Genomic DNA, 144,179 nt, shown 5'->3' with positions numbered 1-144,179 from the left:
AGCAAATTCTGATGTTTAATAACATTACAGTATTCAGATGTATGGTCACACTTAGGTTGGATGTTCCTCTCAGTGTGTTATTAGATGAGATGAACATTTAAATCTGTGGGGTTTGGGTAAAGCAGATTGCTCTCCATAATGTGGGTGGGCTTCATCCAATTAGTTGAAGGCTTTAATAGAACAAAGACTGGCCTTTCAAGCAAGAGGAATTCTGCCAGTAGACAGCCTTCAGACTTGAACTGAGACATTGACTCATGTTTGAGTCTTCAGCCAGATGACCTTTGGATTTGAGCTGTAGCATTAGGTTTTTTTTGTAGTCTCCAGGCCGCTGGGCTGCCCTGCAGATTTTGGAGATGCAAGCCTCCATAATAACATGAGCAAATTCTTTATAATAAATCTTGTTCTAGGGTGCCTGGGTGGCTCAGTTGGTTAATTGTCTGACTTTAGCTCAGGTCATAATCTCACGGTTCATGAATTCCAGCCCTGTGTTGCGCTCTGTGCTGACAGCTCAGAGCCTGGAGACTGCTTCAGATTCTGTCTCTCTCTCTCTCTCTCTCTCTCTCTCTCTCTCTCTGTCTCTCACTTGTGCTCTGTCTCTGTCTTTCAAAAATAAATAAACTCAAAAAAATAAAAAAAAATCTTGCTCTATAAATATACACACATATCCTATTGGTTCTATTTCTCTGGAGGACACTGACTAATAGACCACTCATGATTTTTGATTGAAACTCAGTCATTGTGTGAAGAACATAGAGGCTGAGAGAAATAATATTGATGCTTTGGAATGTGCATGCATTTTTTTCCTGTCAGTTTATTATTGTGTGAGTTTAGTCTATATAATTAGTAGTTGTGGTGGGTTTAAGTTTTGTTGTTATCATTATCCTTATTACATCTTAGGCTTCAAATTCCTTCAGTGGTGGCCTGTCATTACCTTGTGCTTATTATGGAAGCTGAGGTAGCACATAGTTTACCTCAGTGTTCTTCCTCAGCCCTGAGTTTTGAGCAGTCCTTGTACTTAGTCTTCTTGTTCAGGTTCAGTCTTAGGCAGAGTGTACATGCCTGTATCTTAGGAATGAGACTCCTGAGCATTCCTGGCCCTCCTTCTAGTGGCAGCCAAACTATGTATCATATTTTTGCAGCAAGGGGTTTTAGGAAGGATAGAATTTTCCTTCCCTTTCCCAGTAAAGCAGACCTTTGTATGAGCATAGGATGCTGGGCTCAGGAGATTTTTCTGCCCCTTCCCCAGGAACAACTTTTGCTTCTCTCCCTCTTCTAGAAGCATTCTATTTTTGCTTGATTCTTTGAGGTGGGAGATAAAGAATTCCTAAACTTCTCACAAACAGTGATCTGTGCCTGGGTTGTGGTAGCAAGAATGCTTGCTACCTCTTACCCAGTATCTTAAGGTTTTTTGCCTCATGCAGCAGAATGGAAGAAGCAGTGTTTTGTGCCTATGCCTCTATGGTGACTAACCACTACCCACAGAATGTCCCCTTTGATGGGTGTGATACTCCCTGGTCTTCTGCCCTGCCTAGAATCTTTCTTATGAGTTCCTAGTAGAGGCCTATGAAGAAGAGTTTGTGAGTATGAACAACCCTCTGTCTAAGGCTCTAAATTATTCTAAATTGTTACATGCCCACAGTTGGCCTGCAGAAATTTGTTAAAATGTTGGCTGATTTATTCTTGCCTACTTTTTTGGCAGTCACCTCTTCCTTCTGTGCTCTGCCAAAGATGAAAGAGTTCATGTCTCCAGTTTCCTTTCAGAGAGACTTGTCACACTTTGAAATTCAGTTCAGTTGGTTGCTTTGTTACTTGAGGTCTCTGATTGGTTCAAGAAAAGTTTTTTATAGATTAGCTGGTTTTCTCCTTATTATTAGCATAGGAGTAATGTTCTCTCACTGTTTTCTATACTCTTAGCAGGATATTTATTATTAAAATAGTATATTTTCTTTCAAAGAAATTAAGAAGACAAAAAGTTGTCTTTTATATTTACCCACATATTTACCTTTTCACTCACTGCTTGTCATTTCTTCCTGTGTGAATTTCCAGTGGGCATCATCATCTGTTTAGCCTGAGTAGACTCTTTTAGCATTTCTTAGATTCACTGGCAAAAAAACTTGTCAAATTTTATGACTATAAAAACTACTTTATTTTGAGTTTATTTTTTGAAATACATTTCACCAGATACAGAATCCTGTGTTGACATCTTTTTTTCTTCTCCATTTCAGACCTTTAAAGATGTTGTTTCATTGTCTATTGGCTTCCATTATTTTATTTTTACTAGAAGTTACCTGCTATTCTTATTAATATTTCTCTTTATATAATGTATTTTTCCTTTGGCTTTTAAGATTACTCTTTTTACCTTTATTTTCAGTAGTTTGATGATCATGTAAGTACTAATTCCTTCTGTTATCACATAAGAGGTAGATTTCTAGAAAAAATTATCCAGCTTGTGATTTAGTGAGCTTATTCCTTTCTTTCAAACTTGGAAAAATTGGTTATTATTTCTTCAAATATTATTCTGCCCTTTTCTCCCTCTGAGATTCCAATGGCATTTGTGTTATACAGCCTAATAGTCTTATAGCTCATCGATTCAGTGTTTATTTTTACTGTTTTTCTCTGTGTTATTGATTTGTCTTTACATTCACAGTTTCTTGCTTTTGCAGAGTCCAGTATATTATTAAACCAATAAATTTTTGATTACATAGATTGTATTTTTCAGTTCTAGAATTCCCATTTTTTTGGTTAGAGTTGAAAAATGTTTCTTGAAATTCCTCATCACTTTGGTCATTACATCCATCTTGTCCTACATTTTCCTTAACATATTTATATTGTATAGTTCTTGTTTACTAATTCTGACTTTGGGTTGTTTGTGGCTCTACTTCTACTGACATTTTGTTTTGATTATGGGTCAATGGTGTCTGCTTCTTCACATACCTAATGCTAAGCATTATTGGTAATATGTTGTGGACAGTTGATTCTGTGTTCTTTTGCTTTGAACACTGTTGAATTTTAACAGGCATTTAAACCACTGGCAAGTCACCTTCATCCTGGGGAGGATTTGTTTAGTCCTTGTTAGGATGGTTTTTATTTTATTATTAAAAAAATTTTTTTAATGTTTATATTTTTGACAGAGAGAGAGAGAGAGAGAGAGAGAGAGAGAGACCAAGAGACAGAGACAGAGTGTGAGTGGGGTAGGGGCAGAGTGAGAGGGAGACACAGAACTGAAGCAGGCTCCAGGCTCTGAGCTGTCAGCACAGAGCCCGACACGGGGCTCGAACCCACGGACCACCAGATCATGACCTGAGCTGAAGTCGGCTGCTCAACCGATTGAGCCACCCGGGTGCCCCATTTATTTTATTATTTTTAAAAAGTAATTTATTTTGAGAGAGTGTGCACTTGCATGCACAAGAGTTGGGGAAGGGCAGAGAGAGGGAGACTGAGGATCCAAAGTGGGCTCTGCACTGATAGCAGAGAGCCTGATTCAGGGTTTTAACTCACGAACTGTGAGATCATGACCTGAGCCAAAGTCAGATGCTTAACTGACTGAGCCACCAAGCCACCCCTATTTTATTTTATTTTTAATCCAAGAATAGAGCCCATAGTTTTGGGATATAGTCATTATTTGTAAGGCTACACACTTCTTGAATTTTGATGGAAAACTAATCTCTTTTGAGGTGGTTGAACTTGAACTCCAAACCTTGTCTTTCCAGAAGTAGACATCTACTGAAATACATGCTAAACAATTTTAGTCTTCCATTTGGATCCTTACATTCTCAACTTACACTCTAAAATTTAGAACTCATTCCAGATATTTAACAGGTATTTGTATGCAGAGTTTAGGGCTGATACCTCTGTGTTCCCTCAAGTCTGGGATTTACCGTTCAATTTCATCTGTTCAATCAACCCGGAACTTGGACCTATCACTCCTCAACAAAGTAAGACTGTTACTTTCTGCTTGAACTCAACCCGTCCATGCACAGAACAAATGAGGAGTGTCCTTAAGAGAAAATCCAGTCAGGGCACCTGAGTGGCTCAGTTGGTTAAGCAGCTGACTCATGATTTTGGCTGAGGTTGTGATCTCACAGTTCTGTGACCTATTGTAGGGCTCTGTACTGGCAGTGCTGAACCTGCTTGGGATTCTTTCTCTGCTTCTTCTTCCATGTATGGGCACACACTCTTTGTCTCTCTCTCAAAACAAACAAATAAACTTAAAAAAAGGAGAAATTTCAGTCACATGTGGATTTCTCTTTTTTCCTTCTCTTCTACAATGGGCCATTGTCTGTCTAGTTTCTGCTTGCTTTTGGAAGGTTGACATTTTAAATTTTTTTTTTTCCAACGTTTATTTATTTTTTGGGACAGAGAGAGACAGAGCATGAACGGGGGAGGAGCAGAGAGAGAGGGAGACACAGAATCGGAAGCAGGCTCCAGGCTCTGAGCCATCAGCCCAGAGCCTGACGCAGGGCTCGAACTCCCGGACCGCGAGATCGTGACCTGGCTGAAGTCGGACGCTTAACCGACTGCGCCACCCAGGCGTCCCATAAGGTTGACATTTTAAACGCAGTTTTGAACAAAAAGAGCAGTTTTTTTATATATAATTGTGAAGTACAATGGTTTCTTCCCAAGTATGTAAAATAAGAACACAATGCTGAACAAAGAATTTTTCTCCTGTACGTAACATGCTATCAAATCGTTTCTTGTGCCTTTTCCCCTCAAAGCTTCTTAGGATAAGGGGTTTTGCTAAGCCTGAACTTTCAAAGCTTACAATGATCTTCCTTTACTTGATTTTTGATACCACGAATAGTATAAATTATGATATTCGTAGCTAATCACTTTTCTGTGCTTAGTCTGTTCGAGGTACTATGATGAGTGTTTAAGACTATTTTTTCCTTACACTTCATAGTTACCTTGTGAATTAGGTACTGTTCTTCCCATTTTACATATGAGGAACTGAGGCCTAATGAAATCCCATGCTTTGTCCGGGGTCATAAAAAATGTGATAGGACCAGGATGCAAATCTGAGCCCGTATGACTGAAAAGCTCATGCTTATAACCAATCAGTATGTTTGATAAATTGAATTATTTGCTTATGATTCTATTATAATTTCATATAATGGGAAGACATTTTTCTGCCTTAAAAGATTACATTTACCTTGGAATTTACTGAAGTGCAGGCAAATATTAACCATAATGAAAAACTATATTTTGTTTGGTTAGGCAGCATACCTTACCTTATTTGTTATTTCTTTGCATAATTTTTATTTAAAAGCTTTTTTAATTTGTTTGTTTTGGTTTCAGTGTCAAAATTTGAGACGTAAAGTTAAATGCAGAGTATTTCAGGAAGAGGAGTAGCATTTGCATAGCACATGTCCAGAAGATGACTGCTCAGCTGGAAGCAATTCAAATTACAAGGTGTCTTCATCTTTTAATAACTTACCATTACCTCACTAAATGATAGTAAGGAGCCACATTTTACTTACCTTACTAAATGATATGTTGCAACAAAATTATTTATGACAGGCAACAAAATCCTTCACTGTTAGTGGAGAAAAGTACTTTGAGGTTTCAGCATAGCTTCCAGAAGCAACCTTTAATGAGAAGTCCAAAGGACCCTTGAAGAAGATACTCATGAAATAATCATGCTTGTCATTGGTTTCTCAACGTTCTTCCATCATGAACCTAAACTACTGTTCCAACTAGCAATGCATTTGCTTTACTTTTTCTCCACTGTTACCAAAACAAAGGATAAAGTAGTTTTTCCTACTGATTAAAAAAATTACTATTGCTATTGGCCAAAGACCCATTCTCAGTTCAGTGCAGATTTTCTCTGTGCCCCAATATTCATGATGTTGTTTATTCTCTAGACTGCCTATTGCTTATTTCACAGTAGGTAATATTTATTTGATAGTCAAATGCTTTAGAGTTGATCAAAATATAAGCATGCCTTAAAAATAAAATTAATAGGGGCACCTGGGTGGCTCAGTCAATTAAGCTTCCAACTTCAGCTCAGGTCATGGTCTCGTAGTCCATGGGTTCAAGCCCCACGTTGGGCTCTGTGCTGACAGCTTGGAGCCTGGAGCCTGGAGCCTGTTTCGGATCCTGCTTGGGATTCTCTCTTTCCCCCTCTCTCTGCCCTTCCCCTACTCATGCTGTCTCTCAAAAATAAACATTAAAAAAAGAATAAAATCAACAATTTTAGATAGTTAACAAAATTAGAAAAATTTTATTTTCCTAATTCAGCCATGAATCAATTATGGCATAAGGCAGATATTAAAGATAAGGGAAAAATCAACATGAATTTAAATAGTGTTCGAAAGTTAGCTTTTTTTTTTAAAGTTTTTTTATTTTTTGAGAGAGGGAGAGTGCAAGTGAGGGAGGGCCAGAGAGAGAGGGAGACTGAGTATCTGAAGTGGGTTCCATGCTGACAGAAGAGAGCTGGACTCAGGGCTTGAACTCATGAATTCCTGAGATAACTGAGATCATGACCTGAGCCGAAGTGGGAGCTTAACCAACTGAACCACTCAGGAGCCTGTGGAAAGTTAGCTTTTGAAATTTAATAATGGTGTCAACTTTGAGAAGGTTATGTTACTGGTGAGAGAGCCTGCATTGTGTAAATGGAGGTCTCTGTCCTTGGTTTCCCCATGAGAAGATTTAAGTGGGGATCAAGGCTTGAATACAGGCTTGAAGACAACCAGAAGGAAAGTAGAAAGCACAAAGCAATGTGTTAAAGCAAAAGTACACACTAAGATGGGAGAGTGGGCAGATTCCCCAAGGTGGAACTGGCCCTAGGTTGTTTAGGGAGTGGATATTTGTTGTGGCCTTCTGGGCTGGGAGGAGCTCTGGTGTACTGTGGGGTGGAAGCCGCTTCGATCAATTGGGGAACTCCTCCCACAGGTCGGGAGGGGGAGTTTTTGACCCTGAAAGGTTTGTACCAGAACCATCAAGGCAGGCTTTCTGCATCTGGGGGACTATAACTGCAATGCAAATGTATTAAAATGAGTTTAGGGGTTACTCTGGGACAGAGGTGGAAGAGGAAAGCACATCTGTAACTGTGGCTCTTGATTTGTCAGCCCCAAGGTCTTGGAAGCCACAAGGTCAGGATATTTTACCCTTGGGCTTTTAATGCATAGCTTATTGATCAGCATCCTTGCCTCCAGCTCATATCTCTATCATTCCTCTTCAAGGACTTGGGGACTCCTTCCACTGCTCAGGTCTTGCTTTAACCGAACAGTTAAACTGTTTGTTATAACCATTTTATAACTGTTAGAACCATTTTATAACTGTTATAATGGTTTGTTATAACCATTTTCACATGGTTATATTGTTTCGTTGGAAATTTTACTAAAGAGAATAGATGTAATCAGATCTATATAAGAAATTTTTATTTGCTCTTAAGTATTTAATTTATCTGTGATTTAATTTTTGCTAGTAAGTATTGGCCAATACACTTTCAATTTAATAAAGTAAATTGTCCTACTACTTTGAGAGCTTTACAGCTGTATTGTCATCTGTAATTTGAGTAAATGTGCACATTAGCATATTAAAACCATGTTAAAAGACATTTTAACAATAAAATTCATTCATAATCCCTAGAAGTTAGCATATTTTATCTTTGCTTTTCCTTTCTTGTTAGAGTTTACATGTATACAAATATTTTAAAAGGATTATATGTAACTATAGTAGATATGAACCAGTTTGTAAACACAGATTTTAACTGTTCATTTTCTACGAAACCACTCACTTGGCATTTTGCATTGTCATTCATCTCTGCTGTTGCAGGGAGTTAGGTCTGGAATTAGGTAATCTCTATCCCTCCTGGTGTTTGTTACTACTCTCTCTGGTTTATGCTAGAGTTCCAGGGTCTTAGCTAGTTTTGTGTGTGTGTGTGTGTGTGTGTGTGTGTGTGTGTGTGTGTACTTGGCAGCAGTGACTTTTTCTCTGTTCCAGAAATTACATCCTATGTTCCCAAACAGGGAGCTTTCTGTTTGTTTGTCAGCTCTCTGTATTTCATTGCCACATTTGGAACATGGGGATTGTTTGAAAGACTACATTTCTTCTTACGTGTACCATAAAGCCATTTATTTCTTGAGTCTTGTTCTCTTTTTCCCTGGTACTGTTATAAAGCAGAAAACACTCTCACTTCTCTCAGGACCCTAAAACTTCTATTTCTTGCTTGTCTTTCCCTTTGTTGTGACCAGAGAGATCGGGAGGGAGGCTGAGTATTTTGTCCCCAAAATCAGCATTGGATTATAATACTTAATGGTAGCACTGGGCAACTGAGTGTTGAGTGGTGATTAATGATTTCCATATTTCTCTTCTCTGTCACCTGCATTTTAACTTCTGCATTTAACTTCTACTGTGGTAGATCACACCTCGGATTAGCTTTGTGGTTAAATGAGAATAGACAAGGGAAACTGCTTCTGTTGATAGAAGGGATAGAAAAAGAGATGGAGGACGAGAGAAAGTTTCCAATTAATTTAAGTGTGAGGGAAGATGAGAACTTGTAGAAGGAGAATTTTTCTGTTCAATCAGGCAAGGTATGGTTTAGTAATTTTCTGTCTATTCAAACATGCATACATACAAACTTAATGGAAACCTATTAGAGCATGAATTCCACTGTGCTGCTTATTCTTTTTGAAGTGCATCTGCAAATAATAACTTGTGAAAAATGGTAGCTGAGACAGTAATACCTCACCAAATATCAGTGTGCTTCCTTTGCACTTAGATGGAGACCATGTGTCTAATTCTGATGATGGACAGAAATGATGCATGCAAATTACAGGTCTGACCAGGAAGGGTTCTTTAGAACTTCTAGCTATGTATTCTACTGCCACAGCAATCCTGGAAGCCGTGAGCCGAGATGGAGAGAGCCTGAATCCCTGAGTTACCACATGAAAGAGAGATGCTTTTAAGTGTTCCCCTAACTAATACCAAGAAGTGATTAAAAAACCCAAAAACTTGGCTATCTTAGGCCACTGTTACTTGGAGGTTAATTTGCTCATGGTAGCAGAGGCTACCCCGGTGTAACTAATACAGTTTGGAAGGTAAGATGAGTATTCTTTGCAACTGCCATTCTGGTACATGAATCTTTGTGTCATAAAAATATTTGCTGCAAAGGTTCTTTCTTTTTTTTTTAAAGGTGATATCTATTCTTTTGTTCTAAAATTATAAATCATTTACTATAGGACAGCTTCTTGACAGAGAAACTGAAAGCCAAATTGTCAGGCATTTCTGCCAATTGAAGAATGACTTGGGATAAAGACAAAGTGTGTTTGAAATTATAAGTTAGTGGAGAAATATGATTCTATTAGAAAAAATAAAAGATTGATGAATAACATTTTGATGACATGTCTATTCCATAAAATAAGATTTTCTCAAGATCTGGAGGTCATTCATTTGGAGGTAGTTTCTCGTCATTAAAAATTGATTTAAATGTTCTCTACTATCTCAGTAAAGTTCAATATCTAATATAGAGAAGTCTTACATGAAAGCCCATATTTTATTAATTTTTGGTGTGGCTACTGCCCCAAACCTGAAAGATATAAGTTTAGGGTATCTCAATCTTTTGGAATATAAAAATCCTTAGTGGTTCCTTTAATCAGTTTATAAGTGACAACAATTCAATTTAAGAAGTTAATATTTTTTTCTCTGAATAAGAATTTAGATTTTTTCTGGTTCCCTCTGTCCCTTCTTTCCTTTCTTTTTCCTTCCTCCCTTCCTTCCTTCCTTCCTTCCTTCCTTCCTTCCTTCCTTCCTTCCCTTCTTCCCTCCCTCCTTATATTCTTTTTCATGCAGAGGAGTTTATTCTGTCTTTTCATAAACACTTAAAATTAAGGTCCTACAACATACTTTTAAAGTACTTGAGGGGCGCCTGGGTGGCGCAGTGGGTTAAGCGTCCAACTTCAGCCAGGTCACGATCTCGTGGTCCGGGAGTTCGAGCCCTGCGTCAGGCTCTGGGCTGATGGCTCAGAGCCTGGAGCCTGTTTCCGATTCTGTGTCTCCCTCTCTCTCTGCCCCTCCCCCGTTCATGCTCTTTCTCTCTCTGTCCCAAAAATAAATAAACGTTGAAAAAAAAAATAAAGTACTTGAAATAATCTTTGTAAATACATTTAGTTTTTTGCATTGAAATCATTTTATAACATCAAAACAATATTAGAAGCATATTCCTGGGCTCTTCCAGTCTGTCACACTGTTATTATTTCTGTGACTTTTGGGTTATTCACAAAGAAATTTATTTACTTCTTTAGAACTTTCTCAGGCAATTGACTTGTGTTCTCTTATCTTAATGAAGTCATATTATCTTCCCACACTTTAAATAAAATCTCATTACAGCTTGCAAGATATTTAGAACAAAGTGGAAAGCATACCTTTAAGGTTATTCTTTAATAGGAATTGTAGTTATATTTTCACAAATACTATAATTAGAATTTGGTTGATCCATGATTAATAGTGAGTGAGTATTTAAGCAAGAAGGAATAACTATTCTATGACAACTGTGGAAAAAGGAATGAGACAATTCCTGGTGACAAAATACAATTTAATGCCAGAATTTAATACCTCTAACCTTCCCTTATAACTTAATCAGATGTACAGTATACATCTAGTGGCAGACATATTGATAGGAAAGAGTTGTGGTGGTGGTAGAATGTTAGCCCTCAAAATGAAATTATGTATAGTCACAGTCACCTTTTTAAAGATCCTTAAATAGCCAATAAGTCATTCTTTTTGTTTAGCAATTGTTTTTGTTTGTTTTTCTTTGCATTTGGCATGACTTCCCTTTCCCTGGGATGACAGAGAACAAGGCTTTGTTTAGGTTGGGAAAACAAGTTTAATATGGGGCTCTCTTCCTCCCTCTTTTCTTTTTCTCCGCCCCACCCCCCCATCCCACACCCTTTCTTTGGCCAGATACACATAGCCAGTTTTGCCTAATGCATTATTCTGAGAAACAGCATTTTAAGGTCAGGCTCCAGATGTCAGTGTGTAGGCAGCATGAAGAGAAATTGGCCATAAGCACTCACTTAGCAGTCACAGCTTTCATTTATTTATTCCTTTCCATAAGCTAAGCTGAAACTGTGAGCAAGTAAGAGAAATGGGGTGGACAGCTTCTAGTCCAAGGATTGGTCCGTCTCTCTTTCTGTCTTGGCCACTGTTCACTGCTAACCAGAGTGTTGTGTGACCTCTGCTCATGATGCTTCACAGTGTATTGGTGTCATTTTATGGTCAGCATATGGTTGTCTGCAGCCAGCTCATCTGGAGAGATGTAGGGAGTTGATTCTTAGTTTTGGTTTGGTGAGCCAGGTTAGCATGCTAACTAAAATCTTGGGTACTATGACTACACTATGGACACTATGACTACTGGTCAGCAGTTAATCAGCCATATTAAAATTAGTTACAATTAGTGTTATACAGTAACTCACTAGATGATTGGTTATACAACCTCTTATGAATTATATAATTCTAAGTCAGTGCATTTCAGAATCTGTTGATATGTTCTAAAACATGTCATGTTTTAGAGGTAAGCACTTTTGGAAAGAAAAACATGCTTACCAGCAAGGAATATTTATGGCCAGAAACTCCGTTTTAAACACAACAAACACATTTATAATTGTACATAAAAATGAAGGATGAGACTTTTTTATAAGCTTTATTTCACATGTAACATAACTAAGTAAAAAGCATGTATGACATGACGGCTTTACCAGTCATCATGCTATACTGCTATTAACCCAACAGAATTTATTCAAAGGGGCATGTCTTGAAATCAAGTTTAACATATTTTCCTCTTCAAAATATAATTTGCCTCAAGTTCTGGGAATCTCAAGGGATGTTTCCTTGGTTTCAGGAGATGCACTGAATCCTAATTTGCTACTAAATTTTCTAGGTCACATTTATTCATTTCTTTGGCTTTAGGACTATCTGGGTGTCTCAAAGCCTCCACCCAGATTTTCTCATATTGAATCATTGGAAGAATTAAAAAAAAGAAGAAGAAAGAAAAGTCATATCTACATTTCCCTGGCGAAAGTCTTTACTTGTCAGCAGCTAGTTAGCATTTACCACTGGAAACTTGAGTTCCTATTCTTCCTACAAACTGAGGAAGGCTTTCTGCCCCTTCACTTTCCAGAAAAGGCATGGACAGCTTTCTGTTTTTTGTTTTTTTGGGGGGGGCGGGTTTGGGCAGTTTTGCTCTTGGGGTTGATTCTCCTTTGATTTTGACAATTTTGTGAAGACAATGAGAGGCAAAACTTCTGTTTACTTTCACTTAGTTGAAGTGCCATTTCTTTGACATTTCCCTCTCTTTACATTCCCAATGGCATATGCTTTTAAATGCTTTATTTTAAGCAAAACTCATAATAGTAATTCACATTTATCTGATGTTATTTGCTTTTTCCCCTGTGTTTCTTCTCCTCTGTCCATCAATTTACAAACTTTTTCAAGGCTTCGTTTTAGTTCTTTTCCTGTTTTTACTCTTGTACTTTTATCCACATCAATCACATATCTGCCTATGACTTAATATACCAACCATCTTTGCTTGAATGCTTCAAAGGCATGTGATTCCAACATGTTCAAAATCAAATTCATAATCTGGGGCACTTGGGTGGCTCAATTGGTTAGTCATCCAACTCCCTTTTGGCTCAGGTCATGATCTCAGGGTTTTGAGCTCAAGCCCAGCATTGGTCTCTGTGTTGACAGCATGGAGCCTGCTTGGGATTCTCTCTCTCTCTCTCTCTCTCTCTCTCTCTCTCTCTCTCTCTCTAAATAAACATAAAAAAAATCAAATTTATGATCTTCCCTTAGCATCCCCACCATAACCACACACACACACACACACACACACACACACACACACACACACACACATACCTAGACCATTTTTCAGGATTCTGTGTCTCAGAGAATAAAGTACCACTGGCCAAGTTGTGCAAACCAGAAACCCAAAAGCTTTCTTAATGCTGCCCTTTCTTTCACACTCATTTGCATTCCTCTTAGATATTTCTTCAACCTATCATTTTGCTTCATCTCTATCTTTACCACCACCTACCTTATCTCTTGCCTGGATTTTTAAGTCAACTCTTTACCATGACAGACGCACTCTCAGATTTCACTTTAGGAGAGAACCAACCATAAAGAGTATAGTTAACTGCTATTGCCTCTAAGAATGGCCTCAGATTATGAGCCGAGGTCACATACTTCTCTAGCAGTCCCAGACAACAACTAATCACAGAAGGGGTGGTTGGACTTAGTCTGTTATGGCCAGTGTGGAACTCCTCTGTGAACAATCTTTTCACTGAAGCTCTTTGTTGGACTGAGTGAGACTGTCAAAGCTGCTTAGCAGTGTGAGGTTCCTCCTACCTAATCCTTCTTGCTGAAATTTCTCTAAATTGTGTTGTAGTCTAAAATCTTTCCCTGGGTAATCCATCTCCTTCTATTTTTTATTGCTCATGTACATTACCCTCAATAAATTCCTTGCACTTCTATCTTGGCATCTGCTTCTTGGAGGACTTGAACAGACAGACCTTCAGACTGCTGTCCCATTATCCATTCTCATTATCCTTCAAATTTAATGGTGCAGCAAGAATATTGTTATGTCACCCTGTCATTTCTTGGTTAAAAACTTTCATTGGCGTCCTTTTCTTCCTAAGGCAGTGATTAAAATCATTTGCATGGTGTATAAACCTCTGCCAATTCTGGCTCGGCCTCCCTCTTCAACCTCATCTTGCCCCAAGCTCCACATGGCTTTCTTTTAGTTTCTTGAGTGTTTTCTTGCATACAGTCCCACCACCTGCAGACTCTTCATCCCTTTGGTAACTTCCCTTAATTTTCCAAGATATAGCATATACATTTCTTGCTTAGAGAAGTTCTATCTGATATCGTGGGTACTATCATGTCTTCATGTTTTAAACTATCATAATGGTGTATTTCCATCATAAAACCTTTCATAGCTCTGATTTAACATTTATTCATAGTGCTTTGATTAGAAATTAACCCTCCCTGCCAATAGATTGAGAGCTTCACCATGACAGTGTCTGTGCTTTTGCTTCCTGGCTCATAAGATGGCTGTCTTCTCATTGTGTCCTCACATGGCAGAGGGGCAAGGGAGTTCCTGGGTTCTTTTTTATGAGGGCATTAGTCCCATTCATGAAGGCTCTGCCCTCATGATCTGATCTAATCACTTCCTGAATATCCTCATGTTGAAGATTAGGTGTCATCATATGAATTTTGGGGCACACGGATATTCACTGTATGGCAGTAACAAAGCTTTGATTGTAAATCTGAAATTATCTGTATATAAATACCTCTCTCCCTGGGCCTAGACTTGAGTCCTATTGAATCTTGTACTAAGCACTAAATATGCAGCCCATCTGGAATATGTTGTATGGTTTTAATGAGATGGCAGAACTTAATGGCAGAATTTTTATATTCCTAAAAAGTGGCCCAAGTATCAATAGCATATTCACAGTCAGGTTTTGCTGTCCTTTCCTAAACTGACTGCTGGTCTAGAAATCAAATCTCGTGAGTGGTATTTACTCATGCCCAACTATATATATTATACTGAAAGGAAATAATAAGCTTTAGAAAAAGGACTGAAATTTCTGGGTAGTCTTTAAACAAAACTACAATCTTATTTTTTTGAGAAGTCTCATTCAAGATCAAAAAACATGTAATTAGGAGATAGGCTTCAATTTCCAGAAATAATCTTTAGTAACTCATTGAAGAATGTCTATTTGAAGAATATATAATAATTTGAAATTATAATTTGCTTAATATTGACTCCTTTGAACAAGCAGCAGATTACAAGCTTAGATTCTAAATCCTGTACAGATGTTCCCTCACTTTCTGTTTGCAATTCAATCTGGCCAGCCCCACTATTAACTCCTTGACAGTTTTGATGTATTTATGTATCTGTGTGTGCATAAGATGTGTAGCTCAGATTTACATTTCCAATTAAAAATACATCCAGACACCCATAAAGTTTAGGTAAAAGAAGAAGTCATGTAAAATGTTTTCCAGTAGAAATAAAATAAATCATGACTGCTTGGATATAATATAAAAGTGTATGCGATGGAGAATCTTAGTACCATAACTGAAACCCAAATGCTCAGTTGTTGTGTACTATTCTTGCATAAGTGGCAAGATATATAGTGATTAAGTTCTGGGGTTGTAGAATTAGGCCAACCTTGGTTAAAATCCAAACTCCATCACTTTCTACACGTGACCTTGGGCAATTTAGTTAATATCATTGACTGATCTTTCTTATCTGAAAATGGGGATATATTAGGACTATCCTTATAGAAATATAGTAGAGCTGACATGGGACAATATATGAAAAAAACTTAGCCTAGTTACTGGAACATAATATACTTGCAATTAAAGTTATTATTAATATTTTTATTAAATATTCAAAAAGATTTCTAATCTTTTCCTAGAGTAATGATAAGATTTATCATTTTGAAGCCTTAGGATCTTCCATTTTTACTCTAAATTCCCTTTTCTATTTCATTAATTTATTTATAGGAACAGTATAAGTATGTAGAGAATAAATTAGGTAGCTCAGACAAAATAGAGGTTGATTCTCTCTTATATAACAGTCCAGAAGTAGGTGGATGGTCCAAGGCAGTAGTTAGCCCTGTTCAATGAGGTAATCTAGGAATCGAATTTCCTTTCATTTTATTGTCCACTATCTGTTAGGATGATGTCTTCTCTAACATGACAGGAGCTGATTTGCCAGCACTTTGTCTGTGTCCTAGCCTTTGGGACGAGGGAAGGAGAAAGTAGAGATCAAGCATCTTCCTTTTAGAAGAGTGACCCACAACTGGCATATTTCAGTTTTATCCGTATTCTACTGATTGAATGTAGTCACATGGGGACATCTCAGTATAAGGAACAATGAAAAAGAGTATCTAGTTGTGTGACCTTGTGCTAGGAAAAAAGGCAGGGGTTCTATTACTAAAGTGAAAGGGACAATTATCAGTGTCTGACACAAATAATGTGATATAGTGCAAAAGTGCTATTGGACTGGGGAACAACACAAATGAGAATATGACTTGGATCTGTTCGAAGCAGGTTTCCACTTTCAATAGGTTTCACTGTCTTACTGCTTCACACTGCCTAGGATATCCCTTAATTCTTCATCAGCTGATATAACAATAATTAACATTTATTGAGTCCATGCTATGTGCTGGACACTAATCTAAATATTTCACATGTGTCATCTCATTTATGTGTTTATATACTCCCAATGATTCTACTTTTATCACTATCACTTTACAGACAAAGAAATTGAAGCATGGATAAGTTAAGTAATTTGTATTCTTGGGACCTGATATCAGGTTTCTTAACTCTAGACTCAAGTGTTGACATGAAGAGTAGAGACTAATTTAACCCCTTAACTGAAAGTATTAATTTCTTGTTTCTGTTATAGAAAATTACTACAAACTTAGTGGCTTAAGATCACACACGTTTATTATCTTACAGTTTTGGAAGTCAGAAGTATGAAATGGGCTAAAATCAAGATGCTCACAGGACTAGTTCCTTCTAGAGGTCCTTGGGGAGAAGAGGTTTCCTTGCCTTTCCAGTTTCTAGAGGCCACCTGCATTCCTTTCTTGTGTCCCCCAAGGTCCCCAGAGCAGGCCATCCCATCACTCCAGACTTTTCTTCCATCATCATGTCTGCTTGCTTTCCTTCTTTCCTCTTACTTGTGAGGACCTGGCAATTACATACAGATCCACCTGAATAATGCAGGATAGTCTCCCCATGTCAAAATCTTAAATCACATCTGCAAAGTCTCTTTTGCCATGTACGGTAACATTTTCACAGGTTCCAGGGATTTTGATATGGACATTTTTTAGGAGCCATTATTCTGCCTACCACAAATGCTTTTTTGAAGGGTATCACTGATTTATTAACAAACCCGATGGACTTTCTCAGACTTTACCGCCTTTGACCTACCTGTAACATTTGATATCATCTACTACATACTTTTTTTGAAACTCTTCCCACCCTTAATTTCCTAATTACAACTTACCTGAATTTCTGCCCTCCTTGGTGACTACTTTTTTCTTTTTACTCCTTCGCTTGTCCTTTTCAATGTAGATGTTTCCCAAGATCTGCTTTAATTCTTTATTCTTCTCAGTCTGTACTCTGTCTTGGCATCCTCTTACATCCAATTTTATAGCAAAATCTGCAGCCGATATAACATTCATATTTGTGTCTCCAAACCTGGTTTTGCTCTTAAATTGTAATGCAATATTTTTTAAATGTCTGTTAGATATCTTCTTTTGACTGTTCTGACCTTTCAGATTGAGAGTTTCAAACTGAAATTATGGTCTACCTTCCCATATCTGATGTTCCCCTGTGTTTACTATTTTTGTTGATGATGCTTCATCTTCACAGTCATTTTTCACATCCACTCATGTTCTCTTAGACTCCTGTAGCTCACTTGTTCCTCAAAATGTATGGATTCTATTCCTTCCATCCACTGCATTTCCACTGACATTCTTATAGTTCTCTTGCAAGGTGTATCTCATCAGCATACCAATTTATTTTATACATTGCCACCAGATTTACCTGTCTAAAACTGAACTCTCGTCTTGTTATGTCCACCCACCTCAAACAACCTTGTTTACAGAATTGTCTAACTTTCCAGAACTTCCTTCCTCTACCTTCCATATTGCATCTTTCTTCCTATATGCATTTATATACTTTTTTTTCTGGGCAATTGGATTCTGTTTCCTGTTCATCATGTACTTTTTTTTTTTTTTATCTCTGCCCTCTTGCTCATAATTTCCTTATACTTGGAACATCTTTATTAACCATTTAAATTTATCTAAAACCAACACATTCTTTGGAATTTAATATACTACTTCTATCAGGAAGCCTTCCAATAGTTTTTATTTTTATTTATTTTTATTTTTTATATGAAATTTATTGACAAATTGGTTTCCATACCACACCCAGTGCTCATCCCAAAAGATGCCCTCCTCAATACCCATCACCCACCCTCTCCTCCCTCCCACCCCCCATCAACCCTCAGTTTGTTCTCAGTTTTTAAGAGTCTCTTATGCTTTGGCTCTCTCCCACTCTAACCTGTTTTTTTTTTTTTCCTTCCCCTCCCCCATGGGTTCCTGTTAAGTTTCTCAGGGTCCACATAAGAGTGAAACCATATGGTATCTGTCTTTCTCTGTATGGCTTATTTCACTTAGCATCACACTCTCCAGTTCCATCCACGTTGCTACAAAAGGCCATATTTCATTTTTTCTCATTGCCACGTAATATTCCATTGTGTATATAAACCACAATTTCTTTATCCATTCATCAGTTGATGGACATTTAGGCTCTTTCCATAATTTGGCTATTGTTGAGAGTGCTGCTATCAACATTGGGGTACAAGTGACCCTATGCATCAGTACTCCTGTATCCCTTGGATAAATTCCTAGCAGTGCTATTGCTGGGTCATAGGGTAGGTCTATTTTTAATTTTCTGAGGAACCTCCACACTGCTTTCCAGAGCGGCTGCACCAATTTGCATTCCCACCAACAGTGCAAGAGGGTTCCCGTTTCTCCGCATCCTCTCCAGCATCTAGAGTCTCCTGATTTGTTCATTTTGGCCACTCTGACTGGCGTGAGGTGATACCTGAGTGTGGTTTTGATTTGTATTTCCCTGATAAGGAGCGACGCTGAACATCTTTTCATGTGTCTGTTGGCCATCCGGATGTCTTCTTTAGAGAAGTGTCTATTCATGTTTTCTGCCCATTTCTTCACTGGGTTATTTGTTTTTCGGGTGTGGAGTTTGGTGAGCTCTTTATAGATTTTGGATACTAGCCCTTTGTCTGATATGTCATTTGTGAATATCTTTTCCCATTCCGTTGGTTGTCTTTTAGTTTTGTTGGTTGTTTCCTTTGCTGTGCAGAAGCTTTTTATCTTCATAAGGTCCCAGGAATTCACTTTTGCTTTTAGTTCCCTTGCCTTTGGGGATGGTGTCGAGTAAGAGATTGCTACGGCTGAGGTCAGAGAGGTCTTTTCCTGCTTTCTCCTCTAAGGTTTTGATGGTTTCCTGTCTCACATTTAGGTCCTTTATCCATTTGGAGTTTATTTTTGTGAATGGTGTGAGAAAGTGGTCTAGTTTCAACCTTCTGCATGTTGCTGTCCAGTTCTCCCAGCACCATTTGTGAAAGAGGCTGTCTTTTTTCCATTGGATGTTCTTTCCTGCTTTGTCAAAGATGAGTTGGCCATACGTTTGTGGGTCTAGTTCTGGGGTTTCTATTCTATTCCATTGGTCTATGTGTCTGTTTTTGTGCCAATACCATGCTGTCTTGATGATGACAGCTTTGTAGTAGAGGCTAAAGTCTGGGATTGTGATGCCTCCTGCTTTGGTCTTCTTCTTCAAAATTCCTTTGGCTATTCGGGGCCTTTTGTGGTTCCATATGAATTTTAGGATTGCTTGTTCTAGTTTCGAGAAGAATGCTGGTGCAATTTTGATTGGGATTGCATTGAATGTGTAGATAGCTTTGGGTAGTATTGACATTTTGACAATATTTATTTTTCCAATCCATGAGCAGGGAATGTCTTTCCATTTCTTTAAATCTTCTTCAATTTCCTTCATAAGCTTTCTATAGTTTTCAGCATACATATCCTTTACATCTTTGGTTAGATTTATTCCTAGGTATTTTATGCTTCTTGGTGCAATTGTGAATGGGATCAGTTTCTTTATTTGTCTTTCTGTTGCTTCATTGTTAGTGTATAAGAATGCAACTGATTTCTGTACATTGATTTTGTATCCTGCAACTTTGCTGAATTCCTGTATCAGTTCTAGCAGACTTTTGGTGGAGTCTATCGGATTTTCCATGTATAATATCATGTCATCTGCAAAAAGCGAAAGCTTGACTTCATCTTTGCCAATTTTGATGCCTTTGATTTCCTTTTGTTGTCTGATTGCTGATGCTAGAACTTCCAGCACTATGTTAAACAGCAGCGGTGAGAGTGGGCATCCTTGTCGTGTTCCTGATCTCAGGGAAAAAGCTCTCAGTTTTTCCCCATTGAGGATGATGTTAGCTGTGGGCTTTTCATAAATGGCTTTTATGATCTTTAAGTATGTTCCTTCTATCCCGACTTTCTCAAGGGTTTTTATTAAGAAAGGGTGCTGGATTTTGTCAAAGGCCTTTTCTGCATCGATTGACAGGATCATATGGTTCTTCTCTTTTTTTTGTTAATGTGATGTATCATGTTGATTGATTTGCGAATGTTGAACCAGCCCTGCATCCCAGGAATGAATCCCACTTGATCATGGTGAATAATTCTTTTTATATGCCGTTGAATTCGATTTGCTAGTATCTTATTGAGAATTTTTGCATCCATATTCATCAGGGATATTGGCCTGTAGTTCTCTTTTTTTACTGGGTCTCTGTCTGGTTTAGGGATCAAAGTAATACTGGCTTCATAGAATGAGTCTGGAAGTTTTCCTTCCCTTTCTATTTCTTGGAATAGCTTGAGAAGGATAGGTATTATCTCTGCTTTAAACGTCTGGTAGAACTCCCCTGGGAAGCCATCTGGTCCTGGGCTCTTATTTGTTGGGAGATTTTTGATAACCGATTCAATTTCTTCACTGGTTATGGGTTTGTTCAAGCTTTCTATTTCCTCCTGATTGAGTTTTGGAAGAGTGTGGGTGTTCAGGAATTTGTCCATTTCTTCCAGGTTGTCCAATTTGTTGGCATATAGTTTTTCATAGTATTCCCTGATAATTGTTTGTATCTCTGAGGGATTGGTTGTAATAATTCCATTTTCATTCATGATTTTATCTATTTGGGTCATCTCCCTTTTCTTTTTGAGAATCCTGGCTAGAGGTTTGTCAATTTTGTTTATTTTTTCAAAAAACCAACTCTTGGTTTTGTTGATCTGCTCTACAGTTTTTTTAGATTCTATATTGTTTATTTCTGCTCTGATCTTTATTATTTCTCTTCTTCTGCTGGGTTTAGGCTGTCTTTGCTGTTCTGCTTCTAGTTCCTTTAGGTGTGCTGTTAGATTTTGTATTTGGGATTTTTCTTGTTTCTTGAGATAGGCCTGGATTGCAATGTATTTTCCTCTCAGGACTGCCTTCGCTGTGTCCCAAAGCGTTTTGATTGTTGTATTTTCATTTTCATTTGTTTCCATATATTTTTTAATTTCTTCTCTAATTGCCTGGTTGACCCACTCATTCGTTAGTAGGGTGTTCTTTAACCTCCATGCCTTTGGAGGTTTTCCAGACTTTTTTCTGTGGTTGATTTCAAGCTTCATAGCATTGTGGTCTGAAGGTATGCATGGTATAATTTCAATTCTTGTAAACTTATGAAGGGCTGTTTTGTGACCCAGTATATGATCTATCTTGGAGAATGTTCCATGTGCACTCGAGAAGAAAGTATATTCTGTTGCTTTGGGATGCAGCGTTCTAAATATATCTGTCAAGTCCATCTGATCCAATGTCTCATTTAGGGCCCTTGTTTCTTTATTGACCGTGTGTCTAGATGATCTATCCATTTCTGTAAGTGGGGTGTTAAAGTCCCCTGCAATTACCACATTCTTATCAATAAGGTTGCTTATGTTTATGAGTAATTGTTTTATATATTTGGAGGCTTGTATTCGGCGCATAGATATTTATAATTGTTAGCTCTTCCTGATGGATAGACCCTGTAACTATTATATAATGTCCTTCTTCATCTCTTGTTACAGCCTTTAATTTAAAGTCTAGTTTGTCTGATATAAGTATGGCTACTCCAGCTTTCTTTTGGCTTCCAGTCGCATGATAAATAGTTCTCCATCCCCTCACTCTCAATCTAAAGGTGTCCTCAGGTCTAAAATGAGTCTCTTGTAGACAGCAAATAGATGGGTCTTGTTTTTTTATCCATTCTGATACCCTGTGTGTTTTGGTTGGCGCATTTAATCCATTTACATTCAGTGTTATTATAGAAAGATACGGGTTTAGAGTCATTGTGATGTCTGTATGTTTTATGCTTGTAGTGATGTCTCTGGGACTTTGTCTCACAGGGTCCCCCTTAGGATCTCTTGTAGGGCTGGTTTAGTGGTGACAAATTCCTTCAGTTTTTGTTTGGGAAGACTTTTATCTCTCCTTCTATTCTAAATGACAGACTTGCTGGATAAAGGATTCTCGACTGCATATTTTTTCTGTCTAGCACCCTGAAAATCTCGTGCCAATTCTTTCTGGCCTGCCAAGTTTCAAAAGAGAGATCAGTCACGAGTCTTATAGGTCTCCCTTTATATGTGAGGGCACGTTTACCCCTTGCTGCTTTCAGAATTTTCTCTTTATCCTTGTATTTTGCCAGTTTGACTATGATATGTCATGCAGAAGATCGATTCAAGTTACGTCTGAAGGGAGTTCTCTGTGCCTCTTGGATTTCAATGCCTTTTTCCTTCCCCAGTTCAGGGAAGTTCTCAGCTATTATTTCTTCAAGTACCCCTTCAGCACCTTTCCCTCTCTCTTCCTCCTCTGGGATACCAATTATGCGTATATTATTTCTTTTTAGTGTATCACTTAGTTCTCTAATTTTCCCCTCATACTCCTGGATTTTTTTATCTCTCTTTTTCTCAGCTTCCTCTTTTTCCATAACTTTATCTTCTAGTTCACCTATTCTCTCCTCTGCCTCTTCAAGCCGAGCTGTGGTGGTTTCCATTTTGTTATGCATTTCGTTTAAAGCGTTTTTCAGCTCCTCGTGACTGTTTTTAGTCCCGTGATCTCTGTAGCAAGAGATTCTCTGCTGTCCTGTATACTGTTTTCAAGCCCAGCTATTAATTTTATGACTATTATTCTAAATTCACTTTCTGTTATATTATTTAAATCCTTTTTGATCAGCTCATTAGCTGTTGTTATTTCCTGGAGATTCTTCTGAGGGGAATTCTTCTGTTTGGTCATTTTGGATAGTCCCTGGCGTGGTGAGGACCTGCAGGGCACTTCCCCTGTACTGTGGTGTATAACTGGAGTTGGTGGGCGGGGCCGCAGTCCGACCTGATGTCTGCCCCCAGCCCACCGCTGGGGCCACAGTCAGACTGGTGTGTGCCTTCTCTTCCCCTCTCCTAGGGGCGGGATTCACTGTGGGGTGGTGTGGCCCGTCTGGGCTACTTGCACACTGCCAGGCTTGTGATGCTGGGGATCTGGCGTATTAGCTGGGGTGGGTAGGCAAGGTGCACGGGGGCAGGAGGGGCAGGCTTAGATCGCTTCTCCTTAGGTGATCCACTTCAGGAGGGGCCCTGTGGCAGCGGGAGGGAGTCAGATCCACTGCCGGAGGTTTGGTTCCGCAGAAGCACAGAGTTGGGTGTTTGCGCGGAGCGAGCAAGTTCCCTGGCAGGAACTGGTTCCCTTTGGGATTTTGGCTGGGGGATGGGCGGGGGAGATGGCGCTGGCGAGCGCCTTTGTTCCCCGCCAAACTGAGCTCTGTAGTCCGGGGGCTCAGCAGCTCTCCCTCCCTTTGTCCTCTAGCCTTCCCGCTTTCCAAGCAGAGCTGCTAACTTATGTCCTCCCAGACGCTAAGTCGCGCTTGCTGTCGGAACATAGTCCGCCCGGCCCCTCCGCTTTTGCCAGCCAGACTCGGGGGCTCTGCTTGGCCGGCGAGCCGCCCCTCCGTCCCGGCTCCCTCCCGCCAGTCCGTGGAGCGCGCACCGCCTCGCCGCCCTTCCTACCCTCTTCCGTGCGCCTCTCGTCTGCGTTTGGCTCTGGCGACTCTGTTCTGCTAATCCTCTGGCGGTTTTCCGGGTTATTTAGGCAGGTGTAGGTGGAATCTAAGTGATCAGCAGGACGCGCAGTGAGCCCAGCGTCCTCCTAGGCCGCCATCTTGCCACTTCTATCCAATAGTTTTTAAATTATCAGGTACTTACTCATCTTTTATTAAATTTAATACCTTTTACTTATTTGTACAATTATTTTTGAAACTATCATCGAGGAGTGGATTGTATTTGGCTCATCACCCAATATTGGTGTTTAAGAAATATTCTTAAAGGCATGAGTCTACAAAATAGGAAAGTTGGACAAGAGTCATGATTTTCAACCTAGAGAGTAGGGAGGAGTTCAGAATCTTGTATGTGTGTAATGTGTGTAATTGTTTCAAAAGGTATATTAAATCTTTAAAAATTTTTTAATGTTTATTTTCAAGAAGAAAGAGTGATCATAAGTCAGGGAGAGGCAGAGAGAGAAGGAGGGAGAGAATCCCAAGCAGGCTCTGCGTTGTTGGTGCAGAGCCCTAGGTAGGGCTTGATCTCATGAACTGTAAGATTGTGACCTGAGCCAGAAGCAAGAGTCGGACGCTTAACCAACTGAGCCACCCAGTTGCCCCTCAAAAGGTATACCTGAAATCATTGTTTCACTACATGCTAACTAATTTGGATGTAAATTTTAAAAAATAAAAAATAAAATAAAAAAGGTATATTATTATACTTGGAAAAATTAAAAAGCTATTTTTAAAATTGAAATATTGGGAGAGGACATATTTTTGGTTATTACTGTCATATCTTGTAGTGAATGCCAGTCTGGGCTTTGAAGCTGACTCCTTGGGTTTGGATTCTGGCCAGGCTGGGAAATAGTTGGCAAGTTACTTAACCTTCCTGTTACTCATATTCTTCCTCTAAAAAGCTGAGAAATAATAATACCTTATAACACACACAGAAAAGTACCTGGCATGTGATAAGTCTCCAATATATTTATCCAATTATTAGCTATCATTATTGTTTCTTAAAAAAGGGTATACCTCTAAAAGATTAGGAAGTTCTGGATTAGGTGGTCTTTATTATAACTGGATCCCTAAAATTCTATCATTCCAACACTGGAATGACTCTGCCTAATCTCTGTTATCATATGGATTTATGTATAGTCAAGATTATAGCTATTTCATCTTTTTTATTTATAAATATTTATAATATTATTAGGCATTATGATGCTTTTGACACTTACTCACTTTGAGTCAGTTTTTTTATTGGTTTTAGCTTTTCATAGTTTGTAGCATTAAGCTGTTTAAAGAACAGAGGTAGGTTTATTATTATTATTATTGTTATTATTATTATGGCAAATTCTCCCTCTATTGTCCATCTAGTTTAGATTATAGACCTATTCTATAATACTTATAACTTGTTTGTATGTGTATGTGTATTTAGTGCATTAAATTCACAAGGAATGTAAGTAATTATGCCATGCTTCATAGTTTGCTCACATTTGAGAAGCCTACTTTTCTCCTGTGCTGTTTTATTTGCTACTTTGAGTGAAATATTTTCATTTTTGTAATTTTTATGTCTGAATTAATATGTCAAAAAACTAAATAAACCATATGAGGATAGATGCTCTAGGAAGAAGTAGGGAAGCATCTGTTTACACTCTAAAAATATGGCAGTATTTGTTAGGTGAGCACTGCATTGCAAATACTAAATCATCTGCTAAAATTCTTCACTTTATGATTAAGGTTGCTATTGGAGTGCCTGGGTGGCTCAGTCAGTTAAGTGTCTGACTGGATTTCGGCTCAGGTCACGATCTCACAGTTTGGGAGATTGAGCCCCATGTTGGGCTCTGTGCTGACAGCATGGAGCCCTGTTTGAGATTCTCTTTCTCTCCCTCTCTCTCTGCCGCTCCCCTGCTCACAGTCTCTGTCTCTCTTAAAATGTATAAATAAACATTAAAAAAAAAGATTAAGGTTGCTACTGAAAGATACTTATTTGGTACTATATTTGCATATGCATAGTGTAAATAGGATATGATTTTATTTATGCTGAAGTTGTTAGAATTAAGATATCCAGTTATAGTACATACAATCTTTATATTCTGAGTAATTATTACAAGGCAATGAATAAAGAAACATAAACCTGCAGCTATTTTTTAAAATTAATAAACATTTGTGTTGATTCTTTGCTACCTAATCAAGATAAGACACAGTCTCTGTAAATATTATCTTGTAATCTAAAAATTAAATATTTACTTATAGAAATGTAAAATGCTAACTTCTGTGGGCTATAATGACTTCTTCCTTTTCATCTATCTTGTCTCCTTTGTTATCATATTATAAATATGAAATTCTTTAGTCTTATTCCAGTTTGCCCAGAGTAACTTACTAAAGAATCAGGCTTATAGAAATCTATTTTTTAAACTACAAACTAACAAATTTAAATGTCTTAGCCAAATGATTTGGTATACTTTAATTATAGATTCCTCACTGGTGGTGTTGCTTATAGGTAAAAACAAATATGATTTATCTTTTCAACACACTGGCAAAGTCTGCTAATATCTATGAAAATGGTTTATTTTTAAATAAATTTCAACATAGACATAACTGAAAGGGAGTAAACATGTCATAATAGAAGTTGCTATGCAGTTGATGAATATCATAACAAATTTTCATATCATGAGCATAGTTGAGAGAATTCATCCATATTTAAATTTTCATTATTTTATATAATAAAAACACATAAATGGATATAACACTGGTTCTCAAATTTGGCCATACATTAGTATCACTTGAGGAGCTTTGAAGAAATTAACCTCATAATCTCTAGGAATGAAGTTGAGACATTTACAATTTTTTATAGCTCCCAAGGAGATTCAATCTCATCTAGGTTTGAGAACCATTGAGATAAATACTTTGGCTTTACCTGCTATGTTGACATATGGGAATGCACATACTACCTACAAATATAAAATAAACAAATTTACATATACACAGAGAGATAATAAAGTAATAAATTCCATTTCTTACTTTTGCATGTGTAACTTCTACTATGATAATATTTATTATGATAAGGCTAACATTTATTTTTTTTTTCAACGTTTATTTATTTTTGGGACAGAGAGAGACAGAGCATGAACGGGGGAGGGGCAGAGAGAGAGGGAAACACAGAATCGGAAACAGGCTCCAGGCTCTGAGCCATCAGCCCAGAGCCTGACGCGGGGCTCGAACTCACGGACCACGAGATCGTGACCTGGCTGAAGTCGGAGGCTCAACCGACTGCGCCACCCAGGCGCCCCAATAAGGCTAACATTTAATGAGCTAAATGCCTATGACTGTTATTGGTGTCCTAGTGCTTTTTTTTTGAGTTTATTTATTTATTTTGAGCAACAGAGATAGAACGTGAGTGGGGAAGGGGCAGAGAGAGGGAGAGAGAGAGAGAATCCCAGGCAAGTTCCATGCTGTCAGCACAGAGCCCTACATGGGACTCAATCTCACCACCTGTGAGATCATGACTTGAGCAGAAACCAAGAGTCAAACACCCTAGTGAGCCACCCAGGTGTCCCTAAACTTGTATCTGAATCTTAGTTTTGCTGATTTCTTCCTGTGTTGCCTTGGAAAGTTGTTGAATCATTTCTGAAACTTTTTAAAAAAATATTCATTTGTTTTGAGAGAGAGAGGGTACATGAATAAGCAGGGGAAGGGCAGAGAGAGAGGGAGATAGAGAATCTTAAGTAGGCTCCATATCTAGCACAGAGCCCAAGGCTGGGCTCCATCCCACAAACTGTGAGATCATGCCCTGAGCCGAAACCATGAGTCAGGTGCTAGACTGACTGAGCCACCCAGATGCCCCAGTGCATTAAAAAAAAAATGTTACAATACTCTTATAGAGTATGTATTCTTTCCACTTTAATGATGAAGAAACTGAGGCACAGGTATGTCAAGGTACTTATCTAATGTTCTACCACTGATAAGTTGTAGAGTAAGAATTTAATGATGAGTTCTTTGAACACAGATTCTATTAATCATTTTGCCACATTGCATTTAATAGTAATTTTTAAGTTACTGATTAAGTGGTTATAAGAGGAAACCAATTAATTGGATGATGATTAAGACTTATGTGAAAATATAAAGTAATCAGAAATATTTGTTGCTGTTTATATGTTACTTGATATAAGAGAGTTAATTTACTAAAATTATTTTAGGTTTTAAATACTTAAAAAAATTAAATGTATCCTGGTTTAAAAGATAAAGTCCAGCTAATATGAAGAAGTTTCAGAGATCATCCAGGATTCCAACAGGGATCTTTCTCATTTATTCTTTTTTTTAGGCAACTATAGGCTCCTGTATTGAATATGTTTACCATGGAGGTTCTTGGTCCTTTGATTTCAGAAAAGTATTTAAATATTTAGGATAAAGTTCTAAGAAGCCTGTAGATGGCAGCAACTTTCTACTGTTGGGTATTTGCTATTCATAAGGACATTTGGCTGAAAAACAGATTGAAATTAGATGTAGGACTACAATCTGTGGTAGCTGTGTACTAATGGATGCAAGTGGAAGTATATTCTCTATTTGCTTTCCAAAAGCAATTTTCTATGACTGGTTTTGAAAAGCTATGCCATGCCTTTTATTTAAAAAAGGATTGTATCATATTTGTCTGGACCTGAAAGGAAATGCTGAAGCAAAGGCAAGCCATTCTCAGCAAAAGCAGTATCAGGGAGCATTCTGTTGTCATTCTTTGACTTTGCATTTAGGCAGCTACACCATTTTTCTAAACACAGTGACCTGCGCGATTTATGTGGAATTCCACAAGCGATGATCCAGTAAATTTACTAACAGTTCCAGTAAATTTGCTTCACGGATCCCACATCTGATGATTGCCTTCTGCTCTTGGCATTCTCTGCCTAATACACCATGTAATATGGTGCAAATCGAGAGTTTTATTTTGTCAAGTCATTCACTGGAGAGGCTAGTGAAGCCTTTTACTGTGTATTAAACAATTGAAGCTGCTGATGATTCAGATTGCATTGCTTTTGAAGGTTTTATTGGAGTTGTCAAGGAAACATCCATACTCCTATTGCTCTTCAGACAAATTTACTTAAGTATCCTGGGTGCTTCTTATTTTTATGTTAAGCAAATTAAAAGTATTAAGATTGCTATAATTGTGATCACTCCATGTGATAAACGTCTCTCTTTGGATTCATTAACTAGTATTGATGAGAAAGGATGGCCCGTTAATACGTTTCAGTAGAATTAGAACATTAGGTCTCTGTCCCAGCAAATGTTGGAACTTTTACAGCACTTTTACAGCACTGTCTGAGTTTAAAGAACCAGAAAGAAACATTTTGTGGATCTTACTCTACATGAGTTGTCCTCTGACTGACAGTCAGATAAGTTTTGGCTTAACTGTATTATCTGGGCTGATTTCTGATGTCTGTTTTTTTTTGTTTTGTTTTGTTTTGTTTTTTGTCAGTGGGCCAGAATCCAAGTAAATATTTTTGGAAGCAGGACACCTTGTTCAAAGCTGACAAGTCCAAGTAAAGTAAATATTCATGTTCACTAAAACCAAATGAGAGATGAGATGAGCCAAAAATATTTATGGGAGCTCATTTTCTTTATGTAATTGGTCCTAAAGGAAAAATGAAAGCTAATGAGCTCCAGGGATTTGCCCCATAATTAGTTTTACACTGTCATGGATACAATGAACATAAATTGATGCACAATTTATATAATAGAATGCCTTTACAATTCTGACATGTAAGGGCAAGAGAAGCATCTGTTTTCTGTTAATTTACTGAAGATGTTTCTTTATATAACCATCTCCAGGGATATGATTAGCACCACAAAATCATTTTATAGTACAGTGCTTAATGGAATAATTCTATTCTATCATAGAACTTTCATCCAACCATTTTTAATTATTGAAAATAAAATAGACCATCAGGATAGTTTCTGTCATTTATAGAAATGTTTAAAGAACTAGACAAAACTATCCTTACTTTCTATATTCTCACTGGCATTGGGTTCAACAATATAACTGAAATAGTAAATATCAATGGTCCAGAGGAATTTGGTTTTAGTGCAGTAGATAAAAATTTTTAAATGCTATTTATTAGAGCCATAGAAGATTATTCCCAATTTTAACTAGATATCAGAACCTTAAAATTCATGAATTCATAGAATAAATATTTGAGTGCCTACTTTATGCAGCAGTATACTTGTGAATAAGAGAGACATGGTTCTCAACCCCATGGAATCTGGGTTCTTCTAGGGGAGAGATTAAAAAACTAATTTTACAAAGTAATTTAAAAAAAACATTAAAGCCATGTTATTTATATTGAAGGAGAAGTTCAGTGTATCATGAAGATATTCAAAAGGAAGGTATAATGTAACCTGGGATTTGAAAGAAGACTCCTTTAGAGTTAATTTTTAATTCTATCTAGAATAAAATAAGATTTTGACATAGTTTGCCTATTATCTACTTTTACATAGTATGGTTATAAGACAACTCAAAGAGAAAAATATGCAGGAATTAGGAAAAAGTTGACACATTCTGTGAGCAGAAACATAGATATGTTGGTCCTGTGGGTTCTTAATAACGAATCTCTCATACATGTGAGACGGACATTTATTTAAATGAGAGAATATATTTGTTTTTTAGAAATGAATTTAACTTCCATTTAAATAAATTAGATTTTTAAGTTACTTTGTAAAATGATCCACAACAGAATCAACAAGTGGATTAAGTTTTCCTGGAAATGAACAGGCTTAATTTTAATAGAATATTTCCTAAGAAACGGCATTTTGGATTTGGGTGCATATATATCTGTAGAAAAACAAGTCAGGAAAATGTGTGATGCTTTGTTCTGTGTACACATTTGTCTAATTCTTGTGAAAATGAGATCAGACTTGTAAAGCATCAATACTTTATCCCAGAGCCTGACGGAGACAAAAAGCTATCCACACTTTTTTAGACTGAGTTCTTACAATTTCCAAAATATAAGGGATTGGTTAATAGTGATAGAATGTGATTTTAATATTTAAAAATTTTTTTTTAATGTTTATTTATTTTTGAGACAGAGAGACAGAGCATTAACAGGGGAGGGGCAGAGAGAGAGGGAGACACAGAATTGGAAGCAGGCTCCAGGCTCCGAGCCATCAGCCCGGAGCCCGACGCGGGGCTCAAACTCAGGGACCGCGAGATCGTGACTGAGCTGAAGTCGGACGCTTAACTGACTGAGCCACCCAGGCACCCCAGAATGTGATTTTAATAATGGAATATTTTTTTAAAGCTCAGAAGTTTCGGCGAATGTTTGAAGGTGGGAGAAAGAGACAGAGAGGCTATCAAAAACAAATTCAATGGGGGAAAAACAAACGTACAAAAAGAGAACCACAAAATGACAATCAAAACGACAAAATTCAATTCCTGAAGATGCAGATAAGTGATCTGTCCTTTTGATGCCAGAAATCTTTCTTTCACTCTTAAAATAGATGCCAAAATGCACTAACTATTCATGTTTTAGACATGATACTTTCCAGTAAAAATTTCTGTTTTTATCTACTCAGACCTTGATGTGTTCTCAAGTTTGTCAACAGAGTTAACTGTTGTCTGCTTTTCTCATCAGTCTTATCAAAGTTTCTTTGATGTTTTGTGTTGTTTTCTTTTTGTTTAAGTTTATTTGTTTTGAGATAGAGAGCACGAGTCAGGGAAAGGGGCAGAGAGAGAGAGAGGGACAGAGAATCCCAAGCAATCTCTACTCTGTCAGTGTGGAGCCTGACCTGGGGCTCGAACCCACAGTTCATGAAATTATGACCTGAGTTTCAAAGTCAAGAGTCGGATGCTTAACTGACTAAGCCACCCAATCGCCCCAGTGTGTGTTATTTTCTTATCTATAATTTTGTTGTTGTTTCTTTAAAATATAAATCTTTATAATTTGTTCTGAGGTTTATAGTAGCATAAGGAAATTAGTCCTATACTATTCAGATCCCTCTTAAATCGAACATAAGTAAAAAAAATGGCAAAACCGATCCCAATAACTTTCATTTGTTTGCAGAAATTATTCTGCTGCTGGTTACTTGAGAATTTTCTTGATTTTATTTTGTATTTTGTTCATAGAAATCTCTTCTTCAAAGAGATTTTCAAAGAAAGCACTTGCTGTCCTGCTGATGTGTGGTGTATGCAGATTTCTGCTCAAAATAGCCAAATTTGAGGATGTTTTGTGGACATTAATAATGATGGATGCGTTTTCCATGATTTTTAGCACTTGTCTTCTGTATTCAAACATAGTGCTACTGGTGGTGTTTAAATTTTTCTTTAGTGTTTATTTATTTATTTTTGAGAGAGAGAGAACAAAGTGCGAGAGGGGGAGAGGCAGAGACAGAGGCAGACACAGAATCCGAAGCAGGATCCAGGCTCTGAGCTGTCAGCACAGAGCCCGATGTGGGGCTCAAACTCCTGGATCACAAGATCATGACCTCAAAGTCAGAAGCTTAACCGACTGAGCCACTCAGGTGCCCCATGCTAATGATAGTGTTTAATGCACTAGACTTATTTGTCGAGGTGAAGAAAATAATCAATGAAAGATTTGCTAAGTCTTTGAATCCATAAAACATTTTAAAAGTTATTATTATGCAACGGATAGTGACCATCTGTTCTCTATCTCCATTGAAGCCAGAACAAGAGGAAATACACTTAAATTGCAGTATGAGGTAGGTAGGTTAGAATAATTGAGAAATTTCCTGACAGGGTTATTAAACACTGAAATGAATCAGGAAGAGAGGCTGTGAAATCTTCTTAGATTCTTTTTCCCCTTTATTATTAGAAAAAAAAAAGTCCTGCTCTCCTTATTATGCTAGTTTGGCCTGTAAGCTGATAGATATCTCAAGATTTAGTTGCCTCTACCTATGATTTCACAAATGTTTTTCTTTCAAGGGTTAATGCAAAGGGAGGGCTGTGAAAAACTAACAATAGTCAAATAATAGCCAAGATTTGTTGAATTTTTTTATTGTGTAGTAAGCTCTGTGTGAAGAATTTTGCAACCGCTTTCCCATTCAAATGTTGTAATGAATGAGGTAGTTCAGTCTACATGGATTCTGTGTTCAGCTTTCAAGTTAATGATGGCTGTAACACACCAAAAAACTCATTGCTGGCAGGAGACTTTTATGTCTCTTACATTTACTATAAGGATTAAAAGCCATCACTTCTAAGACAGCAATAATTCCCTTATTTAGAGAGGGACAGAATATAGCCTGGGAGATGACTCGGTCAAGTCATTTTGGATGTGCTTATATGGCACAGAGAATTTATCAGTTTCATGGAGCTGTATCAGGGAACTCATTATTTCCAACACTCTGTGTTGTCTCTGATGATAACATGATTATGAGTGCTCCTGGTTTCAAAGTGTGCCATGATTAATTCAGTGAGCTGAAAATCAATGTTTTCCTTCCAAAAGGCAGAATGTACTTCTGTAAAAGAATGGACCTAAGTGGCTATCAGTATTCATAATACAGCAGAGAAGGGTATGTGTTTAATGCCTCCAGACCTTTGAAGTCCAAATACCAATATCTGTCTCATTGCCATCCCTTCCTCTGCAACAAACGCTTCACTCTAGGGTTTCATAATGGTCTTCAGGTCTTCCCTCAATTTTCCAGTCCTGTGTGATGAAGGTTATTTTTGCTTCTGTTCCTTTGAATGTGAACTTTAGCAACAGAGATAGGTCTTGATTTCACAATCTTGTAAGCATGCCCAACAGTTTAATCAATGCGAGATGCAGTGAGCCCAACTGAAAGAAATAATTATAGTGAAAACATGTAAGTTGGCAGTTTGCTAGAATTCCCTGAGTTGATGAAAGGAAAGAACATTTTCCTCTTTTGATAAGGTTTTCCAAATGCACTCATTTTCTTTAGCTGTTCTTACACTACTGTTACTGTTTCCATGATTTTTAGCCTAAGTTTTATGAATGTTAGAAATTCCCAAGGGTAGGAGTAATTAACAATAAGTCCAGAACTCTGAGTTCTAATTAAGGCTTGCCATTTGAGTCACCAGGATTTAATTGACTCAGGCTTCAGAATTGAAACAGATTTTCTTTGTGGCTTTTACATTGTTTTAATCAAATTAAAAAAAAAATTTTTTAGAACAGCAATCAAAAATAACACAGAGGTATGTATAAGGCCAGATATTTCCATGGCTTAGGTAATTCACAGAATGTAAATTAAGCACCTTTAAAAAATGAATGAATAATTTATTGTTTTGTCAGTGCCTTCTTGGCTGTTTAATTTTTTTTTCCTTTTCCTTGTTTTTTAAATTGTTGCTAGAACTCTGTCATTTCCATCTTTTTGGGCAAGTGGCCTTTAAACCGTTTTGGCTTGCACCAGGGAAGTATAGTACTATGCACTATTGTTTTGGCTGTATAGTTAGACACTTCTGACTATTAGTAATGTGAATTTGGACAAGATCTAAAGCTCCTTTTGCTTGCCTGTGAATATGAGAATAATAATGTTTAACTCAGGGAATTGTGTGATTTGATGAGATCATTCAGATAAGATTACTAACACAACTCTGTCCCACATGCTGCCTTCCATAAATGCCATTTCTCCTCTTCCTCTTCTTACTTCTGTTCTTTCTTCTCCTCCCAAGGATTCTTTGAGTTCTAGAACCTTTAATTTTTTTTAATTTTAATTTTTTTTTTGGGGGGTGGGAGAGAGAGACAGAGAGAGAGAGAGAGAGAGAGAGAGAGAGAGAGAGAGAAACAGAGAGAGAGGGAGACACAGAATCTGAAAGCAGGCTCCAAGCTCGGAGCTGTCAGCACAGAGCCCGATGTGGGGCTCGAACCCATGAACTGTGAGATCATGACCTGAGCCGAAGTTGGATGCTTGTCCAACTGAGCCACCCAGGTGCCCCTAGAACCCTTTGAAAAGCCAATGAGAGCTTTGAGTCGACAAAATGAACAGATGTCTCTATATTTTGAATTGGACCCAGATCATTCAAATTATTCAAATAATTGATTCATAATGTAGATGGCATCGATGGTAGAAAATTCAATACTTTATATATTTAAAGTCTTTTATTTAGATTAAAAGACAAAATGAAGACTTTAGCTACTTAGATGTATTTCATCTTGTTTATCTTTAATTCTGTTTTATGGTTTATTTTTTAAAATAATTTTTTACTGAATTTTTATTTTGGAATAACTTTCATTTATAAAAAGGTTACAACGATAGTACAGAGAGTTCCCATATCTTCATTATCTGTTTTCCCCTGTTGTTACTATTTTATATAACCATGGTACATCTGTCACGACTTAGAAACCAACATGGGTACATCACTGTTAACTACACTCCAGATTTTATTCAGAGTTAAGTGGTTTTTCTCACTAATGCTTTTTTCTATTCCAGGATCCCTATCTTGGAATAGAAATTTCATTTAGTCAGAATGTCTCCAGATTCTACTCTGGGTTGTGAGATCTCTCCTTAATTTTCATGACCTTCACAATTTTGAAAAATATTGGTCAGAGATTTTGTAGAATGTTCCACAATTTGGGCTTGTCTAATATTTTCTCATGATTAGACTAGGACAATGAGTTTTAGGAAAGAATACTGCAGAGTTAAAGTGCCATTCTTATCCTTATCCCATTTATAAGGGGGTGCATGCTATCGACACGACTTATCATTACAGATGTTGACATTGACCACCTGGCAGAAGTAGTGTTTTTCAGGTTTGTCCATGGTAAAATTACTTTCCCTCTTTTTTCATGTTCTGTGCTTTGGAAGCAAATCATTAAGTCCAGCCCACTTTCAACGGGCAGAGGATGTAATACTGTTTTAAGATGATTCATTTCCTAATCAGCAGAACCACAGGCATAAAGTATGGTGCTTTGACTTTCTTAGAAAAAAGATAGAAATAAATTTGACTAAAACTGTTCATCTCCTGACCTTTATTGAGTCACTGTCCCATGTTGGAGTATGACATTCAAAGTAGGAACAAGCTGTCATTATTTTCCTGCTCATCAATTGGGATGAAAGGGGCAGAACTGACAAAGGCCAATTTATGTTGACATGATAAAGTGAGTTAATCCAATTCCTCATGAAGACATTGAACAAGATCTTAAAACAGTGACTCAGTATATCATACCATCACACATACTGTATCCAGACTTGTACCACCATTTTCTGTTCAGTTTACACAAACCTTGAGAAATAGCAATGATTTGCCCAATGGATACAACCCTTGACTTGGACCCAATAGCTAATTTCTGTCCCACTATTAATTATTGAGCACTTATTATGTAGTAGGATATTTTCAGGCATTTTTAATACTTTATCCTGCTGATAAAACAATTTTATAAAATAAGTGTTAATATCCATATTTTATAAGGAAATTGAGACTTTAAGAGGTCAAGTAACTTGACTATACCAGTAGGAGTTGGATCTAGAACTTAAAATAAGTTTTCTTCATTACAAAGTGCATGATTTTTCCACTGTGTGTGAATTACATATATATGAAATATAATTTAAAAGTGCTGTCATAATAGCAAAAAGTCTGAGAGTGTGGGGTTTTGATAGTTAATTTAATAATATTAAGATTTTTGCTATAATAATTTAAGATTAATAGTATTTCATTTGGATACAGCAATATAAAAATAATTTGGTGGTCATGCTATCCCCAGATTCAAGTAAATTTTGAATATTATTGCATTGCCAAAGTTCTCCAGGTGGATAAAAATTCATTACATTAGGAAGCATTCAGCTGAAGGTGCTGTTGGAATCAATCTTATTTCATTTTCCTCAGACTGCACACTTGCTGCTAATTTTGTTTTTGTATTGAAAGTCAGCATCAAAAAAATGTTTAACATTCAAGGTACAGGGGAAAATCAAATCAAAGATCTGTATTCAATATTGTTTGAAAGAAGTTAATCTTTAGGCATCTCATTCCTAATTCTCAAAGATACTTAAAAATATTAAAAGTCATTGAGTATGGAAAAATCCTCAAATTCCTGTAGAACTTTATAAAATTATTTTTCCTGGTAGATGAAAAAAGAGCTGAATTATGCCCAGATATACAAGTGAAAAGTCCATTCCCTGTACTCATTTGGATAAACCTCATTAGTTGAACATGAACCAGAATAATTGGTTACTTCTCTATTTCTGGATTTCTTTTAGAAATGGTTTTGTGTAGCCTGACATTATTCAAATTCATTATGAGTTACAATAAAGCTTGCTATTTAGAAGACAGGTAATTTGAGGTACAAAGGAAAGATGACTGTGTCATACATTTGATGGGAAGTTATGACAGAAGTAAAACAAATAAAAATAATTAAGGAGGCATGGAAGTGACATCTGTGGAAATTTTTAAAAGCAGAATAGCTTCTCAATGGTTTTGTATGGTTCAGATTTTCAGTGTCTTTTCCTAAATCTGTCCATCTGGGATTCTATAATAGAGCAAAGACAAAAGTTTAAAGTAGGTGACTTTTTAGTGAAGAAAACAATCACCAAAACTAAAAGGCAGCCTACAGAATGGGAGAAGACATTTGCAAATGACATATATGATAAAGGTTTAGTTCTAAAACCAATAAAGTACTTATCAAACTCCACAGCCCCAAAATTAATAATCCAGTTAAGAAATGGGCAGAAAACATGAATAGACATTTTTCCAAAGACATGGTTAGCAGACACATGAAAAGATGCTCAACATCACTCATCATCGGGGAAATACAAATCAAAACCATGATGAGATACCATCTCACATCTGTCAGAATGGCTAAAATTAGCAACACAGGAAACAACAGATGGTGAGGATGTAGAGAAAGGGGAACCCTCTTACACTGTTGGTGGGAATGCAAACTGGTGTAGCCACTCTGGAAAACAGTATGGAGGTTCCTCAAAAGTCAAAAATAGAACTACCCAAGACCCAGCAATTGCACCAATAGGTATTTACCCATAGAATACAAAAATACATATTCAAAGGGGGCACATGCACCATAATGTTTGTAACAGTTCTACCAACAATAGCCAAATTATAGAAAGAGCCCAAAAGTCCATTCACTGATGAATGGATAAAGAAGATGTGGTTTATATATACAATGGAATATTACTCAGCCATTGAAAAGAATGAATCTTGCCATTTACAATGATCTGGATGGAGATAGAGCTTATGCTAAGTAAAATAAGTTAATCAGAGAAAGACAAATACCATATGATTTCACTCATATGTGGAATTTAAGAAATAAATCAGATGAACATAGGGGAAGAGAAAAAGAGAGAGACATAAGCAAACAATAAGAGACTCTTAAAGGCAGAGAACAAACAGGGTTGCTGGAGGGAGGTGGTAGGGGGATGGGCTACATGGATGATGGGAATTAAGGAGGGTACTTGGGATGAGCACTGGATGTTATATGTAAGTGATGAATCAATAAATTCTACACCTGAAACTAATTTTACCATATATATTAACTAGAATTCAAATAACTGGAAAAGAAAAAAATAAAGTAGATGACTTTTTAAAAAAAATCTTCCTTACCACTTTTGTTATCATTTTTATTTTACTCAAATCACTTTCTATTATTACCCACGTCCTTCTTGCAAAATGCAAAAATATTGTCTTTAAAGCCTTGGTGTGAGGTAGAGTCCATATATTTTTTAAAGTAAACATAGCTTTAAAATGTTTATTTTTGAAAGAGAGAGAGAGAGAGAGCACACTCGAGTGGGGGAGAAGTGGAGAGAGAGGGAGACAGAGGCTCCAAAGTGGGCTCTGTGATGACAGCAGAGAGCCCCATGCAGGATTTGAACTCATGAACTGTGAGATCATGACCAGAGCCAGTCAGATGCTCAACTAACTGAACCACCTAGGAACCCCCAGAGTCCATATTTTTAAAGAGAAACCCACAGTAGGAACTAGTGGCATCTGGATAGGAAACATTTTGGATAGTTAAACTATAAAATCATTTAAAATCTACCCATTTGTAAGGTCTTCCTATGCTTGATTTTTAAAAATTGATATATATCAAATTCCAGTTGATACACAGTGTAATATTAGTTTCAGATGTACAATATAGTGATTCAACACTTCCATACAACACTCGGTGCTCATCACAACAAGAGCCCTCCTTAATCCCCATTACCTATTTAACCCATCCCCCCAAAGCAATCTACACATTTAATGCAATCCCTATCAAAATATCAACAGTCTTTGTCACAGAGCTAGAACAAACAATCCTAAAATGTGTATGGAACCACAAAAGACCCCCAATAGCCAAAGCAACCTTGAAAAAGAAAAGAAAAGGGGCGCCTGGGTGGCTCAGTTGGTTGTGTCTGACTTCAGCTCAGGTCATGATCTCACGGTTCCAGGATTCGAGTCCCATGTCTGGCTCTGTGCTGACAACTCAGAGCCTGGAGCCTGTTTCAGATTCTGTGTCTTCCTCTCTCTCTGCCCCTCCCTCATTTGCATTGTCTCTCTCTGTCTCTGAAACAATAATAAATGTTAAAAAAAAATTAGAAAGAAAAAAAAAGCAAAGCAAAGCTGGAGACATCACAATTCCAGACTTCAAGTTACGATTAATATTTCAAAAACTACTTTAGCTACAAGAAGCAAGAACAACTCATTTATTCAATGATATTTTTTGTATTACTATGAGCCAGGCACTGATTCATAGTGATCAAAATCAGGCAAAGGTCCTGCTCTCATGAAGCTGATATTCTAGAACGACGATGCAATAATAAGAAAACACACATACACACACATCACACATACACAAAGTAAATATTTATCAAGTGGTAATAAGTGGAAAGAATTAAAAATAGGAAAATAAATTGTGCTTGTATAAAGTGATGGGATTTGCAGGAGGTTGATGGCAATGATGACAGCAGACTTTTTTATTTTTTATTTTTTAGAGCAGCTTTAGGTTTGCAGCAAAATTGAGTGGAAAGTACAGAGATTTACCATATAAGCCATGGCCCCACACGAGCACAACTGTATCAACATCCCATACCAGGGAGGAACATTTGTTGCAGTTGTTGAACCTACATTGAAACATCCAAATTACATAGTTTATATTAGGGCTCACTATTTTTATTGTATATGCTATGAGCCAGTATTATAGTATCACACAGAATAGTTTCACTGCTCTAAAAGTCCTCTATATTCTATATGTTTGTCTCCCCTGCCCCATTCCTTGAAACTGTTGATCCTTTTACTATCTTCATAATTTGTTTTTTCCAGAATGTTTTCAAATATATTTGAAATCACACAGTTGGTAGCCTTTTCAGATTGGCTCTTTTTCAGTGAACAGTATGCAATTAAATTTCCTCTAGTTTTTTTCATGGCTTGATAGCTCATTTCATTTTGGAGCTGAATAATATTCCATTATCTGGATGCAATACAGTTTATCCATTTACCTACTGAAGGACATCTTGGTTGCTTCTAAGTTTTGTCAATTATGAATAAAGCCACTATAAATATCTGTGTGTAGGTTTGGTGTGCACCTAAATTTTGAACTCATTTGGGTTAATATCAAAAGGCGTGAGTGCTGGATTATATAGTAAGAGTATGTTTAACTTTATAAGAAACTGCCAAACTGTCTCCCAAAGTGGCTGGGCCATTTTGCATTCCCATCAGCAATGAATGAGAGAGTTCCTATTGCTCTCCATTCTCACCAGCATTTGCTCTTCTCAGTGTTTTGGATTATTACCATTCTAAAAAGTGTGTAGTGGCATCTCATTGTTTAATTTTCAGTTTTCTAATGACATATTATGTTGAACATCTTTTCATGTGCTTATTTCCTATCTTAATATCTTCCGTGGCAGTGTCTGTTGAGGTCTTCTGCTTGTTTTTTAATTGGGTTATTCATTTTCTTATGGTTGAGTTTTAAGAGTTCTTTAGATATTTGGATAACATTCCCTTATTAGATATGTCTTTTGTGAATATTTTCTCCAAGCCTGTGGCTTGTCTTCTCATTATCTTGACAGTGTAAACTTTTATATATGGTAATATTAGAAAGATGAAATAAAAATAGCTCATCTTGGGGATTTCTTCAGAGATTGAGGAAAAAAGCAATGTACATAAAGTGGACTAATCCATCCATGATATGCTCCAGTTTTTATTTCAATTAAATTTCCAGTATCTTAAAAACACTGCCCTTTATATGCTAGGCAACATACGAGGACATTACATATGCTATTTCATTTAACCCTTACAATAATCCTATAATGTAGATAGGATTATCCCCACTTCTATTTTACAGGTAAGGGAATTGAGATACAAATAAGTTAGTTCATTTCAGATCACATGATTAGTAAGTTGCAAAGACCGAATTGGGATACCAAGACTGTGTCTTACTCCATAGCCTCTGCTTATTTTTTCATTTCTGCTACATTGTCAGCGCCTAACTTTTTTCTTATCCCCGCCTCTTCAAGATTTGTAGTCTGACCATGATAGCTTCCTTCTGAAGGATGAGGCTCACCTCAGTTCCTGAACCAATGTTGAAATAGCTAGGATCAAAATACAAACAATAGTAGCTACTTGAGTATGTACGAACAAATAACTTGGAAAAGACAAAGTATAGTATAAGTAATGTTAATTATTTTGGAATCTTTGGACATCTTTTTGGCAAGTAGTCCTTTTTGTTTAGGTATATTTCATTTCAAAAACAAATTACAAGGATAAAAAAAATACGTTAAATGTTCAGCAAGTCCAGTATGTCAAGAATTCCATGGGAAAACAGACCTGGTTTCTGTAGTGAGTCAAAAGTATGAATAAAAAGTGGAGGGTAAACCTCTCTGGATTAAAATAGATTTGAAAGAGATGACAACCAAGTATGACATGTGGGTGTTGTTTGGATCCTGTTTTAAACAAATCAACTTTAAAGAGATGATATCGAGGAATGATTGCTATTTTTGTTTGTAGTGAGAATGGTAGTGTGGTCATAGTTGAAGAAGTTTACGTATGTTTTAGAGTTGAATACTGAATTATGTAAAAGAGAAATGATACAATGTCTGTGAATACAAGGAAGACAGAAATGAAACACGTGTGGCAAAATTATAATTATTGAATCTGGTTGATGGATTTATAGGATTAATTGAATTATTCTCTTTAATTTTGGTTATGAGGCAATATTTTCATAATAAAAATTAAAGCCTGAAACAAAAATGAAAATGTGCTGTTGTGTGTATTTCTCACTTACACAATGTGTAGAGCAAAATCATATTTAAGAAATCATGTATATTGTAGGCACTCCTCTCATCTCTTTGATGTTCTTTATACTGTCTTTAAACAGAGGCTGCCATTGCTTTATCAGGTAAAGTCCCTGAGGAACATATTGTTCAGGGATTAGCTTTGGAAATTAAATTTGAATGTACCTGTCACTAAATAAACAAATGATTTCTGGTAAGATATGCAGTACTGTTGGTGGAAAAATCCACAGGAAAGAGATGAGATGATAGCAAAAGCAAAGAGGAGAATGATGCCAAACAAATTAGATATATTAGAAATGGAAACACATATATAACCATATATATGTACATGCACACATGTGTGCATGTGCACATGCATACACACACACAATTTTACTTCTCACTCTCTAAACTTTTTTTCCCTAAGCAATCAGCATGGAGCACACATTTTAAGACTAAAGGTGTATTATTGTATGCATAAGTATTTACATGTATTCAGATGAATTTTTTCCATGCAGAACACATGACTGACTTCAAGGTGCTTTTGATTCTACATTCATTCCATTTATACTTACAATGGCACATTGAGTTTTGCAAATTCAATAGGAATCAAAGTCTGTTTCTAGAAACAGTGGCAACTGTGTGGGCACTTATCCTATTATTTGGCAATTTTTTCTTGGACACTTTTCTTATTAGAGCAGGAATTAAAGAGTTTTATTACCTTCATTAATTCATTCAACAAATATTTATTTGGCTCCTTTTATGTGCTCAGTACTGGATATATATGTTGTCAAGCATAGTGTAGACAGAATTCCTGATGTTGCAGAACTTAGCACCTAGTAGGAAAATAGAAATGGCAAATCATTTCAGCTGTTAAATAGTATTAAGAAAGGTGAAGTACAGAGTGCAATCAGAATGCATCACAGGGATGTGACATGGAACCCAGTCGTCATAGAAAGACTCCCTGGGGAGGTAGAGTTGAAGCTGAGACTGCAGGAGGAGTAGAAGTGAACCCATATAGTGCTGGAGGGATGCTGGATGATGGGGTGGGTAGGGACCAGTGTTTCAGGGTTCTGGAAGCAAAGGGACCAGGATGAATATGAGGAGTAGAGATACTGGAAAAGCAGAAAAAGTTAAGGATGGAGAGGTGGTAGGCAGCCCTGATCCTCTTGTGCTCTGTAATCCTCATTAAGATTTTGTTTAACTTTGTCTTAAGAAAATGCGAAGTTAAGCTTAATAAGAAGGAAACATGACACACACAAAAAAAACATATGCAGAGTGAGATATGGATGAAATTGGGCATGATTGGGGGAAAGGGGGTCAGTTATTGCAGAAATATAAGTGAGAGTCCTATAGCTTTGATGAGGATGGTAGCGGTGGTGATGGAGTGATGGAGAGACGTAGAGAGTTAAGAGAAACAGAAGGCAGAACTGACAAGATTCAGTGATGGTTTAAATATCTTTTACACTCCAGATATCTCTTTTTAGCCATTGTCAGGAAAAAGCATAAGAATTGAAGGCATTACTGGGTACTAGAGAAGAGAGATGTTTCTTAGTGAACAGTTATCTGAACACCATAAGACAAGTAGGCAAAGAATTCAACAGCTGTTGTCACAAGCTCTGTATGTATGTAGAGTAGCTCTAAATGAGCTAAACAACCTCATAGACCTCATCAAATTAACACCCGAACATCATTTTGAATGAAGTACAGTGCCAATAATATTATTTGATGCCTGTCTGAAGACTATATATCTTCCTGACTTTGAGAGGAGGTGCTAACCTCTGGTCCACCCTGATGTAACAGGAATTAAAGAAGTCCTATAGGCTAGGTAAGACCTCAGCTGCATTCTGAGTGTGTAGAAGGCATACACTTGGTTGTGGGCTTTGGAAGAAAGCTTGACTTAGAAGAGTGTCAAAACTATACAGAAAAAACTGGAGTTCTGGACAGCAGTATCATGCCTGTTGTAATGTGTAAAATCAGACTTTTTGGCACTCTTTTGCCACTTTTCGTCGCAAATTTGATTTGGACATCAGCTTTGTAGTTGATGGAACTTGTCTACTGGAGTATTCTGACAACTTCCCTCTGGGTAGTGCTGTACCCATCTCTCCAGAAATGGCTTGCAGACAAATGCATATGAGACATGACATTCTTGTGAAAATAAACCTTAGCACAAATGGGCAGAGATGCAAATCTCATTAAAAAGCCAGTGAAAATCAAGCTGTGTGCCAAAATAACTTAGTCATGGAACTAAAATAAATGGAATAATCTTTGTTTTTCTTACATTTGCTTGGGCATCTGTGTTCTTATAGCTATAAGGTATGGTCTCTTGGCTTAGTGATTTGAGAAGCAGTGACAGAAGTGGAGAGATTGCCTCTGAGGAATAAAAATGTTTTTGAGATATGAGCACAGGACGCTAAAAATATTATGGTCTGAATAAAATTTTTGCAAAGCAGGTGAAAGCTAAAAATGATTTGCAACATTATTCTATAGTATAGAACCTAAGATTTTATTGACCATCCATTCAAATGTTTACTCTTATAGACTTTCTTCACTTAGCCCTGCTTACTTTCTCACAAAGTCAGCAAACATGTAGAACATCCCATAGTTTTTCCTCTGCAGGTATGTGGTTTGGTGAGGTGAGGGCAGACAAGTAAGCTCTTTGTTTCGGCTGATGCAAACAAGTATATTGCTATTCTTATATTTTTGAGGGAAATACACTGAAGGTTTTTGTCCCTATTATTCTACTTAAGCAATTCTCATACATGTAGTTAATGATGGATGGGCAGTAGCTAGAGTTGACTTCTAGAAATGGACTGAGAGACTTATGCAGTAGCTTTTATAGATGTCAGAAAGCAGCTGACCTAGAAGACTGCCCTTCTGCTAATTCTCTTGTCTCCAGCCCCACTGACATGTTTAGATTGTAGTATTTACAGTGTCCCTTAATCATCATCTTGTAACGTCTATTTTAAATGGTTAGATTATTGAGGCACCTGGGTGGCCCAGTTAGTTAAGTGTCTGACTTCGGCTCAGGTCATGATCTCACAGTTCCTGAGTTCAAGCTCCGCACTGGGCTCTGTACTGACAGCTCAGAGCCTGGAGCCTGCTTTGGACTCTATGTCTCCCTCTTTCTGTCTGCCTTTACCCTGCTCACTCTCTGTCTCTTTCAGAGACATTAAATTTTTATAAATAAACATTAAATTTTTTAAAAAATAGTTAGATTATTATTTTCACTGAGAAGATGTTACATAGTAATAACACATTAGCAACGATTGATTTATCTTATCTATTATCACTGTCTATTACAAATCTAGGTCATGAGGAAGAAAGTTAATTTCAGTTTGGCAGAGAAGAATAGAAACATTAGAAACTGGAGTTGTCATGATCTCATTATGGGGCATGGTATGGGATGTGTTGAACTGGACAGTGAGAAAACAGTGTGCCAGCTCTTGAAGAATGGAGCTCTAACAAAATATGGGTTGGGCAAAAATGGACTGAGGCAAGGGGTGTTATTATAGTATAGCTGGTTAAGAGCACTGTCTCTGAAATCCAGCAGATCAGGGATGCATCCCAGCTTTGTCATTTAGTGCCTGTGTGGCCTTGGGAAAGTCACTTAACCTTTCTAAACCTTTATCTCCTCATCTATCTAATAATCATAAAAATGACACCTTTGAAAAAGCTTTGCTGAAAGGCATAAAATACTATTTTTTTTAAAATTGTTGGTGTGATTACTTAGAAATTTGGGCTGTTTCCAGTTAGTGGAAGGGAGTGGCAAAAACCACAGATTATTAAGAAGTCTTTCTAGATGTGAAGAATCCACTTAAGAATTGAATTAACAAGGGGAAAATGACACACATTTCACTTAGGTGATTCCAAGGCAGAATCTAAGGGTATTAATAGGTGTTAAAGGTAGGATATAGATAGTTAAGGACATAGTTCTTTCATAAGCATCATTTATTTTTTGTATCCCCAGGAAACACTGCAAAGAACTACTTCTCTGGTAGCACTTGCCATTGTTTCCAGCTGTCTTAGAGAACTAAGGTCCATCATTCAATTTTATGTGTAGGTGAAATCCAGTTCTGCTTGGGGTAGCAGAAATAAAACAAAGAATTAGATTCAGAAGACTTGATTTTGAATCCTTGTTTTTAGCCACTTGATATATTTATTATCTTGGAAAAATCACCTCAGTTTTTTAAATCTATAAAACGGAAATTGTAATACCTGTCTTTTGTCATTGTTATAAGAATAGAGTGACATAAGATATGGAAATAGCCTTTATAAGTTAAAAGAAAACAGAGAAATTAAGCTTTAAAAAATAATTTTGTAGGTAACTGACTACATGGAAGGAAATCACAGTGATCTATAAAGTATTGTGATTTTGCCAGCCCTTGGTAAAATTGGGATGTGTCATATCTCACCTCTCCAAAAGTTACTCCTTCGAAGAGACCTGGCCACCTCACAGGCCCATTTTGCTAATGTTATCCCTTATGTATTAATTCAGTTCAGTTGCAAGTAACAGCTTAATTCAAATTGGCTTAAGCTATACATGAAATTGACTCACTCATACCTAAAATGCCAAAGACAGATGAAAGTCCATCCAATGGATTATCAAATGCTGCCTAGGACTTAATTTCTTTCCATTTCTCTGCTCTGCATTCTGTAGTGTTATTCCTATCTTTAAGATTCCTAAATGGATATTAGTAGCTCCCAGAACTACATATGTTCTTGTTCATGGCTAGCATGAAAATCAGTCTATGTCCTAGTATTCTACTATAAATATTGAGGCTTTTGGGTTTTGTCATTTGTCCTTCTTTGGGTCAATCCTTAGGGCCAAAGGAAAGAATGCACAAAATTAGCTGATCTTAAGTCCCGCTTAAAAACTGAGAGCAAGGTGACAAGGTGAGGGTTGATGGGGGGGTGGGGTGGGAGGGATAGGAGGGCACCTGTTGGGATGAGCACTGGGTGTTGTATGGAAACCAATTTGACAGTAAATTTCATATTAAAAAAAAAAACACAAAACAACCTAGTGCATTTGTACAGGTGGAATAAAAATGATAGAAAAATAAAAAAAAATGAGCTGATCTTAGTCATGTTTCATTTTTAGACTGAAAGGTAGAGTCGGTTTCATCAGAACCACATGAATCCACAAATTTAAATCAGGGACTGTTCAAATAAGTGAGGAAAAAATAAACAATGGATGGCTATCACAAAATGACCACCATAGGTGGAATGGCTCTCTCAATATAAAATTTCTGGGATTAATTGTAGGTGTTATGGGAGAGTTGTTGGAGACAGGTGAGACAAGGGTTTCCTGTGTTATAATACTACTCAAGAGGATAAATTAAGGGGCGCCTGGGTGGCACGGTCGGTTAAGCGTCCGACTTCAACCAGGTCACGATCTCACGGTCCGTGAGTTCGAGCCCCGCGTCAGGCTCTGGGCTGATGGCTCAGAGTCTGGAGCCTGTTTCCGATTCTGTGTCTCCCTCTCTCTCTGCCCCTCCCCCGTTCATGCTCTGTCTCTCTCTGTCCCAAAAATAAATAAACGTTGAAAAAAAAAAAGAGGATAAATTAAGTATTTTTGAGATATGAGTATAGCTATTTGTGGAGACCTTTGGCCCAAGTGTCAATTTTAGGTTTGAATTCTGGCTCTGCTATTTATTATCTGTGGAACCTTGGATAAACTGCTTATCCTCTTAAGCTTCAAATTTCTGATCTGTAAAGTAGGGTTAGTAGTAATAATATACACAAGACTGTGTTGAGGAATAAATGAGATAATCTAAATAAAGTGTTTATTACAGTGCCTGGCACACTTAGAAGTAGGAAGTTAAGGGGTACCTGGGTAGCTCAGTTGGTTAAGTGTCTGATTCTTGATTTCACCTCAGGTCAGAGTCTCATGGTTTGTAAGAGTGAGCCCCGTGTTGGGCTATGTGCTGATGGCATGGAGCCTGCTTGGGATTCTCTCTCTGTTTTCCTCTGTCCCTCCCCACTAACACATACTCTCTCTTTTTCTTTCTCTCTCAAAATAAAATAAACATTAAAAAAGGGAGTTAATAAATATTAACTTTTACTAGAATTATTTTCATACACTTTTACAGAAATTCTTGAATATGCTCTAAGCCTAGATGATTAAAGTGACAGTATATGCAAACATTCATTGACAGTATTCAGAGAGTGATCCTTCTTTGTTTTTGCATCATTAATTTTCTCCCAGAGACAGAATCATGACCATTTGGGAATAAGGATCTTATGTTATCTACCATTTTTGAGAACTACTGAAATCCATCATATTTAGGGTGACTACATAATTCATCATTCAAATCAGGAAATCTTTGAAGGTGAGAGGAGGCACTTAAAACAACTAACATGTAATAATTGATCTAGAAGAAGTATACATTGGAACATCCCCAGTTAAACTGCTTTAGTTTAATAATATTGAACATTTGCACATAAGACAGGAAGCTTTAGAGCCAAATTTCCTAGGGGCCTAACACAAAAGCAAAAGACTTTAAAAAGAAAAAAAATATTTTCTCTTCTTTTTCCTTTTACACTGTCAGTGAAAACTGTATAAGCATTAATCATTTTGATTTATTTTACTCTATGTAAAATATTGTTATAGTGATTCATATATCCACACAAATATTATAGTAGATGTATTTTTCTCTGGTAAAAAGAAATTGGACTGGAGCCAAGAATAGCAAAGGAGAAAAGACAGTCTTTTCAATAAATGGTGCTGAATAATTGGATATTCACAGGTTAAAGAATGAACTAAATCAGAATGGATTAAAGACTTAAATGTAAGGCCTGAAACCATGAAACCCCTAGAAGGAAGCATAGGAATAAAGCTCCTTGATGTGGGTCTTGGTAATGATGTTTTGGATATGACACTTAAAGCACAAGCAACAAAATAAAATTAAACAAGCGGGCTAGATCAAACTAAAAAGATGGTTGCATCAAAAGAAATCTTGAACAAAGCAAAAGGAGAACCTGTGGAATGGGAAAAATAATTTTAAACCATGTATCTGATAAGGGTTAATACCTAAAATATATGGAGAACTTGTACAACTCAATAGGAAAAAAACAAATAGCCCAATTTTAAAGTGGGCAAATGATCTGAATAGACATTTCTTCAAAGAAGATATACAAAGGCCAATGGGTACATGAAAAGATGTTCAATATTGCTAGTCATTAGGGACATGCAAAGTAAAACTACAATGGGCTATCACATCATGCCTATTAAATGGTCATCATCAAAAAGACAAGTGATAAATACCTGTGTAGATATGGAGAAAAAGGAGCCCTTGTGCATTGTTGGTAGGACTGTAAATTGGTATAACCACTGTGAAAGACAGTATGGAGGAATCTCAGAAAGTTAAAAATAGAGCTACCATATGATCTAGCAATTCCACTTCTAGGAATATATCCATAGGAAGTAAAAACACTAACTTGAAAAGATATCTGCACCCCCATGTTCACAGCAGCATTATTTACAATAGCTGAGACATGGAAATAACCCAAGTGTCTATCAATGTATAAATGTATAAAGAAGTTTTGGTATGTATATACAATGGAATATTATTCAGCCATAAAAAAGAAAATCCTACCATATGTGACAGCATGGATGACCTTGAAGGCATTATACTAAGTGAAATTAGCCAGAGAAAGACAAATATATTATCTCACTTATATGTGGAATTTTAAAAACAAAACAACTCTCCAAACTCTCCCCAAACCCCACCAAACTCATAGAGAAAGAGATCAGATTTGTGGCTACCAGAGGCAGGGGTGGGGGGAAGAGAGATTAGAGGAAGGTGGGGAAAAGGTACAAACTACCAGTTGTAAGATAAATAAGTACTAGGGCTGTACCATGTGATGACTATAGCTAACACTGCTGTATGATATATAGGAAAGTTAAGAGAGTGAATCCTAAGAGTCATCATCATCAGAATAAAGAAATTTTCTCCCTTTTTTCTTTCTTCTTATTGCATCTTATATGAGAAGATGGATGTTAGCTGAACCTGTTGTGGTAAACATCTCACAATATATGTAAATCACACTGTCATACTGTATGTTTTAAACTAATGCAGTTATATCAATCATTTCTCAATAAAACTGGGGGAAAATTGAAAAAAAGAAATTGAACTAACTGAAGCCCATTTATATTGTTATATTTAAAAATAGCATTGAGGAGGACACCTGTTGGGAGGAGCACTGGGTGTTGTATGGAAACCAATTTGACAATAAATTTCATATTAAAAAATAAAAATATCTATACTTCTAAAATAATAAAGGCGAGTTTCATTCTGTTGTTCAACTGCCGTGTTAGTTAACTTGGAATCAGTAACATGTATTAATATCAAGTTTCTGATTTTTGAACCATTAGACTTATTTGCTTTCTCATGTTAGCATTTCCCTGTGAGTTAAATAGAATTTATACCACTGACAGCCGAGGATGCTACAAACATCCTTTTGATTATTGATCTCATAGAGTTAAGATGATAACTGTTATTCTTGTTCTGTTCTAATACTTATGTTAGGTGTCTTAAGTGGGTAACTAAAAATACCAGTGTTAGCATAATTTACTAGCTAATTAATTTAGAATTTGTGTTGTTCTACAAATGATTTAAGAAATAGTATAGGAATACCTATATTTAAAAAGATGAATGATTTAAAATAAACAAAAGGAATATAAGATTAGGAAGAAAAGATGACCTCTAGAATGATGTTAGAACATAAAACATAGGTCATGAATTTATATCTGCTTACTTGAAGGGGTACATAAATATGTCCCTAAGTTTTACTAGCCAAAAAAAAAAAAAAAAAGAAAAAAGAAAAAGAAAAAGAGGAAAACGTAATCAGGTCCAATAGCCAGGAATTCCAGATGCTGAAAACAAAGCCACTGGTCACAGACAGCACAATTCTTATACTGAGAGTGGAGAAAAATTTCTTTCCTGAGACATGTATGTACTATGATTTCCTTTCCTTTTCTACAAGATTAATTATGTTGTCATCTAATAATACCAGATAACATTATTTTCCCTTCCTTTACATGGAGAGTCAACACTAAAAAACTAGCAGTTTCGCTTATGTTTAATCTATTCATTCAAGTAACTTGCTTGTGTATGTTCTTGTAATGGTTTGATGTTTTAATCATATTCTTCCTCATTCTTATGTAAAAATATGTATGCAGATTACAATGTGAAGTAAATATTTATGAACTTTCATCAGATTGTTTAACAAATGCACGTGTGAAAGTACATTTTAAAATGCAGGCTTTCGTTCTTCCCCACATAAGTATCTTTTTAAAAAAATTTATAGGCCCTTCTAGCTTTCTTTCCTTATACTAGACATTATTTTTCTTATGTCTAGAGCCTGAAGAATAAGAAAGCTAGTTCAAGGAGCTGTGTTCCACTGTACATGGTTTTCCGAGGGGATCAAAAGAGGAAGTCTTCTATCTGTGAGTGTGAAGGAGATTTGTTCTATATCAATATCAAAGTTGCCTTTGCTAAAGTGAACCCACTTCTATGGGTATGAGTATGGCATGGTTTAGTGTACTTTTAACATGCACGTGAAAATCATGACTAAGCAGTTTTAATAAAAATCTATGAAACACAAGTTGAATTAGAGAATGGGCATTCATCTGGCAAATTAAAAATGAAAATATGATTTATGGTGTTACATTTTTGGAGCCCTGATTGTTGCCACAGGTCAAAGTGCCTTCTTGTTGGGATGGACTTGACTGCCAGTTGACCCGTGAGATAGACCGTGGCAACTGGAAGCTCATTCACCCCCTACCCTGTCCTTGGGACATACATGGTTTTGGAGTCCACTTGATTTCCCTGGTCACAGAGGTTCTCCCAAGGCCATAGCCTTGAAATAATGATGTATTGAAACCATATGGACAATATGCATGACGGAACCTGTGACAACAATCAGGGTTCCAAAAATGTAACACCATGAATTAACTATAATATTTCCCTGGGTCTGGTAAGCTTGCTGTGGAGATAAGCAAGTGATACTCCAAAAAAGAGGATCCAAAAGAAATGAGGTTAGATTTGGGTTCATGTAATAGGAAACTCAAGCTCAAAGAAATAAAAGTTCATTTTGCTCTCACATAAAAGAAGTCTGGAGGTAGGTGGAACTATGACCTATACTGAGGTGCCATCCATGGTCATTGTTGAACTAGTTATGCCTCTTTTTATGAGATTCAGTTTTCTCATATATAAAATAGGTGCAGTGTTGGTCTGCTTCATGGAGATGTTGTTAAAATTATACAAGATACAGGGCAACTATCAGGGTAGATGCTGTGTTAATTTAACTTTCAGAGCTAGAGATAAAAGTAAGAAAGTAAGCAGCAATAAGATAAAAAATAGATAAAGAAACAAAGGTGATACTACACTGACAGAACACAGAGAAGTAGTTACTAGGAAATAGGGATGGTGTGGGGTTGATTATAAAGGGGTGTGGGAATTTTTTGGCATGATGGAACTGTTATATATCTTGATTTTGGTGGTGATTATGAACTATATGTCAAAACTCCTGTACACTTAAAAGGGTGAATTTATTCTATGTAAATTAGTTTATTTTCAAAAGTGGGAAAAAACATAAAGTATAACCATAAAATGAAAAGCTTGATTCCTTTCATTTGTAGACATATGTTGTTAATGTAGGCACACATAAATTGTGCACAGAGATATACATAGAATACTTACATGTTTTATGTTTTGATCTGAAGATTAACAGAATTCACCTAGAAAGAGAATCCTAGAGTTTTGGATCTGGAAGAAAACTCATAAATTGTATAGATCAACCTTATTAAAATCCAGGAAACTTGAGGCCTGTCAAGATGACATGACTAGCAAAGAAAGGGCACAAAGCAATTTCTTTGTTGGCAGAGCAGTATTTGAAATCATGTTTCCTAATTTACAGTCATGTGCATTCTGCAACATCATAATTTCCTTTCTTTAAACATTTTTCATTTTTATTTTTTGGTCATAATTTCCTTTTTTAATTAGAAAAGTTGCTTTTTTCTAAAACAGAAAAATGTTAATACCAGTATCCTAATTACTGGTTACAGAAATTAAAAATCCAGCACTATTTTGAACTATAAGCCGAATGGAAATTATAGAGAAATTTGAAGTTGATGTTGAAACTCTTATAGTCACACGAGCACCGGAGTAGCTATGTCATTTTCCTTGTGTGTGGTTGGGTGGCCATATTTTCTTAAATAATCTGTAGCTTGGGTATAGAAATTCTGGACCAGATGTCAAAAAACTAGGATTGAAAAAGGACTTTGGCTGCACTCACTATGACCTGAAAGTTTCTAGCTGGATTTTTCTTTCCAGCTGTTCTCTGCACTCAGGCAAAAGACCCTGAGGGTAAAATATTCCCAGACTGATCCCCATGATTGACTCCAAGACAAGGATCTATTTAACCTTCACTGCCTACCTGCACGCATCCACCCACCTTTGCCCCACATTTTCCTTATAGAAACCTGGAAGTATTTTTGGCACTTTGGAGACCGTCTTTGAGACGTTAGGCTGCTGTTTTCCTGGTGATGGCTTCACTGAAATAAATTGCTTTCTTGTTTCCTTACTGCTGCCTCTGCCTTTGCATTTTGTCAGCAGCGAATGGCCGAACTTGGTCTGTTTGGGACCCTAAGTGCTAGGTGTTCTTGTATCCCTGTACACCAACTACTGGATTCCATCTTAGCTTCACCACCGATTAGTCCTCTTTTCATAGGTAAATCTTACTCTCTTGAACTCTTATTTACTCATCTGGCTTGGACTAGATCATGCTTTTCAAATTTAGGAGACTTGTTTTCGAAGTGAAATCTCAAACTGAGCCCTAACATATTAAAAGGTGAAAGAAAAGCAGCTTCATTTCAAGGCAGTGCGGGGTGGGGGGGCTGGGGTTGTATGTGGAGATCCTGGTGCCCCCCATTCAGCATCCTGCCCCCCGCCCCACTTCAGGCATACTGTAAGCTACTTCTCTGGAGTTATAAGGTGCCAGGAACAGTTTAAAAATTCCTGGAAAAGAGAGTCCTTAAGGTTCTTTTCTCTTTGAAAATACTCTGATTTGTGAGACCAAAGATGAAAGAAAAGACTTTTCTTTCCTAGTTATAAGAAGGATTGGAAAGCATAGATATTATTACATGAAAATTTTTGATGCAATTGTTCATTATTTCATTGAGACTTTAACCTTTGCCTCTTTGTTTATTTAAACAAAAGGATTAAAGAACAAAAGAGAAGAGTGATTTCTTTGTTTGCAATGAATCCAGGCTGAAGAATGTTCTCAACAAAGCTTTCATCACTGATAGAAATATGTGTTTACTGGGGTTACCTTCACTTAAGCTGACACCTGTAGCAACATTGCCATTGTAGGTATTATATAGCCAGCATTAGTCCAATGGGAGAGCTTGGGAGGATCTATCAAATGTCAGAAAATTTGGTGACTATCAGTGAAATAATATTATTGCCAGATTGCCCTTGTTCAGACACATGTATAGAATGGATAATAAGACATTCAGATATTTTATGATGATAATCAAAATAGCAGAAATAAGATTCAATGCAAGAATGAAGGCACCCAAGTCCCTCTGGCCAATCTAGTAGTCTTTAAGCTTTAGCAAGCACCCTTAACCCTCAAGATTGACCCCTTTGCACGACCTCAAGCACTGTGATAACATCTGTAGCCTAGTACCATTGAGTCTACATGTAATCATGAAATGTTACACGGGTGTCTGGGTGGCTCAGTTGGTTAAGCGTCTGACTTTGGCTCAGGTCATGATCTTGCAGTTTGTGGGTTCAAGCCCCACGTCAGGCTCTGTGCTGACAGCTGAGAGCCTGGAGTCTGCTTCAGATTCTGTGTCTCCCTCTCTCTCTGCCCTTCCCCCACTCTCACTCTGTCTCTTTCTCTCTCTCAAAAGTAAATAAACATTAAAAGAAATGTTACAGATCACTGCACCTTTAACTGATTACCTGCCCTAAACCCCTTTAAATTTCTCTGGGTCAGTCAGAAACCTTGGAGTTGGCTTTTGGACAAGAGTCCACCTTCTCTCCAGATGACTGGCTTCCTGAATAAAGCTCAAATTCATTTCTAATCAAAACTCGTCTCTTGAGTATTGGCCTTTTGGGCGTTGGGCAGCCAAACTTGGGTTTTGGTAACAATACAGAGAAGAAAAACTTCAAATAATGTTGATCGTATACTGAAATTAAAAAAAAATGTTGTGGGGCTAAAGGGTAGCAGTGTGGATGTTCCAGGGTTGTTTAAGCCCAGTGGCTCAAGTATATGCCACAAAATAGCTTTTGCTTGTCCAAAAAGAGGAAACACACTGACCCCATAATAGTCTTTTGCTACATACCCTGGCAAAACTGTAACCAGCAGCGATGCTTCAATGTATATTAAGGTAGAAGGAATAAGGAGAAACCTCTAATTTGAATAATTATCTGTATTATTGGCATACAGACAAGAGGCTGTGACAAATCCCAAAAAACAGTGACTCAAACAAAATAGATATTTAACTAACTAGAGGGGAGCTTCTGAGTCATTCAGGAACACAGGTTTTTTCTATATTCTGCTATTCCCTGAGATTATCCTTGATGGCCTGGTGGGCACTGGCTCCCCACTCTTTGATTTCTAGACTGTGAGAAACGGGATAGAGAAGTAGAAGGCAAGTTATTTTCTCTTTAAAGAGAGAAGGCTGAAGTTGTACATTTACTTTTGTTCAAATACCATTATCAAGAAACCAATCACATGGTTATACATAGCTGCAAGGAATGTTGGGAAATGTAATCTCGAGTTGAGTAACCATATTTTGAGGACAAGAGTAGTATTCCTAAAAGGAAGGGAGAAAGGAAACTAGGGGGTAATGAAAAGTCTCTGCCCCTGTATGTATACACATTTGTATAATGAAGTTTCGTTTTTTTATACAGAATATACTTTTATGATAGATCAATGGAATAAATAAAGGGCCTTTGGCTAAGGGAAAAATGAAAGAGCTATTTGTGAGAGAGGAGTAGGATTGTTTACTTACATTGTAGCATGATTGTTATAAACACAGAGCAATGGGGTCCTGATACTGATATCATCTTGGTGCAGAGCCGTTTTGAGTCATGTTTGGGATGCAAGATCCACTTCAACTTGAATTTTCTGATATTTTAGGGAGCAACTGGTTATAGTCCTTGAAGAATTTGACAATGCCAAAGGATATAAATTTGGTTTTATTTTCATCAGACTTCTATGAGGGGATGACAATTATGCAAACATATGTCAGATTGTTTCTTATATTTTCTACTCCTTTCAAATTCCTACACTCTCAATCCCAATCCCTTTTGGAAAGGTGATAGGGAATAAATCCAACCTATTGCGGAAAATCTTTGTATTATCAGTATTTGCCTAGAGATGGATACCTGAGTATTATCAACTTTAGGTTAGGAGACTAGAAGCTAGATATCCAACTTGGCACTAACATGGGATGCCCCCTGAACAACTAGTTCTAAGCTTTTGACTTAATTTTTTTTTTTTGTAGCATAGCTAGTAATACGTATTTAGTGTAGGAGAAGTTTTTGTAAATTAAATAAACTTAGTATATCAGAAGTTCTATATGAGAGTTAAATATAGTCATTATATGTGAACTTTAATAACTTTTTTGGGTCAGATTTGCAAGAAGTCATAAGTACTACTAACTTACCTCTCGCACAAACTTCCTTTCCCAAATTCCTGAGTAGATTCCTACAGAGTTACACTGTTTGTGTTTGAAAGATCATATCCTGGTATCTCCTATGGAGCCTTTGCTCAGAGTTTAGAAAATTTTTGCAGCTGGGGTGAACCTATAGCTTGCTGGGGAAAATCAACATGAAGCAATTGATCATTCATCCAAAAATAAGAATTCTAACAGAAAGGGTGGTAACTGCTAAAAAAGCATGCTGGCATCAGAAAATAGATATGTAGGAATAGTTTTGATACACAATGTTTTTTAAGTGTTTTGTTTTGGAGACCACTTTTCTTTGCATTTTATTTAAAAAAAGAATTTTGTTTTCCTGAGTAAAAACAAATCTTTATTTCCAAAGGCTAATATCCTGCTCTTGTTAAATGTATCAAGTTATCATATGAGATATGAGGGTATGCTATGCTGGAAATTGCATCTGAGATTTCTTAGTTTAAGATCAAAGTTCTGTGAATCAAAGTTAAAAAGAGTAATTCTTAGTTTAATTTAATTTGTTTTTATTTTTATTTTTAGAGAGAGAGAGCACAAGCATGTGAGCAGGGGAGAGGGGCAGAAGGAGAGGGAGAGAGATTATCTTAAGCAGGCTCTACTCATGGAGCCTGACACGAGGCTCAGTTTCACAAACCGTGAGGTCATGACCTGAGCTGAAATCAAGAGTCAGATGCTTAACCAACTGAGCCACCTAGGCGCCCCCAAAAGAGTAATTCTTAATACTTAAACATCATGTATTCATAGAAAATTTCTTAGTGGTTAAATAATAGAATAATTGCAAAAACCCAAGTGATCAGTAATTTTCCTGCATTTGAATGGGCTTTCAAAATATCTTCCATAATTTGATCCCCAACATAGACCAAATCTACAAACTTATGTCCTTATTTACATATTTGCACAAGTATCAGTTGAAGTTCAGATAAAAGTAAAAGCAAAGCATCATTTATTTCGAAGATTATTTTGACTTTTTAGTCTAGTATGTGCTAAATCAGTGAACCTTTATAAAACAATGTCACGTGTACACTCTTTTTAAAAATTTTTTTTAACATTTATTTATTTTTGAGACAGAGAGAGACAGAGCATGAACAGGGGGAGGGCCAGAGAGAGAGGGAGACACAGAATCTGAAGCAGGCTCCAGGCTCTGAGCTGTCAGCACAGAGCCTGATGCGGGGCTCGAACTCATGGACCGTGAGATCGTGACCTGAGCGAAGTCGGACGCTCAACCGACTGAGCCACCCAGGCGCCCCTGTACACTCTTAATTTAATCTTCATGTGGCAAAGGTTTAGGCAAATAGAACAACTTTTTCCTGATGTATAAAATATCTTTTGTAGTCAAAAAAGTGTATTAAAAAATCTCTTTAAAAGTTCACTGTCATCCGTATATATATTTAATATATACAATCACATATGCATATGTAAACACACCATATATATAGAAAATGCAGAATGCAAAATATGTAACTCCCTAAGGAAGAGAAATGAAAACAGAAATGATTCCTATTGAGAATTCCAAGGTTCCCGACTTGGGGAAATAAACTGTTACAATAGTTATTGCTATTTGCACAATTTGTATTTTAATAGTATCCAGTGAAAACTGGATAAACTAAACAGTTGCTTATACAGTATCTTCCTAAAAAGAGATTTTATTATGCTAGTACCTAATTGAGCTATATCTCTAAATTATTATTTTGATTTGTACATTCTATATCAACAGAAAGAATTGGAAGTCACAAATAGGGAAATAGAACTTTTACCTATCAGCAACCAGAGAACAAGTTTGGGGACATGAAAAGCTATCAGTTTTTGGAAGAATGCTTAATCTGCTCTGTGTTTGAGGACAATATTTCATTCCTTTCAAAGAATTAATCTACTACTTTTGTTTTTGCTATTTCTTATGCACTGAAATTTGGCTTTTCCATTGAGTCAAATATATTGCTCCTTTATGATTTCTCTTACTGATTTAGAGTGTCCTTTCTGTTCAGGAATTAGTAGAATGTCACTCTTTTCTTCTGTTTTATTTTAACATAATTTTTTAAAGTGTATTTATTTTGAGACAGAGACAGCATGCACACACAAGTGGGGAAGGGGCAGAGAGAGAGAGGGAGAAAGAGAATCCCAAGCAAGCTCCGCCCTGTCAGTGCAGAACCCAATGCGGGACTTGAACTCATGAACTGTGAGATCATGATCTGAGCTGAAATCAAGACTCCAACGCTTAACCGACTAAGCCACCTGGGGACCCCTCTTTTAACATATTTATCACTTGAAATTTATTTTGGTTTCTGATAGGAGAACATGATCTAAAATGATACCCCCCCAAATAGTTGTCTTAGATCCATTTAGTAAAAGTTCTTTTCTTTCCTTGTTCATTTGACCTCTTTATATTACAATTAATGTTAAGTATTTATTATATTTTTTCTAATTATTATCTTTGTCTTTAAATCAACACCAAACTCCTTTACTTAAAGTAGCTTTATAGTATGTTTTAATTTAATTTAAGGTTAATTCTATTGTATTACTCTTTAAAGAGAAAATTTATGGACAGATAATTGCAAATACCTATTAAAATGGAAAAAAACTATTGGCAAATTTTCTGTCAGTATCCTAACATATCTTCCCATGGAGGCCTTCCCATAAAGGGTCCCTCTTATGGTATCATATTGCTTTAGGGGTTCTCAAGAAATTCTGCATCTGAATTGCTCCCTGAATCTTGCCTGTGCTTTATTTTGCACATTTTTCTTTTTAAAAAACAAAACAAAGTTCTTATTTTCTGAGTCTCTTTTGGGACCAACTTAGACTGCTTCAAACTTGTTGGGACAATTGTAGCCCCCTCCACATCCTGAAGTCCCAGACAAGTTCTATTTATTCTCACTATTATATAATGAGGGTAGGGCAGAGATGACTATGGACTGGGGGGTAAAAAGTGCTGCCATATTAATTGTGATGCTATTATTTACTAGATTTATCAACTGCTGCTCAGTGTTTGCATGTTCCTTTATCTGTGTTATGGTGCCTACATTGTCTTCCCATGCTTATGAGTGCCTTGCACCATGCAAGGTAAACTACAAAGCAGAAGTATTCCTAGATGCTCCTCTCTGGTACTTTACCTCTAAATGTTACCATTTGGCACTTAAATATGAAAATAAACTAACACCACCCTATACCTTCATTGCTGCCATTATTGTTTTTAGGTTTCCAAAAGTAAAAACTTCCAATATTAATTTCTAAATTTTTACATGGCTAACACAGAATCAACTTTTATTTCCTATGTTGAACTTTCTTTAGATATCAATATCCTCCTCTAAGGAGAAAGACAAAGTATTTAATTTAAGTTAGTATTCTGCGTATGTAGTCTAAAGAGGCACAAAAAACATAGACTTTGAAAACATTTTCTGCAATTTATTTATTAATTAAAAATTTTTTAAATGTTTAATTTTTTTGAGAGCGAGCAAGAGAGAGAGGAAGAATATGAGCAGGGGAGGGGCAGAGAGAGAGGGAGACTCAGAATCTGAAGCAGGCTCCAGACTCTGAGCTGTCAGCACAGAGCCGGACACAGGGCTCAAACTCACAAACAGCGAGATCATGACCTGAGCCAAAGTTGAATGCTTAGTTAACTGAGCCACCCAGGTGCCCCTCTATAATTTAAATCAAATCAAACACTTATGCAAACTTAGTATGCATAGCAACTGGTAACAGTTGGATTTCTTAGCACACAAGACTAAAGATCACAAACCATGTGAGATAAAAATATCCATTGCACATAATTTTTAATAACTTTAAATGCTAAATAATTATATTTAAAAACTTTTAATTGATTTTGATGAAATGGGTACATGCATTTTTACTTTTCAGAGATATTATAAAAATAAGTCACACTGATAAAGTTTTATGACTTTTGAAAGTTTGAAAACTTGGCTTACAGAAGTAATTTTCCTGACTAAAGCATGTATCTGAGAACAGTATAAGTATTTATTTTCTTAAAAGCACAGGTTGGTTGATTTTTAATGACAACAATAATTTTCATGAAGAAGAAAGGAGGGTGAAAGTGTATGAAAGGTCAGTTCCTCAATATTTTAAATTTAGATGATACCACGTCTCAACATATAGCATTATGTTATGTTCTTAAAAAGCATTCAAGATTTATCTAAGCCTTCATAGTATAGGCCTAAACAAAAGATCTTTTTAATTATTTTTCTTCCAAGATGACTTAATGTTTTCTCTTACCCACACAAATATTTACAGAGAAAAAATTGAAAGTCTTTCATAACACAACTCACATGTAGATATTGGTTTAGCTCTTAAAATGAAATGTTCATATTTGTTATGAAATTTTAGGATTTTCTGATTAAGGCATTAAAAACAAATGTTTATTCCTTAACATGGTTCTTTGATTTTATATTCCTTATTTCAGGGTGAAAATGAACACATTACCAAGTTGATTAGTTATGATGAGAATAGAGCCCTGGTAACCCAAACTTTGATTCACTTCCAGGTGGTATTCAGGCCTGGGATGGATTACAAGTGACCACATCATTCTACATATCTTATAATCATTAAAAAAAATTTAGACTTCAAATCACTTTATAAAAACAAGCTGAAGAACATTTAGTCAAATGAATGTGGTCTAGAAAAGGACCTCATTTTTTGGAGCTAAATTATTAAAAAGGTACACAATAGAAGGATGGATTATTAAAATATTCCCCTGAATCTTCATAGGCTATTCTTATCTTCTATGATTTGGAGAACTGTTTTAGGTTCTTTCATACAGCTTCCTGTTAACTTACTCTGACACTGAATTTTTAATGCTGGGTACTTTTCTTAACACTCTAAAGGCAAATATAAAACATTGTTTCAATTAAAGGGATGAATTCTGACAGCTGTATGTAGCTTTCAAGTTTAGGAAGTTAAATAGGTCTAAGACTTAACAAATGCCTCATTAGGAAGGATGGAGGGCTGATATCACCTAATTAGTTCTGAAGGGACTTTGTTAAAGCTTGATTAGCTGCTAAATCATTAAAAATAATTTTGATTCTGAAATTTTCTTCTTGTACAAATTCAGAAGAGTTGAGGCAGATTAAGAGAAACTACTGCATAGTTATTATTATTGATCATTTAGTGCTGTATGAATATATTTCTTCATTTGGAGATAGTTTCTGTCTAGAAAATACTAGAAGCATTTTATTTCATTGTTGTTTTATTAATGATTACTTTCAAGGATGTTTTACAGATTTGAATTATTATGATTATTATCTTGACAATGTTTAATTTCCCATGATTTGACCAGGAGCCTCTCAGAAATTTTTTGAATCTGTGTAACATTCCAGAATGGTCTTTCTATAAAGCCCCTGGATCTTGAGCTTTCTGCCAAGTGTGTGTCTCTGAGACGTTCAGCATTGTAGTCTAATCTCACTTCTTCCTAGCGCTCACCAGGCTGGGTAACCAGATTTCTATTACCAGGAAAGATATCAGATGTGGCACTTGAAAATGACACATGAATATCAGGGCAGTCCCAGGGGAAGAGTGAGAGAGTAGCAACACGGGAAATCCTCAGTCATCCGTTTTCAGATCCTCCTGCCTCCTCCGCTGTCTTTCTACCATTTGTCTACAGTGACAACAAGCAAAGCAGTACATTTATGAAATCTGCCAAATGAAGTTGTAGGGTCTGGTAACTTGTGAACTATCTTTCGTTGAACTCATAAGCCAGTCTTGAACAGCAGTTGCTATTAGCATTTTTTTTTTCAACGTTTATTTATTTTTGGGACAGAGAGAGACAGAGCATGAACGGGGGAGGGGCAGAGAGAGAGGGAGACACAGAATCGGAAACAGGCTCCAGGCTCTGAGCCATCAGCCCAGAGCCTGACGCGGGGCTCGAACTCATGGACCGCAAGATCGTGACCTGGCTGAAGTCGGACGCTTAACCGACTGCGCCACCCAGGCGCCCCTGCTATTAGCATTTTAATGTCTCAAGGTCTTTATTGAAACATGAAGCTTAAATGCTTGTATAGTTTTTCTGCTGATAATTTGATTTTTGACTTTTATTTCTTAAGTTGGACCTTAGTTACTTTGAGCCTCTTGGTTTGACAAATATCCTTACCTTGTTTTTTACTTAGAATTATCTAACATGTTTTTATTTATTTGATAGGTCTTGCTTTAATTATTTAAAAATGTATGTCTATGTAGTAAATACTACTTAATATTAAGGAATCATGTTTATGATTTCTCTTAGATATAAGATTGAAAGTTAAAGGCAAATGGAAGCTTGTTTTTTTCATATTAAAAATTTTCTCTCTGACAAAGAAGAATGATAAAGCATAGATCAGGAGGATTATAGTGGACTGTTTGGACAGAACCAACATTTCTGCAAAAAGTAGTACTTCAAGCTAACGACTACAAGGCTAAAAGAAGGCCCACTGAGAAAACTCAGGCTTGATATGGCACACCAATTTGCCAAGCCAGTGGAATAACATAACTGCACACATAAAGCCTGAATATTGGAGCAGGCATTATCACAGTTGTAAAATTGCCATAGCTTAAATGATTAGAAGGGATTGTGGGCAGTCCAGAGAAATAAAATTAAAATGAAAGAGCTATAAACATTAGACTTTAATTCTGTGGTTCCAAGTTTAAGCCAAAGTAGTAGGCAAAATTGTGGAACTATTGTGGGGAAAAATAATTTTTCTAGAATGCGTTTTCCTCAGTACAAGCCCAAGAATAATAGATATTTTCCTTTTAATGGAAACAGCTTGCTAATGTAGAATTGTTGTCTTCAAAGTAAAGATACGTATTGTATGACACATGAACACTATAGATAGTGAATGATTATGGAGTTATACTTAACACTCATCCATATTTGAGTTGGTCTATTTCAGGTAATGAGAAAGACTTTTATAATTTGTATTTCAAAAGAACAGACACAAGCAAAGAAGTAGGAGGCCAACCTACCTAATTTAGTCAAAGTTTAGTCAACTTTGTGAAGAATCTAAAGACACAAGGTTTAAGATTCTTTAAAACATGTTTTATTTATAGTTAGAAATAGCTGCAATTTCAAGAGCATTGTGTTTCTTACTTTTGTTGAATATTTTTATTCTAGCAAAATGCATACTGTGACCTAATAGTGAAGAGTTTCATTTGGAGTTGTTTTGCTCATTATGTCTTCATGCTTTTTTATGTGTGAAACATATTCTAAGATTAAGAGACACTTTGTTGTACAATAGGAAGCTTGGTGAGAAAGAACACTGGTAGGATTTTGGCAACTTATGTTCAAATCACGTATCTGCTATTAATGGTGTGTGATCTCAGCAAGACTTTGGCCTTCTGCGTTTCCATTTATTCATTTAAAAATGTTTGATTGGACCTGTAAGGTTTCTTTTGTTTGAAAGTTTTATTAACTATCTCATGATTTAGAATTGCTGACATTTCAATATAAGTATGAAGGTCTAAATACGGCACAAGACAAAGATGTTTGTAGTTATTTAGAAGGTAATAAGAGAAAGCCTTTGAATATTAGTATATCTTGCAAATTAGAGGAATAGTTTTTAATAATGCTTCATTACTTTGCCTGTCTTTAGTTCTGTGATCCTTAACTGGACTTAACAGAACCAAAGAATTAAGTTATGTACTCATTTATCTTGATTTCTTTCTTTGAAACGGATAACAAGAACATTGAACAATGCATGATTTGGGAGTTAAAATACAGGTGTCCCTTACTCCAAAACAATCAAGATTATTTAGCTTCTACAATATGTAATTTCCACGCATGTACTGTAAGGGAATCTAGGTAAATAGTGTCAATGGGTTTAGGGTTAGACATAATAATTGAAGAAGGCATAAAGGTCTAATGAATAGAAACTTAAATCCCAGTGCAAGATTATAGCCTTTGTGTCCCCTTTTGTTTGGGAAGAAAGCTTCTTTATATTATCTTCAGATCAAGTATTAGGTAAAATATGTTCATAAGACTTGAAAGACTGCATTTTTGTTTTGAATTGGGTCAAGGAATAAAGTAAAGGAAATGAAAAGTCTGAGTTTGACTTCTGTGGGAAAGAGGACTGGTTCTGGGAGCCAAATTGGACTCAATGTGAGAAATGAAAGTATACATTTTCCTCCTGATTTATAGATTATGAAACTTAGTAGAATAGCCAGTTACTAGAAATGAAAGGCTAAGCAAAAAAATTTCCAAGTTTCATAAATTTTGAAACTGGTATTCTAATTGATCAAATTTCTTAGGATATATAAAAGAGGTTATTTAGAGGGAATGAAAACCAAGTGAATTCCTACAAAATAATAGGTAAATCTTGGCCAAGAAAGTGAGTGTTCCTGAGAATAAAGAAAAAGACAAAATCCATTAAAAATGTTAAACCTCAAAAGAAGTCAAGCCACATTAGAAAAAAAAAATGTTTCCAAGCCATAAATAGTATATTCAAGAGGAAAAGTCTCAGAAGTATAGTGCGAATGATGAATCAAAAAGTGACTGATAGGTTTGGGGCACCTGGGTGGCTCAGTCAGTTAAGTGTCCGACTTCGGTTCAGGTCATGATCTCACGGTTTGTGAGTTTGAGCCCCATGTTGGGCTCTGTGCTGACAGTTCAGAGCCTGGAGCCTGCTTCAGATTCTGTGTTTCCCTCTCTCTCTGACCCTCCCTGCCCCTCACTTTCTCTCTCTCTCTCTCAAAAGTAAGTAAACATTAAAATTTTTTTTTAAAGTGACTGGTAGGTTTTTCCTTTTTTTTTTTTTCAACTCAAGATAAAGACAGTGACCCATGTGGCTGTTAGAAATTCTTATAATTTCCCAGTGCTCTAAAACTGCCATCTTGACTTGCAGCTAATAAAATTGTGATTTAGAGAAAGGCCCAGTTTTCAGTAGTAAAAGTAAACAAATATTTTCAAATACAAAATTCTTGGCACCTTCAATTTTGGTTGCTTTTTTTTAGTATATCTTGTCAGGATTTTCCCAGATATTCTGAGAAAGCAACTGGACTTTTCAAGAGTCATCTTTTTTTTCTCAGAAGATGAAGACAAATACTTCTTGGGACACAAGTCACATGTTTTCGGCTCTTTATACTATACTATCTCCCCTAGTAATATGAGACAGGACAGAAGGCAGTAAAATTGAGGGATCTGTGAGAAAAGTATGGACATAAAATAAGAAATCTGTCTACCTTTATCACATTGTTCTGTCAGAATACTTAATCAACATTGTCTAATCCATCTTAAAATTCCAAAATGAGTGAAGGATCAAAAAAAGTTTAGCTGACTCTGGAAGTGGAGAAATTTGTCAAACTCTTTTCCCTAACTTTTTCTCTGTATTCAGGAGACAGTGGCAGTATGGACTATAGGAATTTTCATGTGAATAGACTATTAATCTGGATAATTGAATATTGGCCAGTTTTAAATCTACAAATTTTTTGAGTGAAAATATTAGTTTTAATAAGTGTCAATATTGGTGCTAGTTTAAACATACAGTCCTGTGAATCTTTATTACTTGATAATTTCCTTCTGAAAAGGACACACATTTATGTCTCGTAAGAACAGTTCTACAACATACCAAACTTATGTGATGCAGCCAAAACAGTGCTAAGGGGGAAATGTATGGCTGAATTGTCTATATAAAAAAATGATTTAGGGGCGCCTTGGTGGCTCAGTCGGTTAAGTGTCTGACTTCAGCTTGGGTCATGATCTCACCATCTGTGAGTTCGAGTCCCCCATCGGGCTCTGTGCTGAGAGCTCAGAGCCTGGAGCCTGCTTCAGATTCAGTATCTCCCTCTCTCTCTGCCTCTCCTCAACTCATGCTGTCTCTCTCAAAAATAAATAAAACTTGAAAAAAATAAAATAAATAAATAAATGATTTAAAATCAATAACCTAGAATTCCTTTTTTTTTTTCTAGAGAGAGAGAGAGAGCGTGAATTGGGGAGAGGGACAGAGAGAGACAGAGAGAAAGAGAGAGAGAGAATCCTAAGCAGGCTCCATGCTCAGTGCAGAGCTGATGTGGGGGATCATTACCTAAGGTGAAATAGAGTGAGATGCTCAACCAAGTGAGCCACCCAGGTGCCCTTCCTAGCGTTCCATTTTAAGACACTAGAAAAAGAAGAACAGACCAAGACCAATGAAGGAGAAGGAGGAGAATAATAAAGATTAGAGAAGAAATAAAATAGAGAATTAAAAGAATGGAGAAAATCAACAAAAGCAAAAGTTAGTTCTTTGAAAAGGCAATGAAGTTGACAAACTTTTAGCTAGATTGACCAAGGAATAGGGAGATGACTCAAATTACTAAAATTGGGTATAAAAGTGGAAATACTGCTGTTGACCTTACAGAAATGGAAAAGAGTGTAAGGGAATACTATGAACATTTGTATGCCAATGAATGAGATAATCTAATTGAAATGGACGAATTCATAGAAAGATATAAACCACTGATACTAATTTGAGAGGAAATAGAAAATCTGAGTAGACTTGTAGCAAGTAAAGAGATTGAATTAGTTAAAAAAATTTTAAGAAAAGCAAAGGCCCAAATGGCTTCACTGGTAATTGTACCAAACATTTAAAAGAGAGATTAACACCAATCTTCACAAACATTTACAAAAAAATGGAGGAGATAGTAATACTCCCCAACTCATTCTGTGAAGCCGTATTACTGCCATATCAAAACAAGACAAAGATCTAACAAGAAAAACAAAAACTACAGGGGCGCCTAGGTGGCTCAGTTAGTTAAGTGTCCAAATCTTGATTTCGGCTCAGGTCATAGTCTCACCATTCATGGGATTGAGCCCCATGTGGACTCTGCACTGACAGCACAGTGCTTACTTGAGATTTTTTTCTCTCTCTCTCTCCCTCTGCCCCTCCCCTGCTCACATGCTCTCCCTCTCTCAAAATAAATAAATATTTAAAAAGAAAGAAAGAAAAAACTACAAATATACCCTATGACTATAGATGCAAAAATCCTCAAGAAAATACTAGCAAAGTGAATCTAGTAACATAAGAAAAGGGTTATACATGACGACCAAGTGGGATTTAGCCCAGGAATGCAAGGTTGGTTTAAAAAATTAATCAATGTAATATAACACAGGACAAAACAAACAAACAAACAAACAAACAAACAAACAAATGTGATCATCTCAGTATATGCAGAGAAAGAATTTAATAAAATCCAACAATCTTTTATGATAAAAACACTCAACAACTAGAAGTAGAAGAAAATTTTCTTATTCTGATAAAGGTATCTATGGAAAATTTAAAGCTAACATCAAACTTCATTAAAGACTGAAAGCTTTCACATTAAGATCAGGAATGAGTTGAGGATTTCAATTCTTACCATTTCTATTAAACATAGTACTAGAAGTTCTAGCCAGAGTAATTAGGCAAGAAAAAGAAATCAAAGGCATCTGAATTGGAAAGGAGGAAATAAAAATATCTCTATTTGCAAATGACATGATCTTGGGTATAGAACACCCTAAGGAATACACACACACACACACACTATACATAACACATGGGTACAGCAAAGTTTCAGGATATAAAAATTAATTGTATTTATATATACTATCAATGAACAATCTAAAAATAAGTTTAAAAAACAATTTCATCTATAGTAGTATGAGAAAAGAATAAATTTCTTAAGAATAAATTTAATAAAAGAAGTATAAGACTTGTGAATTGAAAACTGCAAAATATCATTGAAAGGAATTAAAGACTTAAATAGATAAAAAGATAAAAAGACACACATGTTTGTGAATCAGAAGACTTCATATTGTTAAAATGGCAATATTCCCCAAATGATCTAAAGGGTCAATATACTCTATCAAAATTCCAGCTGCCCTTTTTGCAGAAATTTACAAAATGATCCCAAAACCTATATGGAAACCCAAGACCCAAAATTGCCAAAACAATCCTGAAAAAGAAAAATAAAGCTGGAGGACTCACAGTTCCAATTTCAAAACCTATTATGAATCTACAGTAATTAAAAGAGTGGTACTGGCATAAGTATAGACATATTGATTAATAGAGTGTAATCAAGAGTCCAGAATAAACCTTTGCATTTATAACCAATTGTTTTTTGACAAAAGTATTGAGACAACTCAATGGGGAAAGAGTAGGCTTTTCCACAAATTGTGTAGGGACAACTGGATATCGACTTGGACTCCTATGTCCATATACAAAAATTAACTCAATATGTTTCATAGACCTAACTGTAAGAGCTACAGTGATAAAACTGTTAGATGAAAACAGAGGCATAAATATCTGTGACCTTGGATTAGGCAACAGTTTTTAGATATAACACCAAAACACCAGCAACAACAAAATACATAAATTGAACTTTATCATTTGTGATCAGTATTCAAAATATATAAAGAATTCTTACAACTCAACAGTATAAAGAAATACAATTCAATTAAAAAATATGAAAAGGGTTTTTTTCCAAAGAAGATACAAAAATGTTCATTAAGAACATAAAAAGATGCTCAAAATCAATAGTCCTTAGTTAATGTAAATCAAACCACAATAAGATACCATTCTGCATTCACAGACAACTATAATTAAAAAAAAATTGACAATAACAGGTATTGATGGGGATATGGAGAAATTGGACTTTTCATGCACTGTTGATGGCAATGTGAAAATGATGAAGCTCCTTTGGTAACAATTTGACAGTTAAAAAAATACATTTACTCTTATGCCAGCATCCCTCTCCCTTACTTCCCGCATTTCTTAGTCCCTCCCTTCCCCCCTTCCCTTCCTCTTTTCTTTCCTCTTTCTCTTCTTTCCTCTTGGGTTATATTTTAATTTTTTATATGTTTATTTGTTTTTGAGAGAGAGAGAGAGAGAGAGAGAGAGAGAGAGAGAAAGAGGGAGAGAGAACAAGCGGGGGAGGGGCGGAGAGTGGAGACACAGAATCCAAAGCAGGCTCCAGGCTCTGAGCTGTTAGCATAGAGCCAGATGCAGGGGTCGAACTCATGAACCATGAGATCATGACCTGAGCTGAAGTCAGATGCTTAACTGACTGAGCCACCTGGGCGCCCCTCCACTTGAGTTATCTTTAACTGGATTTTAGAATTAAGATTTGCTACCTTAGTAAAATAGATTAGAGAAGTTTTGTTTTTGTATAGTTCAGAGTAATTCAATAAACACGAAATATTTGTTTTTAAAACTTGGATAAACTGCAGCCATGAAAACTATCTGAACTGTTAAAAATTATAATAGGCTTTTATATTTATGACATCTTTTATGATTTTTAGTTTCATGAGATTAGTTTTTCTTGTCAATTTCTTTAACTTTTCTATTTCTGTTCTCTTTCAATAATTACAGCTCTCCTTTTATTAATGCTATGTCTTTCTTGTTTTGGTTTGTTATATACTATTTTTACCTTTTTCCTCAAAGTAGATATATGTTTATTGAGTTTGATAATAAATGCATTTAAGCTAAAAATTATCCTCTGAGTCCTATTTTAGCTGTGTGCCATAAGAGTTAGTGTGATGTTTGTAAATACTTTTTGGGTAATTTTTGTTTTTAAGTTTATTTATTTATTTTGAGAGAGACAGAGACAGTGCAAGTGGGGGAGGGGCAGAGACAGAGGGAGACAGAGAATCCCGAAAAGGTTCTGTGCAGAACCCACCCAGAGCCTGAACTCATGAAGCTGTGAGATCATGACCTGAGTTGAAACTGAGAGTTGGATGCTTAACCAACTGAGCCACCCATGCACCCTCTTTTTGCGTAATTTTTAATTTTAGTTTGGATTCATGAAAAATATTTTTATTTATGAATTTTTTATTCTTTAATATAAATTTTATTAGATTTTATTTAAAGAATGAGACCTATGAACTTCCTCCTTTTTTAAATTTTAGAATTTTAAAACTGACATGTTATAAAATTGATATATATTTAAAATTTTTTTTAATGTTTATTTACTTTTGAGAGAGACAGAGACACAGAGTGTGTGTGGGGGGGGTGAAGGGCAGAGAGAGAGGGAGACACAGAATCTGAAGCAGGTTCCAGACTCTGGACTGTCAACACAGAGCCCAACGTGGCGCTGGAACCCACAAACTGTGAGATCATGACCGGAGCTGAAGTCGGATGCTCAACTGACTGAGCCATCCAGGTGCCCCTATATATATTTTTAAAGCTTATTTATTTATTTTGAGACAGACAGAGACAGTGCAAGTGGGGGAGGGGCAGAGAGAGAGGAGACAAGGAATCCTAAGCAAGCTCTGTGCTGCCAACCCAGAGCCCAACATAGGGCTTGAACTCACAAAACTGAGATCATGACCTGAGTCAAAACCAGGAGTTGGACACTTAACTGACTGGGCCTCCCAGGAGCTCCTAAAATTGATGTATATTATTACTTCTATGAACATAAGAATGTATGTTCTCTGTTTCTTATGTACTCTTTTACATATGTATATAGATTTAATCAGTTAATTTAATTAATTGATTAACCTGTGTCTTTCATACTTTGACTACTCACTAAGAAAAAATCTGACAAAGATATAGTAAAATCTTTTCCTATAATTACATTTTAACCAAGTTAATCTTTTTATATAAGGAGTTCTTAATTTAAAAAATTTTTCATGTTGTTTGTTGCTTAAAGGTTTGTTACTGTTCTATCTTCTTGATGGATTGTATCATTTGTCAATGTTTTCCCTTTTCTATTTCAATATCATTAGCATTAAATTTTACTTTATATAATATTAATTAATCCCTGATATCTAGTATTAAATATCTGATCTCAGTTTTTCACATTTTGTCATTCTTTTATTTTCAAACTCTCACCGTTACTGTTTTGGATGTAGTTTTTGACAATAACTAAAAACTGACAAAAAACTTTGATTATCTTTTGGTAGGAGAAAGCAACCTTTTTATATTTATTGAAATAGCTAAAATACTTGCTTATATTTTTTCTATTTCATTTTATTTTTCCCATTATCTTTTGTTTCTTCATTTAAATTTCTTTTGGTGTGATCAAGGTTTAGTTTATTCCTATTCCTTCTTACATATTTTAAGTTTTGTGGTTATCAATTTTGTTAGTGGTTAGTAATGCATTCACTCATTGCCAGAGTAAAGACCATTTATTGTAAAGACCAGCCATTTGAGGATACATAATGAATAAGTAGGTGTTTGCTGTCATGAACGTTATATTCTAGTGGAATCAGATAGAAATTAACAATCAACAAATCAGTAATAATTAACTAAACAAGGAAATATTGGATAAATACTGTATAGAGAATTCAAATATAAAAATATAATAGCAAGTGGCTAGGCGGCATGTCAGTGGTATCGTCTGAGCTCTGCCATCTTCCATGCCCTGGTGGGTGCCCCTTCATAAGAAAAACAGCAACATGATCACCATCTTCTATGAATTCCAATGCTGTTTCCTTTTCCTTTCTAGATAAGCTTACACACACACACACACACACACACACACACACACACACACAAATGAATAGGCTCTCTTTTTCTTTTTTTTTTTTTCTCATTTTAACATAACGTACATGTGGAACTTGCACTGGGGAAAAAGAGAACATGTGTGTTTCAGTAAGAGTGAATTTTTTTTTCTTTAGCAAAACTGAATATTTTTCCATTCTGACATTTCATTAATTTTGTTTCGAGGAAAAGAAATGAGTTCATTAAAAGTGGAAAAAATGACAGTAGTAGCATTTTGTGGTAATATATTTATTTCATGTCAAATTAAATCAGTAAAATATGTGTAGATTATATAGTAATACTTTCATTATTTTGTTGAGAGTTTTGAAGATATTTTTAAAGAGAATTGACCACCAAGCTGATTTATACCATAGTTGCAGAAAGCTGATTGGTGTCACAGCTTTTACTGTCACACAATATTGTTATAATTTGAAAAGAGAATGAAATGCATTAAGATAAAAGTATACTACTACTAATTTATTTTAGGGTCAAAATTTGTCCATCTAATGCTACAACGTAATGTAAGAACTTTGGGCAATTAAAGCTTTCATTTCATCATTAGTAAATTTTATTTTTTTACAGTGTTTGCCATCAAGTATAAAACGACACTTGCAAAGTCTTAACTATTAACTTTCCAGACAGTTATCATTAATAATTCATTTTTTATGGAAAGCCGGTTTTCTTAACCCCTTTTAAAGATAACTGAGGTGATTTGAAGAGTGAAATAACATAAAAATAATTAAAAGTATCTTAAATTTTTACTTGGCGAGCATAACTTCAGACAAATTTTCTGTGTCTGTGTAGCTGTAAGACAAAATCCAGATTTGGCTTTACTCAGTGTATTACATGATAGTTGGTTTGATGTTATTTAAAACTGTCTGAGATACTAAGCACTTAGTGGGGTTTTGATTAGTAACTGGCAAACTTCAAAAGGCCTGGATATTTGGTTTGGATAAAACTTGATTAGTTTGGATGGCTGTTTAAATTTTCCCCCACGACTCCTAGGGCCTCTTTCCCAGTCTTCTCTGTCTGAATATTCCATTCTTCATCCATCCCTTAAGAAGCTGAGTTTTATGTTTTTAGGACTGTAATTCCTAGCCAAGTATTCTTGAAACCTCTTATATAAAGATTGACAAGCCATATGGCCAATTATTTTTTAAGACCTTTATAGCTATACTATACACTTACACAGATAATTTTCTTTTCCTATTATCAGAAGCATAGAATTATAAAGGAAACTTTGAGATCATCTAGTCAATCTTGTCAAGAAAAGCTCATATAGTTATGTAAGATCAGTTGTTAAGTGGAGATACAAGTAGTTCAAATAGGATTGTAGTAAGGAATAAATCATATACTAAAAATATCTGGCATATGAGGTTATACTTCCCCCTCTTATTTTCATCCTTCTTTTTACATAGAGTGAGTTAATAATCACGGACTGGATTCTACTTCATGTAATCTCTTTGGGCCACAATTCCTAAAATCCTCTTCCCTATCTCTCTCCTGATCTAGAACCATTTCCTCTTTTTTTCCTCTCATTTTCCTTGATGTTTTCTCTTGGCCAGTTCAATCTTTGCTTTTCCTGTCATATGGATTTTTCACCCATACATTACTTTCTGGGATTAATAGCCAGAATTTCAATATATATGCCATAGTCCTTAATAATCTATTGCCATAGTTCTTAATAATCTATCACAAAGTGATGAGAATAATAGGTGCAAATTATATAGTATGGGATTTTTATGTTCAAAGATGTCCCTTATAGGAATTATGTTGTAGGAATCATTGGTAAACAAATATTTTCTTTTTGATTAGAGTTACTGATTATAGAGTGTTTTCTATTTATCAGCTACTCTGTAAAGCCCTTTGTATTGTTATTGCCTTTAATTCTCACAGATGTCTAATGAAATGCACATATCTTCTATTTGGAACATTCCATCTCCGGATCTTTTTTTTTTTTTTTTAATTTTTTCAATGTTTATTTATTTCTGATAGAGACAGAGCATGAATGGGGGAGGGAAAGAGAGAGAGGGAGACACAGAATCTCAAGCAGGCTCCAGGCTGTGACCTGTCAGCACAGAGCCCCACATGGGACTTGAACCCATGTACTGTGAGATCATGACCTGAGCCGAAGTCGGACGCTTAACGGATTGAGCCACCCAGGCGCCCCCTCTTGATTTTCACATAGGAGAGTTTTCCTTCTGTTTCACCTCAGATATCTCCTTCTCAGAGAGGCTTTCCATAATTTCCATCTAAAGAAGGACCCAGGATCTCTCTAACAGATTATTTACTTTTATTTCTTACCACCTATAATATAAATATATAAAATTATCTTTCTAATTTGCCTACTTGTTATTGTTTTACCTCCTCTGACAAACTAAACAATTTAAGCTCCATGATATCCTGTATCTTCTCTGTCTTGTTCACTGGGGAACTTCTAGCACCTAGAATGGTGCCCTGTAGAGATAGATGTTCAATAGCAAATGATTTCATGTTAGTTCCATTGAACCGAATCTAGTAAGGTTGACTCATTTACCCCAAACCAAAGAACTCGAGAGGGGTAGAATTGGCAATCAAACCCATGTTTCCTCCATTTCAACGTTCATGTTCCTCACCATGACCTTCAATTGCTCTCAGATTATTTTTGGATTCTACCTAAAAATGAAAAAAAAGAAAGGTCATTCTATTCTTGTGTGTACCAATTCAGTCACACTTTCAAACATCTTAGACAAGATTGTTATCTCTAAGACAGCCATGCATGTTTTCCAGATTCTCAGATTTTTTAGTTTTCTTATAATAATTCAGTCATTAACGGGATGTTCATTTCTTCCTTTAGTTATTAAGAAACTTCAAGAAGATCCTTTAGACTTTTTTCCATGTTGTGATCTAAGAATGCAGCCAGTTTTTGAAATCCTCTGTTGTTTATTCATTTAGTAATTTGTAACCTATATAAAAAGTTATAGTAGTTCATTGGTCTAAGAATTTTTGCACTTATGTGTTTAAGACAGACATTATCAGGTCTGACTATGGCATTTGAATAATTTGTGAGGCACCCAGCCTTCCAATATTTTAAAAATAACTTTTGATTTATTATTATGACAATCTGGGAGCTGGAATTTATTGGTATTATGTTTTCAACATCATTAGTACCACCATTCTATTACCCAAAGAATTAAGATTTCAGTCCTTGAAGGAGAATGATGTTGGCATTTCCTTCTCTATAATTCATCCATGAATGAGCATCAACCATTTATCAAGAGAAGGAAGAAATTAGAAGGGTGATGATTTTATTGTTAATTGAGAAACATATTTTATTGAGAAATTGAGAAAGACATGTATGTAAAAGGTGTTTACATTTGTTTACATTGTACTAAGTTCTTTAAAAAAGGAAATTATGCTATAAAAGCAATTTTATCTGAGAATCAATTTGATATGTTAAGCTAGAGACGTTTATTAATGCTTAGCTATAGAGATATGTAAAGAAATTAAGTATACCAATTAAAGCAGTTTTAATCTATTTTATTCACAATATTGGGGTGAAACAAAGTCAGAAAACATGTAATTCCAGCTATTAAACTATACAAATGTTTCCAAGGGATAGGTAGAAAGAAATTTAAAGTATCATCTAAAAATAAAGATTTTAAACAAATGAACTTTTAGTCTACCTTTCAGAACACTGATTGGTTGTTTATAAAAGTTACATAAGAAAATACGTTGGTTATGTTATTAAGTCATTGTTTTTATATAATTTCTGGTTTCTATAGGTCGACTCTGTTAAGGAAGATGCAGGCTAAAGGCTACCTACAGGAAATAAAAGGGCAAGAAATTTAAAAAAGGTTTCTACTTTATCAAGATACTCATAATCTTAGAACTATAGAGCATTATGAAAGATTAAAAAGTTCTATCCAAATTTAATTGATATTATGATTTTGCTCAAAATATTATTAAATAAAAAATTCATATACACTTTAACTTTGTTAGATGAGACTAATGATCCATTGTTGTTGAAAATGTATGTAAATGAAAAGCATTTAAAGTATAATTTTATGGTGGAGCATATTAAAATATTCTAGAGTTATGTGGCTTTCTAAAATAATTTAAAATTCATTAACCTAATTTTACTGTGGAGTTTTTTTTATTTGAACCTATATTTTTGATTTCCTAAAGCCGATTTGAGAGGTCAATGTTACTACTTAGTTCCTGCAATTATATTTCAACATGGGGAGACTTGCTTCTTTATGAGGTCACCAGTAATATTTTATGATTATTCCTCATGAAAATGTTATTTAATGATATTTTATTTGTTTTTCAAACTAGTAACTTTTCCAATGGTAAGATGGTTTTAATTTATTTAAGGCAAGAAGACATAAATTTTCCAGCATAGAAACGAAGAAATGTAAAGCCAGCCACCTGGGACGAGTTTTAATAGTAGTATACTCATAGAAGGTATAAAAGACTTAATACCAACCAAAGTAATTCATTAGTTTTCTCAGATCATCTGTATTTAAATAGTAGCCAAATAAACTTTGCAGATATATTGAAAAAAATGGTATGGCTCAGATTGGTACCAAGTCTTTCAAAGTACCTCAATAATAATGTAGAGGTTTCCAGGTTATGGAATAAGCTTGTTAAAGTTGCCCATCTTGAGAAAGTTCCCTTGTTTAATCTGAAGAGTTTATCTCTATGCCCACGACTGTCTGAATATCATGCTCTTTGCACTTACATTCTTAATCCTCAATGTTGAATATATATATAATTATTTCTCCATTACATCAGCAATATTTAGATATTAAATGTGGGTACCTTTGGAAGTTCTCTTAAATCATAAAGATGTTTGGGGACAACACAGAATACTTAGCTAGTTAGTTTTAATAAAAAGTTTAAACACTATAAAGTTTTGGTTCATTATATTGATACATAAAGTGTATTATTTACAGCCTTCAGTGAAATTAAATATAGCTTTGCAGTGTTACTTGTGCATTTCAGAATTACAAGGCATTTCTAAATGAGGTAGAACAATATTGATATTAACTTACGATTCCCCAATTTTATTTTGACTTGAGTCTATATACAATAGTTGGGAAAAGTGAAGAATTGAGCTAAATAAAAATGGTTGAGATAAAACTTTGGTATTCAGAAAAATGCTGCTGGCAGCAGTGATTTTTAAAAGGCAGGAGAAAATCAGAATCATTTATGAAAATTTTCAATGTACATTCTCTATACACAAAAAGACTTTACCAGGAGCTGCAAATGAGAGCATAGTCTTTGGAGACAAATAGACATGGTTTTGATTTTAAACCTTGTGCCTTATTAGAAATATAATCTTGCACAATTTACTCAAAGCCAGATCACAAATCTAGAGGCCATGCCTACAGTGGCCTGGGGATGCTGACATCAGTGAAATTGGCAGGATGGGAATTTGGCAAGCTAGAGTGGCTGTGCCTCATCCACATTGGACATTACTTGTTTCCATGCTCGGTGTTGTTAGATATTTTGATTTCTCACAGAAGGTGGATATATATTTTCTATTTTCAAGACTCTGCTCTTTTAAAAAAAATTTGGCAAGTAATTAAAGTATTCCAAAGATACCTCTTTGGCTGAAATTCAGATTATGGATACCAGAATGTGATGTCTCCCTTTGTATTAAGCAAATAAACATTTATTTCCTCATAAAAAAAGTTTTTGTGAAGATTAATGAGATAATGTCAAAGTTACCAGATCTTTAATAAAGGTTGGTTACCATTGACCTTTCTTATTCAATTTTCAATTCTCTTCCTTAATCAGTAGAATCATCCATAATAGATGCAGCTTTTAGCCTTTGTACTTATTACAAGATATGGATTTAGCTTTTATATTTAATGAATTGTGTTTATTTAAAACTATCAAGTAGAAAGCATAGTTTCCTTATCAATTTTGAAAAAATTTTGAAAAAATCTTAGTTGTGAAACTTTGGTCAAGTAACTTATTTTCTTTGTTTTCTTCTCTGTAAAAGTGGAGACAGTACTTTTTTCTGGGAAAAGGGTTAGGTGAGTGTTGGGTGAGGAAATCTATGTAAAGGAGCCCAATAGATACCAACTTATCTTTTCTTTATTGTTTCTACCTTTCTGGTTGTTCATTTATTAAACTAATTGATTAATTCTTGGGTAATCTAATCCTAGGTTTTTAAATACGACATTGTACTAGATCATAGCTTATTATTTAGCCAAATTTTGAAGGTAGATGAACCTTTGATTCTGGACACTTCCTCAATTCATGTACATTTTAAAAATTACTTGTTATATTTTGAGATTATTTTACCTATAAAACAGTGAAGTTTTTTATGTTTTTTAATTTTTAAAGTAGACATTAAATATTTGTTGGATAAATGAATAAAGTACATTGCTAGAATATATATAACACTTAAAAACATCTTGAGCATGTCAACACACAAATCAAGAGATCATATGACTCAGTAAATTCAGTTCCACAAAATGTATCATTGTCTTACTCTTCTATCAGGAGATTCCTTTGCCTTTTCCACTCTATATCAGTACACCTCTATCAGGAAATCTGATTTGTAGCAGAAAACCTTTACCTAAAACAACAAAATGATTATTGATATTAACTATGCAGTAAGAAATGACTTTCAGATGCTGTTGTAGTTCCAGTCACGTGAATGAATATAGAAGTCACACTTAGAGTAGGATACATATAACTTTGTTTAAATGATCTTAATTCCAAATATATGAATCTAAAAGTAAAAATATATATTATATTTTAATTAAGCTATTTTTAGAAAGAAAAATAAGAATATGCTATATTCAAAGGAACAACTGGATAATGATTAGGCTGTAATAGTGAATCATTATGTGTGATAAATATACCTATGACTTAACTCCACTGATCAATTACATGACCTTCTTTTCAAGTAGGCTTCTCTTCTGAAATTTTTCTCATGACTACTGCCTGTAATGTAGTTTTTAGACCTAGTGTCGTCCTTTGTTACTTTATTCTTTTTGGTTTCTCTCTTGCATTTATCTTTATTGACCACTTACCTCTTGGTACTCCTATCCTTTAACTTTCACCACCTAATGAATTCCTAGTCCTTTTCCTTTTAATTTCATCTGTTCTGGTTAGGCTTCCTGTCCTGCAAACCCACTCAGGTTTATTTTTTATGTTAGGTTAGAGTTACACTATTTTTGACAATGGGCTAAGTAAGACTTACAAAACAGCAATAAAACAAAAAACCGAGACTGACTGATAACTTCTAAATTAACTGTAGAAATTGAAAGAAAACATTTCAGGCCAGAAGATGAGTTAACATGTTAGAAATTATGTAAAAATGATTCCATTAGTAATTATGAAATTATCAGTAGATATTTAATATTTGTTGAATACATAAAAGGTTGTAATAAAACCATGCCATAAAAAAGAGAGATATTACCTGTTCTCATATTATTTTGGAGTAAATACAATATAATATTTCCATCCAAAGAACCTTAGTATGGTGTCTCATACACAGGAAAGAATAAGAGTAAATACAAAATGTTTCTGTGGTCTACCAGGCTTTGGAGTTCCTATGGTTTTTGTTTGTGATAACATTAAACACCTTTCAAAAACAAATGGCTATAAAGCTTATCTGAACTGAGGAAGGGTAAAAATGATCAGAGTGTTCTGGATCCATAGCTTTAAATGGTCTTATACCATTTTAAACTGTATGATGCTGAAAATATGTTCAATATTCAGTGTATAGTTGTTGAATTTTTCTTATATTGACAGGCTAGATGAAAATGAAAGGTCAAGAATGGAAAAGTTGATCAGCACATATCTTCAGCAAGAATTGAGGTTATGAGTAAGAAAAACAATGCTGTCATTCTTGGAAATAGAGGTAACTGGCATTTTGGAGGTGGATTCAGATTGAATTAATAATGAGAGCAAAAATCTTAATCATTTCAAATTTAGTATTATTTATGAATACATTTTTAAATTCAAATTCTTCTCTGACCTACACGTTCCTTTTTGGTCTCTTCTTAATTTAATCATTATGCTTCTCTGCTGCTTCTCGCAGAAGACTTAAAATGAACGATCTAGTTCTGATTTTCAGTGCACGCTGTGCCCTTTAGAAAGGTTGGATTAATGTATTGTGTAGATTTCTCTTTCCACCTCCTGAAGCTTACTGTTTAAAAAGCTTTCACAGCTAGAGAATCTGATGATAAATCATCTTGTTTACAAGCAGCTTAACAAATGGTGGCTGGTGATAATAACCTATTAGTTATTAATTATAAAAAGTAGACTATGTATGTTTATATCACAGATGCTCACTACGTTGAGAATGATATAGTCTGGGGACTTTTACAACTGTATTTATTAGTGTTTCAAGTAATAAGAATCTCAGAATGGGGAATATATTACTTAATTCCATAAGAAGGGCAAACTGAAACAAACAATTTTGTATGGTCTAAAACACCTGCCATTAATAAAGACTATAATAATTTTTAACCACTTATAGTAATCTATTACTTTGAGTAATAGAAAGGTTCTAGAAATTAATTAAAATGTCAAAAAATAGATTTATATTGCCAGAAAAAATTATGTTAATCAGTATCAAGTGAAAATATTTCATTCTTAAGTGCCAAAATATTTAAACCAAGATTAAATGATTTTTAGCTAAGATTAGATTATTTTCTGGTAATAAAATGTGTCAAATCATAGGTTATGTTTATTAATATAGCTTTTGTTTTTTATAAACCAGAACAAAGTCTATATATAGTTGGCATATTTTAATGGCAAGTAATTTTAGAAGCTAAAAATAACTCTATAAATTGTGATTTGGAATTCAAGTTAGATATTGTTGCTTAGAGCCAAATGGACTTCATAAATTTTAGAATTTATTAAATAACTTGTTTAAAATTGGACAGCTTTTTTGTTTCTCTTTGGAGAAGAATCCAGATCTAAAAGGAATCTATGTGTGACAAAAAATGGATTAGTGGAAACATTGTGAAAGCTTTATGAAGGTTTATTTTACAGGAGAAAGTAAGCAACTTTAACTTTGTATATTTAGTTGGCTAGGGAGTATTTAAAATAAATTTCCATCCCCATAAAGATGAGTCTTATTAAAAAGTCCAACTTTTTGACAATTGACTTTCATTATAAAAAAACTCTCAACTCTATATTTTTTGAAGTTTATTTATTTTTGAGATAGTGGGAGACACAGTCTGAAGCAGGCTCCAGGCTCTGAACTATCACCACAGATGTCAGGGTGGGGCTTGAACTCGTGAAATGCAAGATGATGACCAGAGCCAAAGTTAGATAGATGCTTAACCAACTGAGCCTTCAGGCGCCCTCTTGTCAATTCTATTTTGCCTTTAAATGTTTTGATGATTATTTTATTTTATTTTATTTTATTTGAGAGGGAGAGACAGAGAGAGAAAGAGAGTTTGTGTATGCTAGTGGGGGAGGGGCAGAGAGAGAGGAAGAGAGAGAATCCTAAGCAGGCCCCATGCTCAGCGAGGAGCTTAACACGGGGGTGGATCCCATGATTGGTACATTATGACCTGAGCCAAAATCAAGAGTGGGACACTCAACTGTCTGAGCAATCCAGGTGCCCCTTGATGATAATTTTAAAGAAAATCTGTATTTGAGAATAAAGAATTTATACCATATATATATGTGTATATATATATACATATCTATATATCTATAATCTATATATCTATATATCTATATATCTATATATCTATATATCTATATATAGATATCTAAATTAGAAGACCAAATTATAGATATATAGATATATAGATATCTATATATAGATATATAGATATCTATATATCTATATATATATATATATATATCTATATATATATAGATATCTATATATCTATATATATATATCTATATATATAGATATATAGATATCTATATATCTATAATTTGGTCTTCTAATTTAGTTTCTTCAGATTGAAGTTTAAAATATGGATTTGGGACCTTTGTTCTTTTTAAATTTAAGCATTTAATGCTAGAAACTATGGTTTAGGTATTGCTTTAGCTTTATTCCACAAATATTGATGTGTTGTGTTTTCTTCTTTTTTTTTTTCTCAACGCAAAACATTTTATAATTTCCTTTATGTTTTCTTCATTGGCCAAAGGTTACTTAGAAATGTTGCTTCAGTTACAAACATTTGAGGAGTTTCTGGGCATTTTTCTCATACTGATTTCTAGGTTAGTTCCATTGTAATTATAAAACATATTCTGTATGATTTAAATTTTTTAAATTGTTCATGTTTGTTTTACATCCCAGTATATCTTTGTGGAGCTTCCATGAACATATGAAAAAACTATTTATTCTCCCATTTTTAGATGAAGTATTGTATAAATGTCAATTAGGTCAAGTTGGTTTATAGTACTGTCCCAATTGTCTATATCTTTACTGATATTCTCACTTGTACTAACAGTGATTCAGATAGAAGTGAAGTCTAACAATAAATTTGTCTATTTCCCTTTTTAACTTTATCAGTTTTGATTTGTATATTTTAGGGCTGTGTCTTAGGGATATGTACATTTAGATTAATATGTCTTCTTGATGAATTGACTTCTGTACCACTATGTAATGTTGCTCTTTTCCCTAATTTTTACTTATTCTGATATTTATTTTGATATGATTTTAATCATTCCAACTTTGTTTTGATCAGTGTTGAATAATATATATTTTTCTTTTCTTTTACTTGTAACTTATTTGACCTTGTCAAAAAGGTGTCTTGTAGATAATGTACAGTTGGCTGTTTCTTTTTAATCCAAGTTGATAACGCCTGCCTTTTAATTGAAGAGTTTAGACTATTTGCATTTAATATAATTATTAGTTTAATAATAGGGTGGCCATTTTTCTACCATTTTGTTATTTGCTTTCTATTGTATCGGTTTGTCTCCTTTGTCCTTCTTTCACTGCTCTAATTTGGACTAATTGTTTTTTATGATTTCATTTTTTCCCCTTTATTGGCTTATTAGCTCTGTCTTTTTTTTTCTTTACTTTTTTTTTTAACATACTCAGTCTAGGGTTTGCCATATACATCTTAATTTTTCATAATTTACCTTCAAATAGAGTTTTTTCTGTGCGTCTGTTTTATCTTTCATGTTATCCTTGTCATACATTTTGCTTCTATGTATAATATAAATCCTACAGGGGTGCCTGAGTGGCTCAGTCAGTTAAGTGTCTGACTCTTGATTTCAGCTCAGGTCATGATCTCACAGTGGTGGAATCTAGCCCCGCATCTAGTCTGCACTCTCTCTCTCAAATCTGTCTCTTTCTTTCTCCGCCCCTCTTGCTCTCTCTCTCAAAATAAATAAATAAACAAAAAAATCCCATAATACATTATTACTATTTTTGGTTTGGACAGTCCTGTATCTTTTATTTATTTATATATTTATATTTGAGAGAGAGGGTGCAAGTGAGCAAAAGGCAGAGAGAGAAGAGAGAGAGGGGGAGAGAGAGGTGGTGCTCACTGGAAGCAGGGCTTGTGTTCATCTAAAGTGGGACTCCTGCTCATCTGAAGCAGGACTCAAGCTCACCTGAAGTGTGGCATGAGCTCACTGATGTGGGGCTTGAACTCACGAACCATGAGATCATGACCTGAGCACACGTTAGATGCTTAACTGACTAAGCCACACAAGTGCCCAACAGTCTTTTATCTTTTAAAGTCATCACAGATAAGAAAAAAATCTTTATGCTTACCTTTATTTTATTTTTTTCTGGCACTTTTCATTTCTTTGTATAAATTCAAATTTCCATCTGGTCTCATGTTCCTGCTGAATGAAGAATTTCCTTTAACATTTCTTGAAGTGAAGGTCTGCTGGCAATGCTTTTTTTTTTCCTGAAAAAATTTTTATCTTAAATCTTAAAAAGTATATATTTTTTATTGGGTAGACTGTTTTACAGCTGTGTCCAGTAGGTTAATAAACATGTCAAAGAAATTTTCCATATCTGATATTATGCTTGTAATATTTATGGCATTTCTTTTGACTCTGATTTTATAGTTTCAGTATCACTACTGAAATTTCCCATTTGTTTTTATATATAGTTCACCTTTTTCTAGAAGATCTGCTAACATATTAATTGTACTTAAAATGATGCTGTTTGATAGTGCCACCATATGGAACATCTCTGAGTCTAATTTTATTGATGGGCTTATCAATGACAATGAAATTTTTCCTTTGCTTTTTTGCATATCTCGTAATTTTTGACCAAACGCCAGACATTGTGTACTGAAGAACAGTAAAGACTGAAGTAAAAATTATTTTATCTCAGAAATGAGGACATTTCTTCTGTCAGGTTGTTAGTATGGAGGGATGAGTCAATTTTGTCAGTACCTGACTTGGGTTTTGGTTTAGTTGTTGGTGTTTTAATCTTTATTGCACCACAGGCTTTGAATTCCTACAGTGGTGAGCTGTTGTTATCTTGTGGTAGGAGTGGAATATGGAGTGCTGGGGGGTTTCTTTCAGTGTTCCTCCTCCACCTTCAGCTTTCAGCAGTCCTTTCATGTCTGTACTATAGATGATCTCTGCATGTTCTTACCCCTCTCCTACAAATAGATTGCTGTTGATTGCTGCTCATGTTAGGAGAGGAGGGTACTCTATTATCCTGGTCTAGATTCATTTTTAGGTGAATTCTATGGTCCTGGGATTTGGGGGTGAAGTTCTCATAGACCTGGCTTTCTTTCTCATGTCAGCCAAACCCAGCCTTTTATATATTGAGAATCTTGGGTAGGAGAGTATTTCCTGCTTTTTCACCAGTAGCAGCCCTCTGCTTTGTATCAGTGTAAGATCTTGAGTCCAAGAAATTTATCTGCTCCTCTTTTAGGAGCAGAAAATTATGCTTCTTCCCTTTCTCCTCATCCCTCAGGAATAGTAGATATGTTTATGTCTTGGAGACAGGAGGAATTCCTATTTATTTCCCAGAAGCAGATGGGATTATGCCTCTACCACACCCCCAGAAACAAGATTTTTACCTGAATCTTAGGAGCAGTGGCACTTCATGTCTTTAATCAGCAACCTAGTGGTTTTCCTTTGACAAGAGAAGGAACTGAGAAAGCACATAGATGTTTTATATATGTTCCTCTGGAGTAACTGATCACCTACATATCTGTGTTACTGAGGGAGGTTCTCTCTGGTTTCCTGCCCTGCCCGGAAATTTTCATGAGATAGGCTCATGGAAAAAAGCTTGTAGAGTACAAAATATACTTCTCTCTAGGGATTTCAGTTTTTCCAAACTTATATACCAGTCAATCCTCAGACTTTAAGAATTTGTTAAAATTTAATGTGATTTATTCTTACTTTTTTGGTGATCACCTCATCCTCATATGCTTTGTGAAAGGTGATATTTTCTCTTCAGACTTTGTCACTCTTTGGAATTCAGTGCATTTACTTGCTTTGCAACCCCATCTCTCCTGTGGACTAAAGAAAAATGTTTGATAGCAACATTCTCTTGTGGTTTTCTGATCCTAAGCAGGCGCAAAACTTCCTTTACTTTATACTTGTTTTAAAGCCACCAGTCAGAACAAATATATTAATTTAGTAGAATTAATCTTGATAGGAAAACAATATGGTCCACTTAAAAGCAATATGATCCACTTAATTTGAAATTTAAAGAGCACAGTAGGCATGATTTTAAAAGAATTACAATATTGAAACATGATCAGTGAAGCTATTGATAAGTTGGACATGAGGCAACTTGATATTGGTGTCTGGAATTGTGAATGCAAATAACAAATTATATGATTTTTCATAGACTTCTATGATTATATTCATGACAAAAATATTAGTTTTACCATATGTTGGTCAGATGAGTTTCTTGGAGGAAGTGAAATGTGAATTTTGTCTTAAAGGATATGTGGCTCAAATTAGCGAAGAAAGAGATATGGTCAATCCAGATGACAGAAACAGCAAATTCAAAGGCATGAAAATAGAAAATAAGTAGACATTATGGTATATTGGAAAATAGTAAAGATACTAGCTTTGTGTTGTTTATCTATATCAGAGGTTGGCAAAGATAGCTATGAGCCTCATCGAAACTGCTGCTGTTTTTGTATGACCAGTCAGCTAAGAATGGTTTTTACATTTTAAAGGGTTGCTAAAAAAGAAAAACAAGAAGGAGGAGGAATAGGAGAACTGGGAGGAAAAAGAGGAGCAAGAAAAGGGAGAAGAGAAAAAGGAGGAGAAGAAAAGGAGATAAAGGAAGCAGAAAAGGAGTAGGAGACAGAGCTCATATGTGGCTTGCAAAACCGAAATTATTTACTATCTAAACTTTCACAGAAAAATTTTTCCAATCCATGAACTGTAGCTTTCTTATTGTTATTCTATTACAGGGAAATAGACCCTTCCCCCAATTTTCCAAAATGTGTACTAAGATAAATATAATTGTCATATTACCTAATTTCTCTTTCACTTGCTTTCAATTGATCTATCAAGTTAAACTGCTTATAATTATACTTGGACCTATATATATATATTTTAAACAATCTATGATAAATTTTTTCAGTTATGATCCATTAAATATACACTTATACTTTACATATTGCCCCACCTGGGTTTTACATTGCCCTTTCCTTTGTATTGATAAGCTAGATACAACCATAATTTCGTTTTTCAAATTGCCGTAAATCTATCACATAGTTAAAGAAACTGTGGTGAGTTTGAGGATTTGGGGTTGATCAAGGAATAGACAGAACTGTGAGATAACAATAATATATAACAAACTTGGACAGCAGAAGACCTTCCAGAGACAGTAGCACAGGGCCACCATCTGGAAGGGGAAGAGGACAAGGTAACTCTTTGGGGAGAGGGGGATCACAGAGGGAAATTAATGTTTAGGTGATGGTGTTTAGGTGATGTCACTTGGCAACACAATGAGCAGAGTGGGAGTCTCTGGGTCAGAGAACTCAGAAGGACAATAATAATTTGGGGTGTTTCATAGCCATGAAACCTATGGCTGTCAGATGTTGAGTGTTTTGTGGAGTATGCAAAGCAGCCAGGCTCTGTATTGCTAAAAATACACTTATTTCGGCTATGTTTAAAACAATTGGATGGATGTGTAAGGATTTGAGTTCGGAGCTGGTGGTCTTGGTTCAATGATCTGAACCTGCTGTTAAGAAATAAACATAGGCGCTAAATACACAGAGACTATCTTTAACCTACTTAGATACCAGAAACAAAATAAAACCAGCTAAAGAGGGGCACCTGGGTGGTTCAGTCAGTTAAGTGAGCAACTTCGGCTCAGGCCGTGAACTCACAGTTCGTGGGTTTGAGCCCTGCATCGGGGTCTGTGCTGACAACTCAGAGCCTGGAACCTGCTTCAGATTCCGTGTCCCTCTCTCTCTCTCTGCCCCTCCCCTGCTCATACTCTGTCTCTGTCTCTGTCTCTCAAAAATGAATAAACATTAAAAAAATAATAAAAAACAAACAACCAGCTAAAGAGATCTCAAGGAATAAATACCCCATCAATGGTGAAACAGCAGGTTGACATTAGATTCTTTTCACAGGAAGATAGCTTTGAGTTTCTGATCTCTTTTGTGCCTTTCCCTTTTTACTGTTCCTATTTGCCATGTTTTGTCAGATGGCTGAGACAGCCACATGAGTTAGAGAGAACTGATTATCTAAACCCCTTTTGTTCTCTTTCTGTTTGACACTGACAGCACTTGGTATATCCTCTGAAGATGAGTGGCTGCAGGAAAATAAAAAAACTAAATCTGATATTCTGGCTTTTTATCTTCAGATTTTAAAATATAGGTTAGGGGCACCTGGCTGGCTCAGTCAGAGGAACATGTGATTCTTGGTCTTGGGATTGTGAGTTCGAGCCCCACATGGGGTTAAAAACAAAATCTTTAAAAACAAATAAATAAAAATATGGTATAGATTAAAACATAAGAGTGCACTCATCTTGATAAGCACTGAGAAATATATGGAATTGTTGAATCACTACATTGTACCCCAGAAACTAATATAAACTGTATGCTAACTACACTGGAATTAAAATTAAAAAATTAAAAAATTGAAAAAAAATTGAAAAAAGGATCAACAAAAACCAAAATAAAAGAATGCCGTTTAGATAGCTAACTGTGGGATTTGATTTAAGAATTTTATACTTGTTTTCCATTTTTATAGACAATCAATAGCATCATTTACAAAAGCAAATGGTGTTTTCATAAATATTGCTTACAATTTAACTTCTATCTGGTCAGATCCTCAATTAAAAAAGTATAGTTAACTGGTAAAATATTTGAGATCCTTCAGTGTGCTTTTAACTTTTTCATCTGCATCTTCAAATATGCAAAGGAAATAATTTATTTTCATGGGGAAATTCAGTTCGTTATATAAATTTGTTCAGGACTTGGAATGCAGAAGGCAGAAAGCCTAGGTGCATTATTTTCTGACATCCTTTGCTCTCAGCAAATAGATACTAAACCACAAGAGGAAGATATCTGCTTTTTGTTTCAGATATTTTAGAAACTAGTTTATAAGTCTTACAGTCAAATCTGATATTGTTCAGTCATAGATATAAGGATCAAAAGAATGTAAAAGTCAAAGTAAGAATAAGGGAAAAAATAAACATGAATTCATTTTTATTGGTCTTGTTTTATTAGTGGATTTGACAGAAGAATTTCATAACATGCTTTCTTCCAGTTCATTGCCTGACTCTGGCTTTGATGATCACTGGCTCCTCCATAAACCCAGTGGACTTTATGGTGAGGAAAACTGACTCCTGTTGTTAAGTAAAATGTCAAGATAAACTCAGAGTTTTTAAGGTAGGTATTTAAACCTTGGGTTACAAACACAGCAGAAGTAAAGAAAACACATATTTGGACATTCAACTTTCAGAGGTGAAGACCTGATAATTATACTAGCAGTGACCTGTTAAATAATGATCGTGGTCTCAAACATTTGGTAATAAATCCCTCCAGCTTAGAAAATTACTAACATTTGCTTCTCAACCTTGGGGTCAACAAGACTTCATAATTCTGGGCTTCATGATTTTTTTTAAGTTTATTTATTTTTGACAGAGAGAGTGAGCATGAGCTAGGGAGGGGCAGAGAGAGAGGGAGACACAGAATCTGAAGCAGGCTCCAGACTCCGAGCTGTCAGCACAGAGCCTGACACGGGGCTTGAACTCACAAACTGTGAGATCATGACCTGGGCTGAAGTTAGACGCTTAACTGACTGAGCCACCCAGGCACCCCTGACCTTCATCATTTTCAATCAAGACACTAATTTATTTATGTAATTTTTACTAGGATCAAGAAGTATCAGTAGAAAATAGTATTATATAATCCAAAAGATTATTTCTAAGAAACTTGTTGATTAATGTTATCAACTAAATTGTGTCTCTTCATCAAGATTTGTATGTGGAAACCCTAATTCCTAATGTGATTTATCTAGAAGTGGATTCTTTAGGGGCTAATTAATGTTAAATGAGTTAATAAGAATGGCCCTAATTTGATAGGACTGTGGCCTTAGAAGAAGGAGATTCTCTTTTTCTTTCTCCATCTCTCTGTCCCTTTCTCTGGTTCTCTCCTGCCATGTGAGAACATAGTGAGAAGGCAGCCATCTGAAAACTGGAGAGAATTCTCACTAGAAATTGAATCCTGCTGGACTTTGATCTTGGAATTTCCAGCTTCTAGAGCTGTAAAAGAACACATTTCAGCTGTTTAAGCCATTCAGTCTATGATATTTTGTAAAGCCAGCCTTAGCTAACTAAGGTAATTAATTTGCATTACATAGCTATCTTAGTTTTATGCAGTATATATGAAAATAAATAACCTCCTTGAAATACTTAAAAGTCTTTCCCCAAAGGAAAAACAAAAACACAGCAAACAAAATAACAGACTAGAGATGTTGATAATGGATCCTGAAGTCACCTTTCAGTTGCCTTTTATGGTTAGGGATGAGCATAGCATGGCTTTCCTTCTTTCAACAGACCAGAATTTCTTAGGAAATATTTTCCATTTTCCAGAGGTTAAGGCTTTCTTTCAAATTGTGTACTGTAGATGTTTAATTAGATAAATACTCAATATTATGCCTGGTAAGATTATGTTAAGATATAAGCTCATAACTATCTGAAGTTTTATTTCTTTTTGCTCATTGCCTTTCACCCATGCAAGTCTTCCTTTGCTTCAAATAAAGTTTCCAATAGTTTATCTGATCTTTGTTCTATTTGTATGATTTGACTTTATGATAAAAGTTTGACTTTCCATTTATATTTTGCCTTCCTTTTTGACTCTGAGAAGCCTCACCAAATTACCTGTGAAATAATAGTTACTGTCTGGCCAGTGAATTTATGTTCAGGAAAAAGGACGTTAGAAGAGATGGAATTTAAGGATATGAAAATAGTACTGCTTTAGGCATATTGAGCCTTCCTCTAACTCAATTTGAGTCTGTAAGGATATCTGCATATAATCAAATGTTTTAGTTTTTAATTATTAATTATGGAACTAATGAAGATGGTATATATTTTATGTTTAAAATATATGACAGGACACATGGGTGTCTTAGTCAGTTAAGCGTCTGACTTTGGCTCAGGTCATGATCTCACAGTTGGTGGTTTCGAGCCCTGTGTCGGGCTCTGTGCTGACAGCTCAGAGCCTGGAGCCTGCTTCAGATTCGGTGTCTCCCTCTCTCTCTGCCTCTCCCCAGCTTGCACTCTGTCTCTCTCTCTAAAAAATAAATAAACATTAAAAAATTAAAAAAGTATATATGACAAAACCTACCAAGTGAAACTTATTTGTATAAAAAGAACATATGGAAGCTTCAAGCTGCAGCAGAGTCAACTTGAGAGCAAAGATTTTGATACTGTTTAATCATTTTATCCTGGAGAGTGAAAGGAGGGATGTCTCCCATGCACGTGCCTGTCACACATGATCATGTTCTATGTGCCAGAATGGAATGCCAGTAGGGGTGGGGTGATCTGCCTCTCCTCTTGTTTGTTTGCTCAGATTTTATTTAACTTTGAATGAACTGAAAATTTATGCATGCATAAGAAAACTCCAAATAATGTCTTTCCTTTGCCTCCAAACCCAAAAAGGGTGGAAAAGTTGTCTTTTGAGAGTAGCTCTGGCAGAATGTGGTCTATCTCATTCCTGGACTCTGCCTAGCTAGGAGACATACTCAAATGTTTATATGTCTGTAATGGACACATTAGATTTTTTATACCTCCATTAGGTACTCCTTTATTGGGTTTTTCCCCTTTGTTGGGTCCTGAGGTTGAATCACAAATCTGTAATCTGAGGAGGGATGTGAGAAGGAAGTCCTGGCCAAACAAAACAAGACAAAACAAAACAAAACAAAACAAAACAAAACAAAACAAAACAAAACAATAGGGGAATAAAGGAGAGGTCCCCTTCTTTAGGCCCTAGGGGATTGAGGGGAGAGAGGGATGCCGAGCTGGCAGAGAGACTGGATGGCAGTGTTCTGTTGTGTTCCACTCCTGACTACTAGCCTTGCACTCTGCAGATCCACGCTCAAGGGTGGGATAAGGGCTTATAGAAACATCCAGGCAGATATATGGGTCTCTAAGAAGACCAGGAGGAACTGCAGGCCCATAGGAGAACCACCAAAAGGCAGACCACAGTCACCCATGCAGGCAGCAGACTCGAGTGGCCTTAACCCAGCAGAAACCAGGTAGGAGTACAAGGTCTCTCCTTGCGACATCAGAGCCCATCCCAACCTTTGTGGGAATGGGGCACATTCCCTCACCTAGTCAGATGCCATTTGAAGGGAAGAGCGTGAGGGAACTCTTAAAGACTGAGTATTTCCCTAGGAACACTAAACATTCCAAAAGGACTCTTTAAATCAGAAAAAATACAGAGCTAAATTTTATTTTATTTTATTTATTTTTTAATTTAATTTTTTATTTTTTAAAATTTATATCCAAATTAGTTAGCATATAGTGCAACAGTGCTTTCAGGAGTAGATTCCTTAGTGCCCCCTACCCATTTAGCCCATCCCCCTCCCACAACCCCTCCAGTAACTCTCAGTTTGTTCTCCATATGTATGTCTGTTCTGTTTTGTCTCCCTCTCTGTTTTTATATTATTTTTGTTTCCCTTCCCTTATGTTCATCTGTTTTGTCTATTAAAGTCCTAATATGAGTGAAGTCATATGATTTTTGTCTTTCTCTGACTAATTTCACTTAGCATAATACCCTTCAGTTCCATCCACATAGTTGCAAATGGCAAGATTTCATTCTTTTTGATTGCCGAGTAATACTCCATTGTGTGTGTGTGTGTGTGTGTGTGTGTGTGTGTGTGTATATATATATATATATATATATATATATATATATATATACACCACATCTTCTTTATCCATTCATCTTTCGATGGACATTTGGGCTCTTTCTATACTTTGGCTATTGTTGATAGTGCTGCTATAAACATGGGGTTGCAGGTGTCCCTTAGAAACAGCACACCTGTATCCCTTGGATAAATGCCTAGTAGTGCAATTGCTGGGTTGTAGGGTAGTTCTGTTTTTAGTTTTTTGAGGAACCTCCATACTGTTTTCCAGAGTGGCTGCACCAGCTTGCATTCCCACAGAGCTAAATTTTAAATAGATGGGAGTATTTGAACTAAAGTAGACTATTTAAAGTAGAAGAGGCAGATTTTGTTAATCAACAATTCCAATGTTCCTTGTTACATAGATGAGTTAGGAAGATTGTTAGCTCTAGAAATTGAGGCAGTATATTTATTTGCATATGTGAATACAATGTTAGTACAATTGCACTTCTGATATACATGATTTAATTTTCATAAAATTATGAATGCTGCATGGTGGTGACATAGGGCATTTTTCTTGGTTGTGTTTCATTTATATTTGTTAAACACATGGTTGACCTACCTTTGTGTATATATTGGTCTCTGAATCTCTCTGAAATAGAGATATTTGTATTGACTGAATACATTTCTCATATTTTCTTAACTCTAAACTTTAATGCACTTATATATTTGAGGTGACTCTGAAAAATCCCATTATTTGGTCAGACATTAAGAAATAATATAGTGGAGAGAAGACTGGACAATGAGTGAAAGTACATGTGTTCTATCTTTGACTTTGTCACTCACAGCAATGAGGCTCAAGGGAAGTGGTCTGCCTCTCTGATCATCACTGCTATATTTACCTGCACAACAGACACTGTAGTCTTGCATACTGTATTTGTGAGATGGATGTATGAGCAAGGCAGAGAGTGTGTGTGAATGCATTCTGAAAAGTGAAAATGATTTAATCTAGGAATATGAAAGTATTTTTAATGAACAGCTATTTGATTTATCTTTTAAATATTTTAAAAACCTTTTTATCTTTAAATAATTTCAGACTTACAGAAAAGTTGCAAGCATAGCACAAAGAAGTAGAAACTCTTTACTCAAATATATATTTTTTAAATTTACATCTAAGTTAGCATATAGTGCAATAATGATTTCAGGAGTAGAATCCAGTGATACATCCCTTACATATAGCACTCAGTGCTCATCCCATCAAGTGTCCTTCTTAATGCACTTTGCCCGTTTAGCGTATCCTTCCACCAACAATCCTTCCAGCAACCCTCAGTTTGTTCTCTGTATTTAAGAGTGTCTTATGGTTTGTCCCCCTTCCTGTTTTTATATTATTTTTGCTTCCCTTCCCTTCTGTTCACCTATTTTGTATCTTAAATTCCACATGTGAGTGAAATCATATGATATTTGTCTTTCTCTGATGAATTTCACTTAGCATAATACCCTCTAGTTCCATCCACATTGTTGCAAATGGTAAGATTTCATTCTTTTTGATTGCCAACTAATACTCCATTATATATATATACCACATATATATATATACCACATCTTCTTTATTCATCTGTCAATGGACATTTGGGCTCTTTCTGTACTTTGGCTATTGTCGATAGTGCTGCATAAACATTGGGGGTGCACGTGCCCTTATGAAACAGCACACCTATATCCTTTTGATAAATACCTAGTAGTTCAATTGCTGGATCATAGGGTAGTTCTATTTTTAGTTTTTTGAGGAACCTCCATATTGTTTTCCAGAGTGGCTACACCAATTTGCATTCCCACCAGCAATGCAAAAGAGTTTCTTTTTCTCTGCATCCTCACCAGCATCTGTTGTCGCCTGAGTTGTTAATTTTAGCCATTCTGACTGGTGTGAGGTGGTATCTCATTGTGGTTTTGATTTGTATTTCTCTGATGATGAGTGATATTGAACATTTTTTCATGTGTCTGTTAGCCATCTGGTGTCTTCTTTAGAAAAGTGTCTCATCATGTCTTCTGTCCATTTCTTCACTGGATTATTTGTTTTTTGGGTGTTCAGTTTGATAAGTCCTTTATAGATTTTGGATACTAGCCCTTTATCTGATATGTCATTTGCAAATATCTTCTCCCATTCTGCTGGTTCCCTTTTAGTTTTGCTTATTGTTGCCTTCACTCTGCAGAAGCTTTTTATCTTGATGAGGTCCCAATAGTTCATTTTTGCTTTTGTTTCCCTTGCCTCTGGAGACGTGTTGAGTAAGAAGTTGCTGCAGGCAAGGTCAAAGAGAATTTTGCCTGCTTTCTCCTCTAGGATTTTGATGGTTTCCTTTCTTAACATTTAGGTCTTTGATCCACTTTGAGTTTATTTTTGGGTATGGTGTAAGAAAGTGGTCCAGGTTCATTCTTCCGCATGTTGCTGTCCAGTTTTCCCAGCATCACTTGCTGAAGAGACTGTCTTTATTCCATTGGATATTCTTTCCTGCTTTGTCAAGGAGTGGCCATACATTTGTGGATCCATTTCTGGGTCTGTATTCTGTTCCATTGATCTATGTGTCTGTTTTTGTGCCAGTACCATAATGTCTTGATGATTACAGCTTTGTAGTACATCTTGAAGCCTGGAATTGTGATGCCTCCTGATTTGGTTTTCTTTTTCAAGACTGCTTTCGGCTATTCCAGGTCTTTTCTGGTTCCATACAAATTTTAGGATTGTTTGTTCTAGCTCTGTGAAGAATGCTGGTGTTATTTTGATAGGGATTGCACTAAATATGTGGATTGCTTTGGGTAATATCAACATTTTAACAATGTTTGTTCTTCCAATCCATGAACATGGAATATTTTTCCATTTTTTTGTGCCTTCTTCAGTTTCTTTCATAAGCTTTCTATAGTTTTCAGTGTATAGACTTTTCACCTCTTTGGTTAGGTTTATTCCTTGGTATTTTATGGTTTTTGTTGCAATTGTAAATGGGATCGATTCCTTGATTTCCCTCTCTGCTACTTCATTATTGGTGTATAGAAAGCAACCGATTTCTGTGCATTGATTTTATATCCTGTGACTTTGCTGAATTCATGGATCAGTTCTAGTAGTTCTTTGGTGGAATCTTTTGGATTTTCCATATAGAGTATCATGTCATCTGTGAGGAGTGAAAGTTTGACTTCTTCCTTGTGTATTTGGATGCATTTTGTTTCTTTGTGTTGTCTGATTGCTAAGGCTAGGACTTCCAATATTATGTAGAATAAGTGTTGAGAGTGGACATCTGTCATGTTCCTGACCTTGGGGGGAAGCTCTCAGTTTTTCCCCATTGAAGATGATATTGGTGGTGGGTCCTTCATATATGGTTTTTATAATTTTTTGGTATGATTCTTTTATCCCTTCCTTCCTGAGGTTTTTTATCAAGAAAAGATACCGTATTTTGTCAAATGCTTTCTCTGTGTCTATTGAGAGGATCATGTGAATCTTGTCTTTTCTTTTATTAATGTGATGTATCACATTGATTGATTTGCTAATATCAAACCAGCCCTGCATCCCAGGTATAAATCCCACTTCATCATGGTGAATAATTCTTTTAATGCATTGTTGGATCCAGTTGGCTAGTATCTTGTTGAGAATTTTTGTGTCCATGGTCATCAAGGAAATTGGTCTATAGTTTTCCTTTTTAGTGAGGTCTTCTCTGGCTTTGGGATCAAGGTAATGCTGGCCTCATGGAATGAGTTTGGATGTTTTCCTTCCATTTCTATTTTTTGGAACAGCTTCAAAATAATAGGAGTTAACTCTTCTTTAAATATTTGGTAGAATTCCCCTGGAAAGTCATCCAGCCCTGGACTTTTGATTTTGGGGAGGTTTTTAATTACTAATTCAATTTCTTTATTGGCTATCAGTCTGTTCAAATTCTCTATTTCTTCCTGTTTCAGTTTTGGTAGTTTATATGTTTCTAGGAATTTGTCCATTTCTTCCAAATTGCCCTATTTATTGGCATATAATTGCTTATAATATTCTCTTATTATTGTTTGTATTTCTGCAGTGTTGGCTGTGATCTCTTCTCTTTCATATTTTATTTTATTTACTTGAGTCCTGTCCTTTTTCTTTTTGATCAAACTGGCTGGGGGGTTATCAATTCTGTATCAATTCTTTCAAAGAAGCAGCTCCTGGTTTCATTGATCTGTTCTACTGTTTTGTTTTGTTTTGTTTTGTTTTTGGTTTTGATAGCATTGATTTCCACTCTAATCTTTATTATTTCCCATCCTCTGCTGGTTTGGGGTTTTATTTCCTGTTCTTTTTCCAGTTCTTTAGGGTGTAATGTTAGATTATGTATCTGAGGCCTTTCTTCCTTCTAAAGGAAGGCCTGTATTGCTATATATATCCCTTTTATTACCACCTTTGCTGCATCTCAGAGGTGTGGGGCTATCATGTTATCATTTTCATTGGCTTCCCTGTACTTTTTAATGTCCTCCTTAATTTCTTGGTAGCCCCCATTCATTGTTTGGTAGGATGTTCTTTTTTGTTTTGTTTTGTTTTGTAGGTTGTTCTTTAATCTCCAAGTATTTGTTGTCTTTCCAAATTTTTTCTTATGGTTGATTTTGAGTTTCATTGTGCTGTGGTCTGAAAATATGCACAGTATGATTTCAATCTTTTTGAACTTGTTGAGGGCTGATTTGTGTCCCAGCCGGATAGATCTGGCTGATATATCCTGGAGAATGTTCCATGTGCACTCAAGAAGAATGTGTATTCTGCTGTGTTAAGATGAAATGTTCTGAAAATATCTGTTAAGTCCATCTGGTCCAGTGTTTCATTCAAAGCCATTGTTTCTGTGTTGATTTTCTGTTTAGATGATCTGTCCATTGCTATAATGTGGTGTTGAAGTACCTTACTATTTTTAAATTTTTTTTCATGTTTATTAATTTTTGAGAGACAGAGAGAGAGAGTATGAGTGGGGGAGGGGCAGAGAGAGAGAGAAAGACACAGAATCTGAAGAGGTTCCAGGCTCTGCTCTATCAGCACAGAGCCCGATGCAAGGCTCAAACCCACAAGCCACGAGATCATGACCTGAGCCAAAGTCGGACGCTTAACTGACTGAGCCACCCAGGCGCCCCTGAAGTCCCTTACTATTATGGTATTATTATCAATGTGTTTCTATATATTTGTGATTAATTGATTTATATATTTGGATTCTTTCACATTGGGGACATAAATGTTTAAAATTGTTAGATCTTGTTGGATAGACCTTTTATTTTGATATGATGCCCTTTTTCAAGTCTTGGTACAGTCTTTATTTTGAAATCTAGATTGTCTGATATAAGTATGGCTACTATGGCATTCTTTTGGCGATCTTTACTCAAATTTACCAATTTTTAATATATTTCCACATTTCCTTCTCTCTCTCATACACATATACATAATTTTTTTGAAAAAAATATTTTAAATAACTTGAAAGTAGATTTTACCTTTATCTTTTAACACTCTAATGACCATTTGTTAACAATAATGATATTTTCTCTTATGACCACAGTATTTTCATCAAATTCAGGAAATTTAACATTAATACATTAGCTTAATCTGTAGTCTCAATTCCAATTTTAACAGTTATCCCAATAACATCCTTGATGGGAGTATTTCCTAGTCTAGAAGGAACCGCCTGTTGCCTTTAGATGTCATATATGTTTAGCCTTATTTAATGTAGTATAGGTTGTCAGCCATTTTTTTTGTCTTCCATGACATGGGTTTATAAGAACACAGGCCAATTATGTTGTAGCATTTTTCTCAATTTAGATTCATCTTTTGTTTCCTCATTATTAGATTTGGGTTATGAATTTTGGCTAGAATGTCACAGAAGTGATATGTTTTGCTCAGCATACTATATCCTAAGGTACATGAATGAATGTTTGCTCCCTATAGCAGATACTAGTTTTTCCTTTTTCTCCACTGTATAATGTTTTTTATGTTATAATTAATCAAGTGATTTGTGGGGGTATATTTTGAGACAATGTAAATATCCTATTCCTTATGAAATTCATCCCCTTCCCCCATTGAGTTTTGCCTGAACAAAACTCAGGTGATTTTTGCCTGAACAAATATTTACTCTGATGGTTGCAAAATGGTGATTTTTCTGATACCCATGTTCCTTCTACATTTGTGAGTTGACATTTTATGTAAGGAAGACCTTTACCTTCTCCTTTATCTATCTATACATTTATTATCAACAAATTAAAATTCTTATTTTATTCAATGAGCTATAATCCATATTATCATTACTATTATTTTCATTACTATATTATTATGTTGATGCTCAAATATCCATCTATTTGATATTTCAAGAATTTAGCAGATCAAGTTTTTTTATTAGCTGTACAAATTTAAATTCTTTTATGTTCCATTAATCATGAAGGCCTTAAAAACTATATTCCTTACTATATATTTGCATGTTATTAATCTAAGTATTTTGTGAAAATAAATGCATAAAAATCCTTTTCTTCATCCATGATCCAAACTAATTGAAACAAACATCAGGTAGAGAATGAAAAAAAAAGTAATTTAAATCTGTTAGCCAAGGGGGCTTTCTCAGATTTCCCCCCTGATTACAGTTACCCCGTCATAGATTCACTGAAAAATGGGAGCTTTTCCCCATGAGGGCTTGCACTTCACATTTATGGCATGGAAGAGTAGATGAAGGTTTGCTTTCAGCAAGCAGGCAAATCCCAAAGAGAGAGAAGAATTATGTGGATCTGAGCTTGCCCAATTTCTTGTATTAAGTATACTGATAAGATAACCTCTTTTCTTGCTGTGGAGAGGAGTATGTAGGGTGGTTGACAGAGGCCAAGACTATTACTCTAACAGAGTTCTTTCCACAAGGAAGCATCTGAATTGGGGAAGAAGTGTTTTCCTGAATATTTGAACAAATAACTGTACTTCTCGGAGCCTCATTGTTTTTATCTGTAAAAAAATTAATTAATTCCTCCATCCCATTTACTATTAGAAATTTATTATTATAAAGGACAAAGTAATTCCCTCTGTGGACTTAAAGAATAAGAGGGTTAAGACCTCTTAAAGAACTCCAGTAGTGAAAGCCTGGTCAAAAAAAAAGAATGACTTGTTGATGGAGGGTCTTGAAAAGCAGAGTGCAGGGAGGTGGGAGCAAAACCAAGAGCATTCAGTTCACAAAAGCCAAAGGAAAAGCATTTCAAGGAGTGGTGAACTCTTTTGGCTTTTACTGCTAAAGCTTAAGCACAATGAGAGCTGAAAGTAACTGCTGTGGTTAGCAATGTGGAGTACACTGATGACTAGTCAAAGTGTGATATGAGGGAGTGGTTGGGAATAGAACACAGACCGCAGAAAGTTAAGAAAGTGGTGAGGAAAGGGAAGTCATAAATATAAAGCCACACTCCTCAGAAGTTTTGCTGTGAAGGGAAATAGGACAGTAGCTAGAGGGGAATTGAGGGAAAGTTTTAAAGGCAAGAGATATTTGAGACTGTTTATCATACTGATGGAAAAGTAGGGCAAGTGGAGAATACAATAAGTAAGTAAGAGTTTCTGGTAAAGGAGCAGGGGATGGCTTTGGTGCACATGTTAGGTATTGGCCTTAGAAGAAAAGAGAGGCACCTTCCTTAGATCAGTAGTCCAGGAGGAAAGGGTGGGTAAGGTACGAGCAGGTATATAGATTCCTTGTGGGGAATGGGAGTCTCTGTCCAATGGTGTGCATTTTCTTTGCTATATAAGAGACGTAATTATTTGCTGATAATGAAATGAGGGATCTGGGATAGGTTATGGGGAAGATTGGGGAAGATTGAAGATTCAATTAGAGGTAATTAAAAATTGTTGTGAATATTAGTTGACTAGAAAAACACCTTGACAGGCCAGGATAAAGGTTAAGGTTGTTGGTTCATCCTTTATATAAAATTCTGTCTTTCTTATTCAAATGCTAAGGTTTTGGAAGTTAAAAAAAATGTTTGTTTTACACTTTTCTTTTTCAAGCACTAAATGTATTATATTTAGCAATATTGCTTAGTTAATAAAATATAACATTTTGCTTATCACTGGTAAGCGTTTCCAGTCTCATAGTTTATTTATTTATTTTTTTATTAAAAATTTTTTTTTAATGTGTATTTATTTTTGCGACACAGAGTGCGAGCAGGGGAGGGACAGAGAGAGGGAGACACAGAATCTGAAGCAGGCTTCAGGCTCTGAGCTGCCAGCACAGAGCCCGACGAGGGGCTTGAACCCACAAAGCACAAGATCATGACCTGAGCTGAAGTCGGTAATAAACCCACTGAGTCACCCAGGCGCCCCTCCAGTCTCATAGTTTAAACTGCTGAAACTATGTCCTGTTTTACATTTTGTAGTAAAACAATTTAAGTACTAAAAATTGAGCTCTTAACTTTCAATTGATGGGATAGTTTCAATATTATTTTTACCTTTTTAAATTTAAATTCAAGTTAGCTAACATATAATGTAGTATTGGTTTCAGGAGTAGAATTTAGTGACTCATCATTTACTTATAACAACCAGTGCTCATCACAATAAGTGCCCTCCTTAATGTCTATCACCCACTTAGCCTATTCCCCCCATACCTCCCTCCAGCAACCCTCAATTTGTTCTCTGTCTTTAAGAGTCTCATAGTTTGCATCTCTCTCTGTTTTTATCTTGTTTTTGCTTCCTTTCTCCTATGTTCATCTGCTTTGTTTCTTAAATTTCATATATGAGTGAAATATGGTATTTGTCTTTCTCTGACTTGTTTCACTTAGCATAATACACTGTAGTTCCATCCATGTTGTTGCAAATGGCAAGATTTCATATAATATTCTGAGTAATATTCCATTGTATATATATGTGTGTGTGTGTGTGTGTGTGTGTGTGTGTGTGTGTATATATATATATATATATATATATATATATATATATATATATATTCACCACATCTTCTTTATCCATTCATCAATCAAAGGACATTTGGACTCTTTCCATAATTTAGCTATTGTTGATAGTGCTGCTATAAACATTGGGGTGCGTGTGCCCTTCAAACCATCATCAAAATTATCTTCAGAACCTTTAAAGCTAAGTAAGAAAAACATCCTGCTCCCCAAACTTTAATATTTTAAGCAACTCAAATGATACAAATCCTTTATTGCTTTCAAGATCCAATCTTATTTTACACAATTATTTTCATTCCTTATAAAATTTGCTAAAATTATTGCAGCTTGAAACTTAATCCTTAAATTTATCTTTGTAAAATGAGAAAGTAATGCAATTTTCTATACCTAGATTGAGGGTTAGCTCAATTAGTTGGATAATTTTAGATGTTACTCAGTATTTATATATGTAAGGCAAGCACTAATGATTTCAATTTTCTTCTGTAATCACAGGGGATACTTAAAGACAATTAGGATCATAACTATTTTAAGGATTCTGTCTTTTTTCACTTACTTCAGATGAAGCTTTCCATGTTTTATTGCCCAGGAAGTAGGAGTAGGTTTTTCTTTTTCTTGCTTGTAACAGATTTTAGAGACAATTGCATGTCTTTTTAGTGGGTTTCTGTTGGGCCTGCTAATCTCTTTCTGCTCTATTTCAATTTTTTATTAAAGAAATTCATGTTCACTGGTTTATATAACCAAGTTATTATAAAATCCTCCCCATCATCATCTTTTGCTCTCTTTTTCTCTCACCATCTTTTTTAACCAATTTTGAGTATCTTTAAATCATCATACTCTTAGACTCCTATTACACTGTTGCTGGGCAAGATTTTTTTCAGCATGAACTAATGATTAGGCTGCTCAAATTTAGGTTTGATTTCTGATATTTATGTATGTATGTATGTATTATTTGATTTTTGATATTTATGTATGTATGTATGTATTATTTTAGAAAGTGAAAGAGCATTTGTGCAAGCAGGGGAGGGGCAGAGGGAGAGGAAGAGAGAGAATCTCAAGCCTGATGTGGGGCTCTATGTCACAAACTGCAAGATCATGACCTGAGCTGAAATCAAGAGTCGGACGCTCAACTGAGTCACGCAGGCACCCCCAGATTTAATTTTTTTTTAAAAAAAGGATTTTTGTCATTTGGTAAAGATCATTTCAAGAGCTAGATCTTAACTTTAATCATTTTTTGAATTCTTTTTTTTTTTTATCTCCTTTCACTTGGTTTTCAAGATCCCAAGAATTTGACAATAGTGGCTCTTTTAGAGACATGCCTTGCTTTCTAGCTTAGCTGATTGTACTTTGAAGTTTAAAAGTGTTTTTTTAAGAACTTGGGGTTCCCTCAAGCCCCAAATGTGGCTTACATGTACCTTCTCTTTTGTTTTTATAAAGACACTTGTAATATGAGAGAAATGGGATATCTTAGAATGTTTACCCTCGAATAATTTAATAAGAAAACATGTTGGCTTCCTTTAATAATACATATTTTCAAAATCTTTCATGTGTTTTAGCCCACAATAGTATGCTATTTGCAATGGGATCAGAAGATGGATGCTTTTGGAATCAGACAACTAATTCTCTCTCTCTCTTTTTCTCATTCATTGGTTTTGGGCTTCTTTTCACTTTTAAAGTAATTATGCAGAGCTGTTGGCATTGTTTGTAATGAATCAGTTTCAATTAAGCACAGAAAATTAGCATGTGAGCATGTGTATGTGTGCATGTGTGCATGCATGTGAGTGTGTGTGTAACAGCATTCTCACAATCATTAGTCACATGTCACCAGGCTTTGTTGTCTGGGCTCATATTCTTCAACATGTGCCCAGATATTAAAGCCCCATCTTATTATGTGGTTTTTCTCTTGTTTTGAAAACTGGAGAAATTAGTTATTTTATTTCTCTAAATGGTAAAGAAAGAAAGATCAAAATTTATTATTCTACAGATTCTCCATTTGATGTGAGCTTATTTGTATTTATGTTTTTTTAAATCCTGCATCCTTTCTAAAATGGCTTGAAGATCTATTAATTGAGTATAAAGAAACCTAAGAAAACAGAGTTTTGATAGCGATATGTAGAATGTAACTTTATTGCATTAAATAGAACCCCTACAGTTTGATAAAAGGTTTATTTGAATGTTTCTTCCCCTCTTTAATCTGATCTGGGAGAGGGTGATAAAAAATTCAGCTTGCCTGAAGTCATTCAGTGATATTTTTATACTGATCAATAATATAATGCAGAATATAACTACAGAATTTAGGGCAAAAAACAATGATTGAATGACATGCCTCATCATTGTATAGATTGAAAAGTCAGACAGATTCATCTCATAAGAGATAAAGACTAGTTGATAAAACATAACTTGTCACTGGGAGACCATCAGTTCGTCATAAGAAGAGCAAAACATTAACAGCTTTTTGAATCTAGAGAGTAATACCTCTCTAAAATCAATGGGGAAATTTTTTATATGACACTTGATTTTTAGCCTCAAATAAAAATTCACTTAAATCCTACTAAGTGAACTTAAATTCCTACTTTGTTGTGTTATTATTTATTATTTTCCATTTCATATCTATTAGTCTCCTCAACTGTTTGGTTAGGTCTCTGAAGGCAGACCTAACCCTATTGCATGCATCTTTGTATTTCCTAAATATTTCGGAGAAACTAGCTAGAAGTTAATATTTAAAAAGTAAATTTATTTAATGGGTAAAATAAATTGAGAATGAGTGACTGTCTATTAGTCTCCTCAACTGTTTGGTTAGGTCTCTGAAGGCAGACCTAACCCTATTGCATGCATCTTTGTATTTCCTAAATATTTCGGAGAAACTAGCTAGAAGTTAATATTTAAAAAGTAAATTTATTTAATGGGTAAAATAAATTGAGAATGAGTGACTGTCTATAGTTAGTTGTTTTTGTGTTCTGAAGGCAAGATTTTGCCTGTGATTCAGAGTGTACACTCAGAACTTAGAAGCCTGTGTTTTGAGCTGGATAAAAACGTAAGCAATCAAGTAGTTAAGCAAAAGCTCTGTGATGCCATAAAAGACCTCAGATGAATGTAGGCGGTTTCAATTACCATAAGGAAATTTAGACTTTCCATCTAAAAAATGTCTCCTTACTTCTTATCAAAATGCTCCCCACTGGATACTCCTAACAAATAATGATCTGATTCTTATACTTACTGAAAATGGCTTGACACATTTGCATTTAGTTTGTTGACTAACAGGGTGGAAGTAGAAACATGTAACTTACCAGTGTGTTGTATTCCTTGTCATAACACAAGCCATTTAGCTATAATAAGAAAAATTCACTGAAGCTTTGCATTATTTTTTCATTTGTGTTTCTTTTTCTTGTATGTACATATTTCAGCATATCACACCTATTTTCTTTGTATTTATGTATAATAAACAACACAGGACAAGTTTAGGTAAAGAATGACAGTACTGCAAAATTTAAACTTTAATTAAGATGAGATGTTTAAGGGTGCCTGGGTGGCTCAGTTGGTTAAGTGTCCAACTCTTGGTCATGATCTCATGGCTCAGGTCATGATCTCATGGTTCCTGAGTTGGAGCCCTGCTCAGGCTCTGCACTGAGAATAAGGAGCCTGCTGAGGATTCTCTGTCTCCCAGCCTCTCTGCCCCTCCCCCAAACGTGCTCTCTCTTTGTCTTTCAAAATACATAAATAAACTTAAAAAAAAAAAAACAACAAGATGAAACGGGCGCCTGGGTGGCTCAGTCAGTTAAGTGTCCGACTTTGGCTCAGGTCACGATCTCGATCTCGCGGTTCCTGAGTTCGCATCAGGCTCTGTGCTGACAGCTCAAAGCCTGGAGCCTGCTTCAGATTCTGTGTCTCCCTCTCTCTGCCCCTCCCTGCTCACACTGTCTCTCTCTCTCTCTCAAAAAAAAAAATAAAAAATAAATAAATAAATAAATAAAAATAAAATAAAATAAAATAAACATTAAAAAAGATGAAATGGGGGCGCCTGTGTGGCGCAGTCGGTTAAGCGTCCGACTTCAGCCAGGTCACGATCTCGCGGCCCGTGAGTTCGAGCCCCGCCTCAGGCTCTGGGCTGATGGCTCAGAGCCTGGAGCCTGTTTCTGATTCTGTGTCTCCCTCTCTCTCTCTGCCCCTCCCCCGTTCATGCTCTGTCTCTCTCTGTCCCAAAAATAAATAAATGTTGAAAAATTAAAAAAAAAAAGATGAAATGTTTAGAAATTAAGGTACATTTATTATTTCATATTGTATAATATTGTACACTGCAACATAATATATTTTAAAAACATTGAATGACAGGGGAGCCTGGGTGGCTGACTTGGTTGGGCCTATGACTTTGGCTCAGGTCATGATCTTGCAGTTCATGAGTTTCAGCCCCACATGCGGCTCTGTGCATACAGCTCAGAGCCTGGAACCTGCTTCGAATTCTGTGTCTCCCTCTCTCTCTGCCCCCACCCCCCACTTGTGCTCTGTGTTTCTCTTCTCTGAAAATTAAAATAAAACATTAAAAAACTTTTATGACAATTCACATGCTTATTTGATACCTTTGTTTTCCTTCAAATATTTATAGAGATGATAAAACTTATCCTTAGATGAGACTATCAAGGTTTCTTTCCTCAGGTGGGAGTCATTCTTCAGTCCTGATCTCCTTTCTCATCCTACTACCTGCACCCTTCCTTAAGACCTTATTCCAATATTAATGATTTATGACCATGTTGTGATGTGGGACTGTCTTGCTTAATAGCAATTTACAGATCATCACTGGTCAGAAAATTTAAAAGCCATTATCTTGATGTAACTGTGTGTTTATAATTTCAAAAGACATAGCTAGTAAGTTGAGAGACAATATTTTAGTAGTGGAAAAGTGAAAATTTGAGTGAGTTCTTCATGGTAAAGAAACTGCCTTCAAGAAAACAGTCTGAAATATATTATGTTACCACCCCCACAACACCTCATATAAAGTTATAAAGGTCCATAAGACTGTTCCCATCAAAGCCAGAGAACATTTTCCCTCACTTTGATTATAGAAATGAGTGAAATATTTTCATTTTCAATAATAAGTGTCTTCTCTGAATTTTCAACATTCATATATTTATAGAATAAAAATAAGGAAAAGATATAGAGCATTGGAAATTTGGTTTGTGGGGCTTGTGTAATTTTAACTACCAAACCTTGAGGTTTTTAACAGAGAAGCTAGAGAAAAGCCTTTATTTAGAATATTAATTTTGTTATCAGGAAGTATTAAGATCATTACATATTGGAATAGAATGTTGCTCAGTTCTGGAACAATGAAAGAATGTGATATGGATGAGGACAAGATATTTCACTCTATTTCTGGGGCTAAAGTTTTTAGGAGAAATACTATTAGTTAATATCAGAATATTTTCATTGATTCTATATATTATTTCTAGTTTGTGGTATATATAATGACTATAAATGAACTGTTCATTATAAATATGGGTTCAGTAAGCAGCATATACTTTTGCTATCTTTAAAATGTCTCAAACAAAAGGAGCCTATTAAGTATTTTGAAAAAGAAGAAATTGAACAGGTGACCTTCGTGGATATTTATAGCTACTATTCTACTGCCAAAAAGGTACACCACATAGGTAATTTCCCTGTAAAATATGCTGAATAGGAACATTTTAATGCTTACAAATGGGTATAAAGGCAAGTGCCTCACCTATTCATTTTTAAAACAGATTTTTCTTGTTTCAGAAAATATATCTATTACATTTTTTAATAGTTACTTTTTTAAGAAGTAAAATGCAAGACCCATAGACAGCTATCATTCAGTCTCTTTGCCAAGTTACAAGGCGGTAAAATACTATTATCCTTATTCAAGTAGCTTTAGTGATTATTTTTATTAATATTTATTATACCTTACATTTCTTTGTTGACAATTGCAAATATTCTTCTATTTCCTAGTCCTTAAAATAAGAAACATTTAGTTCATAAATTTTCAAGAAAAAAATAACCATCTCTTGCATTGAAACATTTTTAAAAGAATTGACAAGGGGGGCACCTGGTTGGCTTAGTTGGTTAAGCATCTGACTCTTGATTTCAGCCCAGGTCATGATGTCACCATTTATGAGTTTGAGCCCTGTGTCAGGCTCTGTGCTAATGAATGGGGCCTTCTTGGGATTCTCTCTCTTTCTCTCTGCCTCTCCCTGCTCATGCTCTCTGTCTCACAAAATAAATAAGCTTTAAATAATCGACAAGAAATGTTCTATTGCAAGTAGCTTCACACAAAAGAATATATAAAAAAAATTTTCACTGTTAATGCTCTTACCCTTCTTTTTTTCTGAGTAAAGAATTATAGACATAATTTTTTTTCCTTTTAGTATTTTAGTGATGTTCCACCAGCTTCTAGCTTGTATTGCTTCCAAACAGAGTCTGCTATCATTTCTGACCTTTGTTGTTTTTATGTTAATTGTGTTTTTCTCTGGCTGTTTTAACATTTTTCTCTTAATCATTTAAAGCAATTTGATGCTCTGATTTAGTGTAATTTTTTTTTGCCTTTTCTTGTGTTGGTTTACTGTGCTTCTTGGACGTGTATGTTAACAGTTTTCATCACATTTTAAGTTTCCACCTTTATTTCTTTAACTCTTTTTTTTCTGTACACTCCTACTTATTCTCCTTCAAAGACTTCAGTTACAGGGGAGCCTGGGTGGCTCAGTCGATTAAGCGTCCAATTCTTGATTTTGGCTCAGGTCATGATCTCATGGTTCTTGACTTTGAGCCCTGAATCAGCCTTCATGAAGACAGTATGGATTCTCTCTCTCCCTCTCTCGCTGCCCTTCCCTCACTTGTGCTCTATCTCTCGCAAAACAATAAATAAATTTTTAAAAGTCTTCAATTACAAATAGAATAAGGCACTAAAAATTATTTCATAGATTATTGTTGCTCTTTTTATTTTTTTCAACCCTCTTTTCTATCTGTATATCATTGTGAATATTTTCTATTGTTATGTCTTCAAGTTTACTATTTCTTCTGCAATTTCTTATCTGTTGTTTGTCCTACCCAATCTGTTTTTCATTTTAGATATTATGATTTTCACCTTTTAGAAGTTCATCTTGTGGTTTTTGAAAATAGCTTCTATGTCTACATATCATGCTTAATCTTTCTTTAGTATTCTAAAAATGTGGAATATGAGTATAATAATTTCTATTGTCCTATCTGCTAATTTTCGCATCTGATGGTTTCTGGGTTGGTTTTGAGTCATTGATTTTTTCTCCTCACTGTGAGTTATGAAACATTACTTCTTTGCATGCCTGCTAATTTGTTATTGGATGCCAGACATTATGAATTTTATCTTGTTGTGCTCTTGGATACTTTTATATTCCCTAAAATATTCTTTTTAAAAAAAATATTTATTTTTGAGAGAGGGATAGAGAGCATGTACAAGTTGGGGAGGGGCAGAGTGAGAGGGACACAGAGAATCCCAAGCACTCTCTGCAGTGTCAGTGCAGAGCCCCATGTGGGGCTTGAACCCATGACTGGGAGATCATGACCTAAGCCGATATCAAGAGTTGGACATTCAGGCACCTGGGTAGCTCAGTCAGTTAAGCATCCAACTCAGGTCATGATCTCACAGTCCGTGAGATCGAGCCCTGCATTGGGCTATGTGCTGACAGCACAGAGCCTGGAGCCTGCTTCAGGTTCTGTGTCTCCCACTCACTCTGCCCCTCACCCACTCATGCTCTGTCTCTCAATCTCTCTCTCAAAAATAAATAAACGCTAAAAAATTTTTTAAAGAGTCAGACATTTAACCTACTGAACCACCCAGGCACCCCCACAAAAATATTCCTGAGCTTTGTTCTGGGATGTAGTTGTTCTACTTAGACATATTTTGACTCTTTTTTATTTTGTTTTAAAGCTGTTTTTAGGCAGGAGCAGAATAGGGTTTACTCTAGGTTTAAACCCACTACAGATACAGAACCTTTCTGAGTACTCTACCCAATATCCTATAAATTATGAGAGTTTCTTTTTTCTTTCTTCCTATTTTTCCACTCTAGCTGATATGAACAGGAACTATTCCTGGCCCTGTGTGAGCTTCAGGAATTTCCCCTCTAATCTTCTTAAGGGTTGTTTCTTGGCCTCAGGTTGGTTTCTTAGATTGTATGTGCTGGCCTTACCTTCTGTCAAGGTGGCTTTCCTACAGGTTGCTGGAGGTCTTTTTCAGTGCAGCTCTCTCCTCTCTGGTACACTTCTCTGTGAATTCTAGTTGTCTAAGCTTCCCTTGACTCTCAGGTCCAGGTAGACTCTATGTGGATCCCTTTCTTGTACCACAGGTGGAAATTTCTTTGGACAGTCAGCTGGGAATTCAGAAAGTTTACCTGATTTGTTTTCTTTCTGTTTGTTTTCTCATGAATTACTGACCTTCACTGCTTGAGTTCAATGTCTTTGCAACTATTCTTTCATAGGTTTTATCCATTTGGGGGATGTTATTCCATTTGGTATAAGTGGAAGTCCTATCCTTTTACCTTTAATCTAGCTGGGTCTTTATTTGTTGTGGATAGTTGGGTCTTTTTTTTTTAATTCAGCCCAATTATTTGTGCCTTTTAGTTTGAAAGTTTATACCTGTGCTGTCAAGTACTGCATTCATTGGCCACATGGGACTATTCACTTGAAATGTATCTGGTCAGACCTGATACATACTGACATTATGAAATGCAGACTAGGTCTTGATTTCATAATACAAAAAAATGTAATGTATCTCATCAATACATTTTTCTATTCATTACGCATTGATATTTTGAAAATTTTGAGTTAAATAAATATGTTATTAAATTTACTTTCACCTGTTTTTACTTTTGGAAATGTGGCTGTTCAAAAATTTAAAAGTATGTGTGTGGATTACATTATACTTCTGTTAGCACTTTTTAAGCTCTCCAACTTGAGGAGATTCTAGGTCTTCTCTTCTGTTCTCCTCACCCTCAAGACCTGCCAAATTTATGCTCAAGTTTATTTAGCTCTTAAATGTCCTCAAAGCAAAAGTGGCTCTGTTTCTTTAGTACCATGGTTTCATGACTTCCCTTATACTTCGGCTTAGTATTTTCTTAACTTATTAGTTCTTTGATGCTTTTAATAAGTACAAATATTTTAGCCAGAATTTTCAGTTGGTTCTATTTTTTTAGAAAAGTTTTTCTCATTTATTTAGCCTCTGTGTATCAGAGATGAAAGGGTGGCAGAGAACAGCAAGATGCTCACTGTGTTAATTTCCAAGTGCTGCAGTAACAAAGTGCCACAAACTGGGTGGTATATAACAAACAGAAATTTATTGCCTCATGGTTCTGGAGGTAGGAGGCCTGAAATCAAAGTGTCAGCAGGGCTGTGCTTTCTCTGAAGGTGCCAGAGAAGGATCTGAACCAGGCCTGTCCTGGCTTCTAGTTGCCTCAGGTGTTTCTTGGCTGGTAGATGGTTGTCTTCTCCCTGTGTTTCTTCATGTAACGTTCTCCTTTGTCTGTGTCTGCCTCTGTGTTCAATTTTGCCCTTTCTGTGTAGACACACCAAATTGGGTTAAGGCCCATCATCATGATCTTATTTGAAATTGATATCTCTGTAAAGACCTTGTTTCCAAATAAGGTCATGTTCTAAGGTACCAGGAATTAGAGCACTAACATATCCTTTTTTGGGAGACGTGGTACAAACCATAGTGCTCACTAACTTCATGTCCTCTTTATGGGCACCCTAAAGGCTAGATTTCCTGATCCCTCTTGCAGTTAGGTCAGGCCATCTGCCTGGTTCTGGCCAAATGAATGTGGGTGGAAGTGATATATACCATTACTAAGTCTAGTCATAAAGCATCTGATGGGGTACCTTCACTTATGATCTTTGCTCATTGGCTGACTAAATGTAGAGGACACAAGGAGGCCCTGGAAGATGTTAGCAACATAAGATGGAGAAGCCAGATCCCAAATTATCAAGGAAGGCCAGTTGGCAAAACCCATCTGGCCTGTGATGTGAGTGAAAAATGTACCTGTTGACTGAAGGAGTAATCAACGGTATGTCCATTAATTGCTCATAGCAGCTTAGCTGTGCTATGTACAACCATAGCTTCTGTTGTGCCTCTTGCTTCTACTCACTTCTCTTTGATCTCAGGGCCAAAATATCCCATTTGAAAAACGCTCCTTTCCCCCGACACCCTGCTTTGTCAAGTTATTGCATAGCAGGTTTTTATAGCAAATAAATCACTTCAGTGAAAAATTATCCTCTATTTTCCTAACAGTTAATATTGTCAAAATAGTTTCACAATAAAGATAGTTCCATTTACTTTATATAAAGCATAAAAGCAGCATTATGGTGTGATGGTGCTGATGATTATTCACTAATGGACACTATCAAATATAAATTAGATTTAGTCTTAAAAGATCAATTTAGAAGATATTATACTTTACCAAATTTATTGTAAACATTCTGTCTTGGAAATGTGACAACTATAACTTCCCTAAGTTTTAGACAAAATAAGGAGTACAAACACACGCACACACACATACATGCACACACACCCTTCTTTACATATTTCTGGATTCTGTCCTAATATAAAATATATTAACTTCAATATTTGCATTTGTACAATGTACTAAGTCAATTCTAGGTCACAGAAGAAATATGTTCATTGAGTCTGGTGCCAAATAGTGAGTAAAATGAATGGAGAACAAGAACAAAGGGGGGGAAAACCCAAAAATGAACGGCATCAGAAAATAAATGATAGCTTGATATTCTTGAGAATCTATTTTTGTAAAAATATTTCCATATAGATCACATTTACCCTCATGTAATACAACCCAAAGCCAGTTGCCATCTTTTAAACTTGTGATTTTACTTTTAAAAATCATTTTGCTTCATCATTTCTATCTTTAAGGAGGGAATGATTTCTACTGGGTGTGGTAATGAATTACTATCCCTTTTTGGATAGCTAGTCATCTCGTTACTCAAATACATAAAATATTATCAGATAAGGTAATTTTCCTGTTGTGGAGGGTATATATTCTTATTTTAGGATATAAAGTTCTATTATATCATAATAAAAAAAGTTCAACAAGTAAAACTTCCACTGTGAGAAAGAATTTACATGGGTGTTTTAAACATTGAATATGGCATTAAAGATTGGAGGAGAATTTATCTTCCAAGAAGAGTAGTGGAAACATATTTCTTTGTAATATTTAAAAACCAGGCAAGGCAGAACATTACAAAATCAGTGTTAGAAGATAATCTGGTACACTCAGGGATATGGAACGTAAAACCTAAGCTACGTATTTCAGCCTTCACCAGGTTTTACTGCTTATTATGCTTGTAGAAAAAAAGATGAGGATGAACTATATCTCTTATTAAAATATTTCTGAGTATGAAAGTTTGCCTCTTACAATGGAGCTAGGGTATCTAGAACCGCTTTCTTATTGTATGGGAATACATTTCTGATAATCATCAATGACATATGCTTATACAACACATTTGCTGGAATAGCTACATCACTTTAGACTATCACTTATAAATACATATTCAGTAGGAAATCCTGCTGGTGAACCATCCTAGTTTAAACCCACAATAAACTGCTATGCCCCAGTACTTACGTTTCTTTGAGTCAAATTAAGACAGCTCATTCTGTAAACTGATCAGGAGGTCAATCAAGTAGTAATGCCAAGATTTTCTATTGCTTGAGAGACTTTAAGTGGCCAGGGCAGAATTTGTAGTTAAGCAGCTGCTCAGGTCTTGCTGGTTTCAGTTTTAGAATGAAATCTGTACATTAATTTGTTGGTAAATTGAGATAGATATTAAACAGTGATATCAAAAGAGGTTGTTTGGATGCAACATTTTGGGATGTGGGGTAAAAATGATTATTTGTAGCATTATAGTTGTAGTCTTGAATTACTGGTTTTTACCAGAAGGTACAAACTCTGTCATCAGACAGGTTCCAGAAGTAGGAAATTACTGTTTGTGGTCCACACTGCCAAGTACTGCAGTGATAGCTGATCCAGCCAAACACAGTGGTTGTAGCCACAGAATGGAATATAAAATAGGGGCATAAAACTCAGTGTATCTGATAGAATTTCAAAAGTAGATGAAGAACTGCCCACTTTAATAAAGTTCTAAAACATTAAAAAAGTTGGAATTATAATAGATTTCATAGTTTTAAAATCAGTACTCAAGGGGGACAAAGGTTTATTCTATAAAGCTTTTAGCTTATGGAAACTGAAGTAATCTTTTCTGCAGTGTTTGGGATGTCACTAGAACTAATTAAGGTAAATAAAGAACACTGTCGCTAGGTATGCCTGAAAGCTTGAAAATCGATAAACAGTTGCCTAAGAGTTTGAGAAGCTCCGCTGCCAGTCCAACCTTATTGAACTCCATCTGTAAAAATATTAAATTCAGAGATCTCACTATCTTCAACATTTTGGATCCTTCATGTTATTTTTTCTTCTCAACCTGCCGTTGGTTCTTATGGCCACAATCTACCACCTTTCTCTGAGTTTAACAGCTCCTTCCTGGCTCTACCTTTTCCCTCTACCCCTTATGCTTCCACCATCCTCACCTAACCAGTTAATTCCCTACCACAATCGAAGGCAGCCACTATCTGTTTCTAATGTGGGTTCAAACATTGCCTTGTGTTGGTGTGGAGCATTGCTTACCTATGCAGATTGATGCTATGCGGCAGTTACGATTTTCATTGTAGACTGTGCCCTCAATACCTCACAGCATTGCCTCTACTTGCCCTTAGTGGTCTCTTTCTATTCTTTACTGAGGCAGTGTGGCAGAGTCAAAGAGCATGGACATGAACATTGGTGGTAGACCTCAATTCGTATCCCAACTTCTATACTTATTAATTGGGCGATCTTGAGCAAATTCCTAACCTCTTTGATCTTCAGTTGCCATGAATGTAAATGGGAATAATAATTCTTGTAAAGTTTCCTGTAAGCATTTAAGATAATGTAGAGAAGATGATTTAGTGAACAGAGGTTGATGGCTAATGGTCAGAATTGTTCTTAAGCTTTCTGGTCTGGTATCCCTAAGAGTTTACTACGTTTCTCAGACTTTTTACCCTTTTCCCAAATGCCTAATCATTAACAGATGATGTTTGTCTTATACTTCATAGGGAAAATACAAGCTATCAAGTAAGTATTTAATCAGCTTCTCTCCCCTCCACTTTTTTTTTTCTCCACTTCACTTCTATACATACCTTTGATGTCACCCATCAGTTCCTTCTTTTCTATTTTATAAGAATCTGTGTTTCAGGTTCTTTCCAAAGGCCTCAGAAACAGTAGGGCACAGTGGTTAAGAGAACAGTCTTTGATTCCCAGCTTCCTGGGCTCTTGTTTTCCCTCCCTCACTTGGGCCAGTTCAGTATTTAAGTTTTTCCATCTCTAAGATGGATACAATGAAGATACATAGCTCATAAAGTTCTGAAGTCGATTGCAATAATTAAAACATTAACAACATGAAGGGCAGTGCCTGGTACATAGTATGAAAATTACTATTACTATCACTTCCTGACTCATCAGGGTCACAGTTCAGAAATTGTTCCTTTTGTCCTAAGACTTTGGTCACTTTTCCTCCACTGGTCCTCCTTCTTAGATTTCTGAAGCACTCATAACCCAGGAGAACATTCCTTCAACCTGCTCTGTTATACTTTTACCATCTTTTCTTTCACTGCCAAATGTTATGAAATCATAGACTCATTCAGTTCCATGATTCTACTTCTCCAACTATTCTTTATTTTTCAGTCTGATACAACCTAACCTCTATTCCCACTGTTATACAAGTGCTTTCATTCAGGTCCACCCTGACCTCCTGATTTGCAACATTTCCAGACATTATCCTATGTAGTCCTTCTATGGTATTTGACACTGTTAACCATTGTAGAACTACTTTGATGTTCTTTTTTGGTGTCTATGACATTACTCTTTCTTGTTCACTTCATTTGTACATTACTCTTCAGTACTTTCTGAGTCTTCCAGTTTACACCCATAGGTCAGGATAATCTCCAGCATTTGATTATATGAATTTCTCTTACATCCTTTGCTACCAAAATATATCTTCAAGTACATACTGCATATGTCTCCATTTCTATATCCTAACTGGACTTGCTTTAAGTTAGGCCATATAAATTTTCAACAATCTTCATTCTGAGTTCTTTACAGTTGTCATCTAATTATTGGCCTTTCAACCTCTACTCCCTTAAATCTATCCTCCCCTCTATTTCTAGATATTTTTTCATTCTACAACCTCAATCTAATTATCTCTCTCTCCTTTGTGAATACAAGATTCCATCATATATTACAAGGTAAAACTCAAATGTCCTATATTAATTGGGTTCTGTATTAATTATTTGACAAACTTTTACTCGTACCCTAAGAGTCAGCACCAATTTTGTATCTTCTAACATTTATTTAATTCTCTACGTAATTAGACAGTACTTATTTGCTTTCATAGAAATGTTTATTCTTATAGTCTTTTAAAGACAATGTAATTTATTCATTTACATGTCTGTCTTTTGCCTAAATGATACACCATCTTTATAGGATCCCTGGAATCTAACATCTCTAGAATATAACATAAACCTAAGTATATTTTCTGAATAACTAGCTTTCCATAAAAGTAGGTAGTACTTTTGGAATGTGGGGGATTTCATGTGGGATACCAAAGATATCTAAAGAATAGAATAGAATATATGTATATATAATATATATATAATATATATATAATATGTATAGAATATCTATATTATATATAAAAGTGTGTGTGTGTGTGTGTGTGTATACACAGACATGTGGTATAGGTATAAATATATCTTATTTAGACTTTCTTCCATATTAAATAAGTGATATTATGTAACCTAAAAATATTCTGAGATTTCTTTTTCCATTTTGTATGGTCTCATAAGTCAGTCCTCAAAACATAAAACCAAAATATATGTAAATTACTCATGTGTGTACCAAAAACTTTAGGAAATGGCCTGATTTATAAGATTCAGTGAATTTACTGTCTTCTTGGTTACTGTCTCGTGTAAACATACTGTGTGCATTTAGTTTCATCCGTTGTGTAGGTAGCATTGATTCTAGTATCTGATTTACTATTGAAAAGTTTTATTTCTATAATATCTAATGCAAGCATATCCATTATTTTTAAAAGACCTAGTAGTAGTATATACACAATAAAATTTTAATTAAATGATAAAATCTTAAGCTTTGCATATAAAATATTAATATTGAATCAAGATGTTTTAACAGTAGGAATACTATTGAATTATCACCAAAGAAACTGTAAGTTTCTTAAAATATAATGAAAAAAGTAATTTCACACAGTTGGTAAGATACAAACGAAGATAAAATCAATCCATGACTCCTGGCAAATTCTGAACTCTGAATTCAGAACTCTGTTAATGCACTCTTGAATTATGAGCCAAAAGCATGTAAAACATTTCTGATATAGGCAAGGAGGGATAGATTTCAGAAATTTAAGACATTATTTTTCCATTATTAAGATTCTCCTCTGATTATTTTCATCTATTACAATGTTGCCTAAGTAGATATATACTTATGCATTAAATATTACATTCCATTTTGAGTTAAAACTGCATGCCCATTGAAAGCTCTCCCTCAGTGACTGAAATATACATTTCTGAGTTACTATCTCAGTAGGGATATTGAAGTTTCCACTAACATGGAATATGAGGACTTTAAAATATGAGGACTTTAAAAAACTTTTGATGCTGCTATCAGAGGATTACCCTATCCATGTAAAAAAGTAATAATATATTATTTGGTTGTATATTATAAAATTTCTGAGAATCAGAAAGAGATAATATTGCTGTAATGTCCACCTGATCATATTTGAGTTACAAACTTTATTTGAAATGGAGACCTACATTAGCCAATATTAGTAAAGTTACTGCACCAATATTGGTGCAACAAGAGATGAAATGCCACTTTCTATTCCGCAAAGGTGCTAAATACAAAGCTCCTTTGACCTCTACTTAACAGTTTATATGACTGGTGGCATTACTTATGAATGAATTGTCTTTCTAGTCATCAAAATTAACCATAAATGTTATATACTTTAGGATGAAAGGTTACAATAGTATTTTTTAAAAAAAATCTCTGTCAAAATAATGAAACCATCCAATAATCTGAACCAAAAAATCTTAGAAAAAGCTTGTTTGGAGATGAGCTGTGGGAGTTCAATATTCTGAGACACAAATGGAAGGGGGAAAGGCATAAATTTGATTGCATTTAAGAATCTTTTCATATAGAAAGTAGACACTGCTCTTCTTAATATGGAAACAAGTCAAGTGTTCATGCAGCAATGGAAAGAGCTTAGGAGTTAGATCTCCATTCATATTCTGTTCTGTTGTTGAGAGCTGATGCAGAGCATGAATTCTTGTTCTTAGAACATCAGCTGGCAAATAATATATTCCATAAAAATAATAATTATTAATAAAAATTCAAGCACATTGTTATACCTCCAACTTATTTTACATTACAATTTAAGAAGTAAGTAAAAACAGTTAATAACTGAAATGCATTTGCGTTTCTTCTAGGCTTTTACTACACCAATAATTTCATGGAAGTTATCTAATCACAATATGCAACAACAGTAAAATGTTTATTAGAATCATACATATATGTGTTAAGAAAAGGAAACACCACAGATAAGGTGTGTCGCTCTAGAGTAAAACTGAGGAGATAATTGAGGGTAACTAGTAGAGTCAAAAAAAAAAAAAAAGAAAGAAAGAAAAAAACAAAACTCCAAACAAAGCAGGGCATGGGCCATTTGCCAAAATGGATTCAAGATCCAACTTTTTCATAAAATAATTTTGTGAACTTGAATTGCTTGGTATGTCAGTGTTCCACTTATCCTATACTTTAATAACAGGAGTAGATTAGAAGAAAGGGCCTCAAAATTTTTGTGGAAAAGAGTTATTTTTTTATTTTCCTATAGCTTGAGTTGGTTATATTTTTTGTGGATATTGGGAGGTAAGGAGACAGAAATCTATGGAAAATAGAAATCTATGGATCTAAGAAAAGAGCCAATACTAGGTTTTGTCAAGTACAATCTATTTACCTTGGAGATGGTGGTAGGTGGGTGGAGATATCCTGTGGATAAGAATGGTGGAAGAAATTTCTTCTGTAAGAGCAATAGCCTAGGGCCATAATACAAAATAAAGAACAGCTTTAAAATAAAGCTCAATGTAAGATGAGCTCACCAAAATAATTAGCATCTAAATTTATTATTTTAAAATGCCTTTGTTCGGGGCGCCTGGGTGGTGCAGTCGGTTAAGCGTCCGACTTCAGCCAGGTCACGATCTCGCGGTCTGTGAGTTCGAGCCCCGCGTCAGGCTCTGGGCTGATGGCTCAGAGCCTGGAGCCTGTTTCCGATTCTGTGTCTCCCTCTCTCTCTGCCCCTCCCCCGTTCATGCTCTGTCTCTCTCTGTCCCAAAAATAAATAAACGTTGAAAAAAAAAATTTAAAATGCCTTTGTTCAATGTTATAAAATTATATTTTAAAATTGAATATGGGGGCGCCTGGGTGGCTCAGTCGGTTAATCGTCCGACTTCAGCTCAGGTCACGATCTCGCGGTCCATGAGTTCGAGCCCCGCATCCGGCTCTGGGCAGATGGCTCAGAGCCTGGAGCCTGCTTCCGATTCTGTGTCTCCCTCTCTCTCTGCCCCTCCCCCATTCATGCTCTGTCTCTCTCTGTTTCAAAAATAAATAAACGTTAAAAAAAATTAAAAGAATAAAATAAAATTGAATATGGAACTCTTTATGGAAAATATATTTAAAAACTTTTATTTATAAAATTACATTTTATAATTAAAAACTGGTGGGGAAAATATATTATAATTTTATTAATGACCAAGTATCAAATGACACTATTTAGTGAAAAATTATTTTTGAAATTTATATTTAGTGAACTGTTTAGTGAAAAACAATTAACTAAGTGGTCAAATAAAGCAATTACAATTTATTGTATACATTTGGACAATATTATTCTTTATTGATGGTGAGTATGAATCATCACAAAAGTTTTGTTTTATTTTGCTTAAATTTTATTATTTCCTTTCAGGTTTATAAAAATAATTTTCTTGAGTATAGTTGACATACAATGTTACATGGTTACAGGTGCCTAACATAGTGATCTAACAACTCTATCCATTATGCTATGCTCACCACAAGTGTAACTACCATCTGTCACCATAAAATGCTGTTACAATACTATTGGCTATATTCCCTATGCTGTACCTATTATTCCTGTGGTTTATTTATTCCATAACTGAAAGTCTGTGTCTCCCACTTGTTTTCATCCATTTTGCCCATCCCCACACTCCCAGTCCTCTAGCACCCATCAGTTTGTTTTCTGTTTGTTTCTGTTTATAGGTCTGATTCTGCTTTTTGTTTGTTTATGCATCTGTTTTTGAAGATTCCAATAAAAGTACAATCATGGTATTTATCCTCTGTCTGACTTATTTCACTTAGTGTAGGCAATCCTCTCTAAGTTCATCCATGTTTTCACAAATAGCAAGATCTCATCCTTTTTTATAAAAATGATTTTCAATGATAAGTATCATTATATCCTTTTTATAATGAGGAAACTGGGGTTCAGAGAAATTACTTCTCCAAGATAAATTGCTTATTTAGTAAGAGGCAGAACAAGGATTCATATGTAGATCTCCCTGACTCTGAAACCTGTGCTTTTTAACTACCATAGACTCTACTCCTTCCTTATATAATTATGTTACAAATATTTATTGAGCAACTGTTATCTTTGAAACAGCTCCCTGGGTACTGGGTTTATGGGCATGAATGAAACCCATAAAAGCCCTGCCCTCTTGGAATTTGCCAGGTGGGGATTGGGAGACAGAAATGAAGCTACGTAAGTAAATTATACAGTGTTTTAAGTTATCATGATGCCGAAGAGGAATAAACCAAGGGAAGAGGTAAGAAGGTATACAGAAGGATGATTGCAGTTTTAAGTAGGATGCTCAGGGAAGAACATGCCGAGAAAGTAATATATGAGTCAAAACCTGAAGGAGCTGAAAGAAATTTGCCATGGTTGTACTTAGAAGATGAAGATTCCAGGAAAGAAAATAGCAATTGTGAAGGTCCTGAAGTGGGAGAATGCCTAACAAATTCAAGGCAAAGAGGCCATTGTGACTAGAGCAGAGTAAATAAGTGGGATTGTAGAAGATAAGATCACAAAAGCACATGGAGCCAGCCTGCATAGGACCTTGTAGCCGTTAGAATTACTTAGACTTTTCTCTGGTTAGGATAAGGGCTACTGAAGGATTTGATCCACTTACATGTTTTTAGTGTTGAGCAGAAACTGAAGGGGAGAAAAGGTGGAAGCAGAGTACTAAGGAGGCTATTGACAATAATTCAGGGGGCCTTAAAATAGTGATTAATGGAGGGAATACTAGAAAGTGGTTAGTTTCTAGATATATTTGGAAGATAAAGCTAATGATATGTGCTGTGGATTAAATGTGAGTTGGGAGAGAAAACTGTATAAAGGGTTTTTCTCTGAGCACCTGCAGATGAAAATGAGGAACTTAGTTTTGGACATGGTAAATTGAAATATCTATTAAACATCCATGTGGAGATATAATATGTAAGCCGGCTTGGGGTTTAGGGGAGAAGGTCAGGCTATAATTGGAGACATTAGTTATAGCAGAGATTGGATGAAAGGGAGTTAGTGGGAGCATAAAAGATATGCATGGATTGAGCCTTTGGGTATTTCAACATTTAAAGGTTGTTGGAAAGATGAAGAGGAAACATCAGAGGAGAATGAAAAGTATGGCCAGTAAAGAAGGACCATAACTGGGACTGCAGTAGCTAGGTGAAGAAAATGTTTACAGACTGAGGGAATGACCAGTTGTGTCACAAGCTGCTGAGGGATCAAGTAACATAAGAACTGAAAAGCAGCCATTGGGTTTACCAACATGAAGGTCATTGGTGACCTCCACAAGCACAGTTCCAGTGGTGTGGTGGGAGATAATCTTGTGAGAGGTTTTAAGAGAGAATTTGCACGAACAGTCTTTTGAGGCATTTTCCTCTAAAGGGAAGGAGATGTTTGGACTATTTACTAGAGTAGAGGAAACGAGAAATGAGACAATTAGAGGTTGTTTTTCTTGGGTGGGAGAATAACATTTTACCTGTTGATGGAACATTTCAGAGGAGGTAGAAAACTTGTGTAGGAAAGAGAAGTGAGAATTGTGGAAACAATGTTCTTGTATTGGAGAAAGGAGATGAGATCAGAATGTAAGTGGGGAGGCTGGCCTTTGCGAAGAGTTCACACATTTTAACCAGAGGGAAGACAGAGCAGGTGGGAATAGATCCAAGTAAAAAGGGATGTAGGGGTGAAGGCTTGTGAATGTTATCTTCTGCAATTCTCAGTCATTGACTTCTGGTGAGATGTTGGTATACAAGGTTACACTGAAATATACAATATCCAAATTAGGTAGCTAAATCTCAGGTTTCTTGAATTGAAATTTACTTAATTTAAAATTAAATGCTAGAATGTGATATAAATTGAGGATAAAACCTTTGAAAATTGTGAAGATTCATACCGTGGTTGTTAAATAGCTGCTTTTTCATTGCTGTCATAACAATTTATGCTTATTCATGGAAAGGGCTATTGTTCTCTTTTCTTCAGAAACAAGGAGATGGTAATTGTCAGTATCAACCCTACCGTTGAAGATCTAGGACAGCAATAAATATAACATTCCTTAAGTGAGGGTTAAAATCATCATAGGGTGAATGAGTATTTTTTATTTTATGACAAATTAAGTGACTTTTCCAGTGACACAAGTCTGTGGGAGAAAGAATAAAATGCATATTTGTGCATTAAAATTCTGGATTCCAACCATCTGATAACATTTCTTGTCAAACTATTCTAACAGCGCTTATTGCTTCTGAGAATATTTTTTAAAAATCTTAACAAAAATAAAGTAAGCTTTCCCTTTTCTCTATCCTTTGTGCCAAAAAGAAAAACGGGCTGTATTTTACCTTTCTGTTAACAGGTACCAAAATAACTTATAATGTGGGATTTATCCAAGAGGAATATTCCCAAAGTTTCCTAAAAAAAAAAAAAAGTAACTTAAAAATAGTGTGTATTTAAGCTGCATTTAGAATGTTCTGCAAGCTTAAAAGGATGTTTGGAGTTAAGTTTTAAAAACAGTGGGGTTTAGTGTAATAGGTTTGGCGACAAAATCAGGGTGGTTCATACAACTGATGAATTAATGCAGACCCAGCTGACTAACACATACCATGTGTTTGCTTTGGCAGAGAAGTTGGAAAAATAATTTGGAGAAAAAAACACATTATTCGACAGATTTCACTTTTGTTGTTGTTTTGTGGGATTAAAAAAATTCTAATCAAACTTGCAAAGGTAGAGTTAACAAAGATCTTCCCATTGATTGGAATGATATTTGGAAGTTTCATAAGAAAATCAAAATGGAAGAGGATAATTTCACTTATTTCATATGTTTCTTTTAATTACTCGCTGCTTAGAAATAGATTTATGACTAGTCATTTATCAATTGATACCATGTTTATGAATTTACTCTGTCTAAAAACAATACTATAAAATGCCCCTTATCAACATTTCTAATACAATCATTGCATATAGAATCTTCTATTTAAACTTTGATAGCCAAGAACAGCATTCTCTTTTGCAATAATGATTAAATATGCTATTCTAAGACTTTCTTGCTAATTCATAGATTTGCTTTTCTTGTTGTTGTTCAGACACAAGATTAAAGCTTGTTTCTTTTATAAAGTAGATTATTTCATTGTTCCTACAAGATTTGAAAAGAATTTGTTGGCCTTTATTAAAGTCTTGGAATTCCCACTGTTTACTAAAATTCAGACATATTAATGATGTGATGGACCCATGGCTGGAATGAGCACTGATTCCATTTTATGGGGTTGAAAATTGCTTCATAGTCTATTTTTACCATTGTAAGAGGTATGTTGAATGTACTCCTAAATTGGTTTCAGGAATGAGATACACTATTTTCCACTATGGAGTAGCTTGATTTTATGTGCTGTGTTGCTAAACCATGAAATTCAGGAGATAATGGGATATTTTCCTTAGTGAAGTCTGAAAAATTCTTAAAGCTGGAGGCAATTCAGTACAGCATATATAAATATGCAACGCTATTACATAGGAAAGCCCTGCAGACTGATGAAATAGGAAATTGATTTTCAAAAGTAACCATAAAATTATTTGAAAATAATTCAAATCTACTTTTTTGGTGTCCTTAGACTAGTTATAACTACTGTAAGGCTCAGTCGGATTTGTATCTTAAATGGGGATAACCAATAAATATTTAATTTCTGAGTTGCTATAAATATAAAATAAATTATGTACTATGTATTGCACTTGGTATATGGGATAATTCCTTTTCTCCCACTATACTATAACCTTAAGAGTAAGATTTTGACCCATTTTGAGTTTATTTTTGTGTATGGTGAAAGAAAGTAGTCCAGTTTCTTTCTTTTGCATGTAGCTGGTCAGTTTTCCCATTGCCATTCCCATTGTTGAAGAGACTGTCTTTCCTATTGTATATTCATTTCTCCTTTGTCTAAGAGTAATTGACCATATAATTGTGGGTTTATTTGTGGGTTTTCTATTCTATTCTATTGAAACACGTAGGTGTTTATTTTTATGCCAGTACCATACTGTTTTAATTACACTTTGTAATATAACTTGAAGTATAGCGTTGTGATACCTATGGTTTTGTTTTTCTTTTTCAAGATTGCTTTGACTATTCAAGATGTGGTTCTATAAAATTTTAGGGTTGTTTTTTCTAGTTCTTTGAAAAATGCTGTTGGTATTTTATAGGTGTTGCATTAAATCTGTAGATTGCTTTGAGTAGTATAGACATTTTAACAATATTTATTCTTCTAACCCATGAACATGGAATGTCTTTCCATTTCTTTCCATTATCTTGAATTTCTTTCATCAGTGTTTCATAGTTTTTGGGGTGCAGATCTTTCAACACTTTGTTAAAGTTTATTCTCATATTATAGTTTTTGGTGCAGTTGTAAATGCGACCATTTTCTTTTTTAAAGAAATGTTTTACTTATTTTTGGAAAGAAAGGGCACTAGTGGGGGTAGGGGCAGAGAGAGAGACACAGAGAGGCAAGAGAGAATATATAGCAGGTTCAGTGCCATCAGCACAGAGCCCAACATGGGGTTTGATCTCACAACTGTGAAATCATGACCTTAGCTGAAATCCACAGTCGTACACTTAACCAACTGAGTCATCCAGGCACCCCAGGAATTATTTTCTTAATTTCACTTTCTGCTGCCTTTACCCAAAAAATAGAAAAACACTCATTCAAAGAGATACATTCCCTCCTATGTTTATTGTGACATTATTTACAATAGCCAAGCTATGGGAACAGCCCAAGTGTCCATCAATAGATGAATGGGTAAAGAAGATGTGGTATACATGTACAATGGAATTCTCTTCAGCTATAAAAAAACAATGAAATCTTGCTATTTGCAACAACATGAATAGAGTTAGAGAGTATAATGCTAAGAAAAATAAGTCCATCAGAAAAAACAAATACCATGTAACTTCACTCATATGTGGAATTTAAGAAACAAAACAAATGAGCAAAGGAAAAGGAGAGAGACACAAGCCAAGAAGCAGACAGATAACTGTAGAGAAGAAACTGATGGTTATCAGAGGGAAGTAGGTGGGCAAGTGGGTGAAATAGGTGATGAGGATTAAAGAGTATACTTACCATGATGAAAAAAAAAAAGGTAGGATTTTGAGAATCTTTTAAGTAATAGATCCATATTATGTCCTTAATAAATGTTCAAAAGACTGACTTAGCCATCCTCTTTACTATTAATGTAATGTATATTAATTTTGTCTTCTAGCAAGTGCTAAGAAGAGTCATGGAGTGAAACTCACCAGTTTTCTTTCTATTTTTAATTTGACTTTTAGGAAAACAGTGGATGTTAACAATCCCTAAAGTAAAGGAAAGAAGTCAGAAATAGCTCATGACTGCCCAGAAATGAAAGGTGATGAGTGTGAGTTAAAGATGGTGACACAAACACCGGTAGTGAAGAGGTTGGTCAGGCTTCGATATAGAGGTTAAGTGAAGTTGTCAGCGTATTCACATAGGTGTTGAGAGAATATTCAGGGGAGGAGAACCTAAAAGTGCTGGACAATGGGAGAGGTGCATTTTATCTGATTAATACAACTTTCTAGATTGGATTTATTACTTTTATTTTATTAATGAGAAACAGAAGACTAGAGAATTGAGCCCATTGCTGTGTAGCTAGTAATGTATGAAGAAGCTGAAATTCACACTAGGATAATCTGCCTTGAAAAGAAGTCCCCCCTACCTTTTGTTTGCCTTTGAAAAATGCCCTTTTCTAGAACTTTCTCAAAGTAGTGGAAGGGAAGAACTAGCTTCTTTAAAAAAATCATTAATGTTTGCCATATATTTTCAAGAGGTATTCTCTCATCTAATTTTCAGAACAACACTATGAGAAAGGCATTATTTTTTTTCATTTTCCATAGAAAGAAACAGACCCAGAGATTAAATAGCCTTTTTAAGGTCACACAGCTTCTAATTTAGCAAGCGGTGATTCAAATCCAATTCTGTCTATTTCCAAACTTATGCTTATACTAGTACAACATGGTGCCTGAAAGAACGAGATCAATAAGAATGAGAAGTCACACTCAGGTATAAATAAAGATTTGGGGAGTTTTTAAAAATTTTTTTTGAATGTTTGTTTTTGAGAGATAGAGATAGAGATAAACGGGGGGGGGGGAGAGAGAGAAAGAGGGATGGAGGGAGGGAAGGAGGGAAGGAGGGAGGGAGGGAGGGAGAATGAGTGGGGGAGGGGCAGAGAGAGAGGGAGATACATAATCTAAAGTAGGTTCCAGGCTCTGAGCTGTCAGCACAGAACCTGATGTGGGGCTTGAACCCACAAACCATGAGATTATGACCTGAACCCAATTGGATGCTTAACCTACTGAGCCACCCAGGTGCCCCTGGGGAATGTGTTTGTAATGTAAGTTGACGAGGGGAGAGTGGAAACAGAGATGAGAGTCCAAGATTGAGCTTTTGGCGTAGAGGGCAAGGAGCTTGACTTTTTTCAACTTCTCCCAAACTTCTAGACTCCTAGAAGTATTGCAAAATTACTTTCTATTCTCTGAACTTTCCATGCTATTCCATGCTTCTGTACCTTTGGGCATGTACTTTCCTCTGTCTAATATATCTATTTACTACTCTTCTTTTTCTTAGAAAACATCTTTTTAGTCTTGAAAATGTCCAAAATTTATTTTTTTTGCAAATCTTTTGTTAATTCAACCAATGTTGAATGGGATGTTCTTTTGGGATTCTTAGTCCAGTATTGCCTCAAATAATTACCTCAGAAACATCTTTCAGTGATTCTGGAAGCACAAAATAGAGCTGCTGAGAACGGATTGTCTTGAAGATTTTCCAATCTTATATTTAACTGTGGATTTGATAATCTTGCAAGATTATGCTTAATGAATAAACTCCTTAGATTTCAAGATGAAAGAATTGAAAATTTAGACACACACAGACACAGACACACACACTCACACACATTTGTTTGTTAGCTGAAAATATTTTTAAAACGATTAAAGGATCATTCAATCCCTCTATACTTCATGCACAAACACGAATACACACATATGTGCATGTACACACACATATGTGCATGCACACATGCACACACGCATAGGCACTATTCTCAATTTGAAACATTGCATAGGATTCCCAGAGATCCCTACCACTGTCTCCACACCACATGGTCTCTACCCTCAACATACTTACCTGATGTCTCTCATTATGCTTTGTACATAATAATAATGTACAGATGCTTTGTTCATAATAAGCAACTGGATTTCAGAGGAAATAGCACAATTGTATGAATTAAAAGAGAAGTATGATGAAGATTAGAATCAATTAGACCCTTCTGGTATGTGCACCCTTGTTGAGGAAGAGAGATTCTGTTACACTGATTTTCAAGTCCAACATCTAATTTCCAATGCATATCTAATCAGAATCTTACCATTATCTTTTCTTAAAGAATTACTGTTGTATCATAAATATTTTGCCTGTAAAATTTGACTCAGCAGTAAAGTTAGATTTACTGATGCAGAGAGCAAGGACTGTTTACTTTTTTCTCTGCTCTGTGCCAAGTCTATAGTGTGTGGTAGTGTAGAGCATTAGATATATATATATTGTTTTTTTTGAAAACCAGTATTTTTCTAGTCACACATTCATTGAGAATCATGAATTTTAAAGTAGATTTTATCGCTAGTACAAAATATAGTGATATGTTCATTAATGATTATTTTATTTTCTTTTCCATTCACTGAATTTCCCATATGTATAATCAGGGTCAGTTAAAAAAAAAAGAGAAGAAAGACTTATTAGGGTCAGAAAAGAAAAACATGAAATTCAGGGTTAGCAATTAACTGGTGAATCTAGAATATTCCAGCAAAAATAAGTCTTGTTTGGCTATGTTCATTACCCATGCTCTCAGTTATTTACTGCCCCCTTCCTTTTCTTTGGGCTGTATTGATCAAGGATAAAAGTGAACCAGAGATCTATGGTTTGATTTGATCATTGGAAATAAAAATGTTTGTCTTTGAATATAACTTGGGTCATGGTCTCCTAGATTTTGTGGATTGCTGTTAATGGTGAAAATTCAAGACCATTGCTTTTGTAATTCTTGGTCAATGGTCAATGCTTGGCTTGGGCACTGAAGCCCTAAAAAGTGGGCTCATTAAGTAACAAATACCTCTAAGTTGGATGAACAGAACTGTTTTAAAATGTGTATTTGGTCTGGCATTTCTGCATTATTTGTTAAACCCACAAAATGTAGATTTTTATCTCTAACTTCTATTCACTCAGTTGTGGCTACTTTAGGAAGTAGTTTTTCTTTTCTTTCCTTCCACAATGAGAACTGTAAGATTGTTGTTGGTACAGCTTGACCACTGCTTAACAGAAGCAGCTTGTTTATATTACTTCCTGTATTTTTTAAAGACCAGCATTTATTATCCCTCAAGAAGTCTTTAACAGCTTTCTTTCGTAGGGATTTTTTTTTTTCTTGAGGAATAAGTCATGGACTCAATTAGGTTAATAATTTCTTACCCATAATGCCATAATGAATTTATTCTCCACTCAATAGCCTTTGGAGAAAATTACTCAGTATTTAGAAGGGGAAAAATCAGGTTATAAGAAATCTTTTCTGGGAGGGTATATTTCCCAGATTCTTGCCTTAAAAAACCTATTTGGGTACTTTTAAATAATGCTCCATGTGATAAGTTGAGGTTCTATATCTACCTAGTCTTTTGGAAATGGAAGGTACTGAAAATTCTGTTTTGGCTGAGTAAAGAAATGTTAATGACCTGTCTAGTAGTTGAATTTAAGCATACTAGCTTGTGACTGTGCTGCCAAAACAAATGAAAATTCATTGCCTGCTATTGGAACAAATTTAGTTAGGTAACACTTCATTTTTTGGGCATCATCTGGGGAGTGAGTTATTCTACGTAAGCGAATTTTCCACATAAATGCCTTAGAGTTATCTTTTGAAAACAGAAATCAGGGCACCTTGATTTCTTGCTGAAAACCTTCAGTGACTTCCCATTGTCTGTCTAAAGAACAATATATTGCTTTATAATCTACCATTCCAGTTTCATCTCCATCCACAGATGATCCACCTCAGTTTACTTGCCATTCTCTAAACCTACCATGCTCTTTTAACTGTTTGATTCCTAAATGCCATTCCATGGGGTTATAATTCCACATTAGTTTAGTAGATATCTTCTCTGTGTTTCTTTAGCCCCAGTGCATATTTCCAACATAGAAACCATACTGTATGGTGACTTTTTAAAAATTTTTATGTCTCCTTCACTACATTGAGAACTAATAGTGGTCAGGGACCATGCGTCCGTGTACTTTTATTTTCTTAATCTTCATGTCTTTAGAGACGCATATGGTGCCTGACACATGGCAATGTTATATTTGTTTCCTATGGGTGTTGAAACAAATTGCCAAAAACTGGGTGGCTTAAAATGATAGAAATTTATTTTCTCATGGTTTCAGTTCCAGAAACCTGTAATTGAGGGGTTAGTAGAGCTACAGTCTCCTCTGAGACTCTGGGGGTGAATCTGTTCCATGCCTCTTCTAGCTACTGGGTGCCTGCCAACAGTCTTTGGCATTCTTTGATTTGTAGCCACATCACTCAATCTTCACCATCATCTTTACATTGCCTTCTCTTATTTCTGTTTCAAAACTCCATCTACTTTTCCCTAATAAGGATACATGTGATTACAGTTATGGCCCACATGGATAATATAGGATAAGTTTCTGTTCTCAGGATCCTTACCTGAATCATGTATTTTGCCATATAAGGTAACATGCACAGGTTCTAGGAATTAGACCATGGAAATATCTTTGGGAACCATTATCAGTCTATCACAGATACTTAATGTATTTTTAAACAGAATTACCTATTCGAATACTAAAAGTTTCAAAATATTAAAGCATATTTGAAGAAAATATTACTAAAGTTATCTCATACTTTCTTGAGTCCTTAATTATAGTGTGGTATTCAGATCATAATTTCATCTTATGTGCCAGTATTTTATGATTATGAAAAGTAAACTGTACTTTCAGTCATAGATTAATTTTAGGCTCATAGAGAGTGTAAGAGAGCTCTTTCACTGCTCTCCAAATATTTTTAGACTGCAGTAGTTATTGAGCTATCTACAGAACTATACATACAAATAAGATTCAGTTCCTTTTTCAAAGAAATTACTGATTAGTGTGGAAAATAGATATGGAAGCAGAACTATATCAATAAAACATGAAACTTTTGTATGGCTACAGGGTTAACCAAACCTTCAGTTTTATGTAGGAGAAATTAACATTTGGTTAACTTTCTATCTCTGTCCCCCTGGAAACCTGGCAAAAATGACATATCAACTGTATTTTTGGCATTAGTTGTGGCAGAAATGTCCCTTAATTAACAAATTGCATCTAGATTTGGAAGAAGTATGAATGAGCTATATTAAGAATAAGTGAACTATGAATAACTGATGGGGAAGTCATAGCAGGATTGCTAGGCAGTGCTAAGAGCCTAGCTGGGGTTGGAAATGAGAATTTATGGTAGATCCAAGCTTTAGAGTCATGTGATTTTTCTCTAGCAGAGTCTAGTCACCCAAGGCATAGGAACAGACAAGATGGGTTTGTGGTATTCCTCCAGGTTAGAGTTTTTCCTGGTTAGTTTCAGTGGAATTATGTGGGTACTAGGGACTTGAAGATGCTGGCTAGAGTGGTTCTGGTGACAAACCATGGGCTCTTGAGGATGAAAAGTGGGTAGAAAGGGATCAATAGGTTGGAAGGGAATGGATAATTCAAGGGCCTTTATCCTTCTTTGTGGCAGAAGAGATGTTGACAGTAAGGGCATGAGATATGGAAAGGAAAGGAAATAGTGGTTGAAGTAGAACAGTTTGCATGAAAGAAAATAAACATGGGACAATTCCTTGGGTGACAAGAACTTGCTCTGGGAGGGGGTGATTGATGCAGAGAGTAGGTTGAAGGTAGCCAAAACTAAAAAGGTTTGGAAATCATGCTACCATGTGGGATAGATCATCTGTCTAGATGACTCAAGATGACAAAAGCACTTGGGAGAGGAGACAAGACCCTGAGTCAAAAAGGAAATCCCCAGAGAATTGGAGGAGTTACTCAGAGGTCAGGAGATGATAGCGGCAAGGGGAGAAACGAGACTAAAAGGGACAATGAGTTGTTGCATAGGTTAGAAGATGGTGGGGAGACTGGAGGCAGGGGCAATGTGGGAGAGGCAGGTTCGTTTATAACAGTAGAGAAAGCACTTTCAGAAGGGGATGATGAGTGTTTGCTGTGGAATGGAGATTCCAGAAGGCCCTGGGCATAAATTTGGGTACAAGAAGAGAACAGTGTGGAAAGAGGCAATTGATTGTGCAGAAGTTGTGAAGAAATCATAAGGCAGTTAGGTGATGAAACTGAAGGAGAAAAAGTCTAAATTCAGGAAAAAGCAGTAACAAAGAATGAGAGGTAAGATGCGTGGACCAGAATTGATAGCCTGAAATATCCCGACTCTGAAGTCAGTCATTCCGGGTTAGGGTCCTCAGAGGTAACTAGCTTGGTTTCAGCAGAGCGGTTGAAAAGCGTTGCAAGGTGGTGAAGCACCCAGCTTCAGCTCAGGGTCAGTGGCAGGGATTGGACACAGCTCTCCCTTCTTACTGCTGTCCAGGGTAAAAGGTGTTTTCTTTTTGTGAATTATTTCAGCTTCAAACATACTGCTTTTAATCTATTTTTGAGATTAGAATTGGAGTTTATTTTTTTTCTATAATTGAAGACCTTCTGTTCAGTAAAATTCATTTAAAAATAGTCCTTCCCTTGTTCTGGTTTTCTACCTATAATTTTAGAGTATTGGATAGATAGGATATTTTCATATGAAGATTTTAAAAAGTAAAGCCTAGCTTCCTTTGTAACATGCCGTATAACTTTATTCTTCTATATTGAGCACAAATCCTTTCTTTATTAAATTGGTAGATGAAATTGTTTAATAATTTTTAAAAATACTAAAAATTCGTGGTTACCTGCTGAAGGTAGCTTTTAGTTTGTCAGAGGAGGTAGTGAGTTAAGCACTTGTTAGTTTTATAGCTAAAATCTAATTACCCATGTTTATTAACAATAAAGTAGTAAGTTTGAGTTTGAGGTTTTCCTTTCTTTCTTTTTCCCTCCTACCTTTCTAATCTTTTCAGCTAGGAGGAGTCAAGCCCAGGAATCATATATCTGCAACTTGGGCTGTTGTATCCTAATGTTCTAACTCAGAGACCCACAAGCACTTGTCTCCCCTTGACATGTTTATGTTCTCACAATTTGGAAGAGCAGTAATAACTTCTAGGTCCAACACTTCCAGCATTTTGAGATTTGATGGTTTAGAACATTTGGCTTAGACTGAAGGACCTCTCCATACTTGCAGAGAAATTCTCTTTCTTATAGATCATTAAATATATTTTTCTTTGACCTGAGTTAATTTTCTCAGGTAATCTCATTACATTCTTGGCACCATAAATTCATAACTTAAATTGTGCTAAACTGAAAATGTAGCATATTAATATTTTCGGTAGACTTGCTTGGCTTCTGTATCCCTCACTTAACTTTCTCACTTCAGTTAAAAATAAATAATAAATATAATACTGAAATTATAAAATACTTTTTCATCTATAAAGATTTTTTAAAAAAACAATCTTGAAAATAAAGATCACATTACTTTTTTTTTTAATTGAGAGAGAGAGGGTGCAAATGAGTGAGGGCAGAGAGAGAGAGAAAGAGAGAGAGAGGTGGGCCTCATCCGAAGCAGGACTTGTGCTGACCTGAAGCGGGGCTCATGCTCACAAACCATGAGATCATGACGTGAGCCTAAGTCAGATGCTTAACCTATCGAACCACCCAGGCACCCAAGATCACATTACTTTTACGAATTACAGAATTCCACCCCCCCCCCGCCGAACTTTATTAAGGAATAATTGACAAATATAATTAATTGTATACATTTAGAGTGTACAATGTGATGATTTTTATACACACACACACATTGTAGAGTGGTTATGAAGACCAAGGTAACACACCATCATCTCACACAGATAAGTAATTTTTTTTTTCTGGTCAGAATGCTTAAGGCCTACTCTCAGCAATTTCAAGTATATAACATTAACTACGTTATTGTAGATAACATATGATCTATTAACTGCAATGTTATTAACTATAGTCATCATGTTGTACACTATACATTATATTTTATAAGGAATATTTTTAATTCCACTGAAATTTTGGAAACGAAATATGTTTAAGTTTTAGATTCCTTTCCAAACTATATTAATATATTTAATTAAAATATTTTCAGTTTTTAGGCAATAAATCATAACTGAGAAAATGAACCAGATTTCTCATCATTTTACATTTTTAATAAATGTTTTTCTATGCAAGCATGATTATTATACTGAAGAAGTTAAAGTTACTTGAATAAAAAATTATCTTTTGTCATTTCCTTTATCAATTTTTTAAAGTTAAATGAGAATTATTCTTTGTTCCACAGAAAGTTTGAAGATAAATGATTATTGCTCTTGCTCTCTCAGACCTAGGAAAAGTTCATTACGATCAAAACTTTAAATTAAACCAAGAGAATACAGTGATTCTTAAGTAGATAAAAATTATGTCCCTTAGCTTATTCTCAGTTATTTTTAGATATTTGCTATATATATATATATATATATATGACTTTCTTTTAATTAGTGATATTATCAGCATTAACTATAACTTTTATTATGGAAATGGCTGAAATATAATACAGGAGATGATATTACCTTTTTATAAGAAATGAATGCAGGATTCAAATATAACGGACTCTGAGACTGCTTACCAGAGTGAAAACTATGCAAAAAGATCATATTCTCCCAATACAGTGCTTAAAGGAGCATTCCTAAAACCTTGCAAGTGTTTAGTTACCTAGTGACTAGGGATTACATGAAAAAAGTAATATGTTGGATTTCAAACCAGTTTGGACCTAATTTAACTGAGCTCTCAATAATGTTTTCTTTAAATAACTAGGAGGGAACATTTTCTCTGCAAATTCTAATTCTGATTCTTTGGCTCTGCCATCAGGTAGGCTCTTGCTCTGAATTGGCTTGACATTTCACTTCTAATTCCTGGGCAAAGATTGCTGTAGTTTAGCTTGTGTAGAAAGGCACATGTATTTTTTTTTTCTGTTGACATTTCACTTGGTCATTTTCTTTTTGAAAAAGTGACCTCCAACTTTGCTCTTTATCTCTTCTCTCTGTCAATTTCTGCCTCCCCGGATCTCTATCCCCTGGAAGTGCTTTTATCAACAAGCACAGCCCTGCCCAGCTAGCAAGCCAATTGTTATCTAGGTGAGAAGAGTATTAAAGCTTTTAAGTCCACCAAGTCTAGAATTATTCTAGCTATTATCCGTGTATCAAGCTAAACTGCACAATATTTGCCCCAGAGGGAGACATTATCTTTATTATTCTGGTCAGAAAACAAATTGCCCCTGCCCTGGAGTGAGATACTCACTTCCTGAGTGCTCAGTAAATTGAATGGAGCTTGTCCTTGCAGATGGACTTAATTTATACAACTGATTTTCTGCTTAGATTTTCCTGTGTAGGATGAATTTCTGCCTTAAGCATAGTGTCCTTGTCTGAAGCCCATATATCTTACTTGATTTTACTAATTTCTATCACCAAGATACATGTCTTTTCCTTGCTCACAACCATCTCGGCCTTGTGTCCCTTTGTGAATGAGCTGATGGCATAGACCCCAGGCCTAAAGGACCTGAATTTGAATCACATTTAGATATTAGTATATGTGAACATGAACCACACACAACTTGATCACACCTCTCTGGGCATTTGTCAGACTGCCTAATGGACCTCACAATCTACTTCATTTAGATGTTTCCTTAGATACTGTTTGAAGTGTGGGTGACAATTCTTCATGGCTTTTTTCTATGACTTGTGGCAGATTTTGCCCCTGGCTATGTTTTAAAGGATGTTTGTATATCATACAGTCTTGGTCTCCATACCCCCTATAGAGGTAAAGGGCAGATTTTATTCCTGACCAGGACAGTGAAAGTATTATCTCCCTCTTGGACAAAGAATGACAATGTTATTAGCTTTACTCTTTAAAGATTGAGGGGTTTCCTAAACTCAGGCTTTATAAAATGTGACCAAACCCACTGTGTGCTCAGCCCACTGGGGCCTTCCTACTGCCCCATGGGGTTTACTAGTTGGGGGGAGAAGAGATTTAAATATGAAGCTCATGCTTCTTCTGTGCTATGAGTAATAAAGCCCTTTGTCTCTGACCCAGGAATTTCATGTCTTCTGCTAACACTTATGAAAGTATGATAGGCTAAAATCTGAGGTCCTTCACAGTTCTTGCAACTATTCCACTTCATTTTCATGAAGCAGAAAGAATACAGACTTTAGAGTAACCTGTATCAGAATTCTGATTCACTCACCTGCTTTGTTATCTCATACAAATTAATATCCTCTGTCTCAGTCTCTTCATTCATAACACGGGCTAATGTTGAAGATTAGACAGTGAATGTATATTTGGGGCACATGGGTGGCTCAGTCGGTTGAGCTTCCCATTTAGGTTTCAGGTCGTGATCTCGCGTTTTGTGAGTTCGAGTCCGGCGACAGGCTCTGTGCTGACAGCTCAGAGCCTGGAGCCTGCTTCTGCTTCTGTGTCTCCTCTCTCTGCCCTTCCCCCACTTGTGCTCTGTCTCGCTCTATCAAAAATCAATAAATGTAAAAAAAAAAAGAAAACGAATGTATATAGACTGGGTTTCCATATTTCAACGGATCATAGAAATAATGTTTTGAGCCAGGACATTTGGTCCTCAAAGCCATGTTCTATATACTACACCACATAAATCTGATAGGAAATGCCATATGATATATTGTCTAGCCTGTTCTTTCTCTTGCTTCACTAATTTCAGCCATAGCTATCATAAATACACTTTCAATGTCTCTAGTTAATTTTTCACTAGATTTTTTAAGGAAAAAAACCCCAAGTATCCTAATTAGAAGTATTGGTTGGATTGAAGATCTTACCTCTTAGAAAATGACACTTTGTATATTTTACACATTTCCCTTCAAAATATAAAGAACTACATCCCTTTAAAGACTTCACCCCTTCCTTTTTTTTTTTATACATAAGATATCTGAACAGATTTTGCATTTAACTTTCACTGGCTGAAAATCTCATAGTACTGTTCAGCTACTGCCAAAATATTCCCACTCTGCAATCATTCACTTAGCCCTAAAACCTTCCTCAAAGCTCAGATCAAACTACCACATACATTGCATGCCTAATTGAACCTCTTAAAACTTAGTATTGCTGTCAGTGAAAACTGTTTTGTACCTTTAGGAAGCCATGTGATCCATATGGTTGCATATTATTAGTATGATGCTATTTTGGAGATGTGAAAAAAATTAAATTTTCATTCAACATTAAGGCACATTGTGTTGATCATATTGAAAATACAATGAAGATTGTATTTTTTACAATGAAGATCGAATTGCAAAATATTTATATCATCTACTTTATTTAGCTTGGATCTTCTTAGAGTCTTGTTGTTATTATCCTCCCAGCCTCTGAGTCTTCTCTCCTAATGAAATTATGAAGGCAACACTTGCCTTTCCTTAAATTATTAAACTTTCTCTATTCAAGGAATTTTAAAATCTCATTTCTTTGTCTGGCTATGATTTGGGAAAATAAGTATATTTCTTTAGCTTTGCCTCTGACCGAATGTGCAATTTCCATGATTTCTGTTACTGTTCCACTATATCATTTATATGTAAATAATAGTGATATTTGTCAATCAATTCATATAACGATTCTGGTTTAACAGTTGTATAATGCTTAGCTCCATCATAACACTACTCTGTTGTATTTAATTATTCTTAAGTGGCTAAAATAATGTTCATTTAATTTCATCTTTTCATTTATTTATTTGCAAGCTGCCTGTTTCAAAAAAGGATTACTGTTATTTATAAAGATACATATGCTCTAATTAAATATGAAATAAGAAATGAGGAAATTGGGACAAAGAGAAAAGAGCCACATACTTGCCTAGAAGATTTCAAGCAAGCGAAGCAAATTGAACATAAAGATTCGTATTCAATTTGATGTCCATGAGATAATAAAATTATTTTCTCATTGCAAAATGAAATTTTTTTCATTAACATGAACTTTACAATGTAATTAACAATGTTCTCAGCCAAATCTTTATGGAAACTATATTAGTCTGCTTTGACTACCATAATAAAGTACCACATACTGGGTGGCTTAAACAACAGTATTTCTTACAATTTCTTCCCAGCCCTCACTAGGAAGTCCAAGATAAAGCACTGGCCAGTTTGGTTCCTGATGAGGTTTCTCTTTTTGGCTTGCAGAGGTCTGCCTTCTCTTGTGGCAGAGAGAAAGAGCACCCTGGTAACTCTTCCTCTTTTTATAGGGGCACCAGCCCTACTGGAGTAGAGCCTTGCCCTTAGACCTCATATAACCCTTATCACCTCCTTACAGGCTCTATCTTTGAATATATCCACACTGGGAGTTAGAACTTTAACATATGAATTTGAAGAGTGGGGCACATTCAATCCATAATAGTTATGACAATATTTTATAAGACTATTTTTTTATAGAATCCTTCAGTAGAGGTCAATGGCGCTATCCCAAGTATATTTGGGTAAAGGCACAACTGGTGTTCATTTTCATAATAGCTATATCTAAATTTGGAAACAATGTAAATATTTACTAGCAAGATATTTATTAAAGAATTTTTTGTGTTTTCATATGATAAATTTTATGTCATAATTAAAACTGTCTTCAGAGGATCCTTAATTAGTGGATAGTTATGAAATAAATTTTAGCAAAAGAGTGAGGATACAGACTCCCGCATTCCAGTTGTAATCATGTTTCTGTCGAGGAAATGTAAGAAGAAAAGATTAACAGTGATTAACTCTGGGAAGAGGAATTTAAAATGATTTTACTTTCTCATATTTTAAAAAGTTTCCACTTACAGTGATTACACATAATGTCTATAATCATTGATGGAAAACTCAGTGGATGTTAAAAATAAAATCCATCTGACTTACTTCTGACCATGAAAGAAACCCAAGTACTAGCACAACTTTTGGGACTACATATTTCTAATCCTCCTTTCTGGCTTTCCTTTCTCTTCATAAAGCCCACACCCTGGTCAAACCAAGCTTCTTGTTAGGTGAATAGTTATTCATGCTTCTTTCTTTACCTTTGTGCTTGTGCTGTTAGCTTTGGTTCCTCCAGTAACTCTGCCCCTCTGACTCTAATTGCCAAATTCTGTCTAGTGATGTGTTCCTTGTTCTCCACCAACTTAATGTAGTTGTCTTTACTTCCCAAATTCTTGTTGAATGCATCCTTCCTATAGGCTCCTAAATTACTTTTGGCTTTTTTCTAGCAGTAATGACCTTACAAGAAAACATTATTCATGGGAATGATTTTTTTTCTCCCTTTAAACTCATAGTCCCTTAAGACCGATCTTTTCCTACTCACTTTGTGTCCTTACAGTGCCTACCATAGATATAGCAGATGTTACAATTACCTATTGCTGCCAAAACCACCAGAATCTGGTGACTTAACAGCAACTATTTCATTATTTCTCTGGGACTTACCTGGGCAGTTCTTCTATTCCAGATGATGATGGTTGGGACTGTAGTCACCTGAGGATTCAAATGGGCTGGAACAGACAAGATGGCTCACTGAAAACCTGGTCATTCAACCTAGCTGTCAGCTGGAAACTCAGCTGGGCTGCTCTACCAGAGTAGTCTGGACTTTTCACAGCCTGGTGGCTGGGTTGCAAGAGAAAGCATGCCAAGAACAAGAGTTCTCCGAATCAGAAAATAAAAACTACCGGTCTTCTTAAAGCCTGGGCCTGGAATTGTCATGGCACATTTCTGCTACATTCTATTGGTTGAGGTGGTCAGAGAGCCAGCCTAGATTCAAAGAAAGGGGAAATAAGTGTCACCTGTCAATGAGGACAGTGAACAAGAATTTGCAGCCACGTTGAATAATCACAGCAGGTGAACGTTCATTTATTCAACCAATATTATGGAGCTCACTGGGGTTATAGCTATGAGGAAAAAAAAAACAAGCAAAACTCCTGCTCATTGTGAAGCTTTCATTTTATTGGGAAAAGAAAAAAAAAGAAAAAGTAAAATGTGTAGTACATTAGAATATGATAGGTGTTATGAGTGAGATGACCTTGCCATAGTGTTCCCATTGCCTGTTTGTCCCAGTTTAAATACTCACACATCCCTTTTCACTCTCAAAAATGTCTTGGTTTGGACAAAAATTTATTTGGCCATCCTAACTGGTGGAAAATGAAGCAGAGAAGGGCTTAGGGTGTTGAGGGCTGTGAATATAAGTAAGATGATTAGTAAAAATATCACTGAGAAAGTGACACATGAGTAGAGACCTAAAAGAAGTAGGGAAGCAAAGTTGTATGGTTATGTTTATGTGCTTCAGCTCAGTGACATTTTGAAATTTAAACATAAAAAGGAAGAAAAAATTAGTGGTATACATTATATATAAAATTCACAGGCTTCTGCTTCTTCTAAACTATCATGCTTCACAACTAAATTGGTTAATTCAAAATACCCAGGTCCCCCTTTTTCTTATTTGTTTCTATATGTAGAATTTACATGTTATATAACGCTCACTTTGGTGTTAGAAAAGCTTCTGAGATGAAGTGAATCAATTTGGGCATATTCTTCCTTACAAAAACAAACAAACAAAAAACAGAGAGCTACTTCTAAAAGCCACTCTATGTTATTATTTATATTATTTTGGAGAAAATTGTGAAATACATGTGCTATTCACCAGAGGGTGCTATAGCCATCTGAAACAAAGTACAGTGGCATAGCCAATCTTCAGGTATTCTCAAGAGCTTAGACTTTTGCCTGGAAAACATTTGTTAAAATGTTCTCTCTTCTCTGTTTTTTCCTTTTTATTTTCCATTCTCCTCATATTACCTTCAACAACTCTACCAAACTTTAATCATATCTTATGTCAACTAATATTAAATCATTTGAGATCGCTTGAGCCTTAACTGCTGGTACAACCATGAATCACAAACATATAGGTAGTTCACAAAAATGATGCAGGTGTATATAAGCCAAGGTTGATATACTGAAACACATTTCCTGCCTAAAAGTGACTTTCATGTTTTGTCATGGAAAACACTAACATCTGGTTATTATACAATGTCATCTGAAGGAATAAATGCATGATTGTATAAATAATCAACATATTTATAATGTTAGTATGCTTTTTGCCCATGGGATCAAAAGCTTATGTTTAAATAAGAGAATAAAAAGATTTTGGCACCATAAGTTATGGTAAAGTATGAACCAATGAGCTACATTTCCCCATAAGCCTGGATGAGATGGTTTTACTATTTATAAATATAGGTAACAGTAGTACCTATTTCAAGAGGTTGATGTGTAGATTATATAGATAATTCGTGCAAGAGCCCCTAACACAGTGCAGGGCACATAGTAAGCCCCTATTATTGTTATTTTTTGGAGATCTGGAGTTGGACTATCTGGGTTCAAATCCTGGCAATATCACTTACTATCTGAGTAATATTGGCTAGGTTATTTAATCACTCTGTGCCTTGGTTTTCTCATATTTAAGTTGGTGATAACCATACCATTTACCTCATACATTTGTTAAACCAATGAATTTAAATGAACTAATACACACAGAGCAATTATCACAGGGCCTTTCTCAGTCAACGCCCCATGATTGTTATTACCAAACGACTCTAGCTTTCCAAGATATTGCTGCTTTCCTTTAAAATACCCAGCATGTTTTGTTTGATTTCTATGATGCCTACTTTTCCTTCCTGGGGTCTAAATTGTTTTTTCTTTGCTTGACCACTTTTGGGCTCCCTTTCCAACCAAATGATATGTTATCCACCACTTGAACTATAGGCCTGGTTGTTTCCCAAGTGCCGTTGGACAGCTTCTGCATGGTACTAAACCATGTAGGTACTAAAATATCTTCCTTACAGTGATTGGCTGCTATTTTTCCTAATTGTCAAAGTAACTATTTCCATTAGAGAATGATTTGGAAAGCCCACTGATGGGCAATGGAGTAGAAAAAAAAGGCAACCATTGTTTTAAAAGTGTAGATGTTGCTCTGCCACTTGCTCACTATAGGACCTTGGTCACATGCTCTTTTTCAAGCCTGGAGCCCTTCCCAAACCTCGCGGCCACTTCAGGCACCAGCTTACTGTCCCTAGCAAATTCTCATTTGAAGTTCTCTATATCTATCCAAGCATGTACCCAAAGATGAAATCAGCATCTGTCTTTGAATTCCTCCCAAATACCCTTCTCTCACAAGGACTTTGCTTGTAACGTACACCAAGTGGGGGTCTTAGAGGGTCAAAAAGAGTTTACTTTGGCAAATGCAGTTTTAAAATTGAATATTGGGAATTCTTATTCTTTAAAGATCTTGCGTGATTTCCTCATGTTATTTGGTTATCTCTCCTTCCTCCCTTGTCTCCTCAACCCCATTTCTCCCAGGAGAGAAGAAAAACAAATACCCCCACTTTCTCTGGCAGATTTGTCAAATATGTTCTTTTTTCTATTTCACATCACTTTTTCTATTTAACTTTATGTTATGGGTATTTCCCCATGTAAATAAAAACTTTGTGAACAACAGTTTTAATGTATACATATCCTCTTATATTGGAATACATAATTTTCTTAATTAGCAGTGCTTTGCACATTAAAATGTTTCTTGTTTTTTACTATTATAAATTTGATCTGAAGTTAGCACTTGTTTTGAATACATTTTTGTTCACATCTCAGATTATTTCAAGAATACTTAGTCTAGTGGTTCCTTAAAAGCTTGATAAAAATAAAGTTTTATTGAAGAAATATTCTTTATGTAGTCATATAAAATAGTCATTGAAAACTTGGAGAATGTTTGCATTTGGAGGATTTAATTCTTTTTTCCACCTTTTATTTCAAAATCAGGTTCCATCTGTGTTGGTATTTCCTCAAAAATTGGTTCAGGTTATATCTTACCTGTAGAAGTTCATACTACCTGTGGTGATCATAAACCAGCAGGTACTACTAGCATATACAAAACACTGTATTTGCATTGTTTCCTTCCCCTCCTTGTATATTACTAACCATCCTCTTTTGAAGTGAAATGAAACATGTTGAAACCCACATGTTGAAAAAATGCCCTCAACCCATTTAGTCTCCTTTCAAGCATTCCCCACCCCTCAACCCTGTCTCCTCTCAAACATTCTCCACCCCTCAACTCTGTCTCCAGGCAGAAGAAAGCCTTTCTCAGTATCCTCTACCAAAAGCTGCAGCTGCAGTGGATTTTCTGGAAAGGATGTTTCACTTTCCTTTCCACAGGAGCAGTAAAGAACAGCAGCTATACTCAGGGGGAGTCATGGTTCACCATGGCCTGGCTGGTGAGTGAGTAGGCTGGGAGTGGAAGACGTGGACGGGCCTCCTACCTGCTCATGCTGCATTCCTGTTAATGCTCAAGGGGACTGAGTATCATGGCAGATTCTACTCAAAGTGACTGGAAAGATACTTATGCTAGTGTGCAAGGGTTAGCAGAGTTAAATAATTTTGCACTTTCTTTGAGGAATTATTACTCCTGGTTCGTGACAGCTTGGTGCCTGGATGATGATTCTTTTCAATTGTCACACTGTAGGGTAAAAAATGGCACTGAAATGGCAAGAAGTAAATTATACTAATAGTTCAAGTGTGATGCAAGTGGGTAATTTCTGTCTGTTGGCAAATCACTTATTTGGCTTCTAGTGCCCTTTCTTTCTACTTCACACTACATTCAAGGAAGTAAATAAGGAGATAGAAAATAATTCTCATTTCCAATTCAAATGTAGTACCACATAAGGGCTGATATGAATAAATGTTTTTTGCATTCTCCTTTAGGACACAGAAAGGAAGAATCATTCTTCCTTGTACTCCATTTAGTCTATGTGGCACATAAAATGTTAAAAAGAACCGGACATTGAGATCCCTGAAGACCTCCTACATTAAAACGAATGCGTACACCGGAATGGACATGTGAGAAGAATAACGTGGTTTTTCAGACCTTTCGCAGGGTATGTGTAGATGGATGGTGTTAAGTTTAATAGGCAATACTGCTAACTTCTCCACAGCTCCCCTAAGGGTCTCTTCTGTGTTGGCCTTTGCCATCTATCAGAATCAATATGTTGCTAGACAAAGAACCATGGTTCATTTAGTGTATACTGGTCACCCGTTATACTGGCAGTGGAAGCTCTGGCTAGAAAGTTTATTAAATTTAGAGATTGATGGTTGTTCAAAGTGGGAGTCTCAGCTTTATGAATGCTTCGTAGGTCTCAGCTTTAATGACTAGCAAGGGAAGTATTCCTTAGGCCCCTGCTGCTAGATGACACAGCATCAAAAAGACACTCCTAATTAAAACAAACAAAAAACATTTTGCTCTGTGTTCTGGGGATTGCTTCAAACAGTCTGGGAATGGGCAGACTATTTGTTTGAATCAAATCCAACAATTTTGCTTAGAAATGGAAGAGCCCTCTGAATTTCTCTTTCAATACTTCATGGGCACGTTAGAAACACTAGTGACATTTATTAGAGGCAGGCTTTCCCACTAGCTTATGTGTGGGTAGTGTTGGGAGCTAACATTCGGCCAATCACAGGGACTTTCTGGTGAAGGTCAGTACTTGTCTGCCAACTAGCAGTGGCTGGCATTGTTAACTGCTAAATGCTAATGATCAGAATCACATCTCCAACACTTGTCTGAAAGCTTCCTATGCGCTATCCTATTTATAAGAGTAACGAAGATTCTAGAACAATGAATAGCTATTCTGCACCAAGCAATGCTCAGTTCTTTACATATATGATGTGACTTAATCTTCACAACATTCCAAAAGATAACTAATAATATTGTTCTTATTTTTTTTATAGAAGTAGAAACAGATTTAGAGAGGTTGAATGATTATCTCAAGTTACTAATAAGACGCAGGGTGAGGATTCCATTTCAAGTCTCTGATTCCAAAGCCAGTGCTATTACCCCTGTGTTAATCTCAAATTTGCCTCAGTTGGTTATATGATGAACTATGGTCATTGAAAGATTGAAATTCCTGAAACTTCACATTAATTATAGATTTAAATGTTTGCCACCATGTGAACTTTTAAAACCATTAAAACATTTGCCTGATGTCAGTTTCTCTGGTTTTCCACATGTTACAAAGGCCCAAATCTGAGCAGAGGGAAATAGCACAAGGTCGGTGAGATGCACAATCTGGATAAATCTTGTTGGTCTCTGGCTATAGGCTTGAGAGAATAACAGTATTGATAATTCTTATTTTGTAATGAGTGAAATTATATTTTTAATAAAGTATAAATGAAAAAAATCTCTTTCCTAGT

The 144,179-nt window shown here is 35.6% G+C and overlaps 1 long non-coding RNA gene across 1 annotated transcript; it reads right to left on the bottom strand.

Moving 5' to 3' along the window:
- Positions 1–74,062: 74,062 nt before the first annotated feature.
- On the bottom strand, positions 74,063–138,633 carry LOC109499878. Its single transcript, XR_006598248.1, has 6 exons — positions 138,387–138,633; positions 118,163–118,241; positions 85,262–85,381; positions 83,664–83,737; positions 78,444–78,530; positions 74,063–74,611 (listed from the first exon to the last, which is right to left on the bottom strand). It is a non-coding gene; the product is annotated as an uncharacterized LOC109499878 (long non-coding RNA).
- Between the last annotated feature and the right edge of the window lie 5,546 nt (positions 138,634–144,179).

This window comes from Felis catus, chromosome B2 (assembly GCF_018350175.1).
Source record: "Felis catus isolate Fca126 chromosome B2, F.catus_Fca126_mat1.0, whole genome shotgun sequence".
In the NCBI taxonomy this organism is placed as follows: Eukaryota; Metazoa; Chordata; class Mammalia; order Carnivora; family Felidae; genus Felis; species Felis catus.
The sequence above is the reverse complement of the archived record's forward strand: the minus strand, read 5'-3'. Positions and strand labels throughout refer to the sequence as shown.